At 42.8% G+C, this 135,000-nt stretch overlaps 2 protein-coding genes across 13 annotated transcripts; both read left to right on the forward strand.

Annotated features, from left to right (window-relative positions):
* Nucleotides 1-29,782: 29,782 nt before the first annotated feature.
* ARNT (aryl hydrocarbon receptor nuclear translocator) lies at nt 29,783-109,058 on the forward strand (the record flags this gene model as incomplete). 11 transcript variants are annotated; one of them, XM_080692411.1, is made up of 22 exons in its annotated part: nt 29,783-29,846; nt 46,608-46,719; nt 53,225-53,269; nt 58,123-58,167; nt 65,716-65,760; nt 68,201-68,414; nt 73,273-73,486; nt 77,690-77,792; nt 84,634-84,699; nt 85,083-85,168; nt 87,416-87,492; nt 88,712-88,846; nt 92,258-92,332; nt 96,287-96,438; nt 99,709-99,819; nt 99,975-100,047; nt 100,697-100,820; nt 101,011-101,113; nt 101,502-101,649; nt 106,427-106,589; nt 107,443-107,609; nt 108,969-109,058. In XM_080692411.1, the coding sequence occupies 22 exons, from the start codon at nt 29,783-29,785 to the stop codon at nt 109,056-109,058; spliced, it is 2,412 nt and encodes an 803-aa protein (XP_080548537.1). The 11 variants fall into 11 exon arrangements, with proteins under 11 accessions (XP_080548537.1, XP_080548540.1, XP_080548541.1 ...); XM_080692414.1 differs by having other exon boundaries at nt 29,783-29,807; XM_080692415.1 differs by having other exon boundaries at nt 29,783-29,807; nt 106,430-106,589.
* Nucleotides 109,059-113,080: 4,022 nt separating this feature from the next.
* CTSK (cathepsin K) lies at nt 113,081-123,778 on the forward strand (the record flags this gene model as incomplete). 2 transcript variants are annotated; one of them, XM_080690801.1, is made up of 8 exons in its annotated part: nt 113,081-113,212; nt 115,119-115,239; nt 115,791-115,913; nt 115,999-116,154; nt 117,367-117,585; nt 121,162-121,327; nt 121,577-121,682; nt 123,679-123,778. In XM_080690801.1, the coding sequence occupies exons 2-8, from the start codon at nt 115,120-115,122 to the stop codon at nt 123,776-123,778; spliced, it is 990 nt and encodes a 329-aa protein (XP_080546927.1). In that variant the 5' UTR covers nt 113,081-113,212; nt 115,119. The 2 variants fall into 2 exon arrangements, with proteins under 2 accessions (XP_080546927.1, XP_080546926.1); XM_080690800.1 differs by lacking the exon at nt 113,081-113,212 and having other exon boundaries at nt 115,034-115,239.
* Nucleotides 123,779-135,000: the final 11,222 nt, after the last annotated feature.

Consider the following 135,000-nt stretch of genomic DNA (forward strand, 5'->3'; position numbering starts at 1 on the left):
ATCAAGTTTCAGATCCTCCCACAGTGAGAAAATGATCTGACTAGATTAAATTGGAGCCTAGACAAGGGGAGGAAGGTTTCAACAACTCTGCTTGGGCTGGGGCTGCCAAGGTTATACTTTCTAAGTAAGATCTCATCGCGGTAGAGTGGCCAGCCTTTGGCCTATGTCCTGGGTCTCTATTTCTGTAGCCTCACCTTTGAATTTACTACAAACGCAAATTCTTAGACTCTGATCCCAACCTTAAGGAATAAGAGATCTTGGGGATGTTGGCATCTGGGTTTTAACCAGCTCCTCTAGGTGACTGTATGTATACTTAAATTTGAGGACTACTGCCTGGTATGGTGGCACACACTTGTAATCCCAGTACTTGGGAGGCTGAGACAGGAGGATGACAGATTAGGGAACAGCCTCAGCTACTTAGTGAGGCCCTCCGCAACTTAGTGAGACACTGTCTCAAAATAAAGAATAAAAAATAGTGCTGTGGTATAGCTCAGAGGTAGAAGACCTCTGAGTTTAATCCCCAGTACAAGAAATAAAATAAAATAAAATAAAATGATATATCAATTTTAAGACCCATCACTAAAGCTGGACATGATGGTACATGCCTGTAATCCCTGCACTTAGAAGGCTGAGACAGGAAAATCGCAAGTTCAAGGACAGCCTGAGCAAGCAGTGAGACCCATCAACCAAGGAGACTCTTTTTCCAAATAAGAAATAAAAGCAAGTTGGTGGTAGAGTTCAAAAATAGAATGTCTCTATGGTCAACTACCCAATACCACACAAAATAATCCATCACTAAATAAATATTAGGTATTATAATGACTCACAAAGCCTGATTTGCTTTCAGTTTGTAAGTTTTCCCTACCCTGGAAAAAAATCAATCACCTAGCAACATATACTGGACATCTTTCCATTTTCATACTTAAAAGTATGTATTATTCTTTGTAACAACTGCTGAACACTCAGACACTCCATTTTCTGTATGAGTGGACATTTGAGTTGATTTAAATTTTGTGTTACTAAGCCAGGTGTGGTGGTGCATGCTTATAATCCCCACTTCAGCTACTTAGTGAAGCCCGCTGTAATTCAGTTTGACCCTGTTTCAAAATAAAGAATAATATTTAGGGCCAGGGGTATAGCTCGGAGGTAGAATGCCCCTGGGTTCCACCCCCAGTACCGCAAAAAAAAGAAAAATTATATTATTATTATTATTATTAGTTTTTATTTATTTATTTTTTTTTTTGCGGTACTGGGGTTCCTGGGAGCCCTTCTACCTCCGGGCTACACTCCCAGATCTATTTTATACTTTTTTATTTGGAAACAGGGTCTCTTAAGCCAGCGCGGCTGGCTTCGAACCTGTGCGATCCTCCGGTCTCCGCCTCCCAAGTGTGGGGATTACAAGCGTGTGCCACCACGCCTGGCAAAAAATTATATTATTAAACCAACATTGCAGCTGAGCATGGTGCCACATGCCTGTAATCCCAGTATTTGGGAGATTAAGACAGGAAGATCGCAGGATCTGAGCAGCTTGTGAGGCTCAGGGTGTAGCTTGGAGGTAGAATGCCCCTGAGTTCAATACTCAGTACCATACGTACACAACACAAAGAAAAAGAAAAAAAGAAAGAAAGAAAAAAAAAAGAAAAAGAAAAGAAACAGGGTCTTGCTAAGTTGTGAGGTTTATCTCTGACTTGGCGTCCTTCTGTTTCAGCATCACAGGAATTTGTCACCATCCTAGGAAAAAAAAATTGTAATTTAGTTTAAATATTTTTGGTAGCTGGACGTGGTGGTGCACGCTTGTAATCCCAGCATTTGGAAGGCTGAGACAGGAGGATCACGATTTGAGGATAGCCTCAGCTACTTAGTGAGTGAGCCCCTTCGTAACTCAGTGAAACCCTGTTAAAAAATAAGAAATAAAAAATCAGGTTGGGTACTCAGAGGTAGAATGCCCCTGGGGTCAGTCCCCAGTACTGCAAAAAAAAAAAAAAGTTTTTTGGTACTTGAGTTGAGCTTAGGGGTATTCTACCTTTTAGCTATACCCCCAAGCCCCTATAAGTTTTTAATTATTTTTATTTCATTAGTACTATTATTATTGTGTGATACTTGGAATGGAACCCAGGGACATTCTTCCTCTGAGCTGTACCCCCAACCCTATTTTATTTATTTATTTATTTTTATTTTTTTAGGAAGTTTATTTATTTTATTTATTTTTAATTTTTTTATTGGTGCACTGTATTCATACATCATCATGGGATAAAAAAAACTTGTGTAGACATACATGCATATATCGCCCAGTTAGCCCCTACCCGATCCCCACCCCATACCCTCCCCATCCCTCCTTCCCATGCTTGGCTTAGTGGTTGACATCTAGTATTATAGCAATTTATCCAAAATTAACAATGATAATCTCACATATCAGTTTCATTTGTCTGATACCAAGCTTTTGATGACTTAAAGATAACATTTCAATATTTCTTTTTTTTTAGGTAAAACTATCATACATTTATTTATTTATTTTTCAGAAAAAATCTATCCTAATATGGAATATGGACTCTAGATACACAAAACGATCTCAAAAAAGAACAAAGCTAGAAGATGTATATTTTCTGATTTCAAACCTTATAAAGCTACAATAATTGAAACAGTGTAGTACTGTTATAAAGGCACACAAATAAACCATTGGAGTTAAATAAAAGCCTAGAGATATTCCATATATTGTCAAGTTATTTTTGACAAGGTTTCCACGAACATTTGGTGGAGGAAATAATAATCTTTTAACTAAATATTGTTGAAAAATAATAATTACATGAAAAAGAATAAAATTGGACCCTTACCTAACACCATATACAAATATTAACTCAAAATAGATAGAAGACCTAAATATAAATCTTAAGACTAAATATAAATCTTAAGACTTAAGAAGAAAATCTGGGTCATAAAACCTCACAACATTGAAATTGGCAGTGATTTCTTGGATATGATTTCAATGGCACACACAACAGAAGGGTAAACAAACTCCCTAAAAAATAAAAAAAAAATATTGTATATCCAAAGACAATGTAAACAGAGTTAAAAGTTACTGATAGAATGGGATAAAATATTTCCAAATGCTCTATCTGAAGGTATGTTAATATTCCAAATAGAAATCCTAAAAATTAGCAACAATAAAAGCAAACAATACAATTTAGAGATAGGTAAAAGACTAACATAAATAATGAATCTCCACAGATAACCAATCTTAGTTGTCTGTTGGATGGAGAATCTTGTTTCTCTGGTTCTGGTGTGTGTTACCTATTTCTTTGTAGTTAATCTCTTTGAGTATTTTCTCTAGTGCTGGTTTTGAAGACATATAGTCCTTCAGTTTCTGTTTGTCATGGAAGCTTCTTATTTCTCCATCTAATTTGATAGAAAGTTTTGCTGGGGAGGAAATTTTTTGCTGGAAGTTGTTTTCTTTCAGAGTTTGGAATATGTTACTCCAAGCCCTTCTGGCTCTCATGACTTAGTTTGGGAAGTCTGGAGTGATTCTAATTGGTTTGCCTCTGAATGTCACTTGGCCCTTTGTTTTTGTTGTCTTTAAGGTCCCTGCTTGGCTTCCACATTGGTCATTTTGACAATTATGTGGCATGGGGATCCTCTTCTCTGATCCTGTCTAAAGGGAGTTCTATAAGTTTCCTGGACCTGTGTATCGACCTCTTGCTCTATGTTTGGAAAATTTTCTGCTATTACTTCCTTGAAGAGATTGTTGATCCCTTTGGTTTCACCTTCTTTTCCCTCCTCTATTCCAATTATTCTTAGGTTAGCTCTCTTAAAATGGGCCCATATTTCTTCAATGTCAGATTCCTGCTGTCAGATTTATTTTTCTAGATTAGAAACTATGCGTTAATTTTTGTAGTGATCATCTTCTAGGAGTGAGATTCTATTCTCCATGTGGTCTAATTGGTTGTTTATACTTTGAATTGAGGCCTTTACTTCATTGATTGCATCCTTATCTCTTTTTGACTCTCTCTGAATTCTTTTTGAAATACCTCTATTATTTTTACAATTATTTTCTTGATTTGATCTTCTAGAAATCTTTGATTTTCTGTTTTATCAGGTTCTGATGTTGTGGAGTTGTGGGCATTCATTGCTCCATTGTTATTCCTCTTTCCCATGATTTTGGAAGTTTGTGCTTCTTCTGGGTTCTTCCCTGGGTGACTACGACTTCAATTAAGGTGCTCTGGATCTCGAGTCTGTGGTATCTCAGTCCCCACTACTCCTTTACTGGGTTGTATCACAGAGTCTCAGACCCAGGGAGTCAATTGAGGCTGCTTTAGATCATGGGGGGTGCCAGGTTGGTGTTCTCCTGCTGGGAGTTGTGACTATGGTGTGATATCTCTGCCACCGCCACTCCCCCACTAGGTCAAGTCCCTGGGAGTCAGTACTGGGATTTCTCCTCTAGGGGCTGTAATTTGACTCACTGTTATTGAGTGCGCTGATGGAGCTGTAGTGGACTCCGTGAATTCGCTGCCGCCGGTGGCAATATGGCACTGCTGCTATGCCCTCGGCCATGAGGCTGGCGTATTTCTTCTCTGGTTTTCGAGCTCTGCTTTGAGTCCCTGCAGGGTGTGCTGAGCTCAGCCTCTGGAAGCTTTAGATGCTCCCTGCACCGAAAAATCTGCCGAATTCTGCCCGGCTGATCCGCGGCCGCTCACCTCAGCTCGCTGTCTGCCACTCCTCTCTGGAGCCTGGTGGGCTGTTGAGTGCTTTGGTCTGGTGCCGTCCAGTGAGCTCGCTGCTGCCATCGGCAGTAAGGCTCTGCTTCTGCATCCTCAGCCGTGAGGCCGGTGTATCTCCTCTGTGGCTCTGAGCTCTGTTCTGGGTCCCCCTCCTCTCTGGGGCCTGGTGCTGCAAGGGAAGATGGCGCCCACCGCTCCGCGCCGCGGCTCCAGCCGCAGCACTGCTATCTGGTTTCTTTCTGGTGTCTCGTTTTTCCAACCCTCTTTTTCTCTGTCCCTTGTATTTACATTTTTTGTTTCTCTGCTGATGGTGTTTTCTGGCTATGAAAGGCGCTGATTTTGTGGTAATAGAGATTGGTTGTTAGCGGGGGGCTCGTAAGCCCCGCTCTTCCCCATTGCCATCTTCCCGGAAGCCTTATTTATTTGTTTATTTATTTATTTATTTATTTATTTATTTATTTTTGTGGTACTGGGGATTGAACCCAGGAGCACTACTTCTGAGCTACCCCCCCCGCCCAATTTTATTTTTTATTTACTTGTTCATATATTTTGTGCTGCAGATTAAACTCAGAGGCATTCTGCCTCCAACCTATATCCCCAGTTCTATTTTTTATTCTTTATTGTGAAACAAGATCTGAATTGCAGAAGGCCTAATTAAGTAGCTAAGGCTGGCCCTGACCTGTGATCCTCCTGTCTCAGCCTTCCAAGTACTGGGATTACAAGTGTGCACCACCACACCTGGCCTTTATTTTTTATTTTGAAACAGGATCTCGCTAATTGCTGAGGCTGGTCTTGAATTTGTGATTCTACTGTCTCTGCTTCCCAAGTACTGAGGTTACAAGCGTGGGCTTTATTATTTTATTATTATTTTTTTCAGTACTGGGGATGGAACCCAGAGACATCCTACCTCCGACCTACACCCCCAGCACTATTTTTTTTTTTTTTTTGCAGGTCTGGGAATGGAACTTAGGTGCATTTGACCTCCGAGCTACACCCTCTGCCCTATTTTTCTTTTTCTTTCTGGTGGTACTGGGGTTCCTGGAAACCCTTCTACCTCCGGGCTACACTCCCAGACCTATTTTATACTTTTATTTGAAAACAGAGTCTCCTAAGCCAGCGCGGCTGGCTTTGAACCTGCGCGATCCTCCTGTCTCCACCTCCCAAGCGCGGGAATTACAAGCGTGCGCCACCACACCTGACCTATTTTTTATTCTTTATTTTTTATTTATTTATTTTTATTTTTATTTTTTGTGGTACTGGGGTTTCTGGAAGCCCTTATACCTCCGGGCTACACTCCCAGACCTATTTTATACTTTTTATTTGGAAACAGGTTCTCTTAAGCCAGCGCGGCTGACTTCGAACCAGCGCTATCCTCCTGTCTCTGCCTCCCAAGCGCAGGGATTACAAGCGTGCGCCACCACACCCGGCATTATTCTTTATTTTGAAACCAGGTCTCACTGAGTTGCAGAGGGCCTCACTAAGTAGAAGAGGTTGTTTGTGAATTGCAATCCTCTGGTCTCAGCCTCCTGAATGCTGGGATTACAAGCGTGCACCACCACACCCGGCTCTCTATTTTTTATTCTTTATTTTGAAACAGGATCTTACTGATTTGCAAAGTGCCTAAGTAAGTAGCTAAGGCTGTCTGCGAACTCTGATCCTCCTGTCTCAGTCTTTCAAATGCTGGGATTATAAACGTGCTCCACCATGCTCGGCTTACTCTGTTTTGAAAAAGAAACTCACCAAGTTACTAAAGCTGGCTAAGTTGCTGACCTGGCTTATTTTTATTTTATTTCATTTTATTTAGAACTGGGTGTGATGTGCACACTTGTAATCCCAGCACTTGGGAGGCTGAGACAGGAGGTGCGTACAGATTTGAGGCCTGTGTCACCTACTTAGTGAGATTCTCAGTAACTTAGTGACACTCTGATTTTTTGTTGTTGTTGTTGTTTTGCATTACTGGGGTTGGAACCCAGGGTCATTTTACTTCCAAGCTACACCTATTTTTTGAAACTAGGTCTCACTGAGTTGTGGAGGGCCTCTCTAAAATAGCTGAGGCTGTCTGCAAACCCAGATCCTCCTGTCTCAGCATGCTGAATGCTGGGATTACAAGCATGCGCCACCATGCCCAGCAAGACCCTGTTTCTAAATAAAATATAAGCCAGGCATGGTGGCATACGCTTGTAATCCCAGCATTTGGGAAGCAGAGACAGGAGGAGCACAGGTTCACAGTCATCCTCAGTTACTTAGTGAGGCCCCTTTGCAACTCAGTGAGACTCTGTTTCAAAATAAAGAGTTAAAAATAGGGCTGGTATGTAGCTCGGAGGTAAAATGCCCCTGGATTCTATCTCCAGTACTGAAAAATAAAATAAAATAAAATAAAATAAAATAAAATAAAATAAAATAAAATGAATATATATTAGATCTATATATATATTAGATCTAGGATTGTAGCTTAAAGGTAGAAAGCCCCTGGGTTCCATCCCCAGTACCACAAAGAAAAAAAAAACTTAGTCAATTTAATTTTCTTTATATTTTAAAATTTATGTGTTTAATTTGGTACTGGAGATGGAACCCAGGGGCATTATACCTCTGAGGTATATCCCCAGTTCTTTGTGGGGAGGGATGTAACCCAGGGACTTTCTACCTCTGGTCTATACTTCCAGAACATTTTATATTTTACTTGGAAACAGAGTCTCACTAAGTCGCTGAGGCTGGCTTCGAACCTACGTGATCCTCCCGTCTCAGCCTCCCAAGTATTGGGATTACAAGCGTGGGCCACCATGCCTGGCCTTTTCCCACACCCTGCTGCTCTCTGGCTTTTTTTTTTTTTTTTTTTTTTTTTTTTACAGGTCTGGGGATGGAACCCAGAGCCATTTGACCTCTGAGCTAAACCCTCAGTCTTATTTTTCATTCTTTATTTTGAAATAGGGTCTCACTGAGTTGCAGAGGGCCTCACTAAGTAGCTGAGGCTGTCCGCGAACCGCAATCCTCTGGTCTCAGCCTCCCAAAAGCTGAGATTACAAGCGTGCGCCACCACGCCCGGCTTGCTCTCTGGTTTAAATCTTCTATTAAAGTCAGCTTCCAGAATTCAATCTCTGCTCATTAACTTCTGACTTCTCTCCTTTCCCAGGCCAGTCTCATTCCTTTCATAAACATTTTTGCTGAGCTGCTTTTGTCTGTCATCAAGATACTGATCTAAGTTGTCTCCAGTTCTGGGAACACTACTCAGTTCACTCCCTCTCGGGCCTCTGAGTTTTAGTAGACAATTTACTAACAATTCTCTGTAGTTTCATAAAAGTTTTGCTCTTCAACTTGTCTAGGTCCTCAGAGCATTTGCTAATCTTTTTTTTTTTTTTTATGGGGGATGGAACCCAGGGGCATTGTACCTCTGAGCTACAGTCCCAGCCCTATTTTTTAGTCTATTTATTTATTTATTTATTTATTTATTTATTTATTTATTTATTTTTGGTGGTACTGGGGTGGAACCCAGAAGCTTTCTACCTCCGGGCTATACTCCCAGACCTATTTTATATTTTATTTGGAAACAGGGTCTCACTAAATTGCTAAGAGCCTCACTAAGTAGCTGAGGCTGGGTTTGAACCCTCGTGATCCTCCTGTTTCAGCCTCCCAAGCACGGGGATTACAAGCATGTGCTACCACGCCTAGCTTAGTCTTTTTATTTTTGAAACTGGGTCACACTGGGTTGTGAAGGGTCTCCCTAAGTAGCCGAGGCTGTCCGCGAACCACGATCCTCCGATCCTCAGATGTCTGAGCCTCCCGCAAACTGAGATTACAAGGGTGCGCCACCACGCCCGGCTGATAATCTTTTTATTCAGACCTGATTGACTTTCTCACCAACTGACTGGGCTGTGCAGCTACACTTAACTCCCTTTCTGCATTATTCTTAGCAGAAGTTTCACCAATTCTCTTTGAAAACCAAAGCTGTCGATGTGAGTCAACTGCCCTTTCCCCCACGTCAAAATGTCCACAGAAGCCCGGTGTGGTGGCACAGGTTTGTAATCTCAGTACGTGGGAGGCTGGGACAGGAGGATCACAGGTTCAAAGCCAGCCTCAGCAATTTAGGAAGACACTTAGCAACTTAGTGAGACCCTGTTTCTCAATAAAGCCTAACAGAGGCCTGGGGGTGTAGTTGAGAGGTAGGATGCCCATGGGTTCAAATCTCAGTACCACACACACACACACACACACACACACACACACACACACACACAGAAAACGTCTCCAAATAGCTGAGCATGGTAGGGCATGCCTGTAATCCCAAACTTGGGAGGCTGAGACTGAAGAACGAACGTTGCAGGTGGGAGGCCAGCCTCAGTAGTTTAGCGAGACTCAGCAATCTAGGGAGACCTTGTTTCCAAAACAAAAGATAAAGAAGGACTGTGGTGTAGCTCAGAATGTCCCTGGGTTTAGTCCTCAAGAACACACACACACACACGTCAACATGTTCTTAGTAAAAGTTTGCCTTGGTTTTCTGAGATTAACACTTCTACACACAACCCTATCTCATCTCCCCTAGGCCTACTCACACTTGTGTGTTGCTCACACACATACATTGTGTGTGTGTGTGTGTGTGTGTGTGTGTGTGTGTGTGTGCTACTGGGAACTGAACCGAAGGGCATTCTACCCTCAAGCTACACTCCCAGGATTAATTAATTAGTTAATTAATTAATTTTTGCGGTACTGAGGCTGGAACCAAGGGGCATTTTACCTCCAAACTACATCCCAGCCTTCCTTTCTTTCTTTCTTTCTTTCTTTCTTTCTTTCTTTCTTTCTTTCTTTCTTTCTTTCTTTCTTTCTTTCTTTCTTTCTGTGGGTCTGGGGATGGAACCCAGGGGCATTTGAACTCTGAGCCATAACCCCTGCCCTATTCTTTTTATTTTTTATTTTGAAACAGGGTCTCACTAAGTTGCAGAGGGCCTCACTAAGTAGCTGAGGCTGCCCACAAACCGCAATCCTCGTGTCTCAGCCTCCCAAATGCTGGGATCACAAGCTTATGCTACCATGCCTGGCTTATTTTTTAATCTTTATTTTGAAACAGGGTCTCACTGAGTTGCAAAGGGCCTCATTAAGTAGTAGCTGAGGCTGTCTGCAAACTGAACTATGATCATCCTGTCTCCTGAATGCTGGCTGGGATTACAGCCTGTGCCACTATGCCTGGCTTTTTTTTTTTTTTTTTTTTTTTTTTTTTTTTTTGCGGGTCTGGGGATGGAACCCAGGGACATTCGACCTCCAAGCTACACCCTGTGCTGTATTTTTTATTCTTTATTTTGAAACAGGGTCTCACTGAGTTGTGAAGGGCCTCACTAAGTAGCTGAGGCTGGCCGCGAATGGCGATCCTCCTGTCTCAGCCTCCGGAATGCTGGGATTACAGGTGTGTGCCACCACACCCAGCTTCAGGCATTCTTTTCCTTATCTCGTTCTTTTTCTTAGCAAGTTTTCGTTTTTTCCTCTTTTCAGACAGGTTTTCTGGCCTCTTTTAACTTGGGTGCTGACATTTTCTGCAACAGTAAGTCTTTTAGTGTTGCAGAAACTTTAGGTCTTGTCTTTGGGCAGGTGCCCTACGATTTCACACCCTCCATAAGCATTTTGGGTGCCCTCCAAACAGGACTTCCGGCTGGCGAGTCTGCACTTCCTCTTGGTGTTGGTCTCTGCTATTCTATCCCAGAGTCTTGGAGGTCACAGATTCCTTTCCTTCCATAATCAGCCACAGGCTAGATCTTGTTGATTATTCTTTTTATTTATTTATTATTATTATTATTTTTTTTTGGTGGTACTGAGGGTGGAACCCAGAGGCTTTCTACTTCCAGCGTGGCTGGCTTCGAACTTGCGCGATCCTCCTGTCTCCGCCTCCCAAGCGCGGGGAGTACAAGCGTGTGCCACCTCGCCGGCATCCCAGACCCGTTTTATACTTTTTCTGGAAACAGGGTGTCACTAAGTTGCTGAGAGCCTCACTAAGTAACTGAAGCTGGCTTCGAACATGTGCGATCCTCTTGTCTCAGCTTCCCAAGCACGGGGATTACAAGCGTGCGCCACCACGCCAGGCTGACCTTGTTGATTATTCTATAACAACAATTTTTGTGGCAATTGATAAGTCGGTCCCGTACTCATGTGATCTCTGCGCACTTGACCTCTGCGCGGCGGGGGTGGTGGTGGTGGTGGTGTCGAAACCCCCGTGAGAATTGTACCTTCCCACATGTAAACTCCTCTCCTGGAGATGCATACCTTAAAAAGTAAGAGCCCGCTTCTTCCACTCCGGTCGGGCACACGGGCCCCATGAAACTGCCCATCCCCGATTGCGCCCTGATCCCCAGGAGAGCCGTGAAATTAAAGTGAATGCCATGTGTACCGGACCTCTCTCATGTTTTTCACACTCCACCGAACCCACACTTTTATTTTACTTAACAGCAATCATTTTCTTTTCAGTTTCATTGACATATGTCAAGTCCTTATAATTTCCTTCCTTCCTTCCTTCCTTCCTTCCTTCCTTCCTTCCTTCCTTCCTTCCTTTATTTCTTTATTTCTTGTGGTTCTAGGGATGGAACCCAGAGACTTTCTACCTTCAGGCTATACTCCAAGACCTATTTTCTATTTTATTTGGAAACTGGGTCTCACTAAGTTGCTGAGAGCTTCACTAAGTAGCTGAGGCTGGCTTCGAACTTGCATGATCTCCAGTCTCAGCCTCTCAAGTGCTGGGATTACAAGCATGTGCCAGCACACCCAGCTCTTCCTGTTTTGCGGTATAGGGAAGAAACCCAGAGGCATTCTACCTCCAAGCTCTCAGCTTGCTTTTTCTTTCTTTCTCTCTTTCTTTCTTTCTTTCTTTCTTTCTTTCTTTCTTTCTTTCTTTCTTTCTTTTCTTTCTTTCTTTCTTTCTTTCTTTCTTCCTTCCTTTCTTTCTTTCTTTCTTTTTTCATTTATTTATTTTTGTGGTACTGGGGTTCCTGGAAGCCCTTCTACCTCTGGGCTACACTCCCAGACCTATTTTATACTTTTTATTTGGAAACAGGGTCTCTTAAGCCAGCGTGGCTGACTTCAAACCTGCACGATCCTCCTGTCTCTGCCTCCCAAGCACGGGAATTACAAGCCTGCATCACCACGCCCGGCCTTTATTCTTTATTTTGAAACAGGATCTCACTGAGTTCTAAAGGGCCTCACTAAATAGCCAAGGCTGGCTGCAAACCCATGATCCTCCTGTCTTAGACTCTCAAATGCTGGGATTACAAGCATAAGCCACTACGCCTGGCACTTTTTATTTTATGGTACTGGGGATTGAACCCAAATGTCTTCTGTGAACTATGCTCCCAGCCCTTTTTTATTTTGAAAGAGGATCTCTCTAAGTTAGCACATGCTAGCCTCAAACCTATGAACCAAATAATTATTTCTCCAAACTCAAATTGAACTGTCCTACCTGTATTTTTTTTTCTTTTTGCTAAAGCTGGCAATTCTATTCAGGGATTCTTAATAAAACTTTGGCACATCTGCATACTCGTTTTTATTTTGCAGTACTGGGGGTGAAACACAGGGGCATTCTACCTCCAAGCTATACCCCCAGCCCTATCTTTTATTATTTAATTTGAAACAGGGTCTCACTAAGTAGTTAATGCTGGCTGAGATAGGAGGTTTGCAGGTTCTAAGGACAGCCATAGCAACATAGGACTCTAAGCAACCTAGTGAGATTCTGTTTCAAAACAAAAAATAGGCCAGGTGTGGTGATGTGCACTTGTAATCCCAGTATTTGAGAGGCTGAGACAGGAGGATCGCACAGGTTTAAAGCCAGCCTCAGTTGCTTAATGAGGCTCTCAGCAACTTAGTGAGACCGTTTCCAAATAAAACAGAAAATAGGTCTGGGAGTGTAGCCTGAAGGTAGAAAGCCTCTGGGTTCCATCCCCAGCACAACAATAAATAAATAAATACAAAAAATTAGAAAAATTAAATATAAAATGGGGACTTCCAGGAAGATGGCAACAGAGAAAAGCGGCATTTATGAGTCCTGCTAACACTCGATCTCTATTGCCACAAAATCAGCTCTTTAAATAGCCAGAAAACACTATCAGCAGAGAAATAACAACTGTAAATACAAGGGACAGAGAAAAAGAAGACTAGAAGAACAACCAGAGACCAGAAAAGAAACTAGCCCACATTGTGGCACTGGCTCCATCTTGCCTCACAGCACCAGTTTCCAGAGATCCAGGCTCCAGAGAGGAAAGGTAAACAAGGAGCTGACGTGAAGCAACTGCGGATCATTTGGGTGCTAGTCAGCAGTCTAAAAATTCCAGTGGCCAAGCTCATCATGCCCTCTAGGGATTCAGAATAGAGCTCAAAACCAGAAAAGAAATACGTCAGCCTCACAGTCGAGGGCGTGGCAGCAGCACCATATTGCTAGCAGTGGCAGCAAGTTCACCATGCCTGCGACAGCTCCAGATCAGCGCGCACAACAGCCATAAGTGAAATTGCGGCCCCTAAAGGAGAAATCCCAGCACCGCACCCCCAGGGACTTGCACAGCTTTGATAATCTCCCTGGGTCTGAGATGTTGCAGTCCAACCCAGTGAAGGAGTAGTGGTGGCAGAGATACCACACCCTTGTCACAGCTCCCCACGGGAAAACACCCAGCCTGGCATCCCCATGGTCTCGTGCAGCCTTGATTAACTCCCTGGGTCTAAGACTTTATGATAGAACCTAGTAAAGGAGTAGTGGTGGCTAAAATTACCAAAAACTTCAGAGATCCAGAGCACCATAAATGAAGTTGTGGTGACCCAGAGAAGAACCCAGAGAAGGCAAAAACTTCTGAAATCATGGGAAAGAGGAACAACAATGGAGCAATGAACGCCCACAACTTCACAATATCAGAACCTGATAACACAGAAATGCAGAGATCTCCAGAAGATCAAATCAGGAATATAAGTGTAGAAATAATACAGGACCTTCAAAAAGAATTTAGAGAGACTAAAAAAAAATAATAATAAAGGATGCAATCATTGAAGTAAAGTCATCAATTCAAACTATAAACAATTTATTAGACCACATGGAGAATAGAATCTCGCTCCTAGAAGATAATCACTCCAAAAAGGAACACATAGTTTATAACTTAGAAAACAATACCACAGCAGTAATTTGACATTTAAGAAATATGGGCCCATTTTAAGAGACCTAACCTAAGAAAAATCGAAATAGAGGAGGGAAAAGAAGGTGAAACCAAAGGGATCAATAATCTCTTCAAAGAAGTAATAGCAGAAAAATTTCCAAACATAGAAGATGTAAGAGGTGAAATCAAGAAATATCTAGAAACAAATGAAAATATAGATGCAACATATCCAAACCTCTGGGACACTTTGAAGGCAGTATTAAGAGGAAAATTTATAGCACTGAGTGCTCACATAAGAAAAACAGAAAATCTTCAAATAGATAACCTAATGACACACCTCAAAGCCCTTAAAAAACAGGAACAATCTAACCCCAATGCCAGTAGAAGACAGGAAACTATTAAAATTAGAGTAGAAATTAATGAAGTCGAGAATTAAAAAAATACAGAAAATCAACAAAACCAAAAGCTGATTTCTCGAAAAAATTAACAACATAGATAAACCACTAGTCAATTTAACTAAAAAAAGAGAGAATCAACCCAAATTATGAAGATAAGAGATGAAAAAGGGGAAATTACTACTGACAATGTAGAAATACAGAGGATTATCAGAAAGTACTTTGTAAAACTATACTCTAAAAAATGGAAAATCTGGAGGAAATTGACAACTATCTAGATAAATATAACCTTCCTAAACTAAGTCAAGAAGACATAAAAATTTAAACCAACCAATAGCAATTAAAGAGATTGAAACAGCAATAAAAAGCTTACCATCAAAGAAAAGCCCAGGACTAGATGGTTTTCTAAGTGAATTATATAAAACCTTTATAGAAGAGTTAACCCCAATACTCCTCAAACTATTCTGTGAAATAGAAAAAAACGGGACTCTCCCAAATACATTCTATGAAGCCAACATCACACTAATACCCAAACTGAATAAAGACAGTTCAAGGAAGGAAAACTACAGGCCTATATCTTTGATGAATTTGGATGCAAAAATACTAAACAAAATTCTAGCAACATGCATTCAAAACCACATAAAGAAAAATCATACACCATGACCAGATAGGGTTCATCCTAAGGATTCAAGGCTGGTTTAACATACAAAAATCCATCCTTGTAATTCATCATATAAACAGAACCAAAGGCAAAAATCACATGATAATTTTTTTTTTGAAGGTCTGGGGGTAGAACCCAGGGGCATTCGACCTCTGAGCTACACCACCTGCCCTATTTTTAATTCTTTATTATTTTGAAATCAGGTCTCACTGAGTTGCAGAGGGCCTCACTAAGTAGCTGAGGCTGTCCGCGAACCACAATCCTCTGGTCTCAGCCTCCCAAATGCTGGGATTACAAGTGTGTGCCACCACACCCCGCTATGATCATTTCAATAGACACTGAAAAAGCATTTGATAAACTCCAACATCCATTTATGATAAAAAACACTGCAGAGAATTGGAATAGAAGGAACATATCTCAACATCATAAAGGCCAAAATCATATTAAATGGGAAAAAACTTCAAGAATTCCCCCTAAAAACAGGAACAAGATAAGGATTTCCATTATCACTTCTCTTCAATATAGTACTAGAGACTCTAGCCAGAGCAATAAGGCAAGAAAAGGAAGTCAAATGAGTACAAATAGGAAAAGAAAAACTCAAACTTTCACTATTTGCAGATGACATGATACTATATTTAGAAAACCCAACAAACTCAACCAAAAGGCTTATAGAATGGATCAACAAATTCAGCAAAGTGTCTAGATATAAAATCATTCTTAAAAAATCAGAAGCTTTTCTGTACACCAACCATAAATCCACTGAAAAAGAAATTCAGAAAACACTTCCACTCAGGATCTCTCACAAAAATATAAAATACTTAGGAATAAACTTAACCAAGGAGGTAAAAGATCTCTACAAAGAAAATTCTAAAACATTGAAAAAAGAAATTGAAGAAGACCTAAGAAGATGGAAAGATCTTCCATGTTCATGGATAGGCAGAATAAATATTAAAATGGCCATCTTTCCAAAAATAATCCACAGATCCAACGCAATGCTAATTAAACTACCAAGATCATTCCTCACAGACATAGAAAAATCAGCCATTAAATTTATTTGGAATAACAAAAAGCTCAGAATAGCCAAAGTAGTTCTCAGCAACAAAAGCCATGCAGGAGGAATCACAATACCTGACTTTAAACTATACTACAAAGCCATTGTAATAAAAACAGCATGTTACTGGCACAAAAACAGACACATAGACAAATGGAGCAGAATAGAAGACCCAAAAACAAGTCCACACACTTTCAGCCAATTGATTTTTGACAAAGGGGCCAAAAATATACACTGGAAAAAAGATAGCCTCTTCAACAAATGGTGTTGGCAAAACTGGTTAACCATATGCAGAAAATTGAAAATTAATCCCATTTTCTCATCCTGCACAAAAGTCAATTCAAGATGGATCAAAGACTTGGAAATTAAACCAGAGACCTTGAAGCTTCTTGAAGAGGGCATAGGTCCAACACTGCAACACACAGGCACAGATAAACACTTTCTCATCAAGAGCCCAAAGCACAACAAATTAAAGGGCGAATCAATACATGGGATTTCACGAAACTGAAGAGCTTCTGTTCAGCAAAGGAAACTGTCAAGAACCTTAATCGAGAGCCAACAGAATGGGAGAAGATTTTTGCCACCTACACCTCCGATAGAGGACTAATATCTAGAATATACAGAGAACTCAAGAAACTCAACACTAAAAAAAAAAATTCAACTTTAAAAAATGGGCAAGCAAACTAAATAGACACTGCATGAAAAAATATTTAAATGGCCAATAAATGCATGAAAAAATGCTCAACATCATTGGCAATCATAGAGATGCAAATCAAAACTACTCTGAGATTTCACCTAACTCCCCCTAGAATGGCAATCATTCAAAACACAAACAACAACAGATGCTGGCGAGAGTGCAGAGAAGTGGGAACTCTAAAACATTGTTGGTGGGATTGCAAATTAGTGCAACCACTTTGGAAAACAGTATGGAGAATCCTCAGAAAGATGGGAACAAATCTACCATTTTATAAGCAATACCACTTTTGGGTATCTATCCAAAAGAAAGGAAACCAAACTACCAAACTAATGCGTGTGTATCTATGTTCATAGCTGCACAATTCACCATAGCCAAACTATGGAGCCAGCCAAGATGTCCATCAACAGATGAATGGATTACAAAACTGTGGGATATGTACACAATGGAATTTTACTCAGCCATTAAAAAAAACTCAATTACATCATTTTCAGGGAAATGGATGGAAATGGAGGACATTATGCTAAGTGAGATTAGTCAGTCACAAAAAATAAGAAATTGGATGCTTTCCCTAATATGTGAAAGCTAAGGAGAAATGGGTCATAGGAGGAACTCTAGATGATAAAGGAAATCCTATAGAGGAGCAAACAAGACAACCTAAAGGAGGAGATGGGAGGGGGGAAGAAGGAAATTCTCTAAAACACACAATGTACTTAAACATATCGAAGTCAACCACTAAGCCAAGCATGGGAAGGGGGGATGGGGACGGAATGGGGTGGGAATTGGGTAGGGGCTAAATGGATGATGTGTACATGTATGTCCACACAAGTGTTTTACCCCATTATGATATATGAATATAATGTACCAATAAAAAATAAAAAAGGGCTGGAAGCCGGGCGTGGTGGCTCACACTTGTAATCCCAGCATTTGGGAGGCTGAGACAGGAGGATCGCAGTTCGTGAACAGCCTCAGCTACTTAATGAGCCCCTTTGCAACTCAGTGAGACTTGTTTCGAAATAAAGAATTAAAAAATAGGGCTGGGGGTGTAGCTCAGAGGTAGAAATTTCCTGGGTTTCAATCCCTGTACCACCAACCAACAAACAAACAAAACAAAACAAAAAACAGGCTGGATGTAGCTCGGAGTGTTAAAATGCCTTTGGGTTCGATGTCTAGTAATAGACACATACACACTCACAGACACACAAACTAACTAATTGAATAAATAAATAAATAAATATAAAACAAAAATTAGAAAGCTAGGCATGGTGGCACAAACCTGGGCATGTAGCTCAGAGGTAGAGTGTTCCTGGCTTTAGTCCTCAGTACCATGAAAAAAGAAAATCTACATTTACAGATTGTCACATATGGCAAAGAGTGCTTTCTAACTACCAGATACAATCTAACTTGTTGAAGTTAACTTGGATAGTTTCTAACTGAAGGTAATTTTTCCGTAGTTTGTCACATTTTTGGGGGGAGGGTACTAGGTTTTGAACTCAGGGACATTCTATCTCTGAGCTATAACCCCACCTTTACCTATTTATTATTATTGTTGTTGTTGTTGTTGTTGTTGTTATGATGAATGTGGTGTGTGTGTGTGTGTGTGTGTGTGTGTGTGTGTGTGTGTGTGAGACTGGGGACTAAACCCACGGACATTCCATAGCTGAGCTATATCCCCAACTCAAATTATTAATTTTATTTCTTCTTTGGAAACTCTAACTAATTTGCTAAGTCTGGCTTCAAACCTGTGATCCTCCTGTCTCAACCTCCCAAGTACTGGGATTACAAGTCTGCGTCACCATACCCGGTTTAGTCTGTTACATTTTATTTTTAAAAATTTGTAATTTTATTTGTTTATTTATTTTGTGGCAATGGGGATGGAACCCAGGGGCATTCTACCTCTGAGCTACACCCCCTGCCCTATTTTTTTTATTCTTTATTTTGAAACCGGGTATCACTGAGTTGCAGAGGTCTCACTAAGTAGCTGAGGCTGTCCGCGAACCGTGATCCTCCGGTCTCAGCCTCCTGAATGCTGGGATTACAAGGTTGCACCACCACGCCTGTCTTTATATATGTGTGTGTGTATATGTATATATGTATATATGTATATGTATATATATATATTTATTTATTTATATTTATTTATTTATTTAGGTGGTACTGGGGTTCCTGGAAGCCCTTCTACCTCAGGGCTACACTCCCAGACCTATTTTTTTATACTTTTTTTATAACATAAAAATACTTTTATTGGTACATTATAGGGATACAGTGCAGTGAGAACCAAAGTGACATATTCATATAAGCACACACTGCTTGGTGCATTTCCCTCCACATCCCATTCCTCACTCCCTTCCCTTCTTTTCCCATACACCTTGGATTGGTAGTGTATCTTTGTATATGAAATAACATTACTTGAACTGTTTACTTCTTCATCTCCTTTTCCCTCTCCCTTCCTCCCACTATTCCCTTCTACCATTCTACTTGTTTCTCTTCTCATTTATCTGAAGTCCATATTGTTTCCTATTTTTCCAGCTAGCTTTTATATATGAGATTAAAAAACAAACATATGATTCTTTACTGTCTGAGACTGGCTGGTCTTACTTAGCATAATATTTTCTAGTTCTATTTATTTTCTTGCAAATGGCATAATGTTGTTCTTATGACATAATGGCATAATGTTGTTCTATATGGCCGAGTAAAATTTTATTGTGTTTACACTTTTTTCTTAAAACAGGGTCTCTTAAGCCAGCGTGGCTGGCTTCGAACCTGTGCGATTCTCCTGTCTTCGTCTCCCAAGTGTGGGGATTACAAGCGTGAGTCACCACGCCCGGCTATATTTTATTTAGAAACAGGGTCTCCCTAAGTTGCTGAGAGCCTCACTAAGTAGCTGAGGCTGGCTTCAAACCTGTGCAATCCTCCTGTCTTCATCTCCCAAGTGTGGGGATTACAAGTATGAGCCACCACGACTGGCTCCGAGACCTATTTTTTATTTTTTATTTGAAAACAGGGTCTCTTAAGCCAGTGTGGCTGGCTTCGAACCAGCACGATCCTCCTGTCTCTGCCTCCCAAGTGTGGGGATTACAAGCGTGTGCCACCACGCCGGGCTATATTTTATTTAGAAACAGGGTCTCCCTAAATTGCTGAGAGCCTCACTAAGTAGCTGAGGCTGGCTTCGAACCTGTGCGATCCTTTTGTCTCAGCCTCCCAAGTGCTGGGATTACAAGCGTGCGCCACCACACTTAGCTACCTTTATATTTTTTGAAACAGGTTCTCACTGCGTTGTGAAGGGGCCTCCCTAAGTAGCTGAGGCTGTCTGCGAACCGTGATACTCTGGTCTCCACCTCCCAAATGCTGGGATTACAAGCGGGCACTACCATACCTGGTGCTTGTCACATTTTAAGTGAAAGAGCATAGCATAACCTCAAAAGTTGAATGTGAGCCAGGCATAGGGATATATACCTATAATCCTAGTACCTGGGAGTCTAAAACAAGAGGATTTCAAGTTTGAGGCCAACCTCAGCAATTTGGCAACACCCTTAGCAATTTATCAAGACCCTGTTTCTAAATAAAAAATAGCCAGGTATGGTGGCATATGCTTGTAATCGAGGTTTTGGGGAGGCTGAGATAGGAGAATTGCAAGTTCCAGGACAGACTCGGTAGTGAGATTCTCATCAACCTAGTGAGATCCTGTTTCAAAATAAAAATAAGCCGGGCGTGGTGGTACACGCTTGTCATCCCAGCATTTGGGAGGCTGAAACAGGAGGATCGCAGCTTGCGGCCAACCTCAGCTACTTAGTGAGGACCCCCGCAACTCAGTGAGACCCTGTTTCAAAAAAAAAAAAAAAAAAAAAGAATAAAAAATAGGGCTGGGAGTGTAGCTTGGAGGTAGAATGCTCCTGGGTTCCATCCCCAGTACTGCAAAAACAAACAAACAAACAAAAAAAGGACTTGGCGTATATCTTGGAGGTCTAAATGTCCCTGGGCTCACTCTGCAGTACCACACAACAAACAAACAAACAAATAAATAATAAAAGCCAGGCGTGGTGCCACATGCTTGTAATCCCAGCATTTGGGAGGCTGAAACTGGAGGATCACGGTTCATGGACCGCTCTGCTACTTAGTGAGGCTCTCTGCAACTTAGTGAGACCCTGTTTCAAAATAAAGGAAAAAAAAAAATAGGGCAGGGGATGTGACTCAGAGGTCAAAATGCTCCTGGGTTCCATCCCCAGACCTGAAAATAAATAAATAAATAAAAAGAATGTCATGGGTTTAACTTAGTGAAATCCTGTTTCCAAATAAAGTATAAAAGGATCTGGGAGCCGGGCCTGGTGGCACACGCTTGTAATCCCCGCGCTTGGGAGGCTGAGACAGGAGGATCACACAGGTTCGAAGCCAGCCTCAGCTACTCAGTGAGGCTCTCAGCAACTTAGTGAGACCCTGTTTCTAAATAAAATATAAAATAGGGCTGGGAGCATAGCCCAGAGGTAGAAAGCCCCTGGGTTCCAACCCAGTACCACCAAAATTAAAAAAAAAAAAGTATAAAGTAGGCCTGGGAATATAGCCCAGAGGTAGAAAAGCCCCTGGGTTCCACCCCCAGTACCACAAAAAAAAAACCAACAAAAAAAGAATGTCCATGGGCTTAATGTGCAACTACCCACACACACACACAGCTGAACGCGTCAACGCAGTCAGCAAGCGTGGTACTCAGCTGCATTAGCTGCACTCAGCTCTGGGAAGAATTCCCCCATTCTGTTGCAACATCGTGATGTGGTTTTCAATGGGCTCGATGATGTGTGATTCATTTTTTTCCTCTGATGAATAAAGAAAATTCGAATGTGTTGAGAAATACCCAACTCTTTGATGTTGAGCCATGTGCATCACAAATCTGGTCTTCTGACAAAATCCTGTTAATTTGTTCTTAACGTTAATAACTTGGCTTTGTGACATCATCTGCTGAGGAACTGCTGTCCGTCCACACAGAGTCTCGGGAAAGCCTATGGGGACGCCATCCATTATTGAACCTTTTATTTTTTCAATACTGGGGATTGAACCCAGGGACATTCTATCTCTGAGCTACACCTCCAGTCCTATTTTTTATTCTTTATTTTAAAATGGGGTCTCACTAAGTTACAAAGGGCCTCACCAAGTATCTGAGGTTGGCCTCAAACCTGCAATCTTCCTATCTCAGCCTCCCAAGTACTGGAATTACAAGTGTGTGCCCCAGACCTGGATTTATATATTTTATTTATTTATTTATTTATTTATTTATTTATTTATTTATTTATTTATTTATTTGTGTCTGGTACTGGGGATGAAACCCAGTGACCTTCTGCCTCCAGGCTACACCCCAGACCTATTTTATTTTGTACTTGGAAACAAAATCTCACTAAGTTGCTGAGAGCCTCATTAAGTTGCTGAGATTGGCTTCAAATCTGAGATCCTCCTGTCTCAGCCCCTCAAGTGCTGAGATTAAAAGCAGGCATCACCATGCCTGGCAGTTGTTGAACCTTTTTTTTTTTTTTTTTTCTTCCTGGTACTGGGAATGGAACCCAGAGGCATTCTACTTTCAAGCTATACCCCCAGCCCTATTTTTTATTCTTTATTTTGAAACAGGGTCTCATTTAGATGCAGAGAGCCTCACTAAGTAACTGAGGCTGGTCACAAACCACAATTCTCCCCTCTCAGCCTTCCCAGTCCTGGGATGGCAAGTGTGTGCCACCACACCTGGATATTGTTGAACTTTTTTTTTTTTTTTTTTTTTTTGCAGTACTGGGGATGAAATAAAATACAGGGGCATTCTACTTTCGAGGTACACCCCTAGCCCTACTTTTTCCTTTCTTTCTCTCTCTCTCTCTCTCTCTCTCTCTCTCTCTCTCTCTCTCTCTCTCTCCCTCTCTCTCTCTCTTTCTCTCTCTCTCTCTTTCTTATTTTAATTTTTGGCAGTACTGGGGTTGGAACTGAGGGGCAGTATACCTCCAAGCTATACCCCCAGCCCTATTTTTTAGTCTTTTCAATTTTTTTTTTTTTTTGGTGGTACTGGGGATGGATCCTAGAGGCTTTCTACCTCCAGGCTACACTTCCAGACCTATTTTATATTTTATTTGGAAACAGGGTCTCACTAAGTTGCTGAGAGCATCACTATGTAGCTGAGGCTGGCTTCGAACCTGTGCGATCCTCCTGTCTCAGCCTCCCAAGCACGGGGATTATAAGCGTGCACCACCACGTCCAGCTCTAGTCTTTTCATTGTTTTTTCCTTTTTTTTTTTTTTTTCTTTTGCGGTACTGGGGATGGAACCCAGGGGCATTCTACCTCCGAGTTACACCCACAGCCCTATTCTTTATTTTGAAACAGGGTCTCACTGAGTTGCAAAGGGCCTCACTAAGTAGCTGGGGCTGTCCATGAATCGCCATCCTCCTGTCTCAGCCTCCCAAATGTTGGGATTACAATCCTGCACCACCACGCCCGGCTCCCTTCTCCTCCTCTTCCTTCTTTTTCTTCTTGTTATTTTGGTGAGGGGATTGAACTCAGGCCCTTCTGCCTGCTGTGACGCTCTTCATCTTCTCTTTGGACTTCATGGTGATGCTGAGGAAAAGAAGAAACCTTGCAGTATTCAAGGAAATTAAGAAGCAGTGGAGAAAGAAGGTAAGAAGATGCTGTTTTGAAGTACTCTGAGGTAAGCCGGGCATGGTGGCACACACTTAGAAAGCCAGCATTCCGGAGGCTGAGACAGGAGGATTGCTGTACGTCGACAGCCTCAGCTACTTAGTGAGGCCCTCTGCAACTCAGTGACACCCTGTTTCAAAATAAAGAATAAAAAATAGGGCTGGGGGCTTGGAGGTATAATAGGCTGGGTTTCATCTCCAGTACTGCAAAAAAAAAAAAAAAAAAAAAAAACAAAAAAAGAAAAGACAGACAGACAGACAGACAGACTGCGAGGTGTGTGCGGTAGATGAGAGTACCGATATTAGTTAGGGTTGGCAGTGCGCTTCAGTTAAATGTGGTGCTAGAGCTTTTATGACCAGCATAGTGTGGGTGGTAGTAAGGATTGAGTCCAGAGGCATCTACTCCTGAGCTGCACCTCCAACCCTATTTTTTTTTTAATTTTAAAACATGGTGGAGAGTCTCGCTCCGTTGTCGAGGCTGTCCTATAACCTGGGATCCTCCTGTCTCAGCCTCCTAAGTGTTGGGATCAGAGGGGGGCCACCACACTCAACTAGCTACCTACTTTTTTTTTTTGGTGGTACTTGGGATGGAACCTAGAGGCCTTCTACTTCTGGGCTACACTCTCAGACCCATTTTATATTTTATCTGGAAACAGGATCTTATTAAGTTGCTGAGGCTGGCTTTGAACCTGTGTGATTCTCTTATCTCAGCCTCCCAAGTACTGGGATTACAAGGGTGCACCACCATGCCCAGCAACTGGCTACCTACTTTGACAGACATGATTTTCTGACCCATTTTTTCAATAAATCAGAAAACAAGTAATTGTGTATGCATTAATAAAAAATATGCACTAAAAATCTTAGTGTATGAATCAGCTTTCTGTGGCTATGATAAAATATCTGAGAACATCAAATTAAAAGGAAGAAAGGTTCATTTTGGCTCATAGTTTCAGGGATTTCAGTTCATGTTGAGTTGGCCCCATTGCTTTGGGCCTGTGGCAAGACAGGACATCATGGTGGGAGTGTGGAGCAAAGCCCAGCCACTACCTCATAGTGGACAGTAAGCAAAGAGGGAGAGAACGATCCACGACCCTCTTCAAGGACATGTCCCTGTTGACCCAGCTTTCATCTACTGGGTCTCACCTATCTCCCAAGTACTAGGATTACAGGCCTGTGCTACTGGGCCTGGTTTTTCTGTGATGTTTGATTAAGAATTTTGCCAATAGCTTGTCATACTTTCTCCAAGCTAAATATTTGTTAACTTTGTAGCTACTTGTACAAACATCTCTGGAACACAGTAAATTTTACAGTTTTTATTTTTATTTTTTCTAGAAGGGAGATATTCATTCTTTTCTTTTTTTGTGGCACTGAGGATCGAACCAAAGGGCATTCTACCTCTGATCTACATCCCTACCCCTATTTTATTCTTTTATTTTGAAACAGGGTCTTACTAAGTTGCTGAGGCTGTTCATGAACCTGTGATCCTCCTGTTTCAACCTCCTCCAAGTACTGGAATTACAGGCATGTGCCATCACATCTGGCCCTATTTATTATTATTATTATTATTATTATTATTAGTAGTAGTAGTAGTAGTAGTAATAGTAATAGTACTGAGGATTGAACCCAGTAGTATTTTACCTCTGAGCTATAGCTACACCCCCAGTCCTATTATTCTTTTTTTTTTTTTTTTTGAGGGTCTGGGGATGGAACCCAGGGGTATTCGACCTCCAAGCTATACCCCATGCCCTATTTTTCCATTCTTTAGTTTGAAACAGGGTCTCATTGAGTTGCAAAGAGCCTCACTAAGTAGCTGAGGCTGTCTGTGAATCGCGATCCTCCTGTCTCAGCCTCCCGAATGCCGGGATTACAAGTGTGCCCCACCACGCCCAGCTCTTATTCTTTATTATTATTATTATTAATATTATTATTATTAATATTGGTGGTACTGGGGTTTGAGGTTCCTGGAAACCCTTCTACCTCCAGGCTATACTCCCAGACCTATTTTATACTTTTTAAAAAAATTTGGAAACAGAGTCTCAAGGGCTGGCTTCGAACCTGTGCCATCCTCCTGTTTCCGCCTCACAAGCTCGGGGATTACAAGCATACGCCACCATGCCTGGCTTATTCTTTATTTTAAAACAGAGCCTTACTAAGTTGTGTGTGTGTGGGTGCTCACTAAGTAGCTGAGGCTGGCCGCAAACCTGCAGTTCTCCTGTATTAGCCCTCCAAATACTAGGACTGCAAGCGTGTGCCATCACGCCTAGCTCCTATTTTTTTTTTTTTAATATTTTAGCAGAGCCTCACTAAGTTGCTGACAGTGTCATAAATTGTGAAGGCTAGCTGAAAACCTGCAATCCTGTCTCAATTTACCAAGTACTGGGATTACAAGTGTGCACCACCATGCCTGGCTTGCATATTTATTTATTTATTTATTTATTTATTTATTTATTTATTTATTTATTTATTATTTATTGCAGGTCTGGGGATTTAACCCAGAGGCATTTGACCTCTGAGCTACACCCCATGACCAATTTTTTATTCTTTATTTTTTTGGGTTTTTTTTTTTGTGTGTGTGTGTGGTACTGGGGCTGGAACCCAGGGGCTTTTCTACCTCCAGGCTATACTCCCAGACCTATATTTTATTTGGAAACAGGGTCTCACTAAGTTGCTGAGAGCCTCACTAAGTAGCTGAGGCTGTCCTCGAACCGCGATCCTCCTGTCTCAGCCTCTCAAATGCTGGGATTACAAACATGGGCCATCACGCCCGACTGCATCTTACTTTAAAATGTCTTGAAAGTGTGCCAGGCGTGGTGGTTCACATCTGCAATCCCAGTACTTGGGAGGTTGAGAAAAGAGGATTGCAGGTTTGTGCACAGCTTCAGCAAGTAGTGAGACTCTCATCAATCTAGTGAGACCCTGTTTCCAAAAAAGAAATAAAATCAGGCTGGGGGTGTAGCTGGAAGGTAGAATGCCTCTGGGTTCAATCCCTAGTACCACACATACACATATACTCACACACACACACACACACACACACACACACACACACACACACACACACATGTCTTAAAAGCTTTGGTGCTAAGTTGCTGCCTAACAAAATTTCCTAGTAGTGACAATGTAGTGGGCAAGGACAAATGGGTTGCTGACCCAACAAAATGCAGTTTTTAACTTTTTTTTTTTTGGTCATACTGGGGATGGAACTCTTCTACCTCCAGGCTACACTCCCAGACCTATTTTATATCTTTTATTTGTAAATAGGTTCTCTTAAGCCAGAGCGGCTGACTTTGAACCTGCGTGATCCTCCTGTCTCTGCCTCCCAAGCACAGGGATTATAAGCGTGCGCCACCATGCCCGGCCAAAATGCAAATTTAAAATATTTATACTTAGCAGGGCGTGGTGGCGCACGCTTGTAATCCCCGCGCTTGGGAGGCAGAGACAGGAGGATCACGCAGGTTCGAAGCCAGCCGCGCACGCTGGCTTAGGAGACCCTGTTTCCAAATAAAAATGTAAAAATAGGTCTGGGAGTGTAGCCCGGAGATAGAAGGGCTTCCAGGAACTCCAGTACCACAAAAAAAAAAAAAAAAAAAAAAAAATTATACTTAAACTTTGTATTTACTGTGCATATATGTGTTACTGGGGATTGAACCCAGGGACATCTACCTTCACGCTGGCCCTATTTTTTTAAATATATATTTATATATTTTTATTTTTTGCAGTATTGGGGATGGAACCCAGGGGCATTCTACCTGTGAGCTATACCCCGAGCCCTATTTTTTATTCTTCATTTTGAAACAGGGTCTCACTAAGTTGTGGAGGGCCTCACTAAGTAGCTGAGGCTGTCTGTGAACTGCAGTCCTCCTGTCTCAGTCTCCCAAATGCTGGGATTACAAGTGTGTGCTACCATGCCCAGCTTTCAAAGATATTATTATTATTATTATTATTATTATTATTATTAATTATTATTATTGTGGTACTGGGGTTCCTGGAAGCCCTTCTACCTCCGGGCTACACTCTCAGACCTATTTTTTTTTTTTTTTTGAAACAGGGTCTCTTAAACCAGAGCGGCTGGCATCGAACCTGCGCGATCCTCCTGTCTCCACCTCCGAAGTGCGGGGGATTACAAGCATATGCTACCACGCTCGGCTCAAAGATAGTTTTTTTTTTTTTTTTTTTTTTTTGTGGTACTGGGGTTCCTGGAAGCCCTTCTACCTCTGGGCTACACTCCCAGACCTATTTTTACATTTTTATTTGGAAACAGGGTCTCCTAAACCAGCGCGCGCAGCTGGCTTCGAACCTGTGCGATCCTCCTGTCTCTGCCTCCCAAGCGAGGCAGGCGGGGATTACAAGCGTGCGCCACCATGCCCGGCCTCAAAGATAGTTTTTAAAAATACTTTCATTTGTTGCAAAGAAACTTAGAATGATAGCTTTTTTTGTTTGTTTGTTTGTTTGTTTGTTTGTTTTGGTACTACAGATGGAACCCAGTGGCTTTCTACCTCTGGGCTACACTCCCAGACCTATTTTATATTTATTTAGGAACAGAGTCTCACTAAGCTGCTGAGAACCTCACTAAATAGCTGAGGCTGGCTTTGAACCTGTTCAGTTCTCCTGTCTCAGCCTCTCAAGTATTGGGATTATTCCTGGCAGTATGATAGGCTTTTAAAAAACTCAAACTCAGCTGGGTGTGGTGGCGCACACTTGTAATCCCAGTACTTGGGAGGCTGAGACAGGAGGATCGCACAGGTTCGAAGCCAGCCTCAGCTACTTAGTGAAGCTCTCTGCAACCTAGTGATACCCTGTTTCCAAATAAAATAGTAAATAGGTCTGGGAGTGTAGCCTGGAGCTAGAAAGCCTCTGGGTTCCATCCCCAGCACCACCAAAATAAATAAATAAAAAAAAAATAAAAAAAATTTGTGGTACTAGGGATAGAACCCAGGGACATTCTACCTCTGAGCTGTGCCCCCAACCCTATATTTTATCTTTATTTTGAAACAGGGTCTCACTAAGAAGCTGAGGCTCTCCTCGAACTGCGATCCTCCTGAGTCAGCCTCCCAAATGCTGAGATTAAAAGTGTGCACCACCATGCCCAGCTTCAAAATTTGTGTGTGTGTTTTGAAGGGTATGGAACTCAGGGGCATTCTACCTCTGAGCTACACCCCAACCCTATTTTATTTTTCTTTAGAAAAGGTCTCACTAGGTTGCTGAAAGTCTCACTACTTTTTGAGGCTGTCCTCTAACCTGTGGTCCTCCTGTCTCAGCTTCCCAAGTATTGGAATTACATGTGTGTATCACTATGCCCAACTCTGAGTTAAATTTATGTTACTTTGTAAAGATACTTGAAATGGTAGTACTCTGAAATGCTAAACTGTAGAACTAAAACAGGGGTATTATACCAATGTTTGATTGACTTGTCAGGGGATTCTGCTTCCCTAATGGAAATATTAGAATCAACCTCACAGTGTTATTAAAACAATCAACTGAATAAATACATTTAATTGTCTAGGTCCAAGTGCTGAATATTTCCTATTACTTGTTATCACTCTTGTTACTTATTTACTAAAAACTTGTCACTTTGTCCGGACCTATCATTGACCAAAACAAGTTACCATTCTCTTAATCAAACTACCCTCTTTATTTATTGCCTCCAGTTTTTTTTTTTTTTTTTCTTTACTGGGATTACTGGGGCTGGAACCCAGGCGCATTCTACCTTCGAGCTACACCCCCAGCCCTATTTTTTATCCTTTATTTTGAAACAGGGTCTCACTAAGTTGCAGAGGGCCTCACTAAGTAGCTGAGGCTGGCTGCGAACTTGTGATCCTCCTATCTCAGCCTGTGATGTACTGGGATTACAAGTGTGCACCACCACGCCCCGCCACTGCCTCCAGTTTTGGCTGTCAGCATCTCCCTTACCAGATCCTAAAGCGCCCAAATCTTCTACCCTACCAGGTCCAGAGCAGGCATTCAAATATTAGTTCTCCAACTTTTATTTCACTCAAAAATTACATGCCACCACGTGACGTTTACGTATTAGGACACCTAAAGAGCATTTATGAAATAAATCGTGAGCAGGGAGAGCCCAACACTAAGTCAAACTTTTAGTGCAATACCCATTCTCATTGCTTTTCGCTGACGTCAACCGGCCCCCCGACCTCTGACGTCGAGGAGGCGGGTCTAGGGAGACAGCTGGACTTCCTCGGCCCGCCTTCCCAGGCCCGGCCGGCGCGGTCCCCAGCCCTGCCCCTTGGTCTATGTGGCGTTTCTATTGGCCAGTTTTCCCGAGGAGGCCGGCCGTGTCTCCGCCCCGCCCACAAGAGGGCGTGGCCTTCCCGCCCCAGGGGCCGGGACGGAGGGGGTGGCCGCGTCCGCCATCTTGGATTCCGCGGTAGCGCTGGCGGCAGCGGGGCGCCGCTTCTGGGGAGTGGCTCTTCCCTCCCCTCCCTCCTCCGGTCGGCGGCGGCAGCTCCTCCCACTGGGGGGGGTGGCGCGGCGGCGGTGGCACCTAGGCCATGGCGGCGACTACTGCTAACCCCGGTGAGGAGACGGAGGACCGGGGCGCTGTAAAGGGGGAGGGGCTGGCGGTGACAAGCGCGGAGCCCGGCGGCTGCGGGGCCCGCGGGGCGGCCGCGGTGGGGGAGGGGCCGCGGGCGGGGCGGGGCCGCGGGCCGGGGGACCTGGGGTCCCCGCTCCGAACTTCGTCGGGGCAGCGGCGGCTCGGCGCCCGCCCGCCCCGCCGCTCGGGTCTTTAAGCCTCCGCCAGCTGAGGATCCCCGGGGCCGGATAGCTGTAGGCAGTGGCTGTACTTGGAGAGTTCGGATTCCTGTCCGAGCACCGCCTGGCTCCCTAGCTGAGGTGTGGGTTCCAAGCACTTAAGCGTTTAGATTGTAATTTAAAATTGAAAACGCTTGCATAGATAAACCTGGTTTTTGTAGCGCACGCCTGTAGTTCCAGTACTTGGGAGGCTGACACCGGACGATCGTAGGTTCGAGACCAGCCCCAGCAATTTAGCAAGACACTATTTCAGAATTATAATAATGTTTTTTTTTTAAGGAGTGGAAGTGTAGCTCGGAGGTAGAATGACCCTTCAATTTAATCTCTACCACAAAATAAATAAATGAAGAGAAAGTAAAATTTTTGAATATATATGCTGAATCTGTTTGTTGGCTTTACCTCTCACCCCACACCCTCAGGCTATGTACTTTGAAATTTGGGCTCAGGTGTTAAGAGGGTCCAGAAATGTCTCTTCCGGTTCGGAGGGCAGAGGTTGTGGTTCAGGACAATTTTTTTTTTTTGTCCAGAAACCCATGTTTAAATCTTGTGAGGCCTAGATCGAGGCAATTCTCATGCTTTAAGGAAAGTTTAGTTCCATTCCATTTCCCAGAAAACATTCATGGAAAAAAAAAATCCAGCCAGTCTTGGCTAAGATATGGAATAGGTTTTAACGTCATTCTAGAGAGATACAGATCTTCAAAATCCTAGTCCCCGCCCTCTTTCCATGATTTTATTTCTCTCTAGAAAGTGTTTCATTTTAGGGGGCCTATTTTAGCTTGCTAACCTTGGCCCTTTATTGTAAAATAAAAGTCATCCTTTCCTAGAAATCCATATCTTTGGCTGGGTGTGGGCACACTGCTGTATTGCCAGCTACTTGGGGGGCTAAGAATGATCACAAGTTGGGGCTAGCCTCTGAAATTTAGGGAGACTGTCTCATTATAAATAAAAAGCATTTTTAAAATAAAAGTCAATTTGTCAGCTTTAAAAAATAAAAAGCGTTGGGGATGTAACTCAGTGGAGATCATCTGGGTTCAATCTTTAGTACTGCCAAAAAAAGCGGGTTGGGGGGGGTAGGAGGGACTGCACAGGTGGTGGGGATTCCGTACTGTGCCCATGTTGAGATTTAAATTTGATTTTCTTCATGTCTCTGAAAGGCAATATAATTTTGCAGTACCCAGGTATGATATTTAGTTGAATCACTGTATAATTTATTGTCTTTTCCACTATGATTCTGGAAGCTGAGCTATTTTAAGAAATTTGTCACATGTCAGTTACCACGTTTTTAATCTTTAAAAAATATTTTAGGGTAAAAGGAGATAAAATTAATGACCAGATTTCATTGAGAAAAATGCTGACTGATAGAATAAAGCTGTACGACTGTAAAAATGTTGCTAGGGAAAACCTGACCTTGTAGTTAAATAACCTATCTGAACTAGGGAGTAAATAAACAAGATTTTAAACTCATCACACGTTGCAAAAATCTAGTATAACACTCGCCAAATTGGGAGGCATTTCTCCTGTTAAGAAGTGGCCCGGGTAAACAAGTTTTAGTGCATATGTCAAAGCTTTTTTCCAGCTGTGTGGGTGGGGTTGCTTTATTTTGTTTTCCAACAACCCTCACCAGAATGATAATCTCTTGACTCTGTTTTCATTAGCTGATGAATATCAGCTTAAATCTTAAACCAAAAGTAGGGTTTTTTTTTTTGTGTGTGTGTGTGTATGCAGTATCTTTGTTAGTGTTGATTATGTTTATTGTTCTTTGGCTGCTTGCTATTTCAGTGTTTGTTTATTTTTGTGGTACTAGGGATTGAACCCAAGGGCATTCTACCTCTGAGCTACACCCCAACCATAATTTTATCTTTTAGTTTTTGAAATGGTCTTGCTAGGTGATGAGAGTTTTTTGCTGAGGCTGTCCTCGAATCTGAAGTCCTCCTGTCTTAACTTTCCAAATACTGGGATTACAGGATTGAATCCAGGGGCATTCTTCCTCTGAGCTAGTACACCCCCAGCTCTTTTTATTTTTGTTTTGAAACAGGGTCTTTCTAGGTTGACAAGAATCTCACTACTTACTGAGGCGGTCCTCCAACCTGCAGTCTTCCTGTCTCAGTCTCCCAGGCATTACAGGCATGCACCACTGTGCAAGGTTTAGATGTCTTTTTGTTTTTTTGCAGTACTGAGGATTGAACTCAGGGGCCTTCTACCTTCAAGCTATATCCCCAGCCTTATTTTTTATTATTTATTTATTTTCCTTGTAGTACTGGGGATGGAACCCAGGGGCCTTTCTACCTCTGGGCTATATTCCCAAGCCTCTTTTTTTTTTTTTTTTTTTAAATATATATACTTTATTTAGAAACAGGGTCTCACTAAGTTGCTGAGAGCCTCACTAAGTAGCTGAGGCTGGCTTCGAACGTGTATGAACCTCCTGTCCCAGCCTCCTAAGCGCTGGGATTACAAGCATGTACCACCATGCCCGGCTTATTCTTTATTTTGAAACAGGGTTTCACTAAGTTGTAGAGTCTAAGTAGCTGAGGTTGGTTGTGAACCTGCAGTCCTTCTGTCTCAGCCTCCCAAGTACTGGGATTACAAGTATGTGCCACCAGCGCTCCCCTGCCCCAGATGTCGTGTGTGTGTGTGTGTGTGTGTGTGTGTGTGTGTGTGTGTGTGAGAGAGAGAGGGGGGGGGAGGGAGGGGGAGGGAAAGAAAGGTACTGGGGATGGAACATGGAACCCAGGATCATTCTACCTCCGAGCCACACCCTCAAGCCCTATTTATTTATTTATTTTTTAGGCACTTTAATTTTGAAATAGGGTCTTACTGAGTTGTGAAGGGCCTCCCTAACCAAATGCTGGGATTATAAGCATTCCACCCATCTGGTCTTAGATGTCTTTCTTTTGTATTGTATGTGTGGTACTGGGGATGGAACCCCAGGGGCATTCAACCTCCAAGCTACACCCCAGCCATTTTTTTTTTCTTTTCTTTTTTTGTCAGGTGTGGGGATGGAACCCAGGGACATTTGACCTCTGAGCTACACCCCCCTGGCCTATTGTTTATTCTTTATTTTGAAACAGGGTCTCACTAAATTGCCAAGGGCCTCACTAAGTAGCTGAGGCTGTCAGTGAACTGATCCTCTGGTCTCAGCCTCCTGAATGCTGGGATTACAAGCGTGTGTCACCATGCTTGGTACCCTGCCCTATTTTTTATTCTTTGTTTTGAATCAGGGTCTCACTGAGTTGCAAAGGGCTTCACTAGTTGAGGCTGTCATGAATCCTGATCCTCCTGTCTCAGCCTCCCAAATACTGGGATTACAAGTGTGTGCAACCACACCTGGCTTATTAGATTTCTTTTTTGATGTTGAAAATTTTTTTATTTCTCCTAAGTTTCTGATTCCCATGTCCAATATGTGATAACTAAATAAATCTATTTTTCCTTTTTTCCCCCTTTGTCCCTTAATGTCAAAAGGGAGAGATCATGAATGTTTTGTGGAGTTCGTTAGTCTCTTATATTTTGCGAAACGAGATCCATGAATGGGGGACATAGGATGGAAATGTACTGTGTTCAGTGTAAGGAAAGTAAATGTTTTCATGTAAGAATTTCTTGCTACATTGTCATCTTTTTTCCTTAGAGCCATGTTAGGGACCAGGGACATCATACCAATATCATTGTTGTTCTTTGTATTTTTGCTGGAGTTGAGTACTGATTGATTTTTTTTTTATCATTCTTGTTCTTTCTTCACATGTATTTGTACTACGAATTGAACCCAGGGGCATTCTACCTCCAAGCTGTCCTCCTAGCCCTTTTTATTTAGAAATAGGGTCTCATTAAATTGCTGAGGCTGGTCTCAAACCTGCAATCCTCCTATCTCAGCCTTCCAAGTAATGGGATTACAGTCATGTGCCAGCATGTCCCGCTGCAAAAAAAAGTTTTTAAATATTTCAAGGCCGAGCGTGTTGGCATATGTTTGTAATCTTAGTACTTGGGAGGCTGAGATAGGAGGATCAGAGATTCAAACCAGTCTTATCAATTTAGTGAGACTTCAACAACCTACCAAGATCCTGTTTCAAAACAAAAAAATTAAATGATGTTAGAGGTATAGCTTGTTGGTAGAATGCCCCTGGGTTCAATCCTTGGTACCACAAAAATATTTCAAAGCTGAGCGTTTTGAGGCATGCCTGTAATCCCAATAATTGGGAAGCTGTGACTGGAAGATCACAGATTTGAGGCCAGCCTCTGCAAGACCCTATTTTAAGTAAATAAACAAAATAGGGTTTGGGGTATAGCTCAGAAGCACTATGTGCCTGGATTCAATCCCCACTACCAGTTAAAAAAAAAAAGAAGTATTTCAGCTGGGTGCAGTGGTGCACAGCTGTAATTCCAGTTCCAAGAAGGTTGAGACAGGAGGGTCATAGGTTGGAGGCTGCCTAAGTAATTTAGGGAGGCCCTCAGCAACTTAAGACACTGCTTCAAAATAAAGGGCTAGGGATGTGTCTCAGGGGTAGAGCTCTCCCCTAACATGAGCAAACCCCTAGATTCAACCCCCCCACACACACACACTGCAAACAAACACACAACCCAAAAAATAGAAAGTGCACATCTGTAATTCCAGTACTTAGGAGGTTAAACTGGAGGATCACAGGTTTGAGGACCGCCTCAGCAATTTAGCGAGACTCTAAGTGACCTAGGGTTTTCTTTTTTTTTTTTTTTTTTTTAGTACTGGAGATGGAACCTAGGAGCTTTCTACTTCTGAGCTATACCCCCAACCCTGTTTTTTATTTTTTATTTTGAAACAGGATCTTACTGAGTTACAAAGGGCCTCACTAAATAGTAGCTGAGACTGTCGGCGAACCAGGATCCTTCTCTTTCAGATTCCCAAATGCTGTGATTACAACAGTATGTCACCATGCCCAGCTTCAGTTATATTTATTCTGACTATTTTTTTATGGTACTGGGGATTGAATCCAGGGATATTCTACCTCCCGGCTATACCCCTAGCCCTATTTTATTTTTTATTTTGAAATAGGATCTCACTAAGTTGTGGAGGGCCTCATTAAGTAGCTGAGCTGGCTACTTAATGGGACCCTACTGTTTTAGCCTCCCAAGTACTGGGGTTACAGTGTGCCACCACATCCAACTTTGTTCTTATTTAAAGACTGCTGGAGCCAGGCGTGGTAGTGCACGCTTGTAATCCCCGCACTTGGGAGGTGGAGACAGGAGGAACGCACAGGTTCGAAGCCAGCCTTGCTGGCTTAAGAGACCCTGTTTCCAAATAAAATATAAAATAGGTCTGGGAGTGTAGCCCAGAGGTAGAAGGGTTTCATCCCCAGTACAAAAAAAAAAAAAAAAAAAAAAAAAGACTGCTGGATCCTGGTGTGATGGTGCATGCTTGTAATCTTATTACTTGGGAGATTGAGACAGAAGGATCTCAGGTTCAAGGCCAGCATCAGTAATTTAGGAGGCCCTCAGCAATTTAGCGAGACTGGTTCAAAATAAAAGATAAAAGGACTGGGAGTTTAACTTAGAGGTAGAAGTCTTCTGGATTCCAGCCTCAGTACCACACACACACACACACACACACACACACACACACACAAGACTGCTAGTGACAGTCCTTCATTGTCTTCAAGGGACCTGGGACCTGGTTCTTCATCTTATATCTTTTTTTTTGGAATTGGGGCTTGAATGCAGGGACATTCCATCTTCGAGCTACACTCCCAGTCCTTTTTATTTTGAAACAGGATCTTGCTAAGTTGCCAAGGCTATCCTTTAACCTTTGATTCTCCTGTCTCAGCCTCCGAAGTACTGGGATTACAGGTTTGGGCTACTATAGCTGGGTTTATTTTATATATATATATATAAAATTTCTTTTGTAATACCAGAGATTGATTGAACCCAGGGGCATTCTACATCCAAGCTTTACCCCCAACAGTATTTTTTATTCTTTATTTTGAAACAAGGTCTCAACAAGTTGTGGAGAGTCTCACTAAGTAGCTGAAGCTAGCTTCTAACCTGCGATCCTCCTGTCTCAGCCACAGCCAGCTTCATTAGATCTTAATATGCTATTTGATCAGAAGAAGAAATAGATATGGTGTGTAGTCTGCTCATTGCTAAAGTACTAGTTTTAACATGATGATTACTTTTTTTCTGTATGAATTGATATTCTTCATACTCTGTAACTTTTTACTAATTCTACTCATGAGTGAAAAGTAGTCTTTCTTTATAAATTACTAATAACTAGCCGGGCATGGTTGGTACATGCTTATAATGCCAGCATTTGGGAGGCTGAGACTGGAGGATCACGGTTTGTGGACAGCTTCAGCTACTTAGTGAGGCCCTTTGCAAATCAGTGAGACCCTCTTTCAAAATAAAGAATAAAAAATTGGACTGGGAGTACAGCTTGGAGGTAGAATGCCCTTTGGGTTCCATCCCCAGTACTGGGGAAAAAAATTACTAATAACTTTGTGATTTTTTTTTTTTTGGTGGTACTGGGGTTCCTGGAAGCCCTTCTACCTCCGGGCTACACTCCCAGACCTATTTTATATTTTTATTTGGAAACAGGGTCTCATAAGCCAGCGCAGCTGGCTCCGAACCTGCGCGATCCTCCTGTCTCCGCCTCCCAAGCGTGGGGATTACAGGCGTGCGCCACCACGCCCAGCTTGTGAACATTTTGTGTGTGTGTGTGTGTGTGTGTGTGTGTGTGTGTGTGTGTGTCTTTGGACCATATTCCTCCTGTCTCACCCTCCCAATGATGAGATTACAACTGGGATTACAAGCACCTGGCTATTTATTTATTTATTTTTGGTACTGGAGGTGGAACTTGGGCTTTTCTACCTCTGGGCTATACTTCCAGACCTATTTTTTATACTTTATTTGGAAACAGGGTCTCACTAAGTTGTTGAGGGCCTCACTCAGTAGCTGAGGCTGGCTTCAAACTTGTGCGATCCTCCTGTCTCAGCCTCCCAAGCGCCGGGATTACAAGCGTGCGCCACCATGCCTGGCTGCCTTACTTTATTTTTTCAACAGGTTTGCTGATAACCTCAGCTTCTTAGTGGGTCCCTCTGGAACTTAGACCCTATTTCAAAATAAAGAATAAAATAGGGCTGGGTATAGCTTAGAGGTAGAATGCCCCTGAGTTCAATTCCCAGGAGAGAAAACACCACACACACACACACACACACACACACACACACACACACGCACGATGTCAAGATAATTTTTCAAGTTATATTTTATTGCAAAGTCTTTTTTTTTTTTTTTTTTTTTTTGGTTTTGTTTTCGTTGGTTCTAGGGATTGAACCCAGGGGTTTTCTACCTCTAAGCTACACCCTCAGCCCCACTTTTTACATTTTTAAGTTGTGGAGGGCCTCCCTAAATTGCTGAGGCTGGCTGCAAACCTCCTTCTGTCTCAGCCTTCTAAATACTGGCATTTCAAATGTGCCCCACCATAGCACACACCACACCTGGCTTGCAAAGACTTTTTAATTTTGTGATACTGGGGATAGAAGCCATGGGCATTCTACTTCTGAGCTGCACCCTCAGCCCTATTTTATTATTTTATTTTGAAACAAGGTTTCCTAAGTTGTGTGGAGGGCTTCATTAAGTTGTTGAGGCTGGTGGGGAACCTGTGATACTCTTATCTAAGCCTCCTAAATATTGGACTACAAGTTTGTGCTACCATGCCCAGCATGCAAACACTGTGTGTGTGTGTGTGTGTGTGTGTGTGTGTGTGTGTGTGTGTAACCCTGGAGCATTCCACCTCTGAGCTACATCCCCTGCCCTATTTTTATTCTTTTTTTGAAACAGGGTCTCACTAACTTGCAGAGGGCCTAAGTAGCTGAAGCTGTCTGCGAATCAGGATCCTCCAGTCTCGGCCTCCCTAATGCTGGGATTACAAGTGTGTGCCACCATACCCGGCTTGCAAACGCCTTTTAAAAATAATTAATATATTTTACTAATTCAGTAGTTGAAAAGGAGCCTCAATCTGTACTTCTCCATTCTTGGAACTTTACTTTTCCTGTTTACTTTGGATTAATATTCTCTCACCTTAGTTTTTGGCATTCTAAATCTCTCCCCATTTTGAGAATAATGTTTTGGTTCTGTTATGGATGACTTTCATCTGAGGGATCTTCACATACCAGGTGATGGCTGATCTTTTTTTCTTGAACCCAGGCGTGTTCTGCCTCTGAGCTGTACCCTTAACCCGTTTTAGTTTCTGTTTTGACACAGGGTCTTGCTAGGTTGCTGAGGGTCATGATAAGTTTTGAAGGCTGGCCTGGAACCTATATGGTCTTCTGTCTCAGCCTCCCATGTTCTGGGATTATAAGCATGTGCCACCATTCCTGGTAGTGATTGATAATTTAAAAACTAAATTACAGTACTCAAGAAAAGTAAACATGCTGGGTGCAGGTAGAGCATACCTGTAATAACAGTATTTTGGAGTCTGAGACAGGAGGATTGCAGGTTCGAGGTCAGCCTCATCATTAGACCTCAGCTGGGCGTGGTGGCGCACGCTTGAAATCTCAGTGCTTGAGAGGCTGAGACAGGAGGATCACACAGGTTCGAAGCCAGCCTCAGCTGCTTAGTGAGGCTCTCAGCAACTTAGTGAAACCCTGTTTCCAAGTAAAGTATAAAATATATCTGGGAGTATAGCCCAGAGGTAGAAAAGCCTCTGGGTTCCTCCCCCAGTACCATACACACACAAATTAGTAAGACCTTATTTCAAAGTAAAAAATAAAAGGGCTTGTGGCATAAATCGGAAATAGAATGCCCCTGGGTTAAAGTAAATCCCTAGTAAAAAGAAAGAAGGAAAAAAGAGAACTAAACTTGTTGGGGTGTAGCTCAGTAGTAGAGTGCTTGCCTGGCATGTGAGAGGCCTTGGGTTTGCTTCCCAGTGCAGAAAAAAAGAAAATGAAACACATTTTCTTTGAGTTTACCTTAGTCATAACATCTTAGAATTGTTTAATTTTAAAACTAGTAAAATTTAAATTTTCCATTATGGAAACTGTCTTTCAAATTATCTTTGTCCCTGAGATAATTTAGTGAAGTTATTTGGTACCTTGTAAGTGTATTGAAAATAGTAGCTTCCTTCAATCCCAAGTAACACACACACACACACACACACACACACACACACCCTAAAAACAAGTAGGAAAAAGAAAAACATCAACCCTGTATAAAGGTGAGTATAGTATTGTATTGAATGACACTAGACAAGATCTGAGTAAATGAATGATGTGGCATATGGTTGGGGAAATACAGTATCACAATAGTATTGTTCTTTCATAATTAATAATTTGAACATTATTGAAGTAATCTCAATTTTTTGGTGGTTGTTAAAACTTCACACAGATTTTAAGGTTCAAAAGAAAGGTGAGCCGGGTGTGGTGGCGCACACTTGTAATCCCAGTACTTGGGAGGCTGAGACAGGAGGACCGCACAGGTTCAAAGCCAGCCTCAGCTACTTAGTGAGCCTCTCAGCAACTTAGTGAGACCCTGTTTCCAAATAAAGTATAAAAATAGGTCTGAGAGTATAGCCTGGAGGCAAAAAGCCCCAGGGTTCCATCCCTGGTAATACCAAAAAACAAAACATACAAAAAAGAAAAAATTCAGAAAGATGAAATATGTAACGTTCAGATGTTTTTAAACACTTAAAATTTATATTCTGAGATAATTTTAGATTCATAGTTACTAGAAATGATACAGAGATCTCCTATATCTTTAAGTAGTTTCCTTCTGTGGTGGTATTTTGCAAAAAAGTATCATGAGTAGGATATTGATATTGATATAGTTAAGATACAGAATTTTGAGTAGGTGGGGTGGCACATGCCTGTAATCCAGCATTTAGGGGGCTGAGACTGGGAAAGTGCAAGTTTGAGGCCAGGGCATGCTAATTCATTGAGACCCTGTTTCAAAATAAATAAAAAAGGCTGGATATTTAGCTCAGTGGTAAAGTGCTGGCCTGGCATGCATGAGGCCCTGGATATGGGGGGTTAGGGGGTGAATAGCCTCCAACCTACAATCCTCTTGTCTGAGCCTCCAAAGTACTGGTATTACAGACATGCACCACCACACCCTAGCTTTTTTTTTTTTTAAACTGTGTGTGTGTGTGTGTGTGTGTGTGTGTGTGTGTGTGTGTGTGTGTGTCTGGGCCTGAATCTAGGGGCATTCTACCTCTGAGCTGTACCTCTAGCCCTATTTATTATTATTTTGAAACAAGGTTTCACTTAAGTTGTAGAGGGCCTCACTAAGTAGTAGAGGCTGGCCAGGAACCTGGGATCCTTCTTTCTCAGTCTCCCAAGTACTGGATTACAAACATGTGCCATGAAGCCTGGCTTATTTTTCCTTTTTAAAAATAATTGTAAGCCGAGCGTGGTAACGCACGCTTGTAATCCCCGTGCTAGGGAGGCTGAGACAGGAGGATCACACAGGTTTGAAGCCAGCCTCGGCTACTTAGTGAGGCTCTCAGCAACTTAGTGAGCCCCGTTATAAAATAGGTCTGGGAATATAGCCCAGAGGCAGAAAGCCTCTGGGTTCCACCCCCAGTACCACCAAAAAAAAAAAAAAAAAAAGTAAGTCAGGCTTGGTGGCACCTGCCACCAAGTACTTGGAAGGCTGAGACAGGAGAATTGCAGGTTCAAGGCCAGCCTCAGCAGTGTAGTGAGAACCTGTTTCCAAACAAAAGATAAAAAGGCTAGAGGTGTAGTTCAGAGGTAGAATGTTCCTGGATTCCATCCCCAGTAAACAAAACAAAACACAGACAAATAGTAATAATAATTATAAATGATTCTGTATTTTTATTTTGGTTGCATATATTAATTGTAAGTATGAAGAAATGCAATTGATTTTGTATTTGTATGTTGTACCCTGTGACTGTTAAATTCACTTATTCTAGGAGTTTTCTTTCTTTTTTTGGGGGGAGGTGGGGGTATAGAGCCCTTAGTATTTTCTAACAGGGATGTAACCCTCATATAGGGACAGTTTAATTTCATCATTTTTTATTTGGATGATTTTTATATTCGTGTGTGTGTGTGTGTGTGTGTGTGTGTGTGTGTGTATGTATGTGTGTGTGTGGTACTGGGGGTGGAACCCAGAAACTTTCTACCTCTGGGCTATGCTCCCAGCCTTATTTTATATTTTATTTGGAAACAGGGTCTCTCTAAGTTGCTGAGAGCCTCACTCAGTAGCTGAGGCTGGCTTCGAACCTGTGCGATCCTCCTGTCTCAGCCTCCCAAGCGCGGGGATTACAAGTGTGTGCCACCACGCCCGACTATGTTCTTTTCTTAAATGTTTGCTCTGGCTAGAATTTTCCACACTATTTGAGTAAGTGGAGAAAGTGGACATTCTTGTTCAGTTTCTAGGCCTAGGTGAAAATACTGTCTTTCACTATGTATAAGCTCTATGAGGGGTTTGTGTGTGTGTTAAAATTATTTTATCAAGTGGAAGATGGTTTCCTCTATTTCTATTTTATTCAGAGAGTTTCTTTTGTGTGTGTGTGTGTGTGTGTGTGTGTGTGTGTGTGTGTGTGTGTCTCACTGGGGATTGAACCCAGTTCTACCTCTGAGTGTACTCCCAGCTCTGTTTTATTTTTATTTTGAAACTAGATCTTGGTAGGTTGACAAGAGTCTCACTGTTTGCTGAGGCTGTCCTCAAACCTGCAATCCTATTGTTATGGCCTCCCAAATTGTGGAATTACAAGCGTGTGCCACTATGCCCAGCTGAGTTTCTTTTTTAATCAAAAATTGTATGTTGAATTTTGTCACCTTTTTTTTTGCGGTACTGGGGATGGAACCCGGGGCATTCATTCTACCTCCAAGCTACACCTCAGCCCTGTTTTTATTCTTTGGTTTAAAACAGAATCTCACTGAGTTGCAGGGGCCTCACCAAGTAGCTGAGGCTCCTTCAGCCTCCGAAGTCCTGGATCACAGGCATGCACCACTCCACCTGGCTTTGTCACGCACTTTTTATGCATTGGTTGATAATATGATCAGATCTTTTTTTTCTTCTCTAGCCTGTTAATATGGTAGATTAATTATCTCATACTTAACAAGTCTTCATTTCTAGAATAACCCAAATTTGTTTGTATTTTCGTATATTGTTACATTCTGTTTGCTAAATTTTCTTTTTTTTCCTTTTTTTTTTTTTGGTGGTACTGGGGTTCCTGGAAGCCCTTCTCCCTCCGGGCTACACTCCCAGACCTATTTTATATTTTTGAAACAGGGTCTCTTACGCCAGCACGGCTGGCTTCGAACCTGCACGATCCTCCTGTCTCCGCCTCCCAAGCGCGGGGATTACAAGCGTGCGCCACCACGCCCGGCTGCTAAATTTTCTTAGGGATTTTTGTATCTGTTTTCATGAGAATTTTTTTTTTTTTAATTGGGGGTAGAACCCAGGGCCTTTCTATTTCTGGGCTATAATCCCAGACCTATTTTATAATTTATTTGGAAAGAGGGACTCACTAAGTTGCTGAGAGCCTCACTAAGTAGCTGAGGCTGGCATTGAAACTGCGATCCTCCTGTCTCAGCCTCCCAAGTGCAGGGATTACAAATGTGAGCCACTATACCCAGCTAGAAATATTGGTTTCTAATTTTGTTTTGTTTTTCTTTTTTACTGTACTGGTTATTGAACCCAGGGGTATTCTACCTCTAAGCTATACCCCTTGCTCTAATTTTTGTTTTTTATTTTGAAACAGCATCTCACTAAATTGCGGAGGGTCTCACTAAGTAGCTGAGGCTGGCCTCAAACCTAAGATCCCGCTGTCTTAGCTTTCCAAGTACTGGGATTAAAAAAGCATGAGCTACCACACCTGCTTTGTTTTGTTTTTTAGTGTTTGTTAATTTTTTTTTTTTTACTTGACACTATTTTAATTTTTTTAATTTTTTTAAAAATTTTTTATTGGTGCACTGTATTCATACATCATAATGGGATAAAAATAATACTTTTGTAGACATACATGCACACATCGCCCAGTTAGCCCCTACCCCATCCCCACCCCGTTCCCTCCCCATCCCTCCTTCCCATGCTTGGCTTAGTGGTTGACATCTAGTATTATAGCAATTTATCCAATATTAACGTTGATAATCTCACATAACAGTTTCATTTGTCTGATACCAAGCTTTTGATGACTTAAAACATTTATATATTTCTTTTTGCTTTCTTCCTTACCAGAGAATATTTCTTTCTTTTTCTTTTTTAAGGTGAAACTATCATATATTTGTTTATTTTTCAGAAAAAATCTATCCTGATATGGAATATGGACTCTAGATATCCAAAACGATCTCGAAAAAGAACAAAGCTAGAAGATGTATATTTTCTGATTTCAAACCATATAAAGCTACAATAATTGAAACAGTGTAGTACTGTTATAAAGGCAGATATATAAACCATTGGAGTTAAATAAAAGCCTAGAGATAAATTTTTCCATATATTGTCAAGTTATTTTTGACAAGGTTTCCACGAACATTTGGTGGAGGAAATAATTATCTTTTAACTTAATATTGTTGAAAAATAATAATTACATGAAAAATAATAAAATCGGACCCTTACCTAACACCATATACAAATATTAGCCCAAAATAGATAAAAGACCTAAATATAAATCTTAAGACTATAAACTTTTAGAAGAAAATCTGGGTCATAAAACCTCACAACATTGAAATTGGCAGTGATTTCTTGGATATGATTTCAATGGGACAGGCAACAAAAGGGTAAACAAACTCCCTAAAAAATAAAAACATATTGTATATCCAAAGACAATGTAAACAGAGTTAAAAGTTACCGATAGAATGGGATAAAATATTTCCAAATGCTCTATCTGAAGGTATATTAATATTCCAATTAGAAATCCTAAAAATTAGCAACAATAAAAGCAAACAATACCATTTAGAGATAGGTGAAAGACTAACATAAATAATGAATCTCCACAGATAACCAATCTTAGTTGTCTGTTGGATAGAAAATCTTGTTTCTCTGGTTCTGGTGTGTGTTACCTATTTTTTCTTTGTAGTTAATCTCTTTGAGTATTTTCTCTAGTGCTGGTTTTGAAGACAAATTCCTTCAGTTTCTGTTTGTCGTGGAAGTTTCTTATTTCCCCATCTAATTTGATAGAAAGTTTTGCTGGGTAGGAAATTTTTTGCTGGAAGTTGTTTTCTTTCAGAGTTTGGAATATGTTCCTCCAAGCCCTTCTGGCTCTCATGACTTGGTTTGGGAAGTCTGGAGTGATTTTAATTGGTTTGCCCCTGTATGTCAGTTGGCCCTTTGTTTTTGTTGCCTTTAAGATTCTCTGCTTGACTTTCACATTGGTCATTTTGACAATTATGTGGTGTGGGGATCCTCTTCTCCAATCCTGTTGTTGTTGAGTGCACAGATGGAGCTGTAGTGGACTCGGTGAATTTGCTGCTGCTGCTGCCGGTGGCAATATGGCACCGCTGCCACGCCCTCGGCCGTGAAGCTGGCGTACTTTTTCTCTGTTTTTGAACTCTGCTCTGAGTCCCTGCAAGGTGTGCTGAGCCCAGCCTCTGGGAGCTTTAGATGCTCCCTGCTCTGAGAAATCTGCCAAATTCCTCACGGCTGATCCACAGTGGCTCACCTCGGCTCGCTGTCCGCCACTCCTCTCTGGAGCCTGGTGGGCTGTTGAGTGCGTTGGTCTGGTGCCGTCCGGTGAATTCACCGCTGCCGCCGGCAGTAAGGCGCTGCTGCTGCGTCCTCGGGCATGAGGCCAGCATATCTCCTTTGTGGCTCTGGGCTCCGTTCTGAGTCCCCCTCCTCTCTGGGGCCTGGTGCTGCAAGAAAGATGGCGCCTGCGCCGTTCCGCGCCGCGGCTCTGGCTGCAGCACTGTGGTCTGGTTTCTTTCTGGTGCCTCATTTTTCCAGCCCTCTTTTTCTCTGTCCCTTGTAATTACATTTTTTGTTTCTCTGCTGATGGTGTTTTCTGGCTATGAAAGGCACTGATTTTGTGGTAATAGAGATTGGTTGTTAGCGGGGCTCGTAAGCCCCGCTTTCCTCCGTCGCCATCTTCCTGGAAGTAGTGTTTGTTAATTTTAACATCAGATAAATAATAGCTTCAAAAATTGATTTTGAAGCCTCCCCTTCCTCAGCTCTTCTCTAGAAGAAATTGTGTAAAATTGGTGTTTATTCTTTTTTAATGTTTGACAGAATTTCATTGAAATGAGCCAGGCATGGTGGTACATGCTTCTAATCCCAGTTCTTGGGAGACTGAGATAGGAGAATCACAGGTTTGCTGCCAGCCTGAGCAACTTACTGAGATCCTCTGCAATGTAGTAAGACTTTGTTTAAAGTTAAGAAATAAAAAAAGAGCTGGGGGTATAGCTCATAAGTAGAATGCACCTGAGATCAATTCTCAATAAACACACACACACACACACACACACACACACACACACACACACTGTTTGGTACTGGCATAGGAATAGAAAAATACATTAATGTGGAGTGTAGAGAGAGACCCAAGTATGTGTAGACATATTAGGTGTAAAAAAGGAGATACTCAAGCTGGGCACAGTAGCACACGCTTGTAATCCCAGCATTTGGGAGGATTGCGATTCTCAGACAGCCTCAGCTTTGTAGTGAGGCCTTTTGCAACTCAGTGAGACCCTGTTTCAAAATAAAGAATAAAAAATAGGAGCTGGGCATGGTGGCACATGCATGCTTGTAATCCCAGCATTTGGGAGGCTGAGACAGGATTGCAGACAGCCTCAGCTACTTACCGAGGCCCTCTGCCCCTTAGTGAGACCCTGTTTCAAAATAAAGAATAAAAATCGAGCTGGTAGTGCAGCTCGAAGATAGAATGCCTCTGGATTCCATCCCCAGTAACCACACACATACACACACACACAAAGAATAAAAATATAGCTTGGAGGTAGAATGTCTCTGGGTTCCATCCCCAGTGCCACAAAAAAATTTTTTTTAACTATTAACATTTCATTCACAGTTTAAGCCGGGCGTGGTGGTGCATGCTTGTAATCCCCGCGCTTGGGAGGCAGAGACAGGAAGATTGAGTAGGTTGGAAGCCAGCCGCGCTGGCTTAAGAGACCCTGTTTCCAAATAAAAATATAAAAAAATAGGTCTGGGAGTGTAGCCCAGAGGTAGAAGGGTTTCCAGGAACCCCAGTATCACCCAAAAAACAAAAAAGTATTCACAGTTTAAGCAATTATTTAGCCAACTTGATGGAACCCAGGGGTGCTGTAACATTGAATTATACCCCTAACTTTTGTTATTATTTTATTTTGAAACAGGGTCTTGTTACATTGCTAAGGCTGGCCTTCAACTTGTGATCCTCCTATCTCAGCCTTTCAAAGACCTTCTTTTTAATTTATTTTATTTTTTTGGTGGTACTGGGGTTCATGGAAACCTTCCTACCTCCAGGCTACACTCCCAGACCTATTTTTATACATTTTTATTTGCAAACAGGATCTCTTAAACTAGCAAGGCTGGCTTTGAACCTGCGTGATCCTCCTGTCTCCGCCTCCCAAGTGGAGGGATTACAAGCATGCACCACCATGCCCGGCTAAGACCTTCTTTTAAAAAATGTGTATTTCATTTTTCTCCTAACAGAAATGACATCAGAAGTACCATCACTAGGTCCAGCCATTGCCTCTGTAAACCCTACATCAGGAATGCAAGGTGGAGGAGCCATTGTCCAGAGGGCTATTAAGAGGCGGCCAGGGTGAGTTTGAGTATAGTGTCATGAATGTCTGTCTCTTCTACAAACCAACCCACATGACTATTCCTGAGCCTCTTACTTTAACTGGTTATTTTACTGCACTGCTGTCATATAATTCTTCTTAGTCCTGAGATTTTTCCTTATATAGAATTGATCTTTTTAGCTCAGTTTCTCATAAGCAGGTGTGTGTGTGTGTGTGTGTGTGTGTGTGTGTGTGTGTATGATTAGTGATTGAAACCAGAGGCTTTCTACCTCCAACCTAAATCCCCAGCCTTAGTTTTGATGGGGCTGGCTTTGAACCTGTAATCCTCCTGTCTAAGCCTCCTAAGTGCTAGTATTACAGGCATGCACCACCATGTTTGGCCTTTTTTTTTTTTTTTTGGTGGTACTGGGGTTCCTGGAAGCCCTTCTACCTCCAGGCTATACTCCCAGACCTATATTTTAATTTTTTTTTTTTTTTTTTTTGGAAACAGGGTCTTTTAAGCCAGTGAGGCTGGCTTTAAACCTGCACGATCCTACTGTCTCTGCCTCCCAATAGCGGGGATTACAAGCGTGTGCCACCACGCCCGGCTTGGCTTTTTTTTTTTTTTAAACCAAAAATCTGTGCAAGCCGGGCATGGTGGCATATGCTTGTAATCCTAGTACTTAGGAGGCTGAGACAGGAGGATTGCAGGTTCGTGGCTAGCCTCAACTACTTAGTGAGGCCTTCTACAACTTAGTGAGACCCTATTTCTTTTTTTCTTTTCTTTTTTTTTTTTTTTTCAGTTCTGAGGATGGAACACAGGGCATTTGACCCTTGAGCTACACCCCCTGCCCTATTTTTTAGTCTTTATTTTAAACAGGGTCTCACTAAGTAGCAGAGGTTGTCCACAAACTGTGATCCTTCGGTCTTCGCCTCCCAAATGCTGGAATTTACAAGCATGTGCCACTACGCACGGCTTTAAGAGATGTCTTTAAGTGTTTCTTTTAAAGAAAGATTGGAAAATATAGAAAGTTCGGACAATAAAATAGCCGAAGTCTCAGTTTCTTAGTGGTAATCCTTTAGTCTTTTTTTTTTTTTTTACTTTTTGGCACTAGGAATGGAACTTGGGAATTTTACCTCCAAGCTATGGCCCCAGACTGTTCGTTCGTTCGTTCGTTCGTTCGTTCGTTCCTTCCTTCCTTCCTTCCTTCCTTCCTTGGTGGTACTGGGGTTCCTGGAAGCCCTTCTACCTCTGGGCTACACTCCAAGGCCTATTTTTTTAAAAAAAATATTTTTATTTGGAAGCAGGGTCTCTTAAGCCAGTGGGGCTGGCTTCGAACCTGCGCGATCCTCCTGTCTCCACCTCCTAAGCACCCAAGTGGGGGGATTACCAGCGTGTGACACCATGCCTGGCCTTCCCAGACCGTTTCTTATTTGGAAACAGGGTCTAGGTTGCTATAGCTGTCTTTTTTTTTTTTTTTTTTTTTTTTTTTTTGGTGGTAGTTGGGGTGGATCCCAGAGGCTTTCTAGCTCTGGGCTATACTCCCAGACCTATTTTATATTTTATTTGGAAACAGGGTCTCACTAAGTTGCTGAGAGCGTTACTAAGTAGCTGAGGCTGGCTTTGAACCTGTGTGATCCTCCTGTCTCAGCCTCCCAAATACTGGGATTACAAGCATGTACCACTACACCTGGCTGCCACAGCTGTCTTTGAACCTGCCAGTCCTCCTGTTTCAGCTTTCCAAGTACTGGGATTACAAGTGTGTGCCACCATGCCCTGCTGACTTTTTTTTATGCTAATGGAGATCGAACCCAGACGTAGTCTTCCTTTGAGCTATATCCCCAGTCTGATTTTCTTTTCGTTTTTTTTTTTTCTTTCTTTTTTTTTGCAGTACTGGGGATTGAACCCAGGGGCATTGTACTTCTGAGCTACATCTCCCAGCTCTATTTTACTTTTTATTTTTTTTTTTATTTTTTATTTATTTTTTTTTTCACGTGGCATGTAAAGTTTTAATGGCACGGCTCTCCCGGGGATCAGGGCGAGGCACCGTGGGGCCCGCGCACCTGTCCAAAGCTAGAGGACGCGGGCTCTCCTTTTAAAGGCATGCATCTCGCGAGATGGGGGTTTTACTCGTGGGAACGCCCAATTCTCGCGGGGGTTTCAGCCCCTCCCTTGCCCTGCAGAGGTCATGTGACACAAAGTCACATGAGTGCAGGACCCAACTTAACATTCCGGCCTTTTGATGGTAGGGATAATGGATGATGATTGGACCCTCTAGCTTCTTCCTGCTGTCAAGGGGCGTCGTCAGGGGCCCCAGGCCGGGAGGAGTCGGGAGTCCAGTCCCCCAGAAGGGGGTGCAGGTGGGTGCATAGCTGCAGTGCGAATTGGAGGTTACCCTGGACAGCTTAGTGATGTGCACTTGAGGAGGCTTGAACAGGCAAGGGCTATTAAAGAAAAAAACAAATCATGAGATTGAGCAGGCGACCAAAAAGGAGACTGGCTTACTCAGTACCTGGAGAGCTACCCTGAGCTGGCAAAGAGGATGGAGGTTGAGGGATCCAGGAGCCATCAGTCTTCAGCCAGGCTGAGTAGGGCCAGCGGCGGGGCCTGGTCTGGAAAGGTGCTCCCCCTGTGTTGAGGCACCTGGGGCTCAACCTTTTCCAAGGGCATTGTTCCAGTGGCCCTCCTGGCCACACGCCGAGCAGTCTGATTGGTGGGCGTGGCTTTGCCCCACTTGAGGCAGGCTCCTGGAGGTAGTTGTTGTTGCAGTCCTCCACACCTAGGTGGCGCTCCAGAGGGCTGAGCCGCCACCGCCAGCTGAAGGGCAGCTACCAGGGATCTGCTTTTTGGCAAAGTCGGAGTGTACGCTCCATTTCCGCCTGTTTCTCTCTGGAATTAAAACTTAGATGCTATGTTAAGGTTCTGTCAGCTGTGACGGACCTATACTCACAAAGAGCACGTCCCGGGGCTGGTGTCCGGCAAGAATGGCAATGCAGACTCCCCACGGGCAGAGGGTGTCGCCCCAGCCCCGGCGTTTCCCACAGCACCTAGGGCGCGCCCGAGCGGGCCGCCCAGCAAAATTGCAGTCTGGCACGGGCCAAGATGGTGACTGTGACATCACCAGGCAGTGACTACGCGCCATCACAAAATGGCAGCTGGCGGGAAAATAAATGGAAGCTGATGGGGGAGAGCATTTGGAGGGATACCAGACCGCTTATAAAAGTTCCTAACTATTCCTGGGCCACCGCAACCTATTTCCCAACTCGTATCAAGGCAGACAGGCTCTCAGGGCATCTGCTAGTATAAAGGTTCGACTCCCCATAATTGGTTCGCGGGCGGAAACGAAGAACAGGAAATGGGCGTCCCCGATTTCCCTGCTCAATCGTTCGGAAACAGAGGTTAAGAGATAGGGAAGAACGTCTTCATTCCTTCTCAAAACCGGAGGATGACCTGGTCATCCGCAGGGTGGTCCCAGTGGACCGGGGGACAATGGGTCACCAAGCGCTTGGATTTTTGGGTCCCAGTGGACCGGAAGACCCAAGTCCGGAACCCGCTAACCAAGGGAAGGAGGCAGTTTACCGGAGTGAAGTGTTGCCAGCCAGTGCTGGCTGCGACAGAAGCGCTGAGAAGCTGCTGGGAGCGTGGTGGAGCTGGGGCGCGTGGATGCCGGTGGCTGGTGTGGACGGCACTGGCGGCTGGCGCAGGCAGGATCAGTGGGGGTGCGCAGGCGGCATGGCTTGCCGGGCCCGCGGCGTGGAGACAAAATGGCTTCCAGGCACGTGGCAGTCGCTGAGGCTGGGCCCCGAGGAGCACCGCCAGTGAGCCTGGCTTGGGCGGGTGAAACGGAGCAGCAGCAGCAAGTAGAGCTACGCCTGGCGCGGGTGACTGTGGCGGACACCGAAGCCAGCTGTGCGCCGCCCAATGAGCCAGCCTGGGGCGGGCGGGGCAAACCGGCCAGAGGTCCCGGCGGTGACCGGAGAACCAAGCTGGAACGGTGCTTTAGGAGGTCCAAGCGGCAGGCAGAGGTCCTGGCCCGCGCAGGCAGTTGGCAGGCAGAGCAAGTGCCAAGCTGCCTGGCTCGGGCCGGAAAGATGGCCGCCGACTCCTAGGATTGGTTAGGAGTGGAAAGTGGGAGGGATTAAAGATTGTGAGGCCTCCAGTGAGGCCATGAGGTGGGAGGGGTTAAAGATGGCGAGGCCTCCAGTGAGGCCATGAGGTGGGAGGGGTTAAAGATGGCGAGGCCTCCAGTGAGGCCATGAGGTGGGAGGGGTTAAGGATGGCGAGGCCTCCAGTGAGGCCATGAGGTGGGAGGGGTTAAGGATGGCGAGGCCTCCAGTGAGGCCATGAGGTGGGAGGGGTTAAGGATGGCGAGGCCTCCAGTGAGGCCATGAGGTGGGAGGGGTTAAGGATGGCGAGGCCTCCAGTGAGGCCATGAGGTGGGAGGGGTTAAGGATGGCGAGGCCTCCAGTGAGGCCATGAGGTAGGAGGGGTTAAGGATGGCGAGGCCTCCAGTGAGGCCATGAGGTGGGAGGGGTTAAAGATGGCGAGGCCTCCAGTGAGGCCATGAGGTGGGAGGGGTTAAGGATGGCGAGGCCTCCAGTGAGGCCATGAGGTGGGAGGGGTTAAAGATGGTGGGGCCAAGATGGCGGTCCCCCAGTGATTCCACGTGTGCAAGATGGCGGGCCAAAGCTGGCGACCCCCCCCCCCCAGTAATCCCATGTGGCTGCTTACCGCAATGGCCAGGCCCAGGCAGCAGGGGTGGGCAGGCACAGGGTGAAGGGCGCCAGGGTGCGAGTCCGAGTGGAGGAACCAGCTGGAGCGCGGGCTGGACTTGGCGGGCTGGGGGCTGTTTAGCAGAGTGGCGGCCGCCTAGGTGGAGGAGGCAGGCGGCCCCGGCAGGCGGGTCTAAGCAACGCCAGGCGCGGAGAAGACATAGGTGCACGGCGTGGCGCAGTCCGCGGGCGGCGCGTTCCCATTCCAGCGGCGGGCGGCGTGGGCAGGCGGGAACGGTGGTTTTAGGAGGTCCAAGCGGCAGGCAGAGGTCCTGGCCCATGCAGGAGGTAGTCCACGCAGGCACGGGGCGGCAGCGGCGGCAGTGGTGGGAGCAACGCCTGCAAGCGGAGCGCTGGTGTGGGACCTCACAGTCGAGCTGCTGGCGGGTCGGAGAGTCCGGGGCTCAAAAAGAGTAAAAATAAAAAGAGAAAACAGAAAAAAAAAAAAAAAAAAAGGAAAAAAAATGGGTAGGGACCCAAGAGTTCTCCCGGTTCGGCACCAAATGATAAGTAAAATAAAAAATTAAATGTGAGTAAAATAAAAATAATGTGCATACGGCGGAGTGTGAAAAACACGAGAGAGGTCCGGTACATGTGGCATGTAAAGTTTTAATGGCACGGCTCTCCCGGGGATCAGGGCGAGGCACCGTGGGGCCCTCGCGCCTGTCCTACTTTTTATTTTGAAACAGGGTCTCACTAAGTTGTGGAGGCCCTTACTAAGTAGCTGAGGTTGACTGCAAACCTGAGATCCTCCCATCTTAGCCTCCCACGTACTGGGATTACAAGTGTGTGTCTCTATGCATGCTTCAGTTTTATTTCTTATTTGGAAACAGAGTCTCGCTAGGTTGATGAGAGTCTCAACTACTTGCTGAAGCTGTCTTTGAACCTGTGATCCTCCTGTCTCAGTCTCCCGAGTACTGGGATTACAGGCATGCACCACCACGCCCAATTCAAATGAGTAGCGTTTTGACTGGTGACCAGAGGCTTCAGGAAGAAGAGAAACAACCACTTGTAGAATTGATGCCATGTGCTTCACAGGCCTCCCGTTTAGAGATCTACGATAGCAGGTTATCCTAGTAGTAGAGATGCTAAGGTGACCACTGGGTTAAGTTGGTAACATGAACAACATTTTATTTTAGTAGACTACGAAGATTAGTAGGGGATTGGCCTACTCTATTTCCTATAATCTTCCTTAATCCCCTGCCATTAAAGTCACCTCTCCTTTCACTGAACATCTTTAACATGTTGACCCTGCTCCTCACATGTCGTTTTCCACTTTCACTTGTTTCATACATGTATTTGTCTATGCAGAAAGACCCTTCAGGGCAAGGTGGGCTGTTGTCCAGGGCCGTGGTAAGGTAGCAGTAGGTACTCTCTTCCTATTGCCAAACTTCTTTTCCTACTTTGTATAAGGAAGAGGTAATGCAGCTTCATATAAGTTCTCACTTTCCTTTTTCTTTTTTTTTTTTTTTTTTTTTTTTTTTTGGTGGTACTGGGGTTCCTGGAAACACTTCTACCTCCGGGCTACACTCCCAGACCTATTTTTATACTTTTTTGTTTGGAAACAGGGTCTCTTAAGCCAGCACGGCTGGCTTCGAACCTGCGCGATCCTCCTGTCTCCGCCTACCAAGCGCGGGGATTACGAGCGTGCGCCACCACGCCCGGCTTTCCTTTTTCTATTTTGATGTATAGGTAGCTATGCTGAGAAATTTTACATGCTCAATGTTCTGTATTATCAGTAGCCTTACAGTATTTTTTGCTGGCTTTCTGCAGGCTGGATTTCGATGACGATGGAGAAGGGAACAGTAAATTTTTGAGGTAAGAGTGTGGAAAAACTAACTAGATATCTCATATTAAAAATTGGTTAATCTTCCTACTTCTGACCTGTAATATTTTTATTCTTAGGAATGAGAGTGCTTCATCTGAGAACTATCCATTTTTATATTTATTATGTCCCAGACATAAATAATTTCAAAGGCAGGGGCTCAATAGGGTGGTACAGGCCTGTAATCCCAGTACTTGGGAGACTGAGACAGGAGCATCACAGGTTTGAGGCCAGCCTCAGCAACTTAATGAGAACCTGTTTAAAAAAAAAAAATCAATGCCGGGCATGGTGGCGCACGCTTGTAATCCCCGCGCTTGGGAGGCGGAGACAGGAGGATCGTGCAGGTTCGAAGCCAGCCGCGCTGGCGTAAGAGACCCTGTTTCAAAAATATAAAATAGGTCTGGGAGTGTAGCCCGGAGGTAGAAGGGCTTCCAGGAACCCCAGTACCACTAAAAAAAAAAAAAAAAGAAAAGAAAAGAAAAAGAAAAAAAAAATCAAAAGTGGCTGGGAGCCGGGCGTGGTGGCACACGCTTGTAATCCCCGTGCTTGGGAGACGGGGACAAGAGGATCCCGCAGGTTCGAAGCCAGGCGTGCTGGCTTAAGAGACCCTGTTTCCACATAAAAAAGTATAAAATAGGTCTGGGAGTGTAGCCTGTGGGAGTGTAGCCTGGAGGTAGAAGGGCTTCCAGGAACCCCAGTACCACCAAAAAAGAAAAAGTGGCTGGGAGTGTAGCACAGATGTAGAATTCCCTTGGTTTCATGCCCCAAAATAAATAACAACAACAACATTGTGACATAAGGCATGACTCACATGTGTGTGGTGATACTGGTCTGAGGAACCTACTGTTCTGCCAGTCAAAGTATAGCATGTGCAGTTATGTATAGTGTATAACACTTCACTGTTTCTGTATTTACTATACTGTTTATTATTTTATTTTGTACAACCAGGGATTTAACCCAGGGCTTCTTGCATGCTAGGCAGCATGTACCACTGAGCTCTATTCCCAGTTTGTATTGTTATTTTAGACTCTACAATAACACCTATTTTATTTTTTTGCAGTACTCTGGATTGAAAGTAGGGACATTCTACCACTGAGCTATAACTAGCCCTTTTTACTTTTTTTTTTTTTTTTTGTACTGGAGAATGAACCCAAGGGCATTCTACCTCTGAGCTACACCCCCAGCCCCATTTTTTATTTTTTATTTAAACAGTCTTATTAAGTAGCTGAGGTTGGCTTTGAACCTGTGATCCTTCTGTCTCAGCATCCCAAGTACTGGGATTACAAGTGTGTGCTACCATTCCCAACCTTTTTTACTTTTTAGTTTGATAATCTGCGCGCGCGCGCGCACGTGTGTGTGTGTGTGTGTGTGTGTGTGTGTGTGTGTGTGTTAGTATTACTGGGGATGGAATTCTGGTGCATTCTATATCCAAGCTACACCTCTAGCCCTATTTTATTTTTTTTATTTGGAAACAGGGTCTCCCTAAATTGCTAAGGCTGGCTGTGAACCTGCAGTTCTTCTATCTCAGCCTTCCAAGTACTGGGATTATAAGCATGTGCCACCGTGCCCAGCTGTAGACTCAGTCTTTTTTATTTTTTATTTTAAGACAAGGTATTTAATTGCACAGGCTAGCTTCAATTTTGCAATTCTTCCTCAGCCTCTCAAGTAGCTGGGATTACATGCTATGCCACTGTGCCTTGCTGAGTGTGCCCTTTCTTATATGTAAAAAATAGTTTACTGTAAAACTGTACTGTTAAACTGCAAATTTTGTGAGATTTTACTCCCAGCTTCCAAAATTACTTTTTTGTTCAAAGTTGATAGAGTTTTGCTTTGTTTGTGACGACGAAAAAAGGAAAATTCAGATAATTTAGACAATAACGTTTTTCTTTTCTTTTAAATTTTAGTACTGAAGATTTAACCCAAGGACATTCTACCTCCAAGCTACACCCCAAAATTTATTGTATTTTTATTTTGAAACAGGGTCTCAACACATTGATGAAGAGTCTCATACTTGCTGAAGCTATTCTTTTATCTTTTCTTTTTTTTTTTTTGTGGTACTGGGAATGGAACCAAGAGGCATCCTACTGAGGTGCTCTTGAACCTGTGACCTCCTGCCTCAGCCTCCCAAATACTGAGATTACAGGCCAGTGCCATCATAATTGGCTAGAGAATATTGTTTCTGGAGTTAGGTCTTCCTCAATATATCTTCCTTTATAGTTTCTGTACTACAGAAAAGTTTTTGCCAGAAGTGGTAACACATTCTTGTAATCCCAGTATTTAGGAAGTTGAGACAGGATTGCAGGTTTGCAGCCAGCCCTCTGCAATTTGTGAGGCTCCCCACAACTTAGTGAGACCCTGTTTCAAAATAAAGAATACGCTGGGTGTGGTGGCGCACACTTGTCATCCCAGCATTCTGGAGGCTGAGACCAAAGGATCGTGGTTTGCGGACAGCCTCAGCTCCTTAGTGAGGCCCTCTGCAACTTAGTGAGACCCTGTTTCAAAATAAAGAATAAAAAATAGGGCAGGGGTTGAATGCCCCTGGGTTCCATCCCCAGACCTGCAAAAAAAAAAAAAAAAAAAAAAAAAAAAGTATTGGTGCAGACATGGAGGAATTGGAATTCCTGGACACTGTTGGTAATGATTTCAAATGGTTTTGCTGCAGTTGGGCATGGCGGTGCATACCTCATGAAGTCCTCTGCAACTTAGTGACACACACTGTTTCAAAATAAAACATAAAAATAGGGTTGAGGTATATCTTGGATGCAGAATGCCCTTGAGTTCAATCCTCAGTATCACCATAAAAATATATATATATAGCCGGGCGTGGTGGCGCACGCTTGTAACCCCAGCATTTGGGGGGCTGAGATCGAAGGATCATGGTTCGTGGACAGCCTCAGCTACTTAGTGAAGCCCTTTGCAACTCAGTACTGGGCTGGAACCCAGGGGCATTCTACCTATTAGTCACATGTTCAGCCTTACTTTTTTTTTTTTTTGGTGGTACTGGGGGTGGAACCCAGAGGCTTTCTACCTCCGGGCTATACTCCCAGACCTATTTTATATTTTATTTGGAAACAGGTTCTCGCTAAGTTGTTGAGAGACTCATTAAGTAGCTGAGGCTGGCTTCGAACCTGCGTGATTCTCCTGTCTCAGCCTCCCAAGCGTGGGGATTACAAGCATGCGCCACCATGCCCGGCGTTCAGCCTTATTTTTTATTCTTTATTTTGAAACAGGGTCTCACTGAGTTGCAAAGAGCCTTGCTAAGTAGCTGAGGCTGTCTGGGAAGTGCAGTCCTCTTGTCTCAGCCTCCCTAATGCTGGGATTACAATCAACGTGCCAACATGCCCAGTTTGGTTTTTCATCTTTTTAAATGTATCTGATAATTATGTAAGGGTAATGAAGATGACAGGAATCTGAAAAACATACTAATAGGTTTTTTTTATTCTTGTGGTGCTGGAATGCAATCCAGGGCCATTTTACCTCCTAATTAGCTACACCTCCAGCCCGATTTTTTATTCTTTATTTTGAAAGAGTGTCTCACTAAATTGCATAGGGCTTCACTAAGTAGCTGAGGGCCTCACTAAGTACCTGAGGCTGGCTGAATCCTGATCCTTCTCTCAACCTCCCAAGTACTGAGTAATAGGAGTTTTTTGTTGTTGTTGTTTTTTATTGTTGTTGCTGTTGTTGTTTTTGTGGTGCTGGGGATTAAACCCAGGGATATTATACCTCTGAGTTACATCCCTCCCCGTTTATTTTTTATTTTGAGATAGGGTCTCACTAAGTTGCAGAGGGCCTTACTAAGTAGCTGAGGCTGACAGTGTGAAACCTGATCCTTCTGTCTCCGCCTCCAAAGTACTGGATTACAGCTGTGTGCCACCATGTTCGGCTTTGGGTAATAGGTTTTTAAAGTTCTATGGATGGGGTGTATTCATTTCGTGTCACCCCTCCATGCCAGTCTGGTATGGAGCTGTATTTCTATTTTCTGTATTTCTATCTTTCTAATAAACTTCTTTAAATCTTAAAAAAAGAAAAAGTTCTATGGATGCTGCTATTATCTACATTGCCTGGGGATGGAACCCAGTAGCATTCTACCTCCGAGCTGCACCCCCAGCCCAACTTTTTATTCTTTATTTTGAAACAGGGTCTCACTGAGTTACAAAGGGCCTCACTAAGCAGCTGAGGCTGTCGGAGAACTGCGATCCTCCAGTCTCAGCCTCCCAAATGCTGGGATTAGAAGCGTGCACCACCACACCCATCTCTTCCTATTGAGTATTTTTACTCCTTTTTCTTTTTCTTTTTTCTCCTTTTTCTTTTCTTTCTTTTTTTTTATTTTCTTTTTTTGCTGTAATGAGAATGGGATCCAGGGGCATTATACTTCTGAGCTACACCCCAATCCCTGTTTTTATTCTTTATTTTTAAACAGGTCTCACTGAGTTGCAAAAGGCGTCACTGAGTAGCTGCAGGCTGTCTGTGAACTGTGATCCTCTTGTCTCCGCCTCTCAAATGCTGGGATTACCAGTGTGTGCCACCACGCCCGGCTTGGTTTTCATTTTAGAGTGAAGTAATGGATATAATTATGTAAATAATAGATATAATAAATAATGGATGTAATGGTTTGTTGTTTTTCTTTTGTGTGTGTGGTACTGGGGGTGGAACCCAGAGGCTCTTCTGCCTCTGGGCTATACTCCTAGACCTATTTTATATTTTATTTGAAAAACAGGGTCTCACTAAGTTGCTGAGAGCCTCACTAAGTATCTGAGGCTGGCTTCGAAACTGTGGGATCCTCCTGTCTCAGCCTCTCAAGCTCTGGGATTATAATGCTTTGAATTACTTTTTTTTTCCCTTCCAGGTGTGATGATGATCAGATGTCTAATGATAAGGAGCGGTTTGCCAGGTAATGTAGAGCATTTTGTTCCTTGTTACAGGACCTGGCAACCCAGTCGTCCTGAATATTTTATCTGGATGAGAGTAGATAGCCCAGTCTCTTTCCTATTCTGAAAAGTGGTGAAACTTAGAAACTTAGTAATATAATTGTGATACATGTTCATGTGACATGGGTTTGACCTAATGGTAGTGCTTTTCTGTGTATCTATAGCTTATAGGAGTATGCTTGCTAGGTGTCCATAGGAACACAAACTATGGTTTTTTGGGGCACATTTATTATATTTATATATTTATTTATTCTATTTATTTTATTATTTTTTGCAGTACTAGAGATAGAATCCAGGGGGATTCTACCTCTGAGCTACACCCCAGCCCTATTTTTTATTCTTTATTTTGAAACAGGGTCTCACTAAATTGGGAAGGGTCTCACTAAGTAGCTGAGGCTATCAGTGAACCGTGATCTTCCTGTCTCAGCCTCCCAAATGCTGGGATTACACGCGCGCCACCACGCCTGGCTAGTTATGTTTATTATTAAATTGGTATAGACAATGGAAGAATCTGTGCAGGTTGTGGTTTTGTTGTTTAAAAATGACGATAAGCAATTGGGCACTATGGCGTACTTCAGTAATCCCAGTACCTGGGAGGCTAAGATAGGATTGCAGGCTCGAGGCCAGCCTTAGCAGCTTAGCAAGACCTTGTTTCAAGAGAAAGGACTGGAGGCATAGCTTTGAGATAGAATGCTTCTGGGTTCAATTTCCAGTAAAGAAAGAAAAAAGAAAAGATGACAAATTCTTTTTTTATGGAGACTAGAATTTTTATTTTAAAAAACCCTTATTTTGCTGCATGTGGTGGAGCACATCTGTAGTCCCAGTACTTGGGAGGCTGAGACAGGAGGATTGCTGGTTCAAGGCCAGCCTTAACAATGTAGTGAAACTCTCAACCACCTAGCAAGACCCTGTTTCAAATAAAAACTAAAAGCTGGGCGTGGTGGCGCATGCTTGTAATTCCAGCATTATGGAGGCTGAGACGGAGGATCTCAAGTTTGAAGACAGCCTCAGCAGCTTAGTGAGGCCCCTTGAGATGGGAGGATCGGGGTTTGCTGCCAGCCTCACCTACTTAGTGAGGCCTCTTGCGACTCAGTCAGACCTGGTTTCAAAATAAAGAATAAAAAAATAGGGCTGGCGTGTAACTCAGAAATAGAATGCCCCTGGGTTCCATCCCCAGTACTGCAAATAAATAAATAAATAAATAAATAAATAAATAAATAAATAAATAAAATAATAATAGTAATAAAAATAAATAGTAAATTTTAAAAAGGTCTGTGGGTAAAGTTCATAGGTAAAATGCCCCTCAGTTTAACCCCCAGTACCAAGAAAAGGCAAAAAAAAGAAAAAGAGAGAGAGAGAGAAGAAACAAAGTATTACAGTAATTTTAAATACTCAGAAGCAGTAAAATACTATCATGGACTTTGTGTTTTTTTGTAGGTCTGGGGATGGAACCCAGGGGCATTCAGCCTCCAAGCTACACCCCCTGCCCTATTTCTTATTTTTTATTTTGAAATTGGGTCTCACTGAGTTGCAGAGGGCCTCACTAATTAGCTGAGGCTGTCCACGAACCGTGGTCCTCCGGTCTCAGCCTCCCAGATGCTGGGATTACAAGCGTGTGCCGCCATGCCTGGCTTATCATGGACTTTGAATGACAAGTTTTATATAAAAAGTTTTATATACAAAAGCTGGGTGTGGCGGTACATGCTTGTAATCTTAGTACTTGGGAGGCTGAGACAGGAGGGTCGCAGGTTTGAAGACAGCCTCAGCAGCTTAGTGAGGCTCTTAGTGAGACCCTGTAGATTTGGGAGTGTAACACAGATGTAAAAGGCCCCTGGGTTCCATGTCCATTACCACTAAATAAATAAATAAGTAAGTAAATAAATAAGTCAGTAAAATAGTAGGAGGAATGGACCCACCATATGATCTGGCTATAGCATTCCTGGGTGTCTTTCCAAAGGAGCCAAAATCAGAACTACAACAATATATGCATAGCCATGTTTGTAGCAGCACTATTCACAATAGTCAAATTATGGAACCAGCTTAGGTGTCCATCAAAGATGAACGGATTACAAAATTATGGGAAATACACACAATGGAATTCTACTCAGCAATAAAGAAGAACAAAATCTTGTGATTTGTAAGCTGGAAGGACATGGAGAATATTATGTTAAGTGAGATTAGCCAGTCACAGAAAGTGAAGGGTCATATGTTTTCTCTAATATGCACAAGCTAGGGAGTAGTGGGGATACCAGGGGAGCTCCAGATAATGGAGGAGAAACCTCAGTAGAGCCAGAGAGGTGGTCTAGGGGAAGGGGAGGGTTCATTAATGAGAATACTGCCATTGACGCTGTGCATATGTGAATATGCAATTGACATTCTCATCTCTCTGTATCCAGAAAGGAGCAAGTGGGGAGGCAGCAAGTGCTATGAGTATGTATGTCACTGTCAGTATGATTTACATTAGGCTGTGAGGCTATAATGCACCAATAAAAGCATATTAAAAATAAAATACTCAAAGCCGGGCGTGGTGGCGCACACTTGTAATCCTCGCGCTTGGGAGACGGAGACAGGAGGATCGTGCAGGTTCGAAGCCAGTCGCGCTGGCTTAAGAGACCCTGTTTCAAAAATATAAAATAGGTCTGGGAGTGTAGCCCGGAGGTAGAAGGGCTTCCAGGAACCCCAGTACCACCAAAATAAATAAATAAATAAATAAATAAATAAATAAATAAATAAATAAATAAATAATAAAATACTCAGGAGCAGGGCGTGGTGGTGCACGCTTATAATTCCAGCACTTGGGAGGCTGAGACAGGAGGATTGCCTAGGTTCGAAGCCAGCCTCAGGTACTGAGTGAGGCTCTCAGCAACTTAGTGAGACCCTGTTTCCAAATATAAAATAGGTCTGGGAGTGTAGCCCGGGGATAGAAAGCCCCTGGGTTCCACCCCCAGTACCAAATAAATAAATAAATAAATAAAATACTCAGGGACATTTTTGTGGTGGCAGCATGTAGGAAGATTAGAGGAGGACTGTAGTCAGGAGATAGATTGAGGCTGTTGAAATAATAAGACAGGTATGAAACTATGAGTGCCTGAGCCAGAGCGATTGCAGTGGCAACAGGAAAAAGTGAATATAGGGAGAAAAATTTACTTGACTGTAATCTATAAAGCTATCAGTTAGGATAAAGAAAAAGCAATTTAAACCTGTGGTGCATGCCTGTAATCCCAGTACTTGGGAGGCTGAGACAGGGATCACAGGTTCACAGCCAGCCTCAGCTACTTAGTGAGGCCCTGTTTCTAAATAAAGAATAAGGGCTGGGCGTGGTGGCGCACACTTGTAATCCCCGTGCTTGGGAGGCTGAGACAGGAGGATCACACGGGTTCAAAGCCAGCCTCAGCTACTTAGTGAGGCTCTCAGCAACTTACTGAGACTCTGTTTCCAAATAAAATATAAAAAATAGGTATGGAAGTATAGTCTGGAGGTAGAAAAGCCCCTGGGTTCCACCTCCAGTACCACCAAAAAAAAAAAAAAAAAAGAATAAAAAATAGGGCTGGGGGTATAGCTCTGAGGTAGAATGCCCCTGGGTTCAGTCCCCAGTACCACAAAAAATGAATGAATGAATGAATGAATGAATAAATAAATAAATAAATAAATAAATAGTCCTGGAGTGGAGCTCAGAGGTAAAGTGTTTCTGTATTCATTCCCCTTACTACAAAAGAAAAAAAATCATTGAAGAATAATTTATCAAAGCTACTTGAAGTAGATAGCTATAGTCTTTAGGATATGAACCATCTATATAATAAGCAAATCACAGATGTTTGGAGAATAGTTTTTCAAACTGCATTACAAAGTCACACCGTCAGTTATTATGGGTGGCACAGGTCCACAGTCTTTTGGCTCAAATTCAGAAAAGCCTTGGAAACATGCTAAATTATTTTGGTCGTCTTTTGCCCAGTGTAATGTGAATATTTACACATTCATACATTTTTCAAAAGAAATACTGGAGTAGAGAGGGCATGTGGATTTATAGTAACAGGAAGTTAGAGGAATGTTAGTTAAGTTTCTAACAATAGAACTCATTCTTTTAAGACATAATTTGTTAAGGTAGTTCACCTTACATATTCTTGGGAACTCAGTAGAGGGTTTTCAAAAGTAGAAAATGAAGCCGGGTGTGCTGGCACATGCCTGTAATCCCAGCATTTAGGAGCCTGAGTCTGGAGGATCGCGGTTCGCCGCCAGCCTCCGCTACTTAGTAAGGCCCATTGCAACTCAGTGAGACCCGGTTTCAAACTAAAGAATAAAAACTATGGCTGAGGGTGTAGCTTGGAGGTAAGACTGTCCCTGAATTCCATCCCCAGTACTGCACACACACAAAAAAGTTGAAAGTGTGTGAATTTTCTCAACTTTATGGGAAAAAGTTCTATAGTTTGTCGAAGAAGCAGTAACTCAAAAGAACATGGAACAGGGTCTCACTGAGTTGCAGAGGGCCTCACTAAGTAGCTGAGGCTGTCCGCGAACTATGAGCCTCCTGCCTCTGCCTCCCATGCACGGGTATTACAAGCGTGCGCCACCACGCCTGGCTGTTTTTTGAATTTTTGAAATAGGATCTCACTAAGTTAGCATGTGCTGGTCTCGAACCTGCGATCCTTTTGTCTCAGTCTCCCAAGCACTGTGATTACAGATGCGTACCACCTTGCCTAGCCTAAGTGGCTTTCATCTCAGCCTCTTGATTAAGTTTGACTACAGTTGTGTGCCACGCTTCCTGGTGTCATTATCATTGTTAATAGCTAAATTTTTCAACCTGTTAATATGTAATATTAATTTTATTTAAGGCTTCTTTATGCAATTAAAATAGAAATGAGCTGGGTGTGATGGTGTACACTTGTAATCCCATTACTTGTGAGGCTGAGACAGGAGGATCAAAGGTTCATGGCCAGACTCAGCTACTTAATGAGGTCCTCTGCATCTTAGTGAGACCTGTTTCAAAATAAAGAATAAAAAATAGAAGCCGGGCGTGGAGGCACATGTTTGTAATCCCAGCGCTTGGGAGGCTGAGACTGGAGGATTGTGGTTTGTGGACAGCCTCAGCTACTTAGTGAGGCTCTTGGCAACTTAGACCCTGTTTCCAAATAAAGTATAAAAAAAAAATAGGTCTGGGAGTATGGCCCAGAGGTAGAGAAGCCCCTGGGTTCCACCTTCAGTACCACAAGAAAAAAAAAAATGAATAAAAAATAGGACTGGAGGTATAACTCAGAGGTAAAATACCTCTGGGATCAATCACTGCTACCACCACCCCCCCCCAAAAAAAAAACAAGAACAAAAAAAGGGCTGGGGGTATAGCTCAGAGGTAAAATGCTCCTGAGTTCAATTTGCAGTACTGCCCAAAAAAAAAAATCAAAAAAAAAAAAAAAATCAGGGACTGACATACTGGCCTGGCCTGCCAACATTGTGATGTGTTTTTTCAGTTGCTACCCACTCTTAAAGTGTCTGTTTTCTGGAAAAAACTTATGTCCTCCTCCAGAGAAACACTTAATGCTGGGGATCTAGCCATATTGTGGCTCTTATCCAGAATATGGTAAAGTACTGAGTCAAAATTAAGAATTGCTCAGCCGTGGTGGCACATTTTGTAATCCCAGGACTTGGGCGGCTGAGATAGGAGGACCAAGGGTTCCCAGATAGTATATAATTTCTCCGGTGAAATCCATTTAGTTTTTTTGCCTGAGTGTGTATATGTGTAGAGAGAGACCATATTTAAGATCACTTTTTTTTTTTTTTTTTTGGTGGGCCTGGGGATGGAACCCAGAGGCATTCTACCTCTGAGCTATACCTACTGCCCTATTTTTAATTCTTTATTTTGAAACAGGGTCTCACTGAGTTGCAGAGGGCCTCACTAAGTAGCTGAGGCTGTCCACGAACTGCGGTCCTCCAGTCTCAGCCCCCCGAATGCTGGGATTACAAGCGTTCTCTACCAAGCCCAGCTTAAGATCACTTTTTTACACGCTTACTTTCAGTTTACTGTCTTTAATTTTTCATTATTGAAGAGCGCATGTGGGTATAACTTTCTTTTCATATTAGGATCAGTATTTTAGAATGGCTTGCCTGAATTCCCTTAGTTGGCTCTCATTCAACTCTTTATATTTTTGGTCTCTCCTTGATAAAATGCTTTTTGTGGTCAGATCCTGTTAATTTATAATATATATTGGTCTTGCTTTTTTGTGTGTGTGGTTCTGGGGACTGGGGCATTCTACATCCAAGCTACGTCCCCAGCTCTATTTGGAAGTTTTATTTATTTGTTTGTTATTTATTTTTGATGGTACTGGGGTTCCTGGAAGCCCTACCTCTGGGCTACATTCCCAGACCTATTTTTTATATAATTTTTTGAAACAGGGTCTCTTACGCAATCCTCCTGTCTCAGCCTCCCAAGCGCGGGGATTAAAAGCGTGCACCACCACACCCGGCTGGAAGTTTTATTTTGAAACAGATCTCACTAATTGCTGAGCCTGTCCTTGAACCTGCTTGTTTTAGCCTTCCAAGTACTGGGGTTACAGGTATAACCACCATGCTAGGTTGTCTTCCTTTTATTAATTTATTTTATTTTATTTTTGCGGTACTGGGAATGGAACCCAAGGGCATTGTACCTCCAAGCTATACCCCCGCCCTATGTTTTAGTCTATTCATTCATTTATTTATTTATTTATTTACTTACTTACTTACTTACTTATTTTGCAGGCCTAGGGAAGGAACCCAGGGGCATTCTACCTCTGAGCTACACTTCCAGCCCTATTTTTTATTCTTTATTTTGAAACAGGGTCTCTCTAAGATGTAGAGGGCCTCGCTAAGTAGCTGAGGCTGTCCGTGAACCGCGATCCTCCTGTCTCAGCCTCCCAAATGCTGCTGGGATTACATGTGTGAACCACCACGCCCGGCTAGTCTTTTTATTTTTGAAACAGGGTCTCACTAAGTTGCGATGGGCCTCTATAAGTAGCTGAGACTGTCTGCTAATCGCCATACTCTGGTCTCAGCCTCCCAAATGCTGGGATTACAAGCATGCGTCACCATGCCTGGCTTTCTTTAATGTTTTATAAATAGTGTGTGTGTGTGTGTGTGTGTGTGTGTGTGTGTGTGTGTGTGTGTGTGTTACTGGGAATAGAACCCAGGGGCATTCTACCCCAGAACTACACCCCCAGTTCTATTTTTTATTCTTTATTTTGAAACGGTATCACTTAAGTTGTAGAGGGCCTCGCTAAGTAGCTGAGGCTGGTCATGAAGCCATGATCCTGTCTCAGCCTCCCATCTACTGGGGTTACAGGCATGCGTCACCATGCTGGCTTTAAATTACTTTTTCTTTATCCTCACTGATAGCTTTATAGATTACAGGCAAGATTCCTTCCCATATTTTCATTTCCCCCACTTTCTTTACTTGTTTTATTTCTTTCTCTTTTCTTTTCTCCTCCCTTCCTTCTTTCTTTCTTTTTTGTTTTAATTTTAGCTTAGTTCATTAATTCTGTTTTTAGGTCGGATGATGAGCAGAGCTCTGCGGATAAAGAGAGACTTGCCAGGTAGGAGAACAGTGTCCTTTAGCATGGTGAAGCAGATGCTGCTGCTTTCTTGTCCTTTTTCTTACTCTATTTTTTCTTCCTCTTTCTCTTGTATTTTTCCTTATTTGTGGCAAGAGAGGACAACATTTTTTAGCTGTTTGGGTGTAACAGGAACTTTGACTTCCATCATCAGAAAGTGGGTGAGTTGAGGGAACTTAGGGATTTAATATATTTTTCTTTTAAGTTTTTTCTTTTTTTTTTTTAATCTCAAACTAAATTTCACTGGGCCAAAAGGATTTAAAAATAACAGCAAATACAGGTTGGTGCTTTAACAGGAAAGTACTTTTTTTTTTTAATCAGAAAACCAATAAATAAAATAAGCCTGGCTGCTGGTGCATGTATGTAATCCCAGTACTTGGGAGGCTGAGAGAAGGATTGTAGGTTGGAGGCCGGCCTGGGCAACTTAGCAAGATCTTCTGCCACTTAGTGAGACCCTGTTTTAAAATTTAAAAATAATTAAGAGGTAGATAGAAAGAAAACCAAAAAATATACCTGTGTTTGTAAAAGATCAGGTTTCTGAACTTCACTGTCAGACATCAGGAAGATGTGCTTTAAGTTTCAGAGTAGAATTGTATGTCTCAGGCAAAGTAACTAAAGATGAAGCTATTTGGGGAGACCTTTTTGTCATTTGGAAAGGAGACCAGAATTCTCTTTGGAGATCATTGTCTATGATGTAGAGTACCAAAGAAGGAATGTGCCCAGATGATTGTGGTTCCTCTGTTTTGGATGGATCAGTAGGAAATAGACTTGATATAAACATTTATTTTAGACTCTTTTCGTTCTTTTATCTGTCATTTACTTCGTTAACCTGGTCACACTCATTTTGCTACTGCCGTGTGCACACCTCCTCTTAATGCCTCCGCTCTTCAGAAGCCAGCCAGCCGACGTGGGGAGCATAGCACTGCTGTAGGAGCTACTCGGCCCCAGCAGCCTGTCCAGTTAAAAGGACATTTGTTATATTAGTAGGTTTTGGGGTTTTTTTGAAAAAGAGGTTTTGTTCAAATCGAGCCCTTAAGTGGTAATAGAAGTAAATAAAGGTGGTAATTGCACCTCAGAAGACACTGAGGAGCCTCTGGATCTCTCAGAATTCCTGTTTGAAAATTATTCCTGACTCATTTCTCTTACCAGTTATATCATTCTGTCTCAGTTATAGAGAAGTCATTTTTAGGTTGTGGTCTGGTATGTGGTCTACTGCCACTGTGAAATCTAGGTTCTTCCAGGCCTTTAAGCATTGCCCTCGCTCCCCAGTTTGGTCCCACACTGGGAACCCGTATAATATCTGCCAGTCTCTGAAGTTCAGTGGATTGACACCACACCCAGATGAAAAAAGTAGGACTTAATGCATTAGTGGGACCAGTAGTCTTCCAGTTGTGCCTCTTTTTGTCTTCCCCTGCAGTGCAGGGCTTAGCATGCTAGAGAAGCACTCTACTACTGACTTGTATCTCTGGCCTAAGTCTGCCTCTTAATATCTTGAGAACAGAGGTTTAGAGCAACACAACAATTACAGACCAAGGGCTTCTCTGCTCTCATTTCTTGTATCAGTTACTGAGCAGCATACTTGGCTTGACAAAAATTAGTCATTTTATTCTCTGCACTTTAAATAATATGATTAATAAATAATATACTTATCCAAACTCAGTTCCCTGAGGAACTTAAGTACAAGAAGTAAACATTTTTTTTTTAGTCTGGGGATGGAATCCAGGGGCATTCGACCTCTGAGCTACACCCCCTGCCCTATTTTTTATTCTTTATCTTGAAACAGGTTTTCACTAAGTTGTGGTGCGCTTCACTAAGTAGGTGAGGCTGTCTGCGAACCGTGCTCCTTCAATCTCAACCTCCCGAATGCTGAGATTACAAGTGTGCACCAACATGCCTGGCTAAGAAGTCAATATTTTTTTTTTTGGTGGTACTGGGGGTGGAACCCAGAGGCTTTCTACCTTCAGGCTATACTCCCAGACCCATTTTATATTTTATATGGAAACAGGGTCTCACTAAGTTGCTGAGAGACTAAGTAGCTGAGGCTGGCTTCGAACCTGTGCAATCCTCCTGTCTCAGCCTCCCAAGCGCGGAGATGACAAGCGTGCACCACCACGTCTGGCTGAAGTCAACATTTTAACATTTTTAAAAAGTATTATTTCTTAAAACAATTTTTTGTTCTGTAATATATAAAGGAAGTGAGGTTTTCAGGAGGTAGAAGAAGTTTGGTATCTGCCTGTTCTCTGTCTTGTTAGTTTCTGTTCCATGCTTGCTCTGCATGAGAAGGTTGGCAAATCTAACTTTAACTTCTGACATTTAAATATCAGTCCTACATTTCTCAGCGCTTGCTTGGTATCCATCACTCTCCCTGCTACCAAATGATCAGATGTGACCACCTGGATGGGTATTCTCTCTCTCCACGCAGGGAAAATCATAGTGAAATTGAACGACGACGGCGGAACAAGATGACAGCTTACATCACAGAACTGTCAGACATGGTACCCACCTGTAGTGCCCTGGCTCGAAAACCAGACAAGCTAACCATCTTACGCATGGCAGTGTCTCACATGAAGTCCTTGCGGGGAACTGGCAACACATCCACCGATGGCTCCTACAAGCCTTCTTTCCTCACTGATCAGGTCTCTGGGACTTACAAGAGAGTCTGGAGTCTGGTGGTTGAATTTTTTGAAAGTTTTGATCTTTTGGACAAGAATTCATCTTTTCAGAAAGTCAGACCCTGGGAAAATGAGTTTTAATCCATGTCTATAACATTAATAAGCACTGGGGCCGTGAGAAGTAGAGAAGAGGCATGAAAGCTACTTAGCAAGTTTAGATGTATTTTAGAACTTGACTCATAAATACAGTGAATAAGGTGAAAAACAGTGGAATCCCAGAGAGAAGAGTTTACTGTGTCCATGGAAATTGTTCTTTTCCTTGGCTTTAGAGTTACAGAGAGAGCTGGGTGTGGTGGCGCACGCTTGTAATCCCAGCATCTGGGAGGCTGAGACCAGAGGATCGCAGTTCGCGGACAGCCTCAGCTACTTAGGCCCTCCGCAACTCAGTGAGACCCTGTTTCAAAATAAAGAATAAAAAATTGGACAGGGGGTGTAGCTCAGAGATCAAATGCCTCTGGGTTCCGTCCCCAGACCTGCCCCCCCCAAAAAAAAAAGTTACAGAGAGGATGGAAGAGACTTCTCAATGTTAAAGCAGCTTCCAGTTTTCCTGTTAGGAGTCCAGTAGGCGGCATTGCTCAGGAATGTGCTTTCTTCCATTTGATGCACTATGAAAGAAATAGAGAAGGCAGAAATAGTACTGGCTTTCGAGAGCTCGGTCTGAATGTAAATACGTGAGTGGCAGTATGCACACACAGGTGAAAAATGACAGGAAGATGCATAAAGAGAAGAAATGTTTCTTTTTCCTTATTAATTTGTGTGTGACTAGATAAATATTTATTGGTGACATAAATAAAGTGATTAGGCCGGGCATGGTGGCACTTGCTTGTAATTCCAGCCCTTGGGAGGCAGAGACAGGAGGACCGCGTAGGTTCGAAGCCAGCCTCAGCTACTTAGTGAGGCTCTCAGCAACTTAATGAGACCCTGTTTCCAAATAAAGTATAAAATAGGTCTGGGATAGAAAAGCTCCTGGGTTCCATCCCCAGTACCACACACACACACACACACACACACACACACACACACACACACACACACAAAAAAAAAAAAAAAAATCCCAGTACTGCAATAAAACAAAACAACAACAAAAGCACATGGTTATTGTGGAAAATAAAGCAAGCACAAGGAAGAAAAAATTGTCTGTAGTACTACCATTTTAGTCAATTAAAAAAATAATATGGTTTGGTGGAAAGGAATAAGAATTCTTCAAATAGGGTGGTGTGTTAGAAAACACATATAACATTTTATAGTTATATTCATTGAAATAGTGAATCTGCTGTAACACTACATGTGCAAATATTGATTCAGAAAATTCTATTTTGTGGGCAAGTCAGGTGCTTTATTCTGTAAGCAATATAAAGACTGTTAAGAGCCAGGCATGGTGGCATACCCTTGGAATCCTAGTACTTGGGAGGCTGAGGCTGGAGGATCGCAGGTTCGCAGCCAGCCCCTGCTACTTAGGCCCTCTGCACCTTAGTGAGACCTTGTTTCAAAATAATGAATAAAACATAGGGCTAGCGGGGCGTAGTGGTGCACGCTTGTAATTCCAGCGCTTGGGAAGCTGAGACAGGAGGATTGCAGCCTCAGCTACTTAGGGAGGCTCTCAGCAACTTAGTGAGACCCTGTTTCCAAATAAAATATAAAATAGGTCTGGGAGTATAGCCCGGAGGTAGAAAAGCCCATGGGTTTCACCCTCAGTGCCACAAAAATAAGTAAATAAATAAATAAAATAAAAAACAGGGCTAGGGGTGTACCTTGGAGGTAGAACGCCCCTGTTTTCCACCCACAGTTCTGGAAAAAAACAACAACCTGTAAATAAGTAAAATATACAACGCCAGTTCTATAATAGAAGTGCAATAATAAGACAGTACAAGTGCAGATAGAACTGGGGATTAGTGTTGTAGATTTTGGCATTAATTGAACAAAAACTTAAAGGTATCAAACATACCTATAATCCCAGAACTTGGGAGCTTGAGACAGGAGGATCATAGGTTCGAGGCTAGCCTCAGCAACTTAATGAGGCCCTGTTTCAAAATAAAACATAAAATAGGTTTGGGGGTATAGCTCAGAGGTAGAACACCCTTGGGTTCAATCCCAGTACCCCCCCCAAAAAAAAAAAACCAAAAACGTCAAGTGGTTAGCATGGTTTGAGAGATAGTATTCAGAAAGTAAACTGGGATCTGATGATGGAGTGTTTAGGTCTTATGTTAAAGAAATTAGATTTTATGTAACCTTAGTATTTGGAAGGCTAAGACAGGAGGATCGCAGGTTCAAGGCCAGCCTCAGCAAGTTAGTGGGACCTTCAGCAACTTGGTGAGATCCTGTTTCAAAAAAACATAAAACTGAAGCCAGATTTCAGTAGTGGCGCATGCTTGTAATCCCAGTACTTGACAGACTAAGACAGGAGATCACAAGTTCAAGGACAGCCTCGGCAAGTAGTGAGATTATCATCAACCTAGTGAGACCCTGTTTCAGAATAAAAATAGGGCTGGATGTAGCTCAGAGTTAGACTGTCCCTGGGTTCCATCCCCAGTACCACAAAAATTAAAATAAGACTGGACTAGAAGTGTAGCTCAAATGCAGAACACTCCCAAGATTCAATCCTCAGTGCCACCAGGGGGAAAAATGTAGATTTTAATTTTGGAGCATGGACAACATATTCTCAAGAATGGACTTTCTTTACTTAAAATAGGAAAAAGGAATTTCTACATTATTAAATGGCTTCAATTATGATGAAAAATCATTTTGTTTCATACTTATCCATCATTCTCAAAACATGAACAAATGGCTTCAGAACAAAAAAATAAAACAATGCAGTATGCACTAGTCCTCACAAAATAATAATAATAATATTATTATTATTGTTATTATTATTATTTTGGAGCAGTGAGGACTCATGAGCTATATTAGTAGTTCAGTAGTATTTTAAGGATGGAATCAATTAGAATGAAAGCAGTGAGACCATGTCGTAGGTGTTCGGGCATAAATGACTAAGATAGGGACATAATACTGGAAAGTAGAATTATTAAAACTGAGTCATCACTAGAATGTGAGGGAGAGTAGCCAATACAGGTTTGTACCTGGGAGGATGCCCCCCTATTTACTAATTCTGTGATATTCACCATGCTGTTAAAAAAGGGAATGCTGGAGGAGCACAGAGGATTGTCTTTGGACATAGTTACAGTGATGGTGGTTTTGGGATGTTGACATTGAGACATAGTGATTGTGGTTTTGCAATATTGACATGAGTTGCTATTATCTATTTGGAAATGTTTAAGGGAAATCAGGTTTGTTGAACATTCAGGCCAATAAAATAAATAAACAGCTAGGTCTAGGGATGTAGACTTGGGTATCATTTCATGGTGGGGAAAAGTCAATATGATTTCTTTCTTTTTTTTTTTTTTGTGGTACTGGGGATGGAACCCAAGAGCATTCTACCTCTGAGCTGCACCCCCAGCCCTATTTTTTATTCTTTATTTTGAAACAGGGTCTCACTGAGTTGCAAAGGGCCTCACTAGAGCTGAGGCTGTTCTTGAACCACGATCCTCCTGCCTCAGCCTCTCAAAAGCTGAGATTACAAGCGTGCACCACCACACCCAGCTTGGATATGATTTCTTGAAAATATCTACATTTAAGACTTAAAGGAACAAAAGCCTGAAGCAGAAGAAACAAAAATTGGAGTGGAATGTCATAGAAGCAGCAAGGAATAGCTGGGCATAGTGACACGTGCCTGTAATCCCAATACTTGGTAGGCTGAGACAGAAGGATCACAGATTCGAGGCCAACCTCAGCAGTTTAGCAAGATGTGTTGCAAAATAAAAAGTAGGCATGGCGATTCGTGCTTGTAACCCAGAACTTGGGAGGCAGACAGGAGGATTGTAGGTTTGCGGCTAGCCTCAGCAACTTAGACCCTGTTTCAAAATAACAAAATAAAATAGGGATGGAGGTGTAGCTCAGAGGTAGAATGCCCCTTTGTTCAGTCCCCAGTACTAAACTAACAAAAACCAAGAAGACTGGGAATGTAGCTTAGTGGTAGGAAGCCTCTGAGTTCAATTCCCAGTGTCCCTTCTATGCCCCCCCCAAAAAAAGAAGGTAGAGTTTATTTTACTTATTTATTTAATTTTTGTGGTACTAAGGATGGATCCCAAGGACTTTCTACCTCCAGGCTGTACTCCCAGCCCTATTTTCTATTTTATTTGGACACAGGGTCTCACTAAGTTGCCGAGAGCCTCACTAAGTACTGAGGCTGGCTTTGAACCTGCGCGATCCTCCTGTCTCAGCCTCCCAAGCGCGGGGATTACAAGCGTGCGCCACCGCGCCCGGCTGTTTGTTTATTTTTTGTTCGTATTGAACTCAAGGGATAACAGGTGTATGCCACCACCCCAAGCTGAGCATAGAGTGATTGAGCGGAACATTTTTAGTGCAAGGAAGGCACTGAACACTGGCCAAGTTGAAGGATGATTTATACAGAATGGAGTAGACATACATTGTGTTGATAGACTTGAGGGGAAAAAGAGAGAAGGTGGGAATATTGTCGAGAAGATCCTAAAAAGAGACCAGAGAGGATGGGATCAAAAAGTCATTGTTGGTAAGCCTTGAGTCCCGAGGCAACGGGAAAGAGGTGATGGCGGCATGGAGAAATGGAGGGAATAGCTACTGGGGAAAACTTTCTTGTCAATGAAGGTAATTACACTTTAGAGTGGAAACCTGTGGCTGCAGGCTGCTTTTGGAGGTATACGTATGGCCTCAAGATACTTCTGCCCTTGACTAGAAATATTTGTTGTTTCAGAATTCAACATTAACTTTTATTTTGTTTCTTGACTAGGAACTGAAACATTTGATCTTGGAGGCAGCAGATGGCTTTCTGTTTATCGTCTCATGTGAGACCGGCCGGGTGGTGTATGTCTCTGATTCAGTGACCCCTGTTTTGAACCAGCCACAGTCCGAGTGGTTTGGCAGCACTCTCTACGATCAGGTGCACCCAGATGATGTGGATAAACTTCGCGAGCAGCTTTCCACATCAGAAAATGCCCTGACAGGTAAGAGTTGTATGAATGGGAAGTTCTTTATTCTTCTGAGGTATAATAGGTGTTTAAGCTCTTAAGTTAGTTTGTTGATCTAGCAAGATTTCCACTATTTTCTCCTCTAATGAATATAACAATTCTTTTTATCCACATACGGATGATCTACCTTGTGGTTTGTTCTTAGGAATTGCTTTTTTTTTTTAAATGATAATGCTCATGTAAAAGTGTTCTTGATGTTACTGTAAATAAAACAGTAAAACCCAAACAGGAATTTTTTCCCTCAGTAGAATGGATGAAAGAATCATCTAGCTTCTTATATATAGATAATTGCCTGATATTTTTCTACCCACTGGGCTTGGCTTTGGGCTAGATTCTGTGCTAACATTTTTATTTTATAGGGGAGTAGATACTTGTCAGTTTAGAAGATGTTCTTATTGTTGTTTTGTATATGTACTGTTTTTCCTTCCCACTTTTTTCTGTTGTTGTTTTGTTTTGTTTCTTTGTTGTTGTTTTTTTGTTTTTTGGTGGTACTGGGGGTGGAACCCAGAGGCTTTCTACCTCCGGGCTATACTACCAGACCTATTTTATATTTTATTTGGAAACAGGGTCTCTTAAGCCAGCTGAGGCTGGCTTCGAACCTGTGCAATCCTCCTGTCTCAGCCTCCCAAGCGCAGGGATTATAAATGTGCACCACCACGCCCGGCTTCCCTCTCCACTTTTAATACTATCCAGATCTTCTCCCAAAATTTGGCTAGAGCAAACAAGTAACATCTGTTCCTAAGCAACTGTAGACAGATTTTTAAAGTGGAAGCAGATAAAAACTGGTAGATAAAATGCAAGAAATCCAGCTGGGTCTGGTGGTGCACACTTGTAATCCCAGTATTTGGGAGGCTGAGTGAGGAGGATCACAGGTTCTCAGCCAGCCTCAGCTACTTAGGCCCTCCACAACTTAGCGAGACCCTGTTTCAAAACAAAAGAAGAAAAATAGGGCTGGAGATATAGCTTGGAGGTAGAATGACCTTGGGTTCAGCCCCCAGTTACACACACACACACACACACACACACAAACCAACAAATTCTGATATGGTCATATTAATATATTAATGTTTTTAGTTTTCCTGAAACTCTTTTATGTTTTTATGGATTTCATTTTGCTTTTTTCTTTAGTTCTTTCTTTTCCCCAAAAGTCACCTTTGTTTTCTATAAATACAGGAAACAGTTTTGTTTTGAGACAAATATACAGTTCTGTAGGCTATTAATTTTTTTTTTTTTTCGGTACTGGGAATGGAACCCCAGGGGCATTGTGCCTCTGAGCTACACCCCCAGCACTATTTTTTAGTCTTTTTATTTTTTGAAACAGTCTCACTGAGTTGCAAAGAGCCTCGCTAAGTAGCCAAGGCTGTCAGCGAACTGAGATCCTCTGGTCTCAACCTCCCGAATGCTGGGATTGCAAGTGTGTGCCACCACGCCCTGCTAAATTACTTGTTTTTAAATCAGTGACATGCTGGGTATGGTGGCACATTCCTGTATTCCCAATACTTAGAAGCGGAGACAGGAGGATCACAGGTTTGAGGTCAGCCTCAACTGCTTAGTGAAGTCCTCCACAACTTAGTGAAACCCCGTTTCAAAATAGAGAATAAACTGAAGAGACCATTACAAAGGAGAGATAATATTGCAGTAGTAATAGATGTATACAAAGGAAACTGGAAATGAAATATCTTTCCAGTCCTAGGAATCTAGTCATTTCTTGGCTTCCAGGTGCCAGAGGGGTTGACCCTTTGGTAAGCTCAGAGGAAACTTCTCTCTTTATATATGAATTTCAGATATTGCCTCAACTTTTCATATATTATTAAAAACAATGAGAAATTTCAGATATTATTAAAAATTGGGGATGGAACCCAGGGGCATTCTACCTCCTAGCTACACCCCCAGCCTTATTTTTTATTCTTTAGTTTGAAATAGGGTTTTACTGAGTTGCAAAGGGCCTTGCTAAGTAGCTGAGGCTGTCCACGAACCATAATCCTCCTGTCGTAGCCTCCCAAATGCTGGGATTACAAATATGTGCCACCACACCTGGTTTGTCATCTTAGCATACCATAATTACCTACAAAAGGGATTTGACCTTTGGGTGTGTGTGTGTGTGTGTGTGTGTGTGTGTGTGTGTGTTGGTGGTGGTACTAGGGATGGAACCCAGGGGTATTCTACCTCCAGGCTACACCTCAAGCCCTATTTTTCTATTTTTATTCTATTTATTTATTTATTTTGATACTAGTGATTGAACCCTGGGGCATTCTACCTCTGAGCTATTCCCCCTAGTCCTCTACTTTTTATATTTTTATTTTTTTACTTTTGAAACAGGGTCTCACTAAGTTAGCTTAGACTGGCTGTGAACCTGCCATTCTCCTGTCTCAGCCTCCCAAGTACCAGGATTACAAGTGTTCTACCACGCTCAGCTTTATTCTTTATTTTGAAACAGGGTCTCACTAAATTGTGGAGAGCCTAACTAAGTAGCTGGGGCTTGCCACAAACTTGTCTCAGCCTCCTGAGTACTGGGATTATAAGTGTGTGCCACCACACCCAACTTCAAATGTCTATATTTTTATTGCACTAGTACATTGACCATGTTAGTGTCTACACCACTGGACAATAGCATTTTTTGGCTGCAGAGTGCCTGATGATAATATCTTGATTTTCCTTTAGGACTCAACTATATGGGCTTTCTTCCTAGCAGTAGGGAGCATACAGATCATTGATGTCATTGATGTAATTGTTACTCTTAAAATTAAACGTATAAAATACTGAAAAAAAGAAAGAACAAAAAATAGGGCTGGCGGGATTGGAGCCTGCCAAGGGGTGAGGCCGATGCTGGGGCCAGCAAGGCCGGCATTGGAGCCTGCCGTGAGGCAAGGCCACTCCTGCGGCCTCCAAGGCCAGGACCGAAGCCAGCTTAGGGGTTAGACCGGTGCAGGGGCCAGCGAGACTAGACCTGGGGCCTCCCATGAGGCAAGGCCACTGCTTGAGCCAGCGAGATCTGGATCAGTCCACTGAGTAGCCAGGCCACTACTGGGACCATCAAGAGTGGGATCGGTACTTGCAACGCAGCATGCACAGAGAAATATCGCAGAAAATATAAATCAGACGCTTCTCTTAATCAGCAATAACTAGGAGGAAAAGGGCAACAGGAAGAGGTTGAGCTATAGAAAGGGCCCTATAGTGAAGCAACTAATGTGACCAATCAGAGGGTATGTAATACTGGAGGACGGAGCCTCTTTAAAACGCAGGAGGTACATAAACGAATGTATCAAAGTAAATCACCAAAGAAGCATGCAATGGAGGGAGGGGGAGGGAATGGGATGGGGGCTGGAGGAGGGCTAATTGGATGATGTGTGCTTGTATATCCTCTCAAGTCTTGTACTCCAATATGATTGATATATGACTACAATGCACCAATTTAAAAAATAAATTAATAAAAATAAATAAATAAATAGAATTGAAGTGCTCAGGGAACTATGTTCTGCTTCATTATATGGCTGTCAACTGTTCCACACTAATGTGCTTCTAAACCCAGTAAAGAATCTAGCAGGTTCATACACTTTATTAACTAGATAATAGTTCATTCCACAGACATAAAAAAACGTTAACAATTTTTAGTGATGAATATTCAGTCTCTTGGGACTTTTTCATCAATTGTCTGTGATTTCTTAGTTAATCACAGGCAAATAGTAGGAGTTCAACAAATGTATTTGAATAAAGAAATAAATGAATGAAAACAACTAATATTTTAACTCTATGTGAGAAATTCCACAATAAAAGAATTCAATGAAAAAAAAAATAGGGCTGGGGTGTAGCTCGGAGGTAGAGTACCCCTGGGTCTAATCCATGTTACCACAAAAACAGACCAGTGGCATTCATGGTGTGTGTGTGTGTGTGTGTGTGTGTGTGTGTGTGTGTGTGTGTGTAATAGCCACAAGAACATAACCTTATCTCTTTGCTTTCTACCACTACTTTCTCCTCCTAGCTTCTTTTGCACAAGACTATTTTCAGTGCTGTCTTTAAACCTGTAGTGAGATCAGAGATGAGAACTGAAATATCTTAGGCTTAACAAGATCCGTCTCCTGTTTGTTTTAGTCTGTTCAACAATAATGTGCTTACTGTGTCTAGTATCTCTTTCCCACTCACAAGAATGCACTCCGGATTGCTCTTTATGTGCTTCTTCAGGGCGGATTCTGGATCTAAAGACTGGAACAGTGAAAAAAGAAGGCCAACAGTCCTCCATGAGGATGTGCATGGGCTCAAGGAGATCATTCATTTGCCGAATGAGGTGAGTGTCAGGCTGGGAATTGTGATTTGGCATAGGAATAATCAAGAGTAGAGGCTTTTTTTCCCCTCTGTCAGAGGAGTTAACATTTTAAGTCTAAGCTACAGTTATATTTAACTCTCAAGCCGGGCGTGGTGACGCACGCTTGTAATCCCAGCAGCATTTGGGAGGCTGAGACCAGAGGATCGTGGTTCGAGACAGCTTCAGCTACTTAGTGAGGTCCTCTGCAACTTAGTGAGACCCTGTTTCAAAGTAAAGAATAAAAAATAGGGTGTAGCTTAGAGATCCAGTGCCCCTGGGTTCCCTCCCCAGAACCGCAAAACAAAACAAAACAAAACAAATTTTTTTTATTTTTTTGGTGGTACTAGGGGTGGAACCCAGAGGCTTTCTACCTCCGGGCTATACTCCCAGACCCTTTTTTATATTTTATTTGGAAACAGGGTTTCACTAAGTTGCTGAAAGCCTCACTAAGTAGCTGAGGCTGGCTTCGAACCCGTGCGATACTCCTGTCTCAGCCTCCCAAGCGCGGGGATTACAAGCGTGCGCCACCACGCCCGGCTCAAAACAAAAATTTTAACTCTCAAGAACAGAGTAACACAGAATAGTGTTTAGTATGGGAACTCCTCCCATGCCGGACACTACAGTAGGTGCTTTATGTCTCTCAGTTTATCTCTGCAGCTGTCATATAAAGATTCATGGTACTGTTTTGCTGATCAAAAAGTAGATTCAAGCTGGGTGTGATGGCACATGTTTGTAATCCCAGTACTTGAGAGGCTGAGATAGGATCACAGGTTCAAGGATAGCCTCACCAATTTGTGAGGTCCTCTGCAACTTAATGAGACCCTGTTTCAAAATAAAAGAATAAGCCGGGCGTGGTGGTGCACACTTGTAATCCCCGTGCTTGGGAGGCGGAGACAGGAGGATCACACAGGTTCGAAGCCAGCCGTGCTGGTTTAAGAGACCCTGTTTCCAAATAAAAAAGTATAAAAATAGGTCTGGGTGTGTAGCCCAGAGTTAGAAGGGTTTCCAGGGACCCCAGTACCACCAAAAATAAAAAAATAAAAGAATAAAAAATAGGGCTGGGGTGTAGCTCAGAGGCAGAATGTCCCTGGGTTCAATCCCCAGTAAAAAAGAAACACACATGGGCCTCTGGCCCCGACCCTGGACGGGTGGGCAGGCGCTGGCGGGCACCCTTCGACGACTCCCTTCCCATCCGGAAGGATTCTGTGGTCCAGGCGTCTTGCCCCGACCCTGGGCGGGTGGGCAGGGGCTGGCGGGGCACCCTTAGGTAACCCCCTTTCCACCCGAAAGAATCCTGTGGTCCGGGCCTCTAGCCTCGACCCTGGGCGGGTGGGCAGGCGCTGGCGGGGCACCCCTAGGCGACCCTCTCCCCACCCAGAAGGACCCTGTGGTCCGGGCCCGACCCTGGGTGGGTGGGCAGGCGCTGGTGGGGTGCCCCTAGGCGACCCCCTTTCCACCTGGAAGGACCCTGTAAGGAAGGAAAAGAAAAAGAAAAAAGGAAAATATCGGAGAGGGGTCAAGGAGGCCGTGGCGGATGCCAGGATTATGGAGATGCAGACAAAACTTATTCAAATGAACTGGAATTATTGGAAAAATTCTCCGCTAAGGAGGACTGCTTCTTCTCTACATTGTTAAGAATCTTGGACATCACCTGTAAGGAGAGAGACTTTAGCGGAGACCAAGGAGAAAGGCGGTGCTGAAAGCAGTCTTCGCGGTGGAGACTTGTATTCAGGAGAAGCAGAAATCGGAGCCTACCAACCTTGTTTTTTTTTTTTTGGAGAAATTACACCAAAGTTCGAATGCTACCGTTGCGCATGCTTAGGAACACTGGACAACATTCAAAGTGGAAAAAGAGCTTGGGAAAGATTTGAAATGTCGGAGGCAGTGGCAATGGGTGGCCAGTACTCAGGGGAGGCAGAGATCTGATGCATTACACCTGGAACCTTTGAAGTAATGACCCCAGAGGCAGAATGCTACCACCACGCACCCTCAAGAACGTTGGACAAATGGTTGGGCAAAGAGGGTGCTCGGATTAGAGCCTGCCGAGGGGTGAGGCTGGCGATGGACACAGCAAAGCTGGGATTGGAGCCTGTCATGAGGCAAAGCTGGTGCTGGAGCCTCCGAGGCAGGGATCAGAGCCTGCCGAGTGGTTAGGCCAGTGCTGGGGCCAGTGAAGCCGGGATCGGATCATGCCGTGAGGCAAGGCCGGTGCTGGGGCCTTCGAGGCCGGGATCGGAGCCTGCTGAGGGGTTAGGCCAGTGCCGGGGCCAACAAGGCCGGGATTGGAGCCTTCTGTGAGGCAAGGCCGGTACTGGAGCCTCCGCGGCCGGGATCGGAGCCTGCTGAGGGGTTAGGCTGGTGCCGGGGCCAATGGCCGACATCGGGGCCTGCAGTGAGGCAAGGCCGCTACAGGGGCCTCTGAGGCTGGGATCGGAGCCTGCTGAGGGGTTAGGCCAGTGCTGGGGCCAGTGAGGCTGGAATCGGAGCCTCCTGTGAGGCAAGGCCGGTGCTGGGGCCTTAGAGGCTGGGATCGGAGCCTGCCAAGGGGTTAGGCTGGTGCCAGGGCCAGCAAGGCCGGGATCGGAGCTTACCGTGAGGCAAGGCTGCTACTAGGGCCTCCGAAGCCGGGATCGGAGCCTACCGAGGGGTTAGGGCAGTGCCAGGGCCAGCAGCTGACATTGGGGCTTGCCATGAGGCAAGGCCGCTACTGGGGTCTCCGAGGCTGGGATCGGAGCCTGCCGAGGGATTAGGCCGGTGCCAGGGCCAGCGTGGCCTGGATCGGAGCCTGCCGTGAGGCAAGGCCGGTGCCGGGGCCTTGGAGCCTTCCGTGAGGCAAGGTTGCTATTGAGGCTTCCGAGGCCGGGATTGGAGCCTGCCCGAGGGGTTAGGCCGGTGCTGGAACTAGCGAGGCCGGTGTCGGAGTCTGCCGTGAGGCAGGGCCGTTATTGAGGCCTCCGAGGCCGGGATTGGAGCCTGCCAAGGGGTTAGGCTGGTGCCGGGGCCAGCGAAGCTGAGATCGGAGCCTGCCGTGAGGCAAGGCAGGTGTTGGGGCCTCCGAGGCCGGGATCAGAGCCTGCCGAGGGGTTAGGTCGGTGCTGGGCCAGTGAGGCCGGGATCGGAGCCTGCCGCGAGGCAATGCCGGTGCCGGGGTCTCAGAGGCCGGGATCGGAGCCTGTCGAGGGGTTAGGCCAGTGCCGGGGCCAGCAGCCGGCATCGGAGCCTGCCATGAGGAAGGCCGGGTGCTGGGGCCTCCAAGGCTGGGATTGGAGCCAGCTGAGGGGTTAGGCCAGTGTTGGGGCCAGCAAGACCAGAATCGGGGCCTCCCATGAGGCAAGGCCGCTGCTTGAGCCAGCGAGGTCTGGATCAGTCCACCAGGTAGCCAGGCCACAACTGGGGCCGTTAAGAGTGGGATCGGTATTTGCAGCGCGGCATGCACTGAGAAATATCACAGAAAATTAAAACCAGATGCTTCCCCTAATCAGCAATAACTAGGAGGAAAGGGGCAACAGGAAGTGGTCGAGCTATAGAAAGGGCCCTATAGTGAAGCAATTAAGGTGACCAATCAGAGGGTATGGAATAGGGGAGGATGGAGCTTCTTTAAAAAGCAGGAGGTACATAAACATATGTATCAAAGTTAATCACCAAACAAGCATGGGATGGAGGGAGGGGGAGGGAATGGGATGGAGACTGGATGAGGGCTAATTGGATGATGTGTGCTTGTATATCCTCTCAAGTCTTTTATTCCAATGTGATGTATGATTACAATGCACCAATAAAAATAAATTTAAAAAAGAAAAAAGAAAAAAACACACACATACACATATAGTCACAGCAAATTCAAAGAAATGAACTTCTCAAGATTACATAGATAAGCTAGGCATGGTGGTGCACGCTTATAATCCCAGCATTTAGGATATCAAGGCCCTTTGCAACTCGGTGAGACTCTTTCAAAATTAAGAATAGAGCCAGGCGTGCTGGCACATGCTTGTAATTCCCGCAATTGGGAGGCAGAGACGGGAGGATCGCACAGGTTCAAAGCCAGCCGCTTTGGCTTAAGAGACCCTGTTTCCAAATAAAATAAGTATAAAATAGGTCTGGGAGTGTAGCTCGGAGGTAGAAGGGTTTCCAGGAATCCCGGTACCACCAAAAAAAAAAAAAAAAAAAACAACAACAACAACAAAAAATAAAGAATAGAAAATAGGGGTGGGGGTGTAGCTCAGAGGTAGAATGCCCCTGGGTTACATCCCAGGTATCACCAAAAAAAAAGATTACATATGCAGAATTTTGTTTTAATCTACAGTAGTCTGACTCTGAAACCTATATTTTTTCTAGTATACCACAGGCAAAATTCATATGTTCAGATGATTTCTCTATTATTTTTATTGGTTAGAAACTGGAGATTTCTTTAATTTTTTCAGTTAATATTTAGTGTTTATAAGTTATATACTATGCATTTCTATAGAAATATTCTATACAAAAATGTATAGTATATAATTTTTTTTTTTTTTTGGTGGTACTGGGGGTGGAACCCAGAGGCTTTCTACCTCCAGGCCATACTCCCAGACTTTTTTTTTAATATATTTTATTTGGAAACAGGGTTTCACTAAGTTGCTGAAAGCCTCGCTAAATAGCTGAGGCTGGCTTCGAACCCGTGCGATCCTCCTGTCTCAGCCTCCTAAGCTCGGGGATTACAAGCATGCTCCACCCCGCCCGGCAGTATATAATTTTTATTGTAGATTCTTTAAAAGGGATGATGGTCTCTTCTACATAGGTTGAAAAGGAATTTCTTGGGTTTAGGAGTGTAGCTGAGTGGTAGAGTACTTCAGAAGACCCTTGGTTTGATTCCTCAGTACCCTCGCCCCTTCACCCCCCCAAAAAAAGAAAGAAAAAAGCTAGGCGTGGTGGCGCACGCTTATATCCCAGTACTTGGGAGGCTGAGACAGGACGATTGCAGGTGTGTGGCCAGCCTCAGCTACTTATTGAGGCCCTCTGCAACTCAGTGAGACCCAGTTTCAAAATAAGGAATTAAAAAATAGGGCAGGAGGTGTAGCTTGGAGGTTGAATGTCCCTGGGTTCCATCCCAGACCCACCAAAATATAAAAAATAAAAATAAAATAAAGAATACAGAATAGGGCTGGGGGTGTAGCTCAGAGGTAGATTGCCCCTGAGTTCAATCCCCAGTACACAAAATAATAAAATAAGAGGTCTCTCTCTCTCCCCTCCCCCCTCTTCTGTTCCCTCTGTTCTCCTCTCTACCCTCCCTTTCTCCTGTCTCTCTCCCCCCTCTTCTGTTTCCTCCCTCCTCCCCTGTACCCTCCCTCTCTCTCTGTCTCTCTCTCGCCCCATCTCTCTCTCTCTCTCTCTCTCTCTCTCTCTCTCTCTCTCTCTCTCTTGGATTGAACCCAGGACCTTGTGAGTGCTAGGCAAGCTCTGAGCTACGTCCAAATAAATTCAGATTGTATAATTCAGGAAAAGGGCTACATCTGTACTGAGAGAATGCTTAGTAGAAATGATGGGTAGGATAGTATGTAAAGATTCCTAGGAAAAGCACAAAATTAAACATTGTGTGGCTTAGTAGTTTGAGTAGCCTCTGGGCTCCAATGGCAGGATTTTGTCTTAATTCATAGTAGTCTCTGAATTTAAGTTCTAGCTTTGACTCTAACTTTTAAAACCTTGGACAGAGCCAGGCGTGGTGGCACACGCTTGTAATCCATGCGCTTGGGAGGCAGAGACAGGAGGATCGCGCAGGTTCGAAGCCAGCCGCATGCGCTGGCTTAGGAAACCCTGTTTCCAAATAAAAAAATGTAAAAATAGGTCTGGGAGTGTAGCCCGGAGGTAGAAGGGTTTCCAGGAACCCCAGTACCACCCCCCAAAAAAAAACAACAAAAAAAAACCTTGGACAGAGCCGGGAGTGGTAGCACACACTTGTAATCCCAGCATTTGGAAGGTTGAGATCAGAGGATCGCGGTTTGCAGACAACCTCAGCTACTTAGTGAGGCCTCTGCAACTCAGTGAGACCCGGTTTCAAAATAAAGAATAAAAAATAGGGCCAGGGGGTGTAGCTCAGAGGTAGAATGCCCCTGGATTCCATCCCCAGACCCGCAAAATTTAAAAATTAAAAATTAAAATAAAATTAAAATAAAACCTTGGACAGATTACACAACTTCTTTGTGCTTTGATTTCATCATCTGACACTAGAAGTAATATTAATTCTGATGTCAAAGTTACAAGTATTAGATAAGTATGTAAAGATACTTAGAATAGAACATGTCACTTGTTAAACTCAGTAAGTTTTACCATTATTTTTATGAAATGAGAGGGAGAAGGTAGGGTTGGAGTGTCCCAGCATGTGGGACATGGCTCATGCAGGAACAAGATAGGTAATAGTGAAAGGTAGCACATAGATTCAGTCGTGGTTGAAATAGAGCAGGAGCAAGGAAACCACAGACCTTTATTTGTAAATAAAGTTTTATTAGAACATAACAATGCCCATTTGTTTATTGTTTTTTACCCCAGGTCCAGTTTTATTTCTTATTTAGAAACAGGGTCTCACTCAGTTGATGGGAGTCACACTACTTGCTGAGGCTGTCCTTGAACCTGTGATTCTCCTGTCTCAGCCTCCCTAGTACTGTGATTACAGTCATGCGCCATCTTGCCTGACTTAAAAGTTTTAGAAATACCAAACCTGACTTACCTGTTTAGGAGCACTGCTACCAGTTTTCTGTGTCTAGTTGTATACAGAGCTTGTTATCCTGCTGTTACTGTGGAAAGTTGACTACTAATGTAGCTTGACTGCTTTTAATTTCTCTGTTCATTGAAACAGGTGTGGCAATAGCGCTGTGGACCCAGTCTCCATGAATAGATTGAGCTTTGTGAGGAACAGATGCAGGTGAGGTCCCAAGCAGTGAAGACAAAAGGCATGGTAGAGAGCACCACCTTCCCATCTCACTTGAACACCTGTAGTTCTTCCTTCAGCATCCCTCACCCTCATCCCTCTCTTCCCAGTTCCTTGTTTCCTAGCATTATTTTCCTGAACATTAAAGCTTCTCTTACTCATCCTTTTAAGGAAGTTACCTACTACTTTACCTGTTTTCCTCCTGCTCCAATACTGTTTGTTTTACTTTGGCAAAGGTTAAAAATATGGTGGGAAATGTCCAACCGCTCATTGCCCTGTTTTCTTAATACCCAATAGCCTAAAAGGAACTAAGGCAGCATTGCCCTTTAAGACTTACTTTGTAGGATTTTACTCCTGACTCCTGTTAACTATTCTAGGAATGGACTTGGCTCTGTGAAGGATGGTGAACCTCACTTTGTGGTGGTCCACTGCACAGGCTACATCAAGGCCTGGCCTCCCGCAGGTAGGAAAGCTGAATATTGATTTCTCCTTTGGTGCACTTTGGTTCTCACAGAGTCCAAGAAAGTTATCCACATTTAACTAACAGTTATAACAGTTGTTATGTACCTGGTATATGAAATGTACTTGTAGTATAAAGGTCATACAAACTCTTTTCTCTTCCTTTTTTTTCCTTTTTCCTCCTCCTTTTTTCTCCTTTCTTTTGTTCTTTCTCTTTTTTTTTCCTTCTTTTTTGTGGTACTGGAGATTGAACCAGGGGCATTCTACCTCTGAGCTACACCCCCAGTCCTAGTTTATATTTTATTTTGAAACAGGATAAGATGTGGAGGGCCTCACTAAATTGCGGAGGCTGGCTGCAAACCTGTGATCCCCTTGTCTCAGCCTCCCAAGTACTGAGATTACAGGTGTGTGCCACCATGCCTGGCTCACATTCATTACTGAGTTGATATTCCAGCTGGGTCCCACACCATGTTGCTCATGCTGGCCTTGGACTCCTGGGCTCAAGTGATCCACCTGCCCCAGCCTCCTGAGTAGCTGGTACTACAGGCACATGCCTATGTCTTACTTAAAATACAGGTTCTAAATGTGCAGATTCATAATAATATATCCTCAATACCTGTGTTCTAAAGAGTTGTTGCAAAAAAAATTGGCATTAATATAGTTAATTTGGGAAAGCTGTCTGAAATAGGAGCAAGACTTTGGAGGGGTCAAGGAAAACAGTGTCTTTGTTATAAGAAGATAGTCTCTGCAAAGATTTTATCAAGGTGTAAGTGAACAAAGAATAAGACCAAGATGGTTTTTGCTTTGTTTTGTTTTGTTGTACTGGGGATTGAACCCAGTGGTATTTTACTTCTGGGCTACACCTCAGTCCTTTTTATTTTTGTTTTTGAAACAGGGTCTTGCTAGGTTGCTGAGCCTGTTCTCAGACCTGTGATCCTCCTGTCTCAGCCTCCCAAATAATGGGATTACAGGCATGCGCTCCCATGCCCAGAAGGGATTAGCTTTTTAAATTGACTTTTCAAATCTTATCTGCTTCATGATTTCCCTGTCAAATGGGTATTACTGGGAAGTGGAGATTTTAGGGAGACAGAAACTAAGAGAAAAGAGAGGCAAGGGTAGTATATTTTAGGAAGATATTAAACTTTGATTTGATTTGGAAAAACCTGGATTTGATTTTTGGCTTATTTTTGGTGTGTGTGGTACTGGGGGTGAAACCCAGGTGATTTTCTACTCTGGGCTATACTCCCAGACCTATTTTACACTTTATTTGGAAACAGTGTCTTACTAAGTTGCTGAGAGCCTCACTAAGTAGCTGAGGCTGGCTTTGAACCTGTGTGATCCTCCTGTCTCAGCCTCCCAAGCCTGGGGTTTACAAGCGTGCGCCACCACGCCCGGCTTGGCATTGATAATAATTAGTGGTATAACCAGGGTTAGTTGTTTGACCTTTATATCAGTTTTCTCATCTACAATTTGGAGATGACACAACATATATAGGTTTGTTGTGAGGATTAGATTTAATATAATAAAAAGAATCCAGCCCAGTGCCAGGAATTTGGCAGGCACCCAGTAAATGCTAGTGAATGGTATTAAGAAAAATTAATTGGAAATGGTACAATTAGTGACATTTGAACTTTTAGTCTATGTACTATATAAATCATACATTTAAGATATGTGTGAGTTTTCATAATTCTGTGTAGCTCTCAAGGAGATACTTTTCTGGATAAAATGAACATTATGCAAACAATAAGGGGAAATGTATTTCTTTCCTGTCCATATAAAGCATTGTAGTGTTCTCTTTCCCAAGGGACAAATAGAAATAACTGTTGGTGTTTAATATAATCTCTTTTTTGGTTATTCATTTACTTTAGAAGTCACAGGTTAGGCAAGACATCTGTTCTCTGCCTGTGATATTGTACAGAATGACTCTCTTTATGTGTGTTTGGTTTGGCCACCATACTTTTTTAGATTACTTTGGGTAGAACTTGGACTCTCTAGTTTATTATAACTAATATAGGTAAAATATGTTAATTACTACATATATCCACACATACATATATACATAGACTTAATGCGAAGATTCACATATATGGTAAATTCTTTGTATTTGTTTATCTTTATCATCATTCATCACTCTCTGTTGCTTTCTTCCTAACCATTTTATATCTAAGTCTATTTTGAATCTTTATTCACCTGACTTTGAAGGCATTTGAGTTTAGGATCTCTAAATTATTTTCATTTCACCTTCCTGAAGGTGTTTCTCTCCCAGATGATGACCCAGAAGCTGGCCAAGGAAGCAAATTTTGCCTTGTGGCCATTGGCAGATTGCAGGCAAGTGTGAATTTTCCACATCCTTTATTAGAAGAAATCTCCTTAAGGACTTGTTCATGTTAATTTTTTTTTTTTTTTTTTTTTTTTTACTTTCTTAATACAAATGAATAGTTCCATAAAACTTCACAAACTTGAAGCCAGATGTGGTGGCCCATGCCTGTAATCCTAGTACTTGGAAGGCTGAGACAGGAGGACCACAGGTTTGACACCATCCTTGGCAGCGTAGGGACCCTCAGCAACTTAGACCCTCTTTCCAAATAAAATAAAATAGGACTGGGAGGTAGCTGAGAGGGAGGCTTAATTCCGAATACCACAAAAATAAATAAATAACTTCAAACACTTCAAGCAAAAGTAGAGAGAGGGAAGGACATCTTTCCCCCTACCTCTGTTTTTGTTGTTGAGACAAGGTCTTGCCATATTGCCCAGGCTGCTCTCAAACTCCTGGGCTTGAATGATCTTTCTTTTTCTGCCTCCTAAGTGCAGGGAATGTAGGCATATGCCACCACACCCACTGTGCTCCTTATCTTTATTAATTTTAGTTTTTCAGTGCTGATTTTTTTATTTTTCAATTAATTTATTTTGCCCATATACAAAAAGACCCCCTTTTTAAATCATTACATGACTATCAGTAGAGAAGTAGAATTATTTTGATTCTTCTCATGAGTATAGAATATGATTCTTGGTTAGTTGGACTATAATTTTTCTATTTAAATAATGAGCATATTCTAGCTAGGTAAAAGTAGGTGGGTTTGGTGTTGAATTCATTTTTGCTTACTTTATTAATTGGTAGACTACATGTATGGGAAGAGAGCTAGAATTCGTGCCCTGTCTTGGTTGTATTGCCATTTTTTTTCTTTCTGGATGAGATTAGAAACTTCTAAAATTGGTAATCTCATGTCTATGCAAATGCCTATGAAGAGATTAGAAATACATCTGTAAAGGCCAGGTGTGGTGGCACATGCTTGTAATCCCAGCATTCGGGAGGCGGAGACCGGAGGATCACAGTTCTCGGACAGCCTCAGCTACTTAGACCCTTTGCAACTCAGTGAGACTCTGTTTCTAAAAAATAAAAAGACTCAAAAACAGGGCTAGTGGTATAGCTCAGAAGTACATTGCCCCTGGGTTTTGTCCCCAGTTTTGTTAAAGAAAATATATATACATATATATAATCTGTAAACATTGGTATCATTTTGCCTCATTTTTATCTCTCCACTCTTAGGTAACTAGTTCTCCCAACTGTACAGACATGAGTAATGTTTGTCAGCCAACAGAGTTCATCTCCCGACACAACATTGAGGGGATATTCACTTTTGTGGATCACCGGTGTGTGGCTACTGTTGGTTATCAGCCACAGGTGAGGAGATGGCGCCCTTACATCACTGATACTTATGGCCTGTGTTTTTTCTTGCCGATGCTGAGGTTACACAATCATTTAGTTCCAAAGAGAGCCAAACCATATCAGTCTCAGTTCAGAAAATGAAATGAACCTAGTCTATCAGTAGCTGAACTTATTCTCATCTTTCTACCAAGGCTATCAACCTATCTAGAGAAAGAGGGTTTGTGAAACCAGGTGGGAGCCACTTGTACAAATACATATTTATTTTTTGTTACTGATATTAATACAGATAACATTCAAAGTTGCTCATTTTAGTTACATAGATATGTCCATTATCTAGGTCATTCATGTAATTACCCAAAGGAATAATAACCCACAAAATATACAAATTTGGTACTAGTTATTTGTAACTTATTTTATTTATTTATTTATTTATTTATTTATTTTAATTTTGGTGGTACTGGGGTTCCTGGAAACCCTTCTACCTCCTATTTTATACTTTTTATTTGGAAACAGGGTTTCTTAAGCCAGCACGGCTGGCTTCGAACCCGTGCAATCCTCCTGCTTCCGCCCCCCCCCCCCAAGCGTGGAGATTACAAGCATGCGCCACCATGCCTGGCATTATATTTAATTTTTTAAAATATTTTTGGTCACCAGGCATGGTGGCTCATGCTTGTAATCCCCGCACTTGGGAGGTGGAGACAGGAGGATCATGCAAGTTCAAAGCCAGCCTCGCTGGTTTAACAGACCCTGTTTCCAAATAAAATATAAAAATATGTCTGGGAGTGTAGCCCAGAGGTAGAAGGGTTCCATCCCCAGTACCACCAAAAAAAAAAATTTTTTTTTTGGTGCATTGTAGCTATACATGTTAAATGTGGTACAAGATGGTAGGGGCATACATGCACACATCACTTATTTAACCCTGTAATTTACTCATTCAACAGACTATCCATGAATTGACCTATTACCTAAGCTTTCAAAGCTGTCTATTCCAGGGGGTTCTTCCGGCTATACCTGTGTGAAATGGATGAAGAGATATCATGAAAATCAAGACCAGAGTTAGAGAATTCATACTGCTGGTTTCAACACTTATTATAAATCAATTATCAAGACAATGTGGTATTATGTAAGGATAGAATCATTTTTATCTTTATGGTCAACCACTTGTCAGCAAATGTGCCAAGACAGTTCAGTGGGAAAAAGAGGTTTCTCTGGCAAATAGTAACAAAACAATTAGATATTCATGTAAAAAAATACTTAGACCTTATTTCATATACATTATATGCAAAAATCAAGTCAAAGGCCTCAACATGTAGGAGTTAAAATTATAAGCCAAGCATGGTGGTATATGCTTATGATCCCAGCACCTGGGAGGCTGAGACAGAAGGATCTTCGGTTTGAGGACAATTTAGGGAGACACTGTTTCAAAATAAAATAGAGCAGGGGGTAGGGCTCAAAGATAGAATGCCTCTGTGTTTGTTCCCCAGTACACACACACATGCACACACTCACACTCACTCACTCATTTATAAACAAACTTCTAGGAACCAGGCGTGGTGGTGCACACTTGTAATCCCAGCACTTAGGAAGCTGAGACAGGAGGATCACACAAGTTAGAAGCCAGCCTCAGCTACTGAGTGAGGCTCTCAGCAACTTAGTGAGACCCTGTTTCCAAATAAAATATAAAATAGGTCTGGGAGTATAGCCTGGAGGTAGAAAAGCCCCTGGGTTCCACTCCCAGCACCATACACACACAGAAAAGAAAAAAAAAAGTAAATAAAGTTCTAGGAGAAAATCTTTGTAGTTCTGCATTAGTAGGCAAAAAAAAAAATTTATACAGTACTAAAAGCATGATTCACCAAAGAAAAATATTAATAATTTGAAATTCATTAAAATTAAAATTTACCCTCCAAAAAGGATATGATTAAGAAAGTGAAAAGACCAAACACAAGTTGGGAGAAAATATGTACAAGTCATTTACCTGAAAAAGAATTTGTATCTAGAATACATAAATAACTTACAGTTCATTAAGACAGCTAGTAAACTAAAGTATACAGGATTTGATATTTTACCAGACAAATATGAAAAGATGCTCAGTATCATTAGTCATTAGGAAAATGAAAATGAAAATCACAATGAGATATATACATATATATATATATGCTTATGATCCCAGCACCTGGGAGGCTGAGACAGACACACACACACACACACACACACATACATACACACACTCTGGGCTGGCTATAATCAAAGAGAAGCTGGAATTCTAATGTGTTGTTGGTAGACATGTAAAATGGTATAGCTACTTAATAAAAATATTTGGTCTTTTTTCTAAAAAGTTAAGCATGTACTGACAGATGTTTACACAAGAAAAATGAAAATATATGTTCACACAGAGATTTGTACACAAATGTTCATAGGTGTATTATTCATAATAGTCAAAAAGTGGAAACAAGTGCCAGGCGTGGTGGCGCATGCTTGTAATCCACGCGCTTGGGAGGCGGAGACAGGAGGATTGCGCAGGTTCGAAGCCAGCCTCACTGGCTTAAGAGACCCCATTTCCAAAATAATAGGTCTGGGAGTGTAGCCCGGAGGTAGAAGGGTTTCCAGGGACCCCAGTACCACCAAAAAAAAAAAAAGTGGAAACAGTCTAAATGTCTGTTGTGCATGAATACACATACTGGTGTACCTATATTAGAATAGTGCTGAACAATAAAAAAGAATAAAGTTCTGAGAAGTGCTATAATATAGATGAACTTCAAAAATGTGTTACGTGTAAGAAGCCAAACCCAAGAGAGGTTTTTTTTGTGGTGATACTGGGGTTCCTGGAAGCCCTTCTACCTCTGGGCTACACTCCCAAACCTATTTTAAATTTTTGAAACAGGGTCTCTAATGCCAGCGTGGCTGGCTTCGAACCTGCGCCATCCTCCTGTCTCCGCCTCCCAAGTGCAGGGATTACAAGCGTGTGCCACCACGCCCGGCCCCAAGAGAGTTAACATCATTCTGTTTATATGAAATTTCTAAAAAAGGCAAAACTAAAGAGGCAGAAAGCAAGTCATTGGGTGGGAATGAGATCGACACACATGAGTACAGGGAGATTTTTAGAACATGTAAAACTAGATTATGTAAGAGTTACACTACTGTATAAATTAAACTACTAGAATCAAATTACCTACTTAGAATGGGTAAATTTGATACCTGAAATCTATAGCCAGTGCTGTTAAAATAAATTTATTCTGAAAAAGAAGAGAATTGTGCTAGAAGCCAGCTTAGCAAATTCTTTTTCCTTCACGTTTATTCACAATCTTAGTATAGTGATAGAAGAAATAAGATCCAAGTGTTTAGCTAATGGACCAGTTAACTTTAGCTAATAGAAAGTTAAATGACCATAAAAATGTTTATCTTATGTTCCTGTCTCCCTTTTAGGAACTTTTAGGAAAGAATATAGTAGAATTCTGTCATCCTGAAGACCAGCAGCTTCTAAGAGATAGCTTTCAACAGGTAACTTTTCTCCCTTGGTTTGGGGATCTGAATACATATTTTTAAGGACAGGTTTGGTGGCACATGTTTGTAATTCCAGTACTTGGGAGACCGAGACAGGAAGATCACAGGTTTGAGAACAGCCTGAGCAAGTAGTGAGACGCTCATCAACCTCGCAAGACTCTGTTTCAAAATAAAAATAAAATAGGGTTGGAGGTGTAGCTCGGAGGTAGAATGCCCCTGGGCTCGATCCCTGTTACCACAAAAAAAGAAAAAAGAATACATATTTACTTCATAACACTTAGTGATCACTGATTAGTTGAGCATTGTGACACATACCACATACAGTTTTATGTTTTTTGTACTTAACATATATATATATATATATATATATGTATGTATGTATGTATGTATGTATATGTGTGAAATATATATTGTGTGTGTGTGTGGTACTGGGGTTCCTGGAAGCCCTTCTACCTCCAGGTTACACTCAGACACCTATTTTTTTATATTTTTATTTGGAAACAGGGTCTCTTAAGCCAGCACAGCTGGCTTTAAACCTGCGAGATCCTCCTATCTCTGCCTCCCAAGCGCGGGGATTACAAGCGTGCGCCACCACGCCCGGCCTTAACCTATATTTTTAAGAAATAGAAAAAGTACTTTGAAACTAAAATGTCCAAGGTATTTCTGTTTGGCTTGGCTATTTACTGTCTTGTGTCCAACTACTTTTAACCAAGGAACTGTCTTCAAAGTATTGAAAATATTGTAGGCTTCACTGATATGTAGATTGTAGTAGAAAAATTTTGAGTTTTTTAAATAAATGAGTATTAATTGTGACTGTTAATTGTAATTTTCAGACTTTAGTTCCTGAAAAGTACCTGTTAAATAGAATTAGTTTCAAATATCTCTTATTTTATATTAGACAAGTTAATTAAGCTCTCTAAGTCTCATTAGTGTCTTTACGAATATGATGGACATGATAATAACACTTAAAGCTAGGCATGGTAGTGCATGCCTGACTTGGGAGGCTGCAACAGGAGGATTGCAGGTTTGAGGACAGCCTCAGCAACTTAGCAAGACCCTCAGTAACTTAGACCCTGTTTCAAAACAAAAAAGGGCTGGGAGTGCAGCTTAGAGGTGGAATGTCCCTGAGTTCTATCTTGAGTACCAAAATAATCATAATAATGATAATAGTTTTTTAGATTCATAAGATTAAATTAAGATAGTACAAATAAGACATATAGCCCTCAGCTGGGTATGGTGGCACATGCTTATTCCCAGTACTTAGAAAGCTGAGGCAGGAGGATCTCGGGTTTGTGGCCAGCCTCAGCTACTTGATGAGGCCCTCTGCAACTTAGTGAGAACTTGTTTCAAATAAAGAAAAAAGAAAAAAATCGGGTGAAGTATAGCTCAGAGGTAGAATGCCTCTGAATTCAATCCCCAGTACCACAAAAAATAAATAAAAATTACTTATTTTTAATTTTTAATACCTTTTAAAACAAAATAAGACTAGAGCCAACTTAGTTTTATTTATGGAAACCTCTATTGGAACTGTGAAAATAAATTCTCAAGTTTGGAGAGAAAGAGCAATATATAAGCTATATTCTGTGTCACCAAATTTCTGATACAGACTTTTTTTTTGAAGTACTGGAGATTGAACCCAGGGCATTCTGCTTCTGAGCTATACCTCCAGCCTTATTTTTAACTTTTATTTTTTTGCAGCTTTAGCAAGTCTATATTACAAAATCAGTAGGAAATAGAAAAGAAAAAGCAGCGTGCAAGCATGCTAGAGACCCTGAAAGTGGAACTCTCATAACTCTTTATTTTGAAATAGGGTCTCACTAAGTTGCAGAAGGCCTCACTATGTAGCTGAGGCTGGCCGTGAACCCATGAACCTCCTGACTCAGCCTCCCAAGTAGTGGGATTACAAGCGTGCACCATCATGCCCGGCTTGATATGGGTTTATAATAGTAGCTCAGCATATTGTGGGGTGGGGGCTAATGGGGGTTGAACCCTGGAATATTCTACCTCCGGGCAATATCCCCAACCCTGTTTAATTTTTTGTTTTGAAACAGAGTCTCCTTAAGTAGCTGAGAGCCTCACTAAATTGCTGAGGTTGGTTTTGAACTTGTGATCCTCCTGTCTCAGCCTCCAAGTACTGGAATTAGACATGTGAACCACCATGCCCAGCTTAGCATGCCTTTCTTGACTTTTCAAGGAAAATGGGAAAACAGTCTTTTCTATCCTAGAAATAATTATTATTGCTGTTTTGACTTTTGACTAGTGCAGTCAGATAGTTTGGGACTCTGGGAAGAAGTGAGATAAAAACATACACTTCCTCCTTATATTTAGTTTCTTTCTTTCTTTCTTTCTTTCTTTTTTTCTTTTTCAGTATTAGGGATTGAACCCAGAGGCATTCTACCTCCAAGCTACACCCCCAGCCCAATTTTTTATTTTTATTTTGAAGCAGGGTCTAAGTTGCAGAGGGCCTCACTAAATAGCTGAGGCTGGTTGTGAACCCAGTTCTTCCTGTCTCAGCGTGTGCCGCCATGCCTGGCTGACTAGTCACTTATTTTTTGCTCCCTCATGTCCTTTTCCCCCTCCCCCAGGAACTGTGGACTGAACCCAGGGGCATTCTACCTCCTAGCTACACCAGCTCTATTTTTTTTTTTTTAAATAGTGTCTCACTAAGTAGCCAAGACTGGCCTTGAATCTGCAATCCTGTCTCAGCCTCCCAAGTACTTGGATTAGAATAATGAACCACATGCCTGGCTCCCTTGTTGTATTTTTTTTGGGGGGGGGGGTGGTACTGGGGGTGGAACCCGGAGGCTTTTACCTCCAGGCTATACTCCCAGACCTTTTTTATATATTTTTTGGAAACAGGGTCTCACTAAGTTGCTAAAAGCCTCCCTAAGTAGCTGAGGCTGGCTTTGAACCTGTGCTATCCTCCTGTCTCAGCCTCCCAAGCGCAGGGATTACGAGCATGCGCCACCACGCCCGGCCTTGCTGTGTTTTAACATTGAAATAAATTGCTGTTTTAAGAAAGTACTACACAAGAATCTTAGAATTATTTAAATGGGAAAATGTGCTGGGCGTGCTTATAATCCCAGTATTTGGGAGGCTGAGACAGAAAATTGCAGTTTTGAGGACAGCCTCAGCAAATAGGCACTCATCATCCTAGTGAGACCCTGCTTCAAAATCAAAATAAAGCCGGGCGTGGTGGCGCACAATTGTAATCCCAGCATTTAGGAGGCTGAGACAGGAGGATCCAGGTTTGTGGCCAGCCTCAGCTACTTAGTGAGGCCCTCTGCAACTCAGTGAGACCCTGTTTCAAAATAAAGAATAAAAAATAGGACTGGCGGTGTAGTTCAAAAGTAGAATGCCCCTGGATTCCATCCCCAGTACCGCAAAAATAAAAATAAAAGTTGCGTGTGCTCATTCACACTTAAAATCACAGTACCTGGGAAGCTGAGACAGGAGGATTGTAGTAAGTTTGAGGACAGCCTCAGCAAGTAGTGAGACTCTAACCTAGCGAGACCCTGTTTCTAAATTTAAAAAAAAAAAAAAATAGGTCTGGAGATATGGCTCAGAGGTAAAATGTCCCTGGGTTCAATTACCAGTACCACAGAATAAATAAATACATAAGATAAATGAATGTGTGTCTGCTGGGAGTGGTGGTACACATTTATAATCCCAGTATTTGGGAGATTGAGACAAGAGGATCATAGGTTCAAAGCCAGCCTCACCAAGTTAGCAAAGCTCTAAGCAACCTAGTGAGAACCTGTTTCCAAAAAAGAAATAAGATCAGGTTGGAGGTAGAACAACCCTGGGTTCAATCCCTAGTACCAAAAAAAGGGGAGGGTGAGGTACAGTCCTCAGTGCCACAGAATAAATAAGTAAATAATAGGAAAATGTTTACTCAATTTTCTAAAAAAAGTTCTGTACATTCCATTGATGGCACGGAAACCTTTTCAGGTGGTGAAATTAAAAGGCCAGGTGCTATCTGTCATGTTCCGGTTTCGTTCTAAGAACCGAGAATGGCTCTGGATGAGAACCAGCTCCTTTACTTTCCAGAACCCTTACTCAGATGAGATTGAGTACATCATCTGTACCAACACCAATGTGAAGTAGGTACCCTTTGGTTCTGTTCTAATGTCGGGATTTCTCATGGGCCAAGTCTGCTTAGCTCATCAAACTGTCTCCTCTTCCTCTTTTCCAGTACTAAATGCTAATCATTAGTTTGAAGTTCATCATTTTATAGGATTTGGTGTAGATGAAAGTAAAGTAAGCTTTTTATAAAGCAGTTCTGAGACTAAGTCTTTAGATGGGAGGGTTTATATTTCAATTTTATGTATCCTCTCTACAAAGAGTTTATTTTATACACTAATTTATTGCTTTAGTATGGCAGGGTTTTTATATAGAGCAAAATTGAGCAAACTGTAAAGGACCAGATAGAGTATATAGTTTATGCTTTGTGGGCCATAGAGTCTTTATTGCAACTCTTCAGCTCTGCCAATTATAACATGAAAATAGTTGTAGAGAAATGAAATGAAAGAGTATTGACTTGCTCTGGTAAATTTTTTTTTTTTTTTTTTTTTTTTTTACAAAAGCAGGCAATGGGTTGATTTGTATGGATTTCACACGTTTTGTCTGTTCAGCAGTTAATGGAGTCATGTCGTTTCCACATTTTGGCTAGGAAGAATGATGCTACTAATATTCCCATGCCAGAGAGAGAGAGAGAGAGAGAGGGAGAGAGGGAGGGAGGGAGGGAGAGAGAGAGTGTGTGTGTGGGGGGGGAACCCAGAGGCTTTACTACTTCTGGGTTATACTCCCAGACCTATTTTATATTTGAAACAGGGTCTCACTAAGTTGCTGAGAGCCTCACTAAGTTGCTGAGGCTGGCTTCGAACCTGTGTGATCCTCCTGTCTCAGCCTCCCAAGCACTGGGATTACAAGCATGCGTCACCACTCCCGGCTCCCATGCCATTTTTTGTGTAAATATATGCTTTTATTCTCCTTAGTATAACCAAGAGTAGAATCGCGAGATTACATGGCCATTCTATTTAACTTTTTAAAACTGCCAAACTTTTCCAGAGCTGCCCCGTCATTTTACATTCCCACTAGCAAAATGTGGGAATTCTAGTTTCTCCATATCCTTGTCAGCAATCGCTGTTGTCTTTTTTATTATAGTCACCCTAGTAAACCTTAATTGTCTGAGCCGGGCGTGGTGGCGCACGCTTGTAATCCCCGCGCTTGGGAGGTGGAGACAGGAGGATCGCGCCGGTTTGAAGCCAGCTGCGCTGGCTTACGAGACCCTGTTTCAAAATATAAAGAAAAAATAGGTCTGGGAGTGTAGCCCGGAGGTAGATGGGCTTCCAGGAACCCCAGTACCACCAAAAAAAAAAAAAAAAAAAACTTTAATTTTCTGATTACTTTGCCATTTAAGCTGCCTCTGTAGAATTGGTTTTAAACTAAACTCTTAGAGATGAGATTATGGATAACTAACAAGAGTACATTACTTTTTGCATTTTTTGTCTGTATTTTTGGCACTAGAGATTGAACCCAGGATATTCTACCTCTGAGTTACACTCTTGGTCCTTTTTATTTTTTTCTTTTCAAACAGGATCTTGCTAGGTTACTGAGAGCCTCACTACTTGCCGAGGCTATCCTTGAAACTTGCAATCCTGTCTGTGCCTCACAAGTTCTAGGGATTACAAATGTCATCATGCCTGGATTTTTTTTTTTTTTTTTTGCATCTTTGTATTACATAACAACCATTGTTTGTGTTTCTATTTTCAATTTTTTTTCTAAACTTTTTATTTGTGTGTGTGGTACTAGGGATGGAACCCAGAGGCTCTCTACCTCTGAGCTATACTCCCAGAACTATTCTGTATTTTATTTGGAAACAGGGTCTTACTAATTTGCTGAGGCTGGCTTTGAACCTGTGCAACTCTCCTGTCTCGGCCTCCCAAGTACAGAAATTACAAGCCACTACACCCAGCTAAACTTTTTTGTTTTTGTTCCTGCAGTGCTGGTGATGGAACACAGTCAAGTATTCTACCACTACTTTATACCGCCAATACCATATTTGGAAATTTTATTTTTATTTATTTATGTATTTTTTGTGGTACTGGGGATGGAACCTAGGGGCATTATACCTCTGAGTTACACCCCCAGCCCTTTCTTTTAGTCTTTTTATTTTTATTTAATTTTTATTTATTTATTTATTTATTGCAGGTATGGGAATGGAACCCAGGGGCATCCAACTTCTGAGCTACACCTCCTGCCCTAATTTTTATTCTTTATTTTGAAACAGGGTCTTACTAAGTTACAGAGGACCTCACTAAGTAGTTCAAACTGTCTGTAAACCGTGATCCTCTGGTCTCACCCTCCCGAATGCTGGGATTACAAGCATGCACCACCACGCCCAGTTCGTTTTCTTATTTCTTGAAACAGAGTCTCACTGAGTTGCAAAGGGCTTTGCTAAATAGCTGAGGCTATCCACGAACTACTATCCTCCAGTCTCTGCCTCCTGAATGCTAGGATTACAAGTGTGTACCACCACGCCTGGCTCCAAACTTGGAAATTTTAAAGTCCTACTAAGGACTTATGTTTTTGGAAATAATTTCTTTCCTCTCTTTTACATATAATTTTTCCAACAAAGATTAATTTTGGTTCTTATTGTTTGTTTGTTTGTTTGTTTGTTTATGAGGTGCTGGGGATGGAACCCAGGAGCATTCTATCTCCAAGCTACACCCCAGCCCAATTTTTTTTTGTTCTTTATTTTGAAACAGGGTCTCACTGACTTGCAAAGGGCCTAAGTAGCTGAGGCTGTTCACAAACCCAGATCCTCCTGTTTCAGCCTCCCAAATGCTGGGATTACAAGCGTACATCACCATGCCCTGCTTACTTTTTGGCATATATATTTTTTATTTTTCTTTCCAGGACTGGGGATTAAACCAGGGTGCTTGACCACTGAGCTGCATACCAAGCCTTTTTCATTTTGAGACAGGGTATTAACTAAGTTGCTGAGGGTACCCTAGAACTTAAGTCCTTCTTCAGCCTTCTGAGTAGTGGGAGCCATGGCACATACCTGCAACCTCCGAACTTGGAAGGCTGAGAGAGGAGGGTTGAAGGTTCAAGACCAGTTTCGGCAATCTAATGAGACTCTGTAAGCAACCTAGTGAGACCCTGTATCAAGCAAAAATAAAAATTAGGCTGGGGGTGTAGCTCATAAATCAATAAATGAATGAGTGAATGAATGAATGAATGAAGGGACAAACGCACTGTCTTGCTGATTGACCTACCTACAGATGAATTACATAGGTAGAATTCCTGTACATAGATTCCTTTTTTTTCCTGCCTTTCTTTGTTCTTGGCTACTTTTGTCTTCACAGGAACTCTAGCCAGGAACCACGGCCTACCCTGTCCAACACAATCCAGAGGCCACAGCTAGGTCCCACAGCTAATTTACCCCTAGAGATGGGCTCAGGGCAGCTGGCACCCAGGTAAGAAATGGTGTAATAATCACTACCAAGCTGTCACTAGACTCGGGGTAGCCACCTGCAGTTCCTCTTTTTGTTAGGGGGCTTATTTTTCTTAAGGTTCTTTTCCCTTGATTCTTTTTTAAGATATCCCCCCCCCATTGTTTTTGAACACACAGGCAGCAGCAACAGCAAACAGAATTGGACATGGTACCAGGGAGAGATGGACTGGCCAATTACAGTCATTCCCAGGTGAGTGTGTGTCTTCTTCCTTGAAGAGAACAGTGAGCGTTTCTTTAAGAAAATGTCTCTCAGTGCCAGTTAGAATTTATATGGGTATTTCATATGAATTTTAGGGTTATTGAATTTTTACCTTAAACTGTGTATGTGGAGAGGGGTGTACTGGGGATTGAATCCAGGAATGTTTTACCACTGAGCTACATATGTCCTCAATACCCTCAGCCCTTTTAAAGATTTTGTTTTTTCTTTTTTTTTAATTAATTTATTTATCTTTGTGGTACTGGGGGTGGAACCCAGGGGCTTTTCTACCTCTGGGCTGTAGTTCCAGACCTATTTTATACTTTATTTGGAAACAGGGGCTCACTAAGTAGCTGAGGCTGGCTTCTAACATGCACAATCCTCCTGTCTCAGCCTCCCAAGCACTGGGATTACAAGCATGTGCCCGGCTAAAGTTTTTATTTTTTTAATTAATTAATTAATTTTCTGCGGTAGTGGGAATTGAACCCAGGGACATTCTACCTCCAAGCTACACCCCCAGCCCTATTTTTTATTCTTTATTTTGAAATAGTGTCTCACTAAGTTGGGGAGGGCCTCAGCTGTGTGCCACCACTCCCAGTTACATTAAACCTTTAACAATTATTTTTATCATTTAATTCTGTAGGTGTCTGTTCAGCCTGTGACAACTACAGGGCCAGAACACAGCAAGCCCCTCGAGAAGTCAGATGGTCTGTTTACCCAGGATAGAGATCCAAGATTTTCAGAAATCTATTCCAACATCAGTTCAGGTATGTTTCTTTTTCAGTCCTCTCCTAAATTCTCGTTTAGATCACTTATTGATGGTCCTGCTATGGCCCCACCAGTAATCTTCCAACATATTTCCACTTTATCATAATACTTAATGAGTAAGTAGAAACTTGTTAAACTACATACTGCAGCCCCTTGACTGGCCCTCCCCCTACTCCTTTTGGTCCACAGATCAGAGTAAAGGCATCTCCTCCAGCACTGTCCCTGCTGCCCAACAGCTATTCTCCCAGGGCAACTCATTCCCTCCTAATCCCCGGCCGGCAGAGAATTTCAGGTGAGCCCCATATATGTGTGCTGCTTTACATAGGGCCCTGAAGGATTCATTTGCTGAATCCAAGTTTTATTCTTCCCTTGCTTTCTCTGTTTGATTCAGACAAAGCACTGGAGCTTATAGGGCCTAGGGTGAGGCAAAGAAGCTGCTTTTTTTCCTTCTGTTTCTTTGCTCCTGTCCTATTGCCATGTTCTAGGTTCCATCTCTGTGCGTCATGGTCAGTGTGTCACAGCTGTCAGTCTTTCTTATTTTTTTCCAAATTTGTTAGCAAGTTTTTCTTAACTCCAAGGAAGTCAAGGGAATCTAGGAATAGCACTAGATTGCCCTTCGATTCCTGTTTTCTGTAAATCCATCCTTTTAATTCATTACTTCATCATTTGTTCACTCCTAGGAATAGTGGTCTGGCCCCTCCCGTAACCATTGTCCAGCCATCATCTTCTGCAGGGCAGATGTTGGCCCAGATTTCCCGCCACTCCAACCCCACCCAAGGAGCAGCCCCAAGTTGGACCCCTAGCACACGCCCAGGCTTCTCTGCCCAGGTAAAGCATCACATCTCTCTGTCCCCTATGGATTATTTTTTGTTTAACTTTTCAGGGTTTTTTTCCATATGTAAAATTGTCTATTTTACTTTCTCCCTGATGCACATCCCACATCCTCTGTCTTCTAATTTTCATTATTGTTGAAAGCAGCTGATTATTTTTTTATATTTTTGCGGTACTGGGCATGGAACCCAGGGGCATTCTACCCCCAAGCTATTCCTCCAGCCCTATTTTTTATTTCAAGGTCTAAGTTGCAAAGGACCTCACTAAGTAGCTGAAGCTGTCCTCGAAAAGCGATCCTCCTGTCTCAGCCTCCCAAATGCTGGAATTACAGGCGTGAACCACCACGCGCGGCTCCCAGCCCTATTTTTTAATTATTTTGAAATAGGGTCTCACTAAGTTGCAGAGAGCCTCACTAAGTAACTGAGGTTGGCAGTGAACCTGTGATCCTCCTGTCTCAGCCTCCCAAGCACTGGGATTATAAGCATGTGCCACCATGCCCAGCTATTTTATTTATTTTTATTTTTTGGTGGTACTGGGGGTGGAACCCAGGGGCTTTCTACTTCTAGGCTATACTCCCAGGCCTATTTTATATTTTATTTGGAAACAGGGTCTCACTAAGTTGCTGAGAGACTTAAGTAGCTGAGGCTGGATTCTGCACAATCCTCCTGTCTCAGCCTCCCAAGCATGTGCCACCATGCCCGGCTTCTGGCTATTTTATTATTTATTTTATTTTATTTATTTATTTTTGTAGCACTGGGGGTGAAACCTAGGGGCTTTTCTACCTCTGTGCTATATTCCCAGACCTATTTTATACTTTATTTTGAAACAGAGTCTCACTAATTGCTGAGAGCCTCACTAAATAGCTGAGGCTGCTTTGAACCTATGTGATCCTCTTGTCTCAGCCTCCAATGCACTAGGATTACAGCCTGCACCACCATGCCTGGCTACTTATTATTTATTTTGAAACAGGGTCTCACTAAGTTGCATAGGGCCTCACAAGTTGCTTAGTCTGTCCACGAACCGAACCGTAATCCTCCTGTCTCAGCCTCCGAAATGCTGGGATTACTAGTGTGCTACCACGCCTGGCTAGCAGCTGATTATTTGATACTTTTTTGTGTGTGTGTGTGTGTGTGTGTGTGGTCCTGGGCATGGGACCCAAGGGCCTCTACCTCCAGGCTACACCCCTGACCTATTTTATATTTTATTTGGAAACAGGGTCTCACTATATTGCTGAGAGCTTCACTGAGTAGTTGAGGCTGGCTTTGAACCTGTGCGATCCTCCTGTCTCAGCCTCCCAAGTGCTGGGATTACAAACGTGCACCACTATGCCTGGCAATAGTTTTTTGTTGTTATTGTTGTTTGTTTGTTTGTTTGGTACTGGTGATTGAACTGATAGGCATTTTATCTCCAGCTGTAATTTTTTTTAAACAGGTTCTTGCTAGGTTGATGAAAGTGTACTTGCTGAGGCTGTCCTTGAACCTGTGATCCTCCTGTCTCAGTGTGTGCCACCACGCACGGTGAGAGCAGCTAATTAAAACACAGATAATCCAAAAATTTAATTAGACTCCATGGTTTTCATATATTAACTTTAAGTCCGAATTGCTCACATAGAACATTTTGAGGTTTGATTTTCATGTTTGTTTTGGCGTAAAATTGAAGTTGCTTCTTTGTTTAGGACTACACTGTACAGAACAAGTTCAGCATTGTATCATATGGCTGTAATCTTAATACTTGGGAGGCTGAGACAGGAGGGTCACAGATCCAAGGCCAGCCTCAGCAATTTAGCAAGACCCTTAGCAATTTAGGGAGACCCTATTACAAATTAAAAAATAAGGGCTGAGGGTATAGCTTGGAGGTAGAATGCCTCTGGATTTGACCTCTAGTACATTAAAAAAAAAAAAAAAAAGAGAGAGAGAGACCCTGTTTCAAATTCTTTTTTTTTTTTTTTTTAAAAAAAAAAAGGACCAGCAGTTTAATTCAGAGATAGAATGTCTGGCCCTGGATTGCATCCCCAGTACTACAAAAAAGAAAAACAAGCCAGGTATGGTGTCACACGCTTATAATCTAAGTGCTTAGGAGGCTGAGACAGGAGAATCACACAGGTTCAAAGCCAGCCTCAGCTACCTAGTGAGGCTCTCAGCAACTTAGTGAGACCCTGTTTTCAAATAAAATATAACATAAGTCTGGGAGTGTAGCCCGGAGGTAGAAAAGCCCCTGGGTTCCACCCCCAGTACCACAAAAAATAACAAAGGGGCCGGGCAAGGTGGCGTACGCTTGTAATCCCCACGCTTGGGAGGCAGAGACAGGAGGATTGCGCAGGTTCGAAGCCCCTCGCTGGCTTAAGAGACCCTGTTTCCAAATAAAAATATAAAAATAGGTCTGGGAGTGTAGCCCGAAGGGCTTCCAGGAACTCTAGTACCACCAAAAAAGGGGGGGGGATGACTAATTATATGCAGTGATACCGCCTTTTTTTTTTTTTTTTTTTTTTTTTTTTTGGTGGTACTAAGGGTGGAACCCAGAGGCTTTCTACCTCCGGGCTATACTCCCAGACCTTTTTTTTAATATATATTATATATATTTTATTTGGAAACAGGGTCTCACTAAGTTGCTGAGAGCCTCACTAAGTAGCTGAGGCTGGCTTCGAACCCGTGAGATCCTCCTGTCTCAGCCTCCCAAGCGCGGGGATTACAAGCCACCATGCCCGGCATATGCAGTGATATCGCTTTATAAAAAATTTGAAAAATCCTTATATAACATCCATGTGTGTAATATACTACAATTATACTAACCTTAAGGCAAAGGCAAATATTCTTTATATTACTGTATAATTATATAAGTTTTATTATTACCATTTTTTGTATGGTACTAAGGATCAAACACAGGGATATTCTATCTCCAAGCTACATCCCTAGCCCTATTTTTTTATTCTTTTTTTATTCTTTTTTTTTTTTTTTTTTTTTGCGAGTCTAGAGATGGAACCCAGGGGCATTTTACCTCCAAGCTACACCCCCTGCCCTATTTTTTATTCTTTATTTTGAAACCGGGTCTCACTGAGTTGCAGAGGGCCTCACTAAGTAGCTGAGGCTGTCCGCGAACCGCAATCCTCCGGTCTCAGCCTCCTGAATGCTGGGATTACAAGTGTGCACCACCACGCCCAACTTTATTCTTTATTTTGAAGCAGGGTTTTACTAAGAGCTAAGGTTGGCCACAATCCTGTGATCCTCCTGGCTCAGCCTCCTAAGTACTGGGATTACAAGCATGGGCAACCATGCTCAGCTAAGTTATATTTTAATAAAGCTAAAAAGTTAAAACCAAGCCAGGTGTGGTGGCACACGCTTGTGATCCCCGCACACGGGAGGCGGACAGGAGGATCGCGCAGGTTTGAAGCCCCTTGCTGGCTTAAGAGACCCTGTTTCCAAATAAAACATATAAAATAGGTCTGGGAGTGTACCCCGGAGGTAGAAGGGTTCCATTCCCAATACCACCAAAAAGAAAAAAGTCAAAAACAAAATTGTTATATGGGTTACTATTTTAATTGTGTAAAAATTTGCATAGGAAAGTATTTGTTGTTGAGGACAAGTGTTACCCTGGTTTTCAGGGCTTTGGTGAAGTCAAAGCCTTTCCACCATGACTTCATATGATTGGAGCATTCATTATCTCCTGGGAGTTACAGGTCTCTGTAAGTTTGCTATGGCAGAACCAAGAAAGATGGTATTTGCAGGTTTCTATAAATATTATGATTGCATGAAAGATTTTGAGGAGATGAAGAAAGCAGGTATCATATTTTTGGAATAAAGAATCTCTTTGGATTGAGTTTCACAGAAGTTTGTCCCTGATCTATGTTCCAAAACTATGACATATGAATATGTGAGCTACGGAATAATTTAGCTTGATAAATAAACCTTTAGGCAATTAGATATTAGAAATATTAGAAAATACATAGGAAAATAGAAACTGGAAGAAAATTTCCAAAAATACTAACCATGGGATTCTTGTGATAGAGTTAGGGATTATTTTTATTTTCTTTTTTCCAAATTTTTCACAATATAGGTACATTAAAAAAATTTAGGGCTGGGGTATAGCTCAGCGGTAGAGTACTTGCCTATGTACACAAGACCCTGGGTTCTTTGCCCAATACTGCAAATAAAAAAAAATTTTTTTTTAGTTAAATATGATATTAGGCTGGGCGTGGCGGTGCACGCTTGTAATCCCCGCACTTGGGAGGCAGAGACAGGAAGATCATGTACGTTCAAAGCCAGCCGTAGGTTCAAAGCCAGCCGCGTTGGCTTAAGAGACCCTGTTTCCAAATAAAAAAGGATAAAATAGATCTGGGAGTGTAGCCCAGAGGTAGAAGGGTTTCCAGGAACCCCAGTACCACCGAAAAAAAAAATGATATTAGGCCAGACATGGTGATGCACACATGTCATCCCAGTACTTGGGAGGCGGAGACTGGAGAATCACAGGCTTGAAGCCAGTCTCGCCAACTTAGCAAGGCCTTGAACCTGCAATCCTCCTGTCTCAGCCTCCCAAGTAACTGAAATTACAGGCGTGCGCCACTATGCCCAGTTGGAGCTTCACTCTTTGCACTTTTATCTCAGCTGCCTAGAATACAGTGTCAAAGGGGACTGGGAGTTAATCAGCAGAAATGTACAGTTGGAAATAAGTGATGACCTTGATTCAGAAGAACAGTGATGACAGCGTCAATCGACTCTTAGAGAAATGCTCTCTGCAATCATGTTCACAGTTCATTTCTTCTTTTTCCATCTTTTGTTAGCAGGTGGCTACTCAGGCTTCAGCCAAGACTCGCTCTTCTCAATTTGGTGTAGGCAGCTTTCAGACTCCATCATCCTTCAGCCCCATGTCTCTCCCTGGTGCTCCCACTGCGTCACCTGGTGCAGCCGCCTACCCTACTCTCACCAGTCGTGGATCCAATTTTGGTAAGTCCAGACCAGAAGAAGGATAACAGGAAAATCACATCACTATAGAGAAAAGATTTTAACTGGGTGTTAAATTACAGGTGGAATTACAGGTGTGGTGATGCACACCTGTAATTCTAGTACTTGGGAGGCTGAGACAGGAGGATTGCAGGTTCAAGATCATCCTCAGCAACTTGGTGAGACTCTCAGGAACCTAGTGAGACCCTGTTCAAAATAAAAATTTAAAAATCTGAGAGTGTGGCTCTGAGATAAAATGTCCCTGGGTTCAATCCCCAGTACCAAAACAAAACAAGAAAGCCAGGTATGATAGCGCACGCTTGTAATCCCAGGACTCAGGAGGCTGAAACAAGAGGATCATTTAGTGAGGCTCTCTGCAACTTAGTGAGACTCTGGTTCAAAAATAAAAAATAAAAATATTGGGCTGGGGGTGTAGCTCAGAGGTAGAATGTCCCTGCGTTCTATCCACAGTACCACAAAAAAATTAAAAAGAGAATTTTGTAGTTAAAGTGGTTTGCCTGTGTCCTGTGTACAGTGACCTAATTATAGGCAAATACAAGGTGACAGTCTATTTAAAATTTATAAAAGTGCCCATGTGAAAAATACTTTAGCACATATAACAACAAATTATTAAAAGCCTACATATTTAACCTAAATGAGCAAAGAACTCTTTAGAAGGATTATCTAGAGAAATTTAATTTGAGACTGGGATTTGAAATAGAAGAGTCACTGATGAGCAGAGAAAAGAACAGAGGGCATCCTAGGTAAAATTAACATCTTACATGTAGCTATGTACTAGTTTCTCCTCTCTAGTGCAATTAATGTATTGAATTGTTTATTCTCACTGTACTTCTAGCTCCTGAGACTGGACAGACTGCAGGACAATTCCAGACACGGACAGCAGAGGGTGTGAGTGTCTGGCCACAGTGGCAGGGCCAGCAGCCTCATCATCGTTCAAGTTCTAGCGAGCAGCATGTTCAGCAGCCTTCAGCACAGCAGCCTAGCCAGCCCGAGGTCTTCCAGGTGAGGGGCGAAAGACTGCAGCCAGTCAGAAGCCAGGAGAAACAGGGTCAAGGAGAAGAGACAGAGATACGAGGATACCTTGACGAGGAGTTGGGGGGGTGTGAGAGAACACAAGGAGGGGGAGATGTAGGGTAAACAAATGTCAGTAATTGAGAGGATCTTGGGTTTAGTGTACACCCTTTAAACTACAAAGTTAGTGATGTGAAGCACCATACACAGATGCTGAGGAATCATTTTAGCTCCTTTGTGAAGATCTATGTCCTAGCTTCACAGTAGCCTTGGTTTTAAAATAGGATAATTTTTTAAAAAAATATATGAAATAAGTCGAGCATGGTGGCATACACCTGTAGTCCCAGTACTTGGGAGGCTGAAAAAAGAGGATCACAGGTTCAAGACCAGCCTCAGAGCCAGGCATGGTGACACACACTTATAATCCCATTCTTGGGAGGCTGAGACAGGAGCACCACAGGTTTGAGGACAGTCTTGGGAAGTAGTGAGACTCCCATCAACCTAGCAGACCCTTTTTCAAAATAAAAATAAAATAGGGCTGAGGGTGTGGCTCAAAGGTAGAACTAGGTTAAATCCTCAGTAACACACACACACATTTAAAAAGGGGGCCGGAAGTATAGCTTGTAGGTAGAATGCCCCTGCGTTCAATGTCCAGTACTCAGAAAACGGTATTGAGTAGAAATTCCAATTTTAGCCATAAAAGACTGTTTTTACAAATCCTGAGAGCGTACAAGAGTAAATGGAGTAACATTAAACAGGACAAAGAAAGTGTCTGTAGTAACTACAGAAGAAACTAGAGAAAGAAGGCAAAATAGGTTTTTGTGGTACTGGGGGTGGAACCCAGGGGCTTTCTACCTCCGGGCTACACTCCCAGACCTATTTTTTTATATTTTATTTGGAGACAGGGTCTCGCTAAGTTGCTGAGAGCCTCACTAAGTAGCTGAGGCTGGCTTCGAACCTGTGCGATCCTCCTGTCTCAGCCTCCCAAGCGCGGTGATTACAAGCGTGCGCCACCATGCCTGCTTGCAAAACAGATTTTGATGGAAAACAAGTAGGATAAGAGACGCCGTATATATTTCTAGAGGGGGTCATATGAAGTATTGCAAGCATATTTTCCTCTGTGCACAGACTAAAGACTAAGAAAGAGGGAAGATGAGGAAGTATAGAGGAAGACCTGGAATAGGGAAGAGGCTGTGGTCTAGAGGAGTCAGACAGTTAGTTGCTGGGAGTAAGAAGGGCCAGAGAGCCCAGCACCGCAGAGACTCGAGCCAGGGATGGCATTGCAGGGCGCGGGTGTACTTCCACAAATGGAAGGGTGTGTGACCCAGACTTGATGTTTTCTCTTATTAGGAGATGCTGTCCATGTTGGGAGATCAGAGCAACAGCTACAACAATGAAGAATTTCCTGATCTAACTATGTTCCCCTCCTTTTCAGAATAGAACTTTTGGGGTGAGGATAAGGGGTGGGGGAGAAAAAAATCACTATTTGTTTTTTAAAAGCAAATCTTTTGTAAACAGAATAAAAGTTCCTCTCCTTTCCCTTCCCTCACCCCCCAACGTGTACCCCTTTCCCTTTTGGACTTTCCTTCTCTCCCCAACCCCTTGCCTCTCTGAGGTAACATTTACAGGAAAAAAGTCAATGAATCCCCAAGGCTTTTAGGACTCATTGAAAATTTGAGTCTAGGTCAGGTCAGAAGGCCTTTTCTTAGGTCTCCTGACCAGAAGTTGAATAGCAGTGATTTGTGCTAGGGCCAAGGGGCAGGTTAGAAGAACCTGATTTCCACTATTTGCCTTGGATACTGTGGCTTGTTTTGGAAAAGAATTCTGAATAGAGTGGAAGAGAGGAGAAATGTTCTCATTTTTGAGGACTATGAAACATGGTAGGTATATATGTGGCTTTGGGAAGTGAACATAGGCTCACTGTACTGCCGGTGAGCAGTTCCTCTGGAAAGAAACGTGAGGTAGAGTTGAGTGAGTGAGTGAGTGAGTGAGTGAGTGAGTGAGTGAGTGAGTGAGTGAGTGAGTGAGTGAGTTAGAGAGAGAGAGAGAGAGAGAGAGAGAGAGAGTGTGTGTGTGTGTGTACGCACAATTCTATATTTCTTTCTCCCTTTTAGGGAGTTATGCAAAATATGTTGCAGATTTTATCTTTGTCTTTCTGTGTGCTCTTCAGAGTCCTAAAGAATTAAATCTTCCAGGTATTTTACACGTAATATTGCAGCCAAAGAGCATTTAAATAATGTCTTTGCTGCACTTACATCTATGCCCAGCCAGTATGCAACTATAGGCAAAGTCTTCTGTTGATACGGTGGGTCTCTTGTTGAACATATTCATTGAACATATTCAGTGACAAGCTGGATTACTTCCGCTTTTGGTGCTTTCACATTATCTAGAAGATCTGCATACATTACTGAAACTGGCTGGCAAGATAAACACTTGCAGAAACCCCAGACTTAGCCATAAGGATAATGCTGCATTTTTCTGTCAGAATCACACATGGTGTGTATTCTGTAGAGATTATTTCTGCATGGAAACTCAACTTCTTGGATTAGCAGTCCCAGTGAAAATCCTTACTGTTGAAGTATAAACCAAATACATAGCTCTCTTGCAAGGTAGCCTCTTTTATCCCAGCCTCCAGATATCCCATCTAGCAAGAAACAGATTTAGGTCCCTTCTGGGCCTGCAGTTCTTTCCTCTGCTCCCTTTCCGATCTTGGGATTGGGTTTTGTATTAGAGGAGATTAATCGCTCTGTGTGTTAAGTGGGGCCTGGACTCCCCTCCCAGCAGGGTCAGTTGGTAACTATAGCCATATTAATACGGATTCAGGTTACTACTCTCACCCTTTAGCTTCCTCAGGTAAGTCATGTATGTTGGCCTTTTTTTTTTTTTTTTTTTTTTTTTAATGGCTCCGGCCAGTATCTAAGTGCAGGACTGAATTGATGAGAAGACATATTAAGTGTATTCAGAGGGGACTGAGGAGCACAGGTGGCCTAGGAGAGGCTGAGAGAATGGCATTGACTAGGTTTCCCTCCCTTTTGTCTCCAGTTTGGTGCCAGGTAATGGAGTGGAAAAGGAGACAATTTATTTTTATATCCTATGTGCACACATACAGTATACATATATATTTATATCACAATTTACAAAACCAAAAAGTTGAGTTTCCAATGGAATCCTTGTTTTTTAATAATCAACTGTTTTTAAATGTGATCAGGACTATAATATTGTACATTTATTATAGGGTTTTGGGGGAAGGGGAGGGTAGGGAGAAGATGCTCTGGGGGTCTTGTTCTGCTTTTCCTTCAGGGTTTTATTTTTGATTGTTTTGGTTGTTTTTTTTTTCCTTCTTGTTGGCCATTTCTGTATTGCTGGCGCCTGTGCTGAGCCTTACAGTGGCAAAAATAATGACATGTAGCAAAGATTTTAAAACAAAATATTTTTTCCTTTTGTAAAATTTCTTGTGTTGTGTGATCTTGATTGCGGCCTTATTATTCCTTTCCAGCTCATAAACAGCAGACACCCACAAGTGAAGGAATCTGTAGGTTGAGCTTCATATACACAAGCACAATGCATAGTATGTCTTTAATTTCAGGAATCAGAAATCATAGGGCCCTGACCATTCAGTACCCCTCCTCCCCACTCGCCCTCCTGATCGTGACACATTTCTGAGTAAAATCAGCAGGGACGATGACCACACTGCATGCGGGTGGATTGCACAAGCCCTTGGAAGAGAGGAGGAGACTTAGGACTTGAAACTGCTAGCGTACATCTGGGCGCCTTTCCTGGGGTATTCTCTGCATTGAAAGGAGGGATTGGGAAAATTGAACTGTTGTAGTCTGGAACTGGTTTCCCTTTGGGTCCATGTGTTCATTAGCAAATCTTAAAATCCAGAAGCATATATCTTTTTTTGTTTGTTTGTTTTGTTTTTGTTGTTTTGTGGTACTGAAGATTGAACCCGGGACATAGAACCTCTGAGCTACATCCTCAGCCCAATTTTATTCTTTATTTTTAATTTTTTTATTTATATTTTTATTTATTTATTTTTTTGTCGTACTGAAATTGGAACCCAGGGGTTTTCTACCTCCGGGCCATACTCCCAGCCCTATTTTATACTTTATTTGAAAACAGGGTCTCACTAAGTTGCTGAGAGCCTCACTAAGTAGCTGAGGCTGGCTTTGAACCTGCGTGATCCTCCTGTCTCAGCCTCCCAAGTGTAGGGATTACAAGTGTGTGCCACCACGCCTAGCTTATTCTTTAGTTTGAAACAGGGTCTCACTAAACTGCGAGGGCATCACTAAGTAGCTGAGGCTGACCGCGAACCACGATCTTCCTTTCTCAGCCTCACAACTACTGGAATTACAAATGTGCACCACCACACCCAGCCATATATCTGTTTTGAGAGTCTATTTAGAATCCAGTAAGGAGCTGAATCTAAATCCCATGTATTATTCTTCCTATTCCAATGACCCTCTTTTTCTCTTTCCCCACATCTGTTTATGGAAGAAAATGGGAATTTGGGGGTGTGGTTTGGTAACTGAGCTAGACTCATGATCTGTCACATGCCTTGATTTGGGGGAAGCATTTGGAGAAGTTCATGTGACTGGACCTAGACTGGGGAATTTAACTATTGAGACATGCTCATCAGATAGCCCACCATGTAAAAGTTTTAGCAGTAGAATCACATTTAGATCCGTCAGTCTATTGAAAGTACTGTGGTAAGCACCAGGAGTAGTTTTTGGATACTTTTAGGACCAAGCTCATCTAGACAGATCCTCCCTCTGCAAAGCCACCTTAGGCTAGGAAAGCTGTTCCCCTTCCTGGAAGCAATGACAACTTTTAGCCAACCTTATTAAATACAATTTTGGAGCCTGTTTTCCCTCATATTACTCATTCTTAGCCTTTGTGTTTATTCCGTCATTCCAGAGGTGAGGATCAAACACAAGTTTGAGCTGGGTGTCCCGTACTTGGAATGCTGAGACAGGGGATTGCAGGTTCGTGACCAGCCTCAGCTACTTAGGCCCCCATGCAACTTAGACCCTGTTTCAAAATGAAGAAAAACTAGGGCTGGGGATGTAGCTCAGAGGTATAGTACCCCTGGGTTCCTTCCCCAGTTCTGCAAAAAAAAAAAAAACAAAAACTTAGGTTTCGATGTTAGGGAGGTAGGTCATAACAAAAAAAGGGTAATAAAATATACACTCCTCCAATAAAGAATTTTTAAGAAGGCTGGAGAAGACCAGGGCTATGTCCTTTCATTTCCCCACCAAAAAGGAGGGTAAGCTCTGACTTGAATAATGTGTACTGATGTTTTGACTTCCAAAGTCAGTCATGTCAAAACTCAATACTTAGCAACTCTGCACTCTGGTTCACAACACTGCACACAGAAACATTGTGCAAATCCACTGCTGCTTTCCTTCCACCCTAACTCCCCCCTTCTCTCAACATTTCTATCCCCGCCTCCCTCCCTTATCCAAATTTTCCAGCCAACCGCTGGAGCTGACTTCCGCAATCCTGATGGGATAAATCTAGCACCCTAGTCTTCCGCCCACGATAGCCACACTTCCTGTTCGAAAGGAGCTCTGAGAGCAGATTCCCAGCAGCAGGTAACATTTTCAACTTTCTAGATCTTTTAGCTTCTCGCTCCTGCCAGTACTTAATTGAAGAATATTTAGAATACGGTGGGGTTGGGGTCAAAATTAACTCTAGAGGCTCTGCAGAGATGACCTTAGTTTATTTCCTGGCCAAATAAGTGCCTGGAGACCTTTAGGATCCCGTGTGTGAGTGTGTGTATGTATCTGTGGTTGTTAGTAAAAGCAAAGGAATAGGGCATCTTTGCCATCCCTCGAAAGTAGCATCTGTAGAGTTTTCTGCTTTGACCCAAAGGGTTAACAGTGAGTACCAAGGAGAAAGAAAAGGGAATGGTACTTGTGGCTCAGTATCTCTGTGTGGAGACATCTCCAACATTGCAGCTATTAAATGTTTTGATGGACATGTAGCCAATTTACAAAGATTACATAAGAATAGAATTGTCTTGTGCAAGTCACAGGACTTGCTAGACACTGCAAATTGCTCTTAAAGAATTTGCAGTTAAGCAGGCCAGCTCAAGAAATGAGTAAAGCTTCACTTGTGTGGATTTAATCATTATAACAGAGTTTTTCCATCCTGCATTCTAACCTTGGTTCTGAGGCATTTGCCCTGTGAGACAGTCACAGAGTTTTTTTTTTTTTTTTTTTTTTTTTTTAAATCATTGGAGAAAGAAAAGAAACCTCCTACACACAAGCATCTGGTTAAGATTAGGGCAGTTTCCTGCCGGGGAGGGGGGTGAGAAAGGAAGAAGAAATGCATAAGGAGAGTGAGGAGACTGTAAACTCTTGGAGTTAAAAAAGGAAGTGCTGTCAACTTTTCTCTTGTACTCTCCTGGCAAGATCCCGAAAAGTACTGGCATTTAGGCAAATATTTTAAAGTACCTTGAAGAAATGGTTAGGAAGCAAAATGTAGCTGAAACCTCTTCTTCACATATTCTCCAACCCATTCCCACCTTGCACTTAGTTTGTATATCTCCAGCTTTGGTGGGGACACAAGAAGACAGGTGCTGAGCCCACACTAGTCTAGTTTCTACCCCCTTTCTGGTTGTATGAGTATGTGTATGAGAGTGTTGGTTGGATCTCCCTATGTCAGAATCCTTAGAACCAGATATACCAACATCTCTTGCAGACTTGTCTCTTTCCATCGCTTGATCATATGAAAATTATCCTCAATTCCTTGTCTATCTTCTTCATCAAAGTTGCCCATCTCACAGTTCAGAGGAAGAGGCCAAGACAGGAGGATTGCAGATTGGAGGACAGCCTCAATAATATAGCCAGGCTCTCAGCAACTTAATAAGACCCTGTTTGAAAATAAAAAACAGAACTGGGCATCGTGGCACACATTTGTGATCCCAGTACTTGGGAAGCTGAGACAGGAGGAGCACATGTTTGCAGCTAGGCTCAGCTCTGCAACTTAGACCCTGTTTGAAAATAAAATAGGACTGGGGATGTATCTCAGAGGTAGAATGCCTCTGAGTTCAGTTCCCAGTAACGCGCGCGCACACAAACACACACACATGATAAAACAGGGCTGGGGATGTATCTCAGGGGTAGAATGCCTTGAGTTCAGTTCCCAGTAACACACACACACACACACACACACACACACACACACACACACACACACGATAAAACAGGGCCAGTAATATATCTTGGAAGTAGAACACCCCTGGGTTCAATCCCCAGTGCCACAAAAAAGTACTTTTTGAGTTCATGAATTCCCTAGGATTATTGTATGTACATGTATTTTTCTGTTAAGAGGAACTATACTTCGATTAGCTCCTCAAAGGACTTGTCTATAACTTCTAAAAGGTTAAGACATATTCCGTATCTGGGAATATGGCTCCAGCTATTTCCTCATCTCAAACCAGATTAGGAACTTTTTCCAAATGGAAGGATCTCCCCTAATTCTTCCCTTCCTCAGGATGTGGGGACTCAAGATTCTGCTGCTACCCATGGTCAGCTTTGCTCTGTACCCAGAGGAGATACTGGACACCCAGTGGGAGTTATGGAAGAAGACCCACAGGAAGCAGTATAACAGCAAGGTGCCTGGGGACCTCGAGGGAGCGTGGCAGGAGAGCTGGGACCTCGGATCTCCAGTCTTAGCTCCTAGATCCCCTTCTTCAATCCAAATACACAGCTTTTCTCCAGCCGAACAAACCTGTCCCTGTTCTCTAACTTTAATATGTGGTTTCATTTCTGTGCCTCCCCATCCTCCCCTTGCTTCAAAACCAACTCAGCTGGGGATATAGCTTAGTGGTAGAGTCCTTGCCTAGCATGCACAAGGCCTTGGGTTCAATTCCCCTTATCACCAAAAAAGAAAAAAAGTGTATAGCTTATATTTCTCTTTGGGGAAGATTTCTCAGATTAATGCTATTAACCTATAAGCAATTTTTCTTATAGATGTCTCTAGAGCTTTGCATTGTATTCTTTGTATTTGCCTCCATATTTCTTTTTGCATGTTATCAATAATTCATGGTTAGTTTCCTAACGAGATTGTTAACTCTTTATGATTTGAAGTTGCATCCTTTCTCCACAGTATCACCTAGGTAACACTGTGCACAGTCTATGCAAGGACTGACCATGCTTTGTTTAGGTGGATGAAATCTCCCGGCGTTTAATTTGGGAAAAAAACCTGAAGCATATTTCCATCCATAATCTTGAGGCCTCTCTCGGTGTCCATACATATGAACTGGCCATGAACCACTTAGGGGACATGGTGAGTCGAGCCTCAGCTTCTGGCACACCTGCCATCTTCGCCTCAGCTCCCTGCTAATGCCGGGCCTCTTTCTCGTTTATCCCAGACCAGTGAAGAAGTGGTTCAGAAGATGACTGGACTGAGAGTACCCCCCTCTCATTCCCCCAGTAATGACACCCTCTATGTCCCAGACTGGGAAGGCAGAGCCCCAGACTCCATCGATTATAGGAAGAAGGGATATGTTACTCCTGTCAAAAACCAGGTACTCTCCTTTTCTGGGGGCGTATGTAAGTAATTTAATATGACCTATTCCTTTTTCTTCTACTTCATTCTTGGATAGGAGGGCCCAGGAAGAGGGGACAAGGAGATAAGTTGGATCTCTTCATGCTAGCTCATCACCTAACTTTGTGCATTATTTAACTCATCACCTGTTGTACATTTAGGTTATTTCTAGGTTTTTCTTTATTACAAAAGTGTTACAACATGTGCATGTATTTTTATGCACACTCAGAAATATTTATACAAAATAAATTCTAGGCCGGCGTGGTGGCGCACGCTTGTAATCCCCGCGCTTGGGAGGCAGAGACAGGAGGATCGCGCAGGTTCGAAGCCAGCTGTGTGTGCTGGCTTAGGAGAGAGACCCTGTTTCCAAATAAAAATGTAAAAATAGGTCTGGGAGTGTAGCCCGGAGGTAGAAGGGCTTCCAGGAACCCCAGTACCACCAAAAAATAATAATAATAAAATAAATTCTAAAATTGGAATTGCTATGTCACACAGAATCCTTTCCAAAAAATGTTTGTAGAATTTTACAATCTTTCCAGCACAAAAATATCGGTTTTTCGCACAATTTTAACATAGAACTATGTCAATAATATGAATAACCGATTTAGCATTCATTTGATAAATATTCCCCTTGCTGCCCTTACCGGGTACAGTACTGGGTAGTAGAGATTCAAGATGGCTATGACACAAACTGTACCTAGGAAGTCCTCTATCTTAAAAGATAGAAAGAGCACGATAGACTAGCATGTTATCCTAGTACTTGGGAGGGAGGCTGAGACAGGAGGATCAAAATTCAAGGCCAGCCCCAGCAATTTAGTGAGGCCCCCAATAACTTAACAAAATACTATTTCAAAATCAAAAATAGAAGTTGGGCATGGTGGCACATGCCTGTAATCCCAGCATTTGGGAAGCTGAGACAGGAGGATCATAGTTTGCAGACAGCCTCAGCTATTTAGTGAGGCCCTTTGCAACTCAGTGAGACCCTGTTTCAAAATAAAGGATAAAAAAATAGGGCTGTGGGTGTCTCTCGGAGGTAGAATGCCCCTGGGTTCCATCCCCAGTACTAATAAATAAATAAATAAATAAATAAATAAATAAATAAGGAAGAAAGCGTGGAATTTCATCAGGCAGGTAGTCAGAGGAGACAGGCAGTGAATAGCAATGACTGACAGCTGCTGTGTATACCTCTCAGGGTCAGTGTGGTTCCTGTTGGGCGTTCAGCTCTGTGGGTGCCCTGGAAGGCCAACTCAAGAAGAAAACTGGCAAACTCTTAAATCTCAGCCCCCAGAACCTGGTGGACTGTGTGTCTGAGAATGACGGCTGCGGAGGGGGCTACATGACCAATGCCTTCCAGTATGTGCAGAAGAACCGGGGCATTGACTCTGAAGATGCCTATCCGTATGTGGGACAGGTGAGACTGCCCCAGTTACCCAGCTCTGATGTTCTTCCTTCTCCAAAATATGTTTTCTACTGTATACAATTCCAAAATCTTGTTTTTTTTACCCCATCCCATTTGCTTGCTTGGTTGCTTTCCTTCCTTCCTTCCTTCCTTCCTTTTTTCCCCTTTATTTCTTTTGTCCTTTCTCCCTTTCCTTTTTTCTCTCTTTCTTTCTTTCTTTTGGGTCTGGGGGTGGAACCCAGGGGCATTCGACCTCCAAGCTACACCCTTTGCCCTGTTTTTTATTCTTTATTTTGAAACAGGGTCTCACTGAGTCGCAAAGGGCCTCACTAAGTAGCTGAGGCTGGCTGCAAACCTGTGCAATCCTCCTGTCTCAGCCTCCCAAATGCTGGATTTACAAGTGTGCACCACCATGCTGGGCTTAATCTGAGGCTTTTAAATGTACACGGAGACGTGAGTGTGGTGGTGCACGCTTGTAATACCAGTATTTAGGAGGCTGAGACAGGAGGATTGCAGGTTCGAGGACAGCCTTAGCAAGTAGTGAGACTCTCATCAACCTAGAGAGACCTTGTTTCAAAATAGAGATAATAAAATAGGTCTGGGGGTGTAGCTCAGAGGTAGAATGCCCCTGGATTCACCCCAGTATCTCTCACATACACACACACACACACACACACACACACACACACACACAGTACATAGAGACCTAGCCTTAGTGATGAATGCCTATAATCCCAATATTTGGGGGACTAAGACAGAAGAATCACAGGTTTGAGACCAATTTCAGCAACTTAGTGAAACCCTGTGTCAAAACAAAAAAATAAAACAGGTGTGGTAATACATGCCTGTAATCCCAGTATTTGAGAAACTGACACAGGAGGATCACAGGTTCAAAACTAGCCTCAGCAACTTATTGAAACTCTCAGCAACCTAGTGAGACCTTGCTTCAAAACAAAAAATAAAATAGGCTGGGGGTATGTTTAGAGGTAGAATGCCTCTGGGTATAAATAAATAAATAAGTAAATAAATAAATAAATAAATAAATAAATGTGTAGCTTACAGATAGGATGCTGTTAAATTCAATCTCCAGTGCCAACTCAAATTAAATTTTTTTTTATCAGACCTAAGGATGTTCTACCTCTGGGTTACACCCCCCAAATTAAATTTAAAATAAAGTCTTTAGCTGGGTGTGGTGGCGCACACTTGTAATCCCTGCGCTTGGGAGGTGGAAACAGGAATATCTCACAGGTTCAAAGCCAGCCTTGCTGGCTTAAGAGACACTGTTTCCAAATAAAATATAAAATAGGTCTGGGAGTATAACCTGGAGGTAGCCCGGAGGTAGAAGGGTTCCATCCCCAGTACCACCAAAAAATTAATCAATTAATTTTTAAAAATTAAGTCTTTAATCCATATACAGTTTTGAGAACTTCTGGGTCTCATCCAAGTCCATATATGAACTCCAGTGCTGTTAGTGTGAGGTATACCATATTAAAACTGCCCTAACATTAGATTTTTGTTTGTATGTGTGTGATACTAGGGGTGGAACCCAGGGGCTTTTCTACCTCTGGGCTATACTCCCAGATCTATTTTTTTATATATATTTTATTTGGAAACAGGGTCTCACTGAGTTTCTGAGAGCCTCACTAAGTAGCTGAGGCTGGCTTTGAACTGTGCGATCCTCCTATCTCTGCCTCCCAAGTGCTAGAATTACAAGTGTGCACCACCACGCCTGGCTCATGTGGTATTAAAGAAAGAGAGCCGGGTGTGGTGGTGCATGCTTGTAATCCCCGTGCTTGGGAAGCTGAGACAGGAGGATCACATAGTTCAAAGCCAGCCTCAGCTACTTAGTGAGGCTCTCAGCAACTTAGTGAGACCCTGTTTCCAAATAAAGTATAAAATAGGTCTGGGAGTATAGCCCAGAGATAGAAAGCCCCTGGGTTCCACCCCAGTACCACCAAAAAAAGAAAAAAGAAAGAGTGAAGGAAAGGACAGGAGAAAAAAAGATGAGAAGAAAGGGAGGGAGAAAGGGAAGGAAAAAAGAAAATCTCAATTGTATATGTAAATAATAGATTTTTATTTATAATTTTCTCCATATTTACCAATCTAGACAACCAATTTAAAAGTATATGTAAGCCGGGCGTGGTGGCACACGCTTGTAATCCCCACGCTTGGGAGGCAGAGACAGGAGGATCACGCAGGTTCGAAGCCAGCCGCGCGCTGGCTTAGGAGACCCTGTTTCCAAATAAAAATGTAAATAGGTCTGGGAGTATAGCCCAGAGGTAGAAGGGCTTCTAGGAACCCCAGTACCACAAAAAAAAAAAAAGTATATGTAAGCCAGACATGGTGACACACTTTTGTAATCCCAGCATCTGGGAGGCTCAGACAGGAAGATCACAGTTCATAGACAGCCTCAGCTACTTAGTGAGGCCCTTTGCAACTCAGTGAGACCCTGTTTCAAAATAAAGAATACAGAATAGGGCTGGGGGTTGAATGGGCTCAGAGGTAGAATGCCCCTGGGTTCCATTCCCAGTACTGGAAAAAAAAATAGGACCAGGGTGTAGCTTGGAGGTAGAATGCTCTTGGGTTCCATCCCCTGTACCACAAAATAAATAAATAAGTAAATAGAAATTTAAAAAATAAAAAGTATATATAGCTAAATTAGAGAAAAATAAAGTTACTCTCAGAACTAATAGCTGATCGCTTATCCATTTAATGCTTATATCATTTATTCAGCAATATAGTAGTCGGTTTGTTGAGAAATAGTTTAATAGCTCAGAGGCTCTGAATAATGCAAATTAAAATTATAAAATATTTAAACTGCCAGGCATGTTGGCACATGTTTGTAATCCCTGCACTTGAGAAGCAGAGACAGAAGGATCGCGCAGGTTCGAAGCCCCTCGCTGGCTTAAGAGACCCTGTTTCCAAATTTAAAAATATAAAATAGGTCTGGGAGTGTAGCCTGGAGGTAGAAGGGTTTCCAGGAACCCCAGTAGCACCAAATATACATATTTAAAGTCATATTTTGGAATAGAACTTTTTTGCTTTTTGTTTTTTATTTCTGTTTTTTAGTACTGGGGATTAAACTCAGGAATTCAACTTCTGAGCTATACCTAGCCCTTTTTATTTTTTGTTTTCTGAAGCAGGGTCTCACTAGGTTGTTTTGTATAACAACTTTTCATTCTGTAGTTGATACATAAAAGGGCTCACTTTTCATTTCATGCCGTGGCTGATAGTTTTCTAAAATAGTAAGAAGGAACAGATCTTCTCTAGAGTCTGTATTCTGCTGCCCCTCACTGACATGACTCAGAACACTGGCTGAGCCAGTCATGGTGGCTCACCCCGGTAATCCCAGTAGTTGGGAGGCTGAGACAGGAGTATTACAGTTCGAGACCAGCCTTAGCAACACAGTGAGATTCTCAGCAAAACAAAACAAAACAAGGATAGGGCTGGGGTACAGTTCAGAGGCAGAATGCGTCTGGGTTCACTCTCCAGTACCACAAAAAGAAAAGAACTTGGCTGAGTTTCTCACTCACCAGACTCATTGCCTGTCGCCTTGTCCTGGTTCTGTGACCACCTTGTTTCTTCCAGCAAGAGAGTTGTATGTACAACCCAACGGGCAAGGCAGCGAAATGCAGGGGGTACAGAGAGATCCCCGTGGGGAACGAGAAAGCCCTGAAGAGAGCACTGGCCCGAGTGGGACCCATCTCGGTGGCCGTGGACGCAAGCCTGACCTCCTTCCAGTTCTACAGCAGAGGTGAGGAGCTGTTGCTGGAGCGCACTGGCTTCTGTGATGTGGGCGCGATGGCTTCTCCAAGGGTCCTGGCATTTCCAGAACTTAGCTTTCGGATTCACACTTAGTCAGCTGGAGAGGAACGGACAGCGGCTGCAGTACAAACCCTCCTCTGGCAGAAGCCTGGAATCTCCTAGACTAGGGGCTCTAGAGCTCCTGGACACAGGGGCGCTCCTGCATTGCGGAGCCTCATCTCAACGGTTTGCTTTCTAGGTGTGTATTATGATGAGAGTTGCAACAGCGACAACGTGAACCATGCGGTTTTGGCAGTGGGATATGGAATCCAGAAGGGGACCAAGCACTGGATAATTAAGAACAGGTGACAGTGGGACAGTACTTCTGTCATTCAACCACCCTTATGGTATCCAGCATCACCTCCAGCTTCCCAGTATTCCTTTCTTTCTCCCAAACGAAAAGAAAGTTATTTCAGACTTTCAGTTCTCCCTTCCCAGCTAGAGGCGCTTGATTCTGAAGATCACATTTGATGGCCACACAATAGTATGCAAATATATGTTGGGCTGGGTGTTGTGGTGCACACCCATAATCCCAGTACTTGGGAGGCTGAGACAGGTTGAGGCCAGCCTCAACAATTTAACAAGGCCTTCAGCAACTTAGCAGGACTCTGCTTCCAAGTGAAAAATAAAATAGGGCTGAGGATGTGACTCAGAGGTAGAATGCTCCTGGGTTCATCCTCTATCACCAAGAACAACAGTATCAACAAGAAAATATATGTTGGGCAGCTGCTATATGTGCAAGGTGCTTAGTCACAAAACACATAAATGAGCAAATATTTACCTTCAAGCCATCTTACAGCCTAATGAGAAAGACCAACTTAACCTAGACATAGAGTGACACAAAACCAGCTTGCTTCCACAGCAGTCTCCTCCACTGCCGTGGTTTCACCCACCTTGTCTATGAGATTTACTCCCAGATCAGGATCACAAGCATCAGCTTTCCTGCCACAGAGTAAAGCTCAGTGTGTGTGTGTGTGTGTGTGTGTGTGTGTGTGTGTGTGTGTGTGTGTTACTGAGGATTGAGCTGGGGCATTCTACTTCCACACTACACCTCCAGCCCTTTTTATTTTTTATTGAGACAGGTTCTCACTCACCTGCCAGGCTGGCCTCAAACTTGTAACACTCCTGTCTCAGCCTCTCAGGTACTGGGATTATAGGTGTGTGCCACCATACCCGGCCATAAAGCTTGCTCTTTAGACCTGCAGTAATGATCATTCAACCTGATCTCGCTCTGCCTTTTCAAACATTTCTCCCAGTACTGTCAGTCATTCTATTCCTTCTCCTCTTCCTCCTCCTTCTCCTCTTCTTCCTCCTCCTCTTCCTCCTCCTCTTCCTCCTCTTCCTCGTCCTCCTATTCTTCTCCTTCTCATTCTTCTTCCTTCTTCCTTCTTTCTTCTTCTCTGAAGATTAAACCCAGAGGTATTCTACTTCCAAGCTATATCCCCAGCCCTATTTTTTATTTCTTAAAATTTACATATTTATTTATTTATTTATTTATTTATTTATTGTGGTACTGGATATGGAACCCAAGGGCATTCTACCTCTGAGATATATCCAGCCCAATTTTTTATTCTTTATTTGGAAACAAGATCTCACTGAGTTGTGGAGGGCCTCACTAAGTAGCTGAGGCTGGCTGCAAACCTGTGATCCTCCTGTCTCAGCCTCCTGAATGCTGGGATTACAAGTGTACGCCACCAGGCCTCACAGGCATTCTATTTTTTATCAAAGGATCCTAACCCATATCCTGCTTTCCTGCCTCTACTGTCAATTTCACACCCCTTTGCTGGCATCCTGTTCATAGAGTGCCAAGTTCTACCCAGACTCTGGGTTCAGCTTCAAATGCTATGTCTTATGTGAAGCCCTTTTCATTTCTTGCTGCGAAGCAGTCTCTTCTGCCTTTGAGATCTGCAGCATTGTGCCTTCTCGCCACCTCTTGACTTTAATCACTTTTCAGGTAAAAGCCATCTTGCTCATTTTTGTATACTGTCAATATGGGCCAGGCATGGTATGCACGCCTATAATCCCAGTACTTGGGAGGCTGAGACAGGAAAATCGCAGGTTTGAAGCCATCCTCAGCAATGTTGTGACTTTCATCATCTTAGTGAGACCCTGTTTCAAAACAAAAAATTAAAAGGGCTGGGAATGTAGCTTGGAGGTAGAATGCCCCTGGGTTCAATCCCTATTATTACCAAAAAATATAATAATAATAATAATAATAATAATAATAACAACAACAACAACAACAACAACAACAACAACTGCACGGCATCTACTAAGTGATTTTCTTGATTGATCCTACAGCTGGGGTGAAGACTGGGGAAACAAAGGCTATATTCTCATGGCTCGGAATAAGAACAACGCCTGTGGCATTGCCAGCCTGGCCAGCTTCCCCAAGATGTGATTGCAGCCAGCCAACATCATCCTGCTCCTCCATCCCTTCACACAATGGTGCAATATAATGAAGTCCTTGGCAGGGAGTTGGCTGCCAGTCTTGAGGCAGATGTGGTGGCGCTGAGATTGTCTGTTTCATTTCTCCGCTGGGTGCTTCAAGTGACATGACACCCTCACTACTTTCTTTCTCTCCACCAAGGGTTTTCTCTTTGTAGCTCCAGTGGGACTCTCCCATAGAGGTGTGAACTCTTGGGCTAAGATGTGACCCCAGCCTGCCCAAATACATGGTCCTGGAGCCAGTGCTGGGCAGATCGAGGCTGGAGGTCTTCAGGTGCGCTAGGTTCTTCTTCCCTGGGACCAGTAGCTTCACCCATTCTAGGAGACTAAGTGACCTAACTTCTAGTTCCAAGTGCTCTTCTCTATCCTCAAGATAAAATTTCTGATTTCCGTGCCAATCTACCAATCTATTCATAAGTGTTTGGTATAAGTTTACACAATATAAAATGTGTTTTCTTTTTTCTTCTTTGCATTTTTCGAATAAAGTATTTATCTCTTGTCTACAATTGAATAAATAGCATTTCGTACACATTCATGAGGTGTTGGTACTGTGCCAGGTGCTAGAGACGGGAAGAGGAGGAGAACGTGTTCCCTGTACTTACAGCATACTCACAGACTCACAGCTTGATTGGGAAGACCCCTGCATAGTTCATTCCAATTTAACTGCTCATTCCTTCAGGCATCATTTGCTGAATCATTACTCTGTACCCAAAACTGTACTGTCTGGATTCAGTACACCTACGGAGATCTCAATATTAAATACTCCCTGTGAAGGAACCAGATTAAATAACTCATAAGACTGAGTCTTGAAAAATATCTCACTGGGTGTGGTGGCACAGGCCAGTAATTCTAGTACTTGCGAGGCTGAGAGAGGAGACTCTCAGGTTCGAGGCCAGCCTCAGCAACTTAGCGAGACCCTGTTTCAAAAATGAATAGCACCGGGCGTGGTGGCGCACGCTTGTAATCCCTGCGCTTGGGAGGCAGACACAGGAGGATCGCCCAGGTTCAAAGCCAGCCGCGCTGGCTTAAGAGACCCTGTTTCCAAATAAAAATATAAAAAAATAGATCTGGGAGTGTAGCCCGGAGGTAGAAGGGCTTCCAGGAACCCCAGTACCAACAAAAAAAATAGGGTGGGATATAGCTCAGTGGTAGTGTGCCTGGTCCTGGGTTCAATCCCCAATACTCACCCCCCCCCAAAAGTGTGGGAATGAAAAGGCATACTTTTTGTTGAACTTTGAAACTTTTTTTTTTGCGGGTCTGGAGAGGGAACCCAGGGGCATTCGAACCCTGAGCTATACCCCCTGCCCTATTTTTATTCTTTATTTGGAAACAGGGTCTCCCTGAGTTACAGAGGCCCCACTAAGTAGCTGAGGCTGTCCGCGACCCGCGATCCTCCGGTCTCAGCCTCCCGAGTGCTGAGGTGACAAGCGTGCGCCACCGCGCCCGGCTGTGCTAGTTCTTTCTTATTCATTTTTTGGAAGCATAGAAGCAATAGTCTGATGAAGCCATATAATTACAGGGTACTCAAATGGTTACAATATAAAATTGTTATAAAATTAGTAAAAGAAGCAAGGTAGGGTTTGTTTTAATACTTGTGCGATGGCGGTAGCAGCTTTTCAAATGGTCATATATGTTGGATTCAATTTTTCTCTGTATGTGTGGTGTTGGGATTTGAACCCAGGAGCATTCTACCTCCAAGCCACATCCCCGGTCCTATATATATTTTTATCTGGAAACAGGGTCTCACCAAGTTGCAGGAGGGCCCCACTAAGTAGCGGAGGCTGGCTGTGAGCCTGCGATCTCCCTGCCTCAGCCTCCCAAGTACTGGGACCACAGGCATGGGCCACCATACTCGGCTCTGGCATTTTTCTTATGAACCGTCATTCCACAGAATGGGCAAATCATTTAGGTTACACTGATGCAGTATGTAGTGGTTTATAAATATTATAAACATAAGTGTTCCCTAAAATTTTATTGTTTCAAATACTCAGCTGCTTTATTCTTAGTACTAGTTCTAAATCAGCCAAAATTGACTTCTTTTCTTTGTAACAAAGAACCTGTGATACAGATCTCGCAGGCTGTGACTATTTCACATGCTCATAACTAGACCAGTCTTTGTAGCCAGAGATAAAGACTTTGATGGGCTAGCCTCGGAACCAGTGCCCACCCTGAACCCAGGAGTGTGGGGGGGTGTGCGCATGCATGCATGTGCATGTCTACTTTAAAATCAGTTGCTATTCAGGTTCAAAGCCAGCCTCAGCTACTGAGTGGGGCTCTCAGTAATTTAGTGAGACCCTGTTTCCAAATACAGTATAAAATAGGTCTGGATGCCAGGCGTGGTGATGCACGCTTGTATTCCCAGCATTCGGGAGGCTGCGACCAGAGGATCGTAGTTCATGGGCAGCCTCAGCTACTTAGTGAGGCCCTCTGCAACTCAGTGAGACCCTGTTTCAAAATAAAGAATAAAAACTGGGCTGGGGGTGTAGCTGGGAGGTGAAATACCCCTGGGTTCTATCCCCAGTATTGCAAAAATTTAAAAAATTAAATAAGTCTGGGAGTATAACGTGGAGGTAGAAAAGCCCCTGGGTTCTACCCCCAGTACCACAAAAAATAATAATAATAATAAAATAAAAATAAAGTTGCTATTACCAAAAGAAAGCAAAGCGGAAGCTAGGTGGCAAAAAAATAAAAAAATAGTGTAAACTTCAGAAATCACCTCGCTCATCTATTTTCCACTTTCCTCCATCACTCTAGAGAAGATAGCTCACGTATACGGTGCATTTTCGTGGGGACATTCACAAAGTAATGTCAGTAACCCAGAAACTGCCCCCTTTCTCCCAGAAAGCATACGACGGCTACACATACATTGATAGAACATTGTCACAGGGATAACCTAAATCTGCTCTACTTACTTTCTCAATACATTACTTGCAAATTTTGGTACTTTATTATTAGTTGACATTTTCTTTTTTTCTTTGTGGCTCTGGAGATCCAACCCAGGGACACTCTACCTCCAAGCTACACCCCCCAGCCCTATCTTATTTTTATTTTGAAACAGGGTCTCACTAAGTTAATGAGAGTCTCACCAGCTGCTGAAACTGTCCTCAAACCCGCAGTCCTCCTGTCTCAGCCTCCCAAGTACTAGGACTATAGGTGTGCGCCCCCATGCCTGGCTGTACCTTATTATCACTAACACATTTCTTGTGACATACTGTTTAGTGTGTCACAACCATTGCCAGTCACTTGCAGGGGGAGAGATGTTATCTTTGGCTTTCCAAGCACTCCCCTACTTAGGTCTCGTTTTTATTTATTTTTATTTTTATTTTTTGGTGGTACTGGGGTTCCTGGAAGCCCTTCTACCTCCGGGCTACACTCCCACGGGCTACACTCCCAGACCTAGTTTTTAACTTTATGTGGAAACAGGGTCTCTTAAACCAGCGAGGCTGGCTCCGAACCAGCGCGATCCTCCTGTCTCTGCCTCCCAAGCGCGGGGATTACAAGCGCTTGCCACCACGCCCGGCATGGTCTCGTTTTTATATACTGGCAGAATTAACCTTTCTCCTCTTCCTTTTGCTTCTGTTGTGAGTGAGTATGTGTGTGTGTGACTAGAGATTGAGCCAAGGGACACTCTACCTCTGAGATACACCTCCAGCTCCTTTTTATTTTGAAACAGAGTCTTGCTAGGTTACTGAGAGTCTCACTAAGTTGCTGAGGCTGGTCTTGAGCCTGTACTCCTCCCGTTTCAGCCTCCCAAGTCCTGGCATTACAGGCATGTGCCACCAGGCCTGGCTTAACCTTCTTTTTTGAGTATACAGTACCACGTGACAAAGATGAGTACCTGTGACAAAGGGGGGTGACTACTGGGGTCAGATATTTCCAGTTAATAATACCAAAGCTGGGCATGATGGTGCAGGCCTGTAATCCTAGTACTTGGATTGGGTGATCATAGGATCGAGACCAGCCTCAGACAGTAGTGAGACTCTCATTATCCTAGTGAGACCCTGTTTCAAAATAAAACTAAAACAGAGCTGGGAGTGTAGCTTGGAGGTACTTGGGAGGCTGAGACAGGAGAGTCACAGATTCAAGGCCAGCCTCAACAACTTCATGAGACTCTGTTTCAAAATAAAATTTAAAAGGTTGGGGGAGCCAGGCGTAGTAGCGCACACTTGTAATCCCAGCATTTGGGAGGCTGAGAAAGGAGGATCACGGTTCGCGACAGCCTCAGCAACTCTGTGAGACCCTTTTTCAAAATAAAGAATAAAAAATAGAGCTGAGGGTATAGCTCGGAGGTAGAATGCCCCTAGCTTCCATCCCCAGTACTGTAAAAAAAAAAAAAAAATGTGTTGGGGAAACAGATGCGGTGCCACATACCTGTAATCCCAGTACTTGGGAGGCTGAGACAAGAGAATCACAGGTTCAAAGCCAGCCTCAACAATTTAGAGAGAAACCTAGGGAAACTCTGTTTCAAAATTTAAAAAAAAAAAAAAGCACTGGGGGAGTGTAGCTCAGAGGTAGACTACCCTTGGGTTCCTTCCCCAGTGCCATACACACAAACAAAATTAAAATTTTTCATTAAATTAAAATTTTTATTTAGTTTTTAGTTTACTTAAATTAAAAATCCCCTAGTCTCCTCAGCCTGTTAAGCTTTTACTTCACCTTTTTTTTTTTTTTTTTTTTTTTTTTTGTGTGGTACTGGGGTTCCTGGAAACCCTTCTACCTCCGGGCTACACTCCCAGACCTATAAACAGGGTCTCTTAAACCAGCAAGGCTGGCTTTGAACCAGCGCGATCCTCCTGTCTCCGCCTCCCAAACGCAGGGATTACAAGCGTGCACCACCAGGCCCGGCTACTTCACCATTTTTTTATTTCATGGAGAAAGGTTAGTAATAAGTAAGCGATCTTTCAATGAGAAGAATGTCTGTTACCAAGTTCCCGGCACACTTATGTATATTAACAAAGAATAAAAGCAGTCTTAGAATCATCCTGAACTTTAGAGGCCTTTTCTTTGAGATCAAGTAAGAAAGTTCCTCAGAAACGTGAGGCCGCTGATTTTTAGAGTACGTGACTCAAAAACAACATTGGCTGTAGAAGTAAGTAAGAGAAGGCAGGGGGCCTCCGCCTTCCACTTTCACTTCCCCTTCCCTAGCCACTCAGGAAGGGTTTCCTCAGCTGTGACGCAAAGGCCAGAGGGAGGTGAGATTTCATATTGTATTCTTGCAGACTTGCTGAGTGTGTGTGTGTGTGTGTGTGTGTGTGTGTGTGTGTGTGTGTGTGTGGTATTGGGGATTGAACCCAGGGGTATTCTAACTACAAGCTATACCCCAAACCAACCTTCCTTCCTTCTTTCCTTTCTTCCTCTTTCTTCTTCTCTTTCTTTCTTTCTTTCTTTTTGCAGAATTAAGAATTGAACCTAGGGCCATTCTACCTCTGTGCCACCACACCCAGCTGAAACAGAGTCTTAGCCAGGTTTGGTGGCGCAAGCCTGTAATCCCAGCACTTAGAAGGCTGAGACAGGAGGATTGAAGTTTTGAGGGCAGCCTCAGCAATGTAGTGAGACTCTTAGAACATAGTGCAACCCTATTTCAAAGCAAAAAGTAAAAAAGGGCTCGGGTTGTAGCTTGGAGGTAGAATGCTTCTAGGTTCAATTCCTAGTCTTACCAACAAACGAACAAAACAAAAATGTGTTTTCAGGTGAGATGGCACATACAATTCCAATACTCAGGAGACTGAGCTAGGAGGATCACAGGTTTAAACCCAACATACTCTAACTTGGGGAGACCCTGTTTCAAAAAAAAAATAATAATAAGCTAGGCATGGTGGTGAACACTGATAATCCCAGTACTTGGGAACCTGAGACAGGAGGATCACAGGTTTGAGGCCAGTCTCTGCAAGTAGTGAGATGCTCATCAACCTAGCAAGATCTTGCTTCCAAATAAATAAAATCGGCTGGGGGTGTAGCTTAAAGGCAGAATGCCTCTGGGTTCAATCACCGATACCACAAAAATACATACATAAAATAAAGTAATAAAAAGGGCTTGAGTGTAGTTCCGTGGTAGAATGCCCCTGTGTTCAATACCCAATACATTAAAATTTTAAAAATAGGAGCAGGGTATGGTGATACAACTTGTAATCCTGGTATTTGGCAGGCTAAGATGGGGGTTTCACCAACCTCAACAATTTAGAGAGACCCTATTTCAAAATAAGAAATAAGAAATTGTACTCATCCCTGGGTTAATTCCCAGTACCAAAACAGAGAGGGGTGGGAGAGGGAAAGAGAGAGAGAGAGAAAGAGAGAGGGGGAGGGGAAGGAAGGGAAGGAAGGAAGGAAGGAAAGAAGGAAGGAAGGAAAGAAGGAAGGAAGGAAAGAAGAAAGAAAGAAAGAAAGAAAGAAAGAAAGAAAGAAAGAAAGAAAGAAAGAAAGAAAGGAAGGAAGGAAGAAGGAAAGAAAGGAAGGTCTCCAGGATGCAGGGGTTAGACAAAGAGTTCTTAGCTTTGGCACTAAAAAAGAAGGATCCATGACAGGAAAACTGATAGACTGTACTTCCTTAAAACTAAAAAAATTTGTGGGCACAGTGGTGCATGCCTGTAATCCCAGTGATTGGAAGGCTGAGAGGAGGACCGCAGGTTTGAGATCAGCATGTGGTAACAAGAAGACCATGTTTAAAAATAAATAAAATTAAAATGGGTCTGAAAATGTAGCTGAGTGGTAGAATGCTGCTGGGTTCCATCCCCGGTACCACACACATACACCCACACAAGAATATGTTTTAAGAACATAACTTTGCAGTGATATACAGTATGAGATTGCACAATAGACTGAATTGAAGGCTGTTGAAATAATTTAAAGCAAGTCAGCAAATATTTATTGACTCCATAGTATCATTGTGTTGCCTACAGTGATAGATACAAAGATGAACAAAGTCTGCATAGCCCTGGTCCTTAAGTCAAGAACACAAATAATTGTCATATTAGGCAGACAATCAAGAGGATATTTTTTTCTGGTTTTTATACTTTTTCTCTAAGTCTGCTAGAAGAAAGCCTCAAAGTATTTCAGGGTCTTTTTTATTTTAATTTTTTTGTACTGGGGATTGAAACTAGGGGCATTCTACCTATGGGCTACAACCTCAGCCCTATTTTTTATTCTTTATTTTGAAACAGGGTCTCACTATGTTATGGAGGGCCAAACTAAGTAGCTGAGGCTGGCTGTGAACCCAGTCCTCCTGTCTAGGCCTTCCAAGTACCAGAATTATAAATCTTCACCACCACACCCAGCTTCTTCAGAGTCTTAAAAGATGATATCAAGTTGGGATAAAGGTTTTTTGAAACAGTGTTTTCTGGCAAGCATGGTGATACACACCTGTGATTCCAGTACTTGGAAGGCTGAGACAAGAGGATTATAAGTTTGAGGCCAGCTGGGTAACCTGGTAAGACCTTGTCTAAAAAAAAAAAGAAAGAAATAGAAAGGGTGGGATGTAACTTAGTTGGTAGAACTCTCCTGGGCTCAAACTCCAGTAATGGGGATTTTAAAAAGAACTCCTTTTTAGAAAACATGACGACAATATATTTTAGTTCTATGTGGTCCAATATAGTAGCAGCTAACAACGGATAGCTACTGAGCACCTGAGATGTTGCACTTGGAAAAGTCCAAACTGAAATATGCTATAAGTTTAAAGTACACAATAGGATCTGGAAGACAGAAGAAAAGAATCTTATGATTTACTAATTATATATAAAATGATAATATTTTGGATATTATCATTGAGTTGGAAGAAATAGTCTTAAATTAATGTGACTTTTTTTTTTTTACTGTTTAAATATAGCCACCAAAGAGGTTAAAATTGGCTTGCAATAGTTGGGTGTGGTGGCGCATGCTTGTAATCCCAGTACTTGAGAGGTTGAGACAGGAGGATCACGGGTTCGAGGACAGCCTCAGCAAGTAATGAGACTCTCTCATCAACCTAATGAGACCCTGTTTTCAAAATAAAACTAAAATTGGGCTGGGAGCAGCTCAGAGGTCGAATGCCCTTGAGTTCAATCTTCAGTACCCCCACAACACTCAAAATAATAATGTTATCACTTACATTCAGTCAAAACATATTTTGAGTACGTCCTCCTCTATACCAGCTTCTGCCATCTTAAGAAGTGTCTTCTGCCACATCAGCAGTCTCGGGAGTCGGTGACTTTTCCCTTCCTTTCTACTGAATTCAAGGTAGATATGACAATAGCCAGTTATACTTTAGTGACCAACAGCATGACGTCTGGTGCCATGTTGTCTAGATGCTGAGTCCTGCCAATTCCACTTGTTAGCAAGGTGTTCATGGTCTAGGGCGAAGGCATTGTAATACAGAAAAAGGAATATCTACCTCACGGGGTTTTGTGATGATGAAATGTGGACAGCCCCAGCTACTTAGTCCCTTTGCAATTCAGTGAGCACTTATTTCAAAATAAAGAATAAAAAATAGGGCTGGGGGTGTAGCTCAGAGGTAGAATGCCCCTGGGTTCCATACAAAAAAAAAAAAAAAAAAAAGGCTAGAGTGTAGCTTGAAGGTAGAAAGCCCATAAGTTCAAGTCCCAGTACCAAAAAATAAAAGGGATTATTGATCCTGGGCTATTCTACCTCTGAGTTATACCCCCAAACCTATTTTTTATTCTTTATTTTGAAACAGGGTCTCACTAAGTTTCAGAGGGCCTCACTAAGTAGCTGAGGCTGTCCGCGAACCGCGACCCTCCTGTCTCAGCCTCCCAAGTACTGGGATTACAAGCGTGTGCCCCCGCGCCCCGCTTGATCCTGCATTTGAACTTTACAAATAGAATAAAGCTGCTGTGATTTGTCTTCTGCCCTTAACACCGCCTGTGCACCTCCACAACCTCTGTCTCTTCTTTATTTCCCTTGCTATTGATAACAAGCCCCTCTTCCAAAGGGCTGTGCTGATCAACCAGGTCTGGTAGGATGTGAAAAGGATAAATAGTTTGAGGGAAAGATGGCCCCTCTAGGCTGGGGCTCTTTCCCCATGTGTTCCGTTTGTAATGTTTGTGTCACAGGCCCAAATTTTACCACTTTCTTCCATGAAGATCTTGCTTAAGCCTCTTGAAGCCCCAGTTTTCTCGTTCATAGAATGGGGCCATTACTGTTCCCACCGCCTCAAGGTTATTGTTAGAATTAAAGGTTATTGTTAGAAATAATCAGCACAGAGAGTTTCAGGTAGGCAGATGTGGTGGCACATGCCTGTAATCTCAGTACTTGGGAGGCAGAGACAGGAGGAGCAGAGGTTTGAGGCCAGCCTCAGCAACCTAGTGAGAGCCTCAGCAATTTAGTGAAACCCTGTTTCAGAACAATGATTAGCTGGGCGTGGTGGCGCACGCTTGTAATTCCTGCACTTAGAAGGCTGAGACAGGAGGATCGCACGGGTTCAAAGCCAGCCTCAGCTACTTAGTGAGGCTCTCAGCAACTTAGTGAGACCCTGTTTCCAAATAAAATATAAAATAGGTCTGGGAGTATAGCTGGAGGTAGAAAGCCCCTGGGTTCCACCTCCAGTACCACCAAAAAAAAAAAAAAAATTAAAAATTAAAAAAGTTGCATGGAGGTAGAACATCCCTGGTTCAGTCCCAGTACCAAAAAAGATTTTGATGCCTTGTACATTGCCTGGCACAGGAGATGTATAATATCTGTTTGTAATTCATTAAAACACATTCATATTGGTACTTCTGTTTTATATCTGCTGGAAGCCTCCTATTTGGGAGGAAAAATAATAGTTTCAAAGTTCAAAGACAAATGTCTGACAATATTGCCGGGTGCGGTGGCGCACACTTGTAATCCCCGCGCTTGGGAGGCTGAGACAGGAGGATGGCACAGGTTCGACGCCAGCCTCAGCTACTTAGTGAGGCTCTCGGCAACTTAGTGAGACCCTGTTTCCAAATAAAGTATAAAAAAGGTCTGGGAGTATAGCCCGGAGGTAGAAAGCCTCTGGGTTCCACCCCCAGTATCACACACAAAGAAAATGTCTGACAATATGGTTTATATAAAGCACTTTCAACCAATTTTGCTGCAAGTACTTTTCTATAAAGTCTACTGCCAGAGTAGTTCAGCTATCTTTATTTAGTCCAAAAGAAATGCAAAACATGTTCTCTGCGCTGAACACGTGGCTCAGCGGTAGAGTGCCTGGCTAGCATGTGGGAAGTCTTGAGTCGGATCCCTGGCTAACAAAACAAAACAATTGCCAAAAACATCTGCTGTGATGCTCTTCCCGTTGCTCTTTGAAAGCTGGTGGCTCAAACCATTAACTTTCAGCCATTCTTTTAAAATATATGTACCAAAAAGCTATCCGTTTCCCTCTAAGCACGATGTTAGCTGCATCTTCTGTGTATGAGCGGGGCGCTGGGGATTGAGACCATGATTGTTCTATCACCGAGCTACACCCCAGCTTTCTGTTAATTTGAAAAAGGATCTCACTAATTTAATGTGCACTGGCCTCGAACTTGTCAGCCTCCCAAGTGCTAGGATTACAGGCATGCGTACCACCCCCAAATAGCTCAAAATGTGTGTGTGTGTGTGTGTGTGTGTGTGTGTGTGTGTGTGTTACTGGGTTAAACCCAGGGACATTCTGTCTCCAAGTTATACCCCCAGACCTTTTAATTTTTTATTTTGAAACAGTCTCTCAGTAAGTTGCTGAAGCTGGTTTCACACCTATGATCTCCTGTCTCAATTTTCCAAGTACTGGATTACAGGTGTGCATCACCATGACAAGCTTCAAGATATTTTCTAACAATAATGTAAATATATATATATATATATATATATATATATATATATATATATATATATAGTGTGTGTGTGTGTGTGTGTGTGTGGTGCTGGGGGTGGAACTCAGGGGCTTTCTACCTCCAGGCTATACTTCCAGACCTATTTTATATTTTATTTGGAAACAGGGTCTCACTAAGTTGCTGAGAGCCTCACTAAGTAGCTGAGCCTGGCTTCAAACCTATGAAATCCTCCTGTCTCAGCCTCCCAAGTGCTGGAATTACAAGCATGTGCCACCACGCCTGGCTTTGTACTATATATTTTAAAAAGCTAAAAGAAAGGATTTTAAGCTGGGGCATGGCTGTGCATGCTTGTAATCCCAACATTCGGGAGGCTGAGACAGGAGGATTGTGCAGGTTCGAAGCCAGCCTCAGCTAC

This window comes from Muscardinus avellanarius (genome assembly GCF_963383645.1).
Source record: "Muscardinus avellanarius genome assembly, chromosome: 3".
Taxonomy (NCBI): Eukaryota; Metazoa; Chordata; class Mammalia; order Rodentia; family Gliridae; genus Muscardinus; species Muscardinus avellanarius.